Below are 144,179 nucleotides of genomic sequence, written 5' to 3' on the forward strand. Positions count from 1 at the left end.
ATTAATGAACTTGACTAATTCAGTTTGGCCGTCGTAGGCAGTGGTGTGTTTGACCCACCTCGTCCTGGCTCGCGAGAGCTGGTCGTGCACATCACTTCCCAACTCTTCATTCAGTGACATCATATTGGCAGCTTGAAACTGACCACCGTGGGAGTATTTCCACCGCAGAACTCACTGAGTTGTGCAAATCTTTCCCTCACTGAAGAGCTGCATGTTAAATATTTACCAGCAAAACAACTGTCCTTGTGCTTTTTTCTATTTTAATACAAGGAAAAGATAAAATAAAAAAAAAAAACCCAAACATTTTTCTTATGGATCCACAAGGGGAAAAAATAAAAAAGAAGTTACCAAAAGTTTTGGTTATGTGGATGGTTGTTCAGCTTCACTCACAAAACAAGAGAGGCATCTGATCCAAGATACTAATAGAGCCATTTCAGGATTTTCTAGGTATCTCTCTGTCATGTTTCTTTGGATGGCACGATGAAATATTTAGAGTGTTCTTTCAAAGTTAAAGAATCTTAACCTGGACTTGAATCTTAACGTACTATCTTTAAGATGGATGAAGACAGACAATTTATTTAAATCCCCCAAGCTTCAGTCTCATCACCTATAAAATAAGAATAAAAATCATTTCACATGTGAGGCAGCTTTGTAACTTATAAAACTCTAAAAGTGAGATCTGTTATGTCAGTAGGTGATGGTGTCCTTACTAGATTTATGTGGTAAAAACATTAAGGACCACTTAACATTTTCCTAGGATAAACAAATGTGCTTTTTTTAAAAAAAAAAAAAAAAAGATAAAAAGCAATTATAGTGTTATACAATAGAGAAGTATTTGGTTGACCAAGCCCTTCCCTTTTTGAATGGTCGCAGAGGAGGTCTTTTAAAATCTCAACCGAATAATTGTTTAGCATTCACATTGGAGTCATGGCAACAGCGTATGCTTACCCCACTGCTGATTGTCACCCTGTGCAGTGGAAGATAGTAAAACATAAATACATGTGGTTGGCAGGGCAGTGCAAACAAAGAAGGGAAGCTTTTCCACGCTCATTTCCCTCTTCCCCCACCCAAAGCTCTGGGCCTGAGCTTCCTTCTCCAGCCTCTTTGGAGTGTGAACACTGATAACGGCCTAAATCCAGGAGCGCACTCCGGTGGGAATGCCTGCTCTTAATCAAAGCTGTATCATCCAAAGATTTCTGACTTCCTTCTTTATCTTTGGAACGTCTCCCTGCTCTCCGTTACCCACGCCCGTCTCCAGCCGGAAGTATCTGCTTTCAGCCGCAACCCCATCTCCTCATTCTCTGGTCCCTGGCTTCGCAGGTTGTTGATCATGTACCTGTCATGATCTCACTCGCTTTTCACGCACTAGGTGTTCAGGCCAGACAAGAGGTGTTGCTGTGGCCGCCTCATGATTTCATGTGTATTGATTTGGCATTGGAAACTGGCTGGGGACTCATCTGCGTCTTCCTCTACAGCAGCGGTTCTCAACCTGTGGGTCGCTACCCCTTTGGGGGTCGAACGACCCTTTCCCAGGGGTCACCTAAGACCATCGGAAAACACATATATAATGACATGTTGTTTTTGTGATTCATCACTATGCTTTCATTATGTTCAATTTGTCACAATGAAAATACATCCTGCATATCAGATATTTACATGACGATTCATAACAGCAGCAAAATGACAGTTATGAAGTAGCAACGAAAATGATTCTATGGTTGGGGGTCACCACCACATGAGGAACTGTATTAAAGGGTTGAGGCATGAGGAAGGTTGAGAACCACTGCACTACAGCCTTTCTTTCCTCATTTGTGGTGAATGATTATAACACCTGTTTGGCTAGGAACTCTTCTTCTCCAGTATCGAGGTTCCTTTCTGTGTTGAGGGATTCCTATTAGCAGAACATGCAGGTCTCATTCACATCTTTCTTGGGAAGGTGTGGCTTACTGGAGAGGAAGTTAGGGATGAGGACGTGAAGAAATCTGGGATGAGGAAGAGGACGAGGAAGTAGGTGGACCTCTTTTTGCCTTGCTGTATGAGGGGTGGGGGCCAGATGGGGGCAGAGAGGAGATTTGTCTGCCTATAAACACCTTCTGACCTGCTCCTTCGCGCTGAAAGTTTTATAGGGGCAAGCTGTGTTCTTTCAGCCTCCACATGCCTACTTCTGGGATTCAGTAATAAAGAGCTCATTGTTGCTGTCCACGTAAGCCACGTTCTGCAGTCTGAGATTGATCAAAAGTAATTGATCAATTCCTGACCAGTTTGGCTCAGTGGATAGAGCGTCGGCCTGCGGACTGAAGGGTCCCAGGTTCGATTCCTGTCAAGGGCATGTACCTTGGTTGCGGGCACATCCCCAGTGGGGGGTGTGCAGGAGGCAGCTGATGGATGTTTCTTTCTCATCGATGTTTTTAACTCTCTATCCCTCTCCCTTCCTCTCTGTAATAAAAAAATCAATAAAATATATTAAAAAAAAGAAATAAAGGTGATTATTTTCATCTCCCTATGCTGCTCTTCTGTGCCTCTCAGATGATTCTGATCTTGGGTCTGGAACACAGGGCTATTTTTTTTCCCTATGGGGGAGGCGGATGTGCAAACAGATAACCCACACGCTTATACAAATTAAGGACCGGCTCAGAGGGAAAAGCAGCTGATGTCTCACACGGTGTGAGAATGTGTGTGGTGTAGCGTTGCCAAGGGACAGGGAAACCGGAAATGCATGTCATTCCTCAAAACTACCTGTGGGTTGACCATCAGTAGAATTTGCCCACCTGCTTCATTGAGTTGTGTCCCTTGAATGAGCCCCATGAAATGAAAGCATCCATGGCAAGATAGCGTGCTGTGGGCACACATGATTTCATCTCAGTCATCACTATAAAATGGAAGTCAGCAAGGCCCAGAAAGATAGATGCCTCTAAAGCAGCGGTTCTCAACCTGTGGGTCGCGACCCCTTTGGGGGTCGAACAACCCTTTCACAGGGGTCGCCTAAGACCATCGGAAAACACATATGTAATTACATATTGTTTTTGTGATTCATCACTCTGCTTTCATTATGTTCAATTTGTAACAATGAAATTGGGGGTCACCACAACATGAGGAGCTGTATTAAAGGGTCGCGGCCTTAGGAAGGTTGAGAACCACTGCTCTAAAGGAATCGCCTGAAAAAAGTCTGGTGGGAACACAGTTGCTGGAGGAATTTCATTTTTTCCAATCTATTTGTAAAGCAGGCACAAGCTTATCTGGGCAGCCTCTTCGCAAGTAGCCAGGGCTCATGCCAGTTCCGTGGCGTCCGGGAGTGGTGAGGAGGGTACATGGAAGGTTTTTCTTCTCCGGATGCTTCTTATCAGATGCAGAGTTGGAAGAATCCTGCCAAGTCTGGCAGGAGTTAAACATCCGCGGAATCATATGCTCCCATGGGAAAGGCCTGCCCCCGAGAACTCGAGCTTTCTCTTTGCTTGGAGAGCCTCGCTGCTGACTTGGACAATTCCTGGAAGTGTCTTAACAGCAGGATTGATGAAGAAGATGGTGTCAGCAGCCCCGGGGTTCCGGCGCCTTAGATCATCGGAGTTTTTCATTGTGAGAGGTGGTTGGGACGTTTGCTGAAAGGGCGATGACATGAGAGAAGTACCGTTTCCCCCCAATCTGCTGAGACGATCGCAGCTTCACCTCCAAGCGGCTTGCACAACAGAGATGACTTTGCGCAGATCGGACTGTAGTCAGTGTTTCCATAAGCGGTCAGCGAGGTGGAGGTGGCCTTTGACAAGCCCGCTCTGTTCCTGCGGTTGGGAAAACGGGGCAACTCGTTATAAACTTGGAAGCCGGGGTGCGGCTCGGTGATTGGAGCGCTGGGTGGGTGGGAGGAAAAACATTTCACTGAGCACCGTGTAGATCAGTGGTTCTCAATCGTGGCTGCACGTTAGAATCACCTGGGTATCTTTTTAAAATCCTGATTTCTCGGCCTCATCCTCCGGAAATTCTGTTTCTTTGTTACTCATGTTGTGGCCCCACCCCATCACAAAGAAACAGAATTTCCGGAGGATGAGGCCCAGAAATCAGGATTTTAAAAAGATTCCCAGGTGATTCTAACGTGCAGCCACGGTTGAGAACCACTGGGGTAGGTGCATGTGTGACCTCACTGAATCCTGCCAGCAGCTGGTTGGTTCCCATTTTCTTGCCAAGGAGGTTGAGGCACCGGTACATTAATTAATGGAGTCTCAGCAGGAAGTGGAACGGACACGAGGACTGAGAACTTGGGATTTCAACCCAGGTCTCATTTCTCTGCAGCGTAATCCTGGGCAAGTTCGTTGACCTCTAACCTCTGTGTCTAATATCTCAGCTGAATAATTGGAATAATCATAGTAATAATAAATAGTAATACCAATAATAATATTTTACCCTAGTGTATTAGCTTATACTTTATGAAGGCCTTCCCTATTCATTGTCTCATCTCCCCCCCACCCCAACATGCCTGTACGGTGGCTGGAGAGATGACACAGAATCGTGGGAAATGCTCAGCTATGGTATGTGAGGGTTATGGGTTCAAATCCCGACTCTGCCTTCCATCTGTCTTTTTGAGATGCAAGCTCATTTTCAGTTAAAATGAGATTGGCTAATAATACATGTCTTGAGATCTCACAGTACTGAAGACAGATAGGTAAAGGATGGTTAACAAATGGTAGTTTCTAGTGAGGTCCCATTTGAGGAATGAGCAATGTGATACTCAGATGTTACACGAGTCTTCAGAATCACACGCACTTGTCACACTTGGGGAGATAAAGAGCTAGGCGCATGGGCTTTGGAGTTGGGTGGACTTGGGATTTAACTCTGGCTTTATTTCTTATAGGCTGTGTGACATTGGGCAAGTGACTCAATGTCTCTGAGTTTTAGTTGCCTCATATATAAATTTATCTATAATCATAAGTGGGTGGGTGAAGGGGATGATAATATTATAAAAAGTGCTTTGCTAAATGCCTGTTTCCTCCCTCCCTTCTTCCCTTTCTCCAACCCTATCTCCTTCCTTCATTCCTTCTTTTTTTCCTTCCTTCCTTCCTTCCTTCCTTCCTCCCTCCCTCCCTCCCTCTCTCCCTCCCTCCCTCTCTCCCTCTCTCCCTTCCTTTTTCCCTTTCTTCCTTTCCTTCCTTCCATTTGTACTACTGTACATGTCCAGTAAATTTTCTAAAAATATATTTTATTGATTTTTTTTTTTACAGAGAGAAAGGGAGAGGGATAGAGAATCAGAAACATAGATGAGAGAGAAACATCTATCAGCTGCCTCCTGCACACCCTCTACTGGGGATGGGCCCACAACCACGGTACATGCCCTTGACCGGAATCGAACCTGGGACCCTTGAGTCGGCAGGCCAACGCTCTATCCACTGAGCCAAACCAGTTAGGGCTATGTCCAGTAAATTTTAGGGGGTTATGTGTGACCTTTATTAGCAGGAGCAGCGTGATATAGTGTAAAGCACGTTGGAATCCGAGTTGGAAGACTCATGGCTGAGCTGGAGGAGTCCTGGCTGTCGCTCTGGCTCGGTGACCTTGTGTATGCCACCTCCACAGCCTGTTCCTGTCCCTGCTAATAATCCTTATCTCAAGGGGTCACTGTCAAGAGCACACGAGATGATGATGCTGGTGATGCTTTGCCATTGGGCAAAGTAGAGCAAGAGAAGGGAGAGTCTGACTAATGGGGAATGTCGGGCATCAGGCAATGAATCAGTGGACGTCTGTGTGAGTGCAGTGGGGCTAGATGTCAATAGTCTTTCATTGAAAAGGCAAATCCCGTCTCGTGCAGAGCGGAGCGAGGTTCCCCTCTCATCATGTTGCTTTCATTGTTCATCTCACCAGCCCGGTGCCTCTCTGCTCCCTGGTACCGTCCAACTCCCTGTAAAGAATCTATGACCCCAGAGCATATGTGTTTTCCCAACCCATGGATTGCCGAAGTGGATTTGCTGTCATTACTCTCACCAAAGTTTTTGATATTGAAAAAGAAGCAATCTGATGGAAAATGTTAGATGCCATTGCACTTGAGTGGAGGTGGGTTCTTTGGTGGTAAGAACGGAGCCTTAAATATCTTGATATCCTAGTGCCTAGCATAGTGTCTTACACTTAGGTGTTCATAGCTAGTGTGAATGAATGAATGAAATGTGTTGTTCTTGTTGACTGAATGCTATGGCCAATTCCTCCTTTTAGAAACTTACAGAGGTCAGGGCTGGCCAACTTGACCTCTGGCTTCCTTTGCCTTTGTGTTTACTGAGCTATTTGAAGAGTGTCCTGCTCCCATGGAGTTCTTTGTCTCATAGACGTTCCCCCTCACAGGATGGTGCTATCACTTGAGAAATTCAGTTCTTCAAAATTCCATTTCTTCCAAAATAGGAAATGAGCTCATCTTGGTTAAGCCGTGTACCTGTTATCGTATCTCGATGATATCCTGTCCTACCATCCCTTTTGTCTTCACTGTTAGGAGGAAGAAGAAAGCAACAGCCCTTAATGGTCCCCAGGAAACATCTCGGAAGTTTTCAACACTTAACTTAGTTATTATCACCTCTCATGGAACAGAGCTTTTGGCAGAAATGTGGGAAAGTGGCCCCTTAAGTGGAAAAAATGAAGAAAGGGGAAAAAATGAGATCAGTGAAAATGAATATAGTAGCACAAAGCTCCAAGTGATTCAGATTTCTCAAAAGTACAGCGATGATAGATAGGTCCAGGGAGGGCTGTGTTGTGGGTTCGTTTCTGAAACCCCAAACAAGGGACTTGGAGAGCTCAAAGGCGAGTCTGTCTCCGAAGCCTCCCCAGGGAGACCTTGCGGGGAGAGTGAATATCGGTAACTATTTTGAGAAGGTCACACATTAAACAAGAACCCTGTGCGCTGGAGTCACGTGGGGCTAGCATGCAAGGTCACGGGCGTCCAGGAGTCAAAATATTCCAGAATGTGGAGCGTGTACAGCCAGTTGGACCCAGGTTAAATTTCTCTAGGAGTTGGGACATGATGCTTAGCCCTACAGCCTCCACAGATGTAACCAAACACTAGCCAGGAGCTCTCCAATGGAGCTGGAAGGATTCCATCTTGGATGGCAGATGCATTTGGTCTCAGGGAATGTTCTCCGGGACAGAGACATTCCCCCCAGATGCCCCCACACTCTCTTCTGGGCCAGTGGCTGTGAAGGGTGCATGTGTGATGGTCAAGTCCAGGTAAAGTCCTGGTGTGTCTTGAATTTCCAGTTGGGCACATGGTCTAGGAACCCAGGGCCAGTGATGGGTGACCCAGGGTTCTAGAGGCAGAAGACTAGACATTTGCTGGCGTGTAGCAGGTAAGAACATGGCTTTAGCCTCAGATATCTTCCCTCCGCCACTCACTGGTTACATGGCAGAGGGCAGATTAAGAACTTTGGAACCTGCCCTAACTGGTTTGGCTCAGTGGATAGAGCGTCGGCCTGCGGACTGAAGGGTCCCAGGTTCGATTCCGGTCAAGGGCATGTACCTTGGTTTCAGGCTCGATCCCCAGTGTGGGGTGTGCAGGAGGCAGCTGATCGATGTTTCTAACTCTCTATCCCTCTCCCTTCCTCTCTGTACAAAATCAATAAAATATATTTTTTTTTAAAAAAGAATTTTGGAACCTACTGCTTTGTTTAAGGAAGATGGTGGTAATAATATTTCCATCACAGGACTTTGGGAGGATTTAATTAAAGGATGCATGTGGACAGTGTCCTGAGCTGAACCTGACCACTGTTAAGCAGTAAATGGTGTTATTATTCTCCAACTGCAGACTCACGGGGAGAATCAGGAGCATATAGCATATATAGGTGAAGGCCAAGGCCACTGTGCCCCCGGAGCGCCCCATAATACCCCAGCCAGCTTTGCCCTCTGCTCAGTCTGCTTTCTTTGGTCCCCAGCAGGTGCTTATCCTGAGCATTCTGACTAATCGGCTTCCCAGATCCAAATCTCAGAGTCAGAGTCTGATTTTCAGGGCGGAGGGAAGGGGGGGGTCCAACCTGTGACAGCCTTCAGTCTGCCCCTTCCCCTCCTAACTGTAAACAGACCTGGGGCTTCCCTCTGAGAGCCGTTCTCACACATGTCGGGGCGATATATGTGTGAGAGAGGACGCGTGCTGGGGATGCCAGGCATGAGAACAGGCGGAGGACTGGGTGAGGTGGGTCTCTGGGTCTCAAATCAAGATATGTAGTTTTGTTCTCAGAGTCAGCGTGCAGGGAAGAAAGGTGGACAGGAATGACAAGGACAAAGCAAAATAGGAAGAGGTGGTGGTTAAATGGGCCATTTGGAGATATTTTTGAAGGATGGACTATCCCGCATTGGACTCCAGATCTGAAACTAAATAAAGTTGATTGCATGTTGAGTAGGTGCTTGTGCCTGGTCCGGGTGTGCACACCTGCCTTCTTTCCACGAATAAGACACAGGAGCAGAAGGGCAAATTCCATTTTCATTTTGGAAATTTGGTCTCTTCCTAGAGAGGGAAGACTAGAAAACAGGTTTGTTTTTTTTTTTTTTTTTTTTTTATTGTCACCTGAAGATATGTGTATTGATTTGAGGGAGAGAGAGGGGGGGGGATAGAGAGAGAGGAACATCAATGTGAGAGAAAAATATTGATCAGTTGCCTCCTGTACGTGCCCAGGCCAGAGATCAAACCCGCAACCTAAATATATTCCCTGATTGGGAATCGAACCTGCAACCTTTTGATATATGGGATGGTGTCCCAACTAACTGAGCCACCCGGCCAGGGCCAATTATTTTTCTTTAAAAAATTATTTTTTATCTTTCAGTTACAGTTGACATTTAATATTAGAGCAGCTTAAGGGGACCAGCATAGAGATTAGTCATGTATACAAGTTATGAAGTGATCCCCCTGATAAGTCTAGTAACAAAATTCTTCCAAAAGTAGCTTATGAAAATCTCTTGGAGGCAATCATATATTTTAAAAGGACCCAGAACAGAGCCAAAAAAAAAAAAAAAAAAGAGCCTGCAGTGCAACCCACATTGGTTTGGCTGGATTTCCAAGTTGGTGGGCAAACCACCCATTTGTCACCAAAAGCAGATGGGTAGCACTGGACTCTTCAGCGGCTGGCTATCCCTGGAGGACGGGCCCCTCTTCAATGCTTGCTTGGGAACACTGACCTCCTCGCTCAAAGATCAGCCCTTCCTGGGGAACCTTCTTTATAAACTTTAAAAAATATGTATGCATTTTATTGATTTTAGAGTGTGAAGAAGGGAGACGGATAGAGAGAGAGAAACATCTATGAGAGCTCTAGCCGGTTTGGCTCAGTGGGTAGAGCATTGGCCAGCGGACTGAAGGATCCCGGGTTTGATTCCGGTCAAGGGCACGCTCCTCAGTTGCAGGCTCGATCCCTGGCCTCCAATTGATGTGTCTCTCACTAAAAAAAAAATAAATAAATAAAAAAATAAATAGAGAGAGAGAGAGAGAGAGAGAGAGAGAGAACATTGATGAGAAAGACAATCGATCGACTGCCGCCTACATGCCCCCCTACTGGGGATTGAACCTGCAACCTGGGCATGTGCCCTGACCGGGAATCGAACTGGTGAACTCTTGTTTCATGGGTCAGTGCTCAACCACTGAGCCACACCGGCTGGGCCTGGGGAACCTTCTGCTGGAGCTCGCCTCCTCCCCAGGAGAAGGCATTTTGGCCTAAAGGTGATTTAATCTGCCGTGTGGGCTTGATTCGGGCTAGTTTCTGCCCAGGCAGATGACTCACAGGCAGCATGCTGCGGCTCTGATGAGAGGCTGGCCATGCACGCAGCGTGGTGAAAGCTGGAAGTGCGCGGTCAAGACCGCTTCCTGCAGGTGCCACGGAGGACCCTGGAAATAACTCCCCTCTTCAGTCGCCCTCTCCTGCTGTATCTGATTGAGGTATCTCGCCCTCTCTAAACACCACCATGTATGCTATATGCTCCTGATTCTCTTCCTGCTTGACAGCAATCTAGACAGACTTGAAATTACTTCCGGAGCTAGTTTTCCTGTAGAAGGAATCTAAGACTCTTGAGCGTAGCTAATGGATCAACAGGCTTTACCTTCAACCTTCCCATGGCTTCACTCTTTGCCATGAACTTGGTCTCTTTTCCTTTAGTCGTGTATTTTCACTATACTGCTTCCTAATTTGAAAATTTTAAACCCTTGCTCTAATATTTTCATTAACGACAAATGACATTTATTCCCTCGTAATTCCGTAATTATCTGCTTAATGTTTCTCTGTCATCCTAGACCCATGGGGGGCAAACTGCGGCTCGCGAGCCACATGCGGCTCTTTGGCCCCTTGAGTGTGGCTCTTCCTAAGCCTTAGGAGTACCCTAGTTAAGTTAATAACAGTGTACCTACCTATATAGTTTAAGTTTAAAAAATTTGGCTCTCGCCCTAACCGGTTTGGCTCAGTGGATAGAGCGTCAGCCTGCGGACTCAGGGGTCCCAGGTTCGATTCCGGTTAGGGGCATGTACCTTGGTTGCGGGCACATCCCCAGTGGGGAGTGTGCAGGAGGCAGCTGATCGATGTTTCTCTCTCATCGATGTTTCTAGCTCTCTATCCCTCTCCCTTCCTCTCTGTAAAAAATCAATAAAATATATTAAAAAAAAATTTGGCTCTCAAAAGAAATTTCAATCGTGGTACTGTTGATATTTGGCTCTGTTGACTAATGAGTTTGCCGACCACTGGCCTAGACTGTAAACTCAATGAGGATCTGGTGGGTCCCGCCTTTGGGCCACCTTCCCTTCATTCACATCGGCCCAGGCATTGTACCATCTGCATGTTACAGGGAACACAAGATTGGGAAAAAGACAGGGATGCTACCACCACAAAGAAATGATTCCTTGATTTTTAGGTCAGTAGCAAAAACTTGATGCTCACAAGTATAGTGTGAAGGAAATTGTTGAGTTGGTCATGTTGCTGAGAACCATTCTTTCTTTTTTTGTTTGTTTGTTTTGTTTTGTTAATCCTCACCTGAGGATATTTTCCCATTGATTTGTATTTAAAAATTTTTCTTCTTTATTGATTAAGGTATTACATATGTGTCCCTATCCCCCCAATGTCCCCCACCCCACTCCCGTTCATGCCCTCACCCCCCTGGTGTCTGTGTCCATTGGTTTTGCTTATATGCATGCATACATTGATTTTTAGAGAGAGTGGAAGAGAGAGGGAAAGACAGAAAGCAACATCTATGTGAGAGAAACACATCAGTTGGTTGCCTCCTGCAAGAGCCCTGACCGGGGCCCGGGCTGAGGAGGAGCCTGCAACCAAGGTACTTGCCCTTGACCAGAATCGAACCTGGGACCCTTTGGTTCCTAGGCTGGCACTCTATCCACTGAGCAACACCGGCTAGGGTGAGCCATCCTTTGTTGGGTGGGACATTCTTGAGTGAGCATCCTTGGCACTGGCCATTAGCTTTATGGTGTTCATGGCTTCCCGGTTACAGATGACAGTGCCCCAGGTGAAGGGCGACTCTTGGCCAGGCTCACCCTCTTGTCACGTCCACCTGAGAAATCAAGACGCTGTCCTGGCAGCCTTGGCTTTCCCTGTGCTTCTCTCCCACATCAAGAGCATTCCGAGCATTTTAAAATACGAGGTTGTACTCATTTCAATCATAACTTGAACCGAAAACGCTGACATTTTCCAAAGCATTTATAAGATCTCCACCTTTTGGAATCTCTCTTTTCTTGCTGATGAAAACCATCTGATTTTTGGCAGCATCGGTTGACAGAAAATGTTCTGGCTTGCTGGGTGTGTAGGACTCAGTTTCACAGAGTAGCCATGCTTTGCTTCCGGGGATAGTCATCGTTGGAAATGCCAGCACTTTGTTTAGTCATAGTTGTACTTTGGAAGCTTACTTCGAGGCACAAGGCCTTGGGGGAAGGGAAGGAAATCTTGTTAGTTGTAAAAACAATCTACATATACCAAAGTGATGATTGAAGGAAATTAAACTAACAGCCATCCAAGATACTTGGATGAAGGACTCTTGAATCTTTCTAGTCCCCTTTTCTGTTCATTACCCATTCATCTGGGCACCATCGCTGTGTTCTGGAATTCATTGAGGGGTAAGGTATGTTCTCTTTTCCAAAGGGATTTTTGGCCCTGGCCGGTGTTGCTAAGTGGTTAGAGTATCAGCCAGGACACTGAAGTATCTTGGGGTCGACTCCCAGTCAAGAGCACGTACCTGGGGGCTGGGTCAATGAAGTAGCAAAATAACTTGTTAAAAGCGACCAGGTGGGTGTTCAAACAACAGCCAACATCCCACTGGACTCATGTTTGTCCCGCTCATTCCCTCTTTTCCTCCAGTATCTTGGGCATAGAAATGAGAGGTTAAAACCTCCCCAGAAATGGGTTGGACTATAATCAGAAGGAAAAAAATAAGCAGGAACCCACCAACAAACCTAATGATTGTAATCTAACAACCAATTCTTAGGTCTTCTCCTCCCGACCCCATCCCATCTGAAGAAAGGATTTTGACTCTCAATGTGTAGACTCATTGATTTAGACAAAAGTCTCCGTTAGACCTGACTGGGAATACAAATCTCCCAAGAGCCGCCCAGCACATTGCTAGATGCTTAAGAAGGCATTTACCCCGCCCCCCCCTCCTTTGGGGTCACATGGGGTTCTGAAACTTTGGGATGATGTTTAACTAATTGAAATCTTGGAGATGTCGCTGTTGGTGATTTCTCGAGAAATTTATTAGTCTTCATTGGCCCCTTTTCCATCAACACGTAGTTATTACATATCTGTTATTTGTAAGACACTGTTAAACACTGAGGTGGCTACAAAGGAGCAGACATGCTTGCTTCCTGCCAGCCTGGCTCACACCGTCTTCCCTTCCTGGGACCCCTCGATGGCTCCCACCAGCCCCCAGCGGTATCCCCCTCTTTTGACCACTTGGGTCTCCCATGCTCTTGTAAGATCTAGTTTCAGCAGGACGATGTCTCAGCTGACTGGATGCTGCTGTTCTTCGGAGACAGTCGTTGGCAGGTTAATTGCAAGTTAATCAGAGCCAGATGGATTTAATCAGACATGCAGAAAGATTCTGGAAGGATGTAGACTCACCAAAAGGTCCACCAGCCTGGAAACAGTCCGATGCAGATAACACAGGTTTACAACACCCGGGAGAGGTCTACATAGCTCTCCACAAGGACCCAACGTGCTCTGATATAATTGAATCAAAATATTGACTTCCCAATAGCACAGAGCATTCTTAGACCTACGTGTGGGGCCATATCTCTCCCATGCTGTATAATCCCGTTCTTGCTGTGGGATCTGAACTTGGCTTTCACAGGCTGCCTGCGTGCATCTATCTTGTCCAGGCTGGGCTCATGCAGAGTTTGAGACAGGTTTGCCTGTGGGACCTTCTCCCCTTCGCTTTAATGCTTTTCCATCTTCTAATGTGGATTCTGGGCTACTGAGGTGGTTGCTCAGGGCTCCGTCCTCAACTTTCCAAGGTGACTTCTAGTTAGTTGATGTGATAGCTTGTGTTTAGTTATTAACAGCTGAGAATGGCTTAACACAGCGGTTCTCAACCTGTGGGTTGCGACCCCTTTGGCGGTCGAACGACCCTTTCACAGGGGTCGCCTAAGACCATCCTGCATATCGGATATTTACATGACGATTCATCACAGTAGCAACATGACAATGATGAGTAGCAACGAAAATAATGTTATGGTTGGGTCACAACATGAGGAACTGTATTTAAAGGGCCAGAAGGTTGAGAACCACTGGCTTAACATGTTACCCCACACCTGGAATTACAGGGCTCTAAACTGGAACAGCAAAACCAATGAGCAGCATTTCAGAAACCCTGGGCTTGCTCCTTGTGGCTGATGTCTCCTGAACCATGAATTGCATATTAATAGGTTTCTTCCCTTAGACTCAGATGTCAAAAAAAAATTAGTGAATGGCTTTTGAAGTGGATTTGGTGATAGGAGATGCCAAGTATAGGAAGAGGGATACAGGGAGGGAAAAGTGGAGGGAAGAAAGGGTTATAGACCCTCCAGGGAATGCTCATCACCAAATTTCCTGGGTTGCTACATACATCATTCGCTGAATTTTTAATCCACAATATTACCACTTGGAACCCAAACCTAGGGATACTTTTCCTGGAAGAGAACAAGTGTTAGGAATGAGTTCTGGCTTCCATAGCTATCCCATAAATCACAATGGAGAGCTATAATGTTAAGTGCCCTCAAGCCTTTTGAAAGGCTAATGTCAATAGCAAAAGAATAAAGAAGAAAAAATATCCACGCGCAGCACAAATATGACGTGTCTCACCGAGATTTCTCATCTCTTTGACCTCTTCCTGTGGTAGTGTTGGCGTTCTTTCTATTAAGGAAACAATATGCAGCATTTTAATACTAGATTAGAATTAAATGGATTTGCGGAGATTTCATCTGGGAAGTTAGATCAAAGTGTTCTTTAAACACATCTCTGAATTTCGTCGAGTACAGTGTCTTGGGCCAATGTTATTAGAATATAAAATGCAATTAAGGGCAAGCTGGAGGAGGGAGCTATAGGGAGCCAAGAAAAATATTTCTTAATTATGTGGTAAGCCTATTATGTAACATCCCTCTTCCAAGACCAAACAACTGGTAGGTGATTCATGTACACACGTGGGAGTGGATCGGATCCAGCCTCACCTGGGACGCAGAACTCTGGCTCTGCAGTACATGGCTGTGGGTCACTACCTTTGGGGGAAATGTCTTTCTCATCCTCAGATATAGGAAGAGGGAATGCAGTCTCAAAGAGCTGTACTCTGTATAGCCATAGACTTTCCAAGAGTGAGAACCCAAGCTCTCCTTAGTGTCCGGACGTGTCTGGGCATTTCTTAGAGTATCAAGTGGACTAACCAGTGTTTTATTTGCGAAAGGGATTGTGAGAGAGGACACAAATGGCCTCTATTTTCTCTCTCTCTCTTGAGCCACACACCCTTTGCAATGAGAGTTTGCAACACTTTCCATCTAGGGATGGAATCTAGTTCCCCACCACGAGAATGTGGGCCGTCCTTATGGCTTTGGCCAATAGAACGCAGGGAAATGAAATCATGGCAGCTCTAAGGCTAGGTATCAGGACACTGTAGGTGCTTCTGCTCACCTTCTTGGAAACTCATCACCACCCTGTGAACCTGCCTGGGTTAGCCGCTGGATGATGAGCAACCCGTGGCTCAGTCACCTTGTCATCATAGCTGTCAGTCAACCACCAGACACGTGAGCCCATCCCAGACTAGCCAGGTCACCCCAATTGCACGATGGAGCTCAACTACATCAGTCCCTGCAGAATGATCTAGCTCAGTGATGGCGAACCTTTTGAGCTCGGCGTGTCAGCATTTTGAAGAACCCTAACTTAACTCTGGTGCCGTGTCACATCTAGAAATTTTTTGATATTTGCAACCATAGTAAAACGAAGATGTATATTTTTGATATTTATTTTATATATTTAAATGCCATTTAACAAAGAAAAAATCAACCAAAAAAATGAGTTCGCGTGTCATAGGTTCGCCATCACTGATCTAGCTGAATGATAGACTCATCACCAATAATTAATTTGCATTTTTTCAAATGACTCCGTTTGGGGATGGTTTGCTATGCTACTATACATAACTGATATAGAGACCCCGGTGTCTCCTCCTGGGAAAGCAAGTACCCTGAAGGTAAGGGGCACACACATGTTGCAAAGGGCACAATTTCATTCTTTCTTTTTCATTGCAGAGTAATATTCCATTGTGTATATCCCACATCTACTTTATCCATTCATCTATCAGTGGATCCGTTTGGCTTTTATGACCCGTATGAGCAGACTCCAACACACCATTGAGGGAAATAGGAATAAGCACCGCTTTCTGTGGCATACTAGGCATATTGATGTAGTTTGCCCTTAATTGCATTTTATATTTTAACTAGAGGCCCAATGCAAGAAATTCGTGCAAGGGGCGTGGCCCTCGCAGCCTCCAGTCTAATTAGCATATTATGCTTTTATTGTTATAGATAACATTGGCCCGAGACACTGTACTCAACGAAATTCAGAGATGTCTTTAAAGTTTATCTTTAAAGTAATGATTTCCAGAAAGGGACCATTTTTGTCACTTTCAAGTATAATCAAAATAGGCATTGTTTTTATTTTTATGTTATTTTAAATATATTTTTATTGATTTCAGAGAGGAAGATAAAAAACACCAGTGATGAGAGAGAATCATTGATTGGCTAACATAGACATTGTTCTAAGCTTAAATTTCAGCCCTGAATTTGTAGAGAAAATTAAAAAAAAAAAATCAGCTACTTTCATGCACCTTTAAAAGATATTCATTTTATGGAGTCCGAGCTGAGGGAACTTTGCCCTGACTTTAGCAAAGAGTGCTTATACAGGGCAAATATTTCATCTTCTTGACGATGTTGAAGAATGGAGGCTTTACGGCATATTCTAAACAAATACTTTATCATCCTCAAAAAGGCCCACTCCTAGGTTGATATGAAAGCTTTCTGACTGTAATTTAAGTCTATTCCTTTTGTTGTATCTTTACAGACATGAAAAGAAATTGATTGGCATTCACCTCTTAGCAACTCTCCCACTTTGACAAAAGATGTTAAAAAGGTTGCTTGAGTATCTAATTCCAGCTTCTTTAAAAGTAACCTTTCATCATCACATAAAGAGAAATATTTGCAATTAGGCAAGTTGCTATCCTTTGTCCCCTAAAAGTACAGTCTTAAGACCTCTCAGTTTCCAGGTAAGAATGTCCCGGTCAGTTTCTGACAACTTCCCTTCTTGATGTCATCCGATGTTAGATTTTGTTTTTTTTATTGTGTTAGAATGAGATCAACCCTCTTAACAGATTTTCAGGTGTACAATACAGTATTGTTAACTACAGACACGATGACATAGAGCAGATCTCTAGAACAGATTCATCTCGCATAATTGAAACTTCATGTTGAATTTTTAAAGAGCAAGGTTTCTCAGGCATACATTTCCAGTGATGTAAATGGCTCCTCATTTATCTTTTCCCTGGATTCGGCCTGTAAGAGATGGGCCATTTGGAATATCTTGGCTGTAACGCTTTGAGTAAAATAGGAAAAATATTACTTTCCTTCACTCACATGGTTAAACGGTGTCTTTGACAAAGAGAGAGGGCATTCTTCTTTACAGGACAACTTTCATTGTAACATGGAAAGGCATACGATACACAGCAGGGATTGAATTGCGCTTCTTTTTTTCTCCCCACTCTTCAAGTAAGAGTCAGTCTTTCAAAATATCTGGGTAACCTCTCCTTCATGACAGTGTATGGAAGATATCAAAATAGTCGTCCTTTTTGATGTTGCTTAGCACCCTCTTCCTGCCCTTTCTCACTGCATATTGGTTTTGTTTTGCCCTTTGGGAAAATTAGATGCTGAATTTTCAGCCTCAGTTTGATGGGTATTACATCCAGGTCTTGTCTGTATAAAACCTTCCTCCACGGAGACGTTCCTCTCCTATCATTGGCTAGTTGGTGTTGAAGCCCAGAGAAGACTGGGGAGCCATTGAGGGTTTGGGGTTTATCTGTCACAGAAGCTACCATTATCTTAGCTCATATAGAAATTATTACCAAAGCGGTACGATTCTATCTAAATCAAAATTTGTGACTTTTTCTCTTTTGCATGTTTTGGCACTGACTTAGCATTTGTGGCGGGTGGCAGGAAAATTGATGTGGGAATCTGGGAAGATCAAGACCCACGCCAAGCAGTGGCCAAACACTTGGTAAAGCCATTATCTTGCGAGAGCTTGGAGGGCAAAGTGAAGATACGGTGTGTAGCTTTAGGTTGGAAAACAGAATGCTACTAGAGTGTGTTGATGTTACTGGCTTCGCTGAGCGAGTTCTCCAAAGAGAGAGATGAGCCGAAGCAAGACTTGGCCGATTTGCAAGCAGAAATGAAAAAAAAAACAGAACAGAAATGTGGGGCTTGGACGCACTGTAGAAGCCAACTGTTTCTTGACTCCACACAATGGAGGGTGCACAGAGCTGGTGACAAAGGCCTATGAAAACTCAGCTCTGTGCCATGACCAGTTTGGCTCAGTGGATAGAGTGTCGGCCTGTGGACTGAATGGTCCTGGGTTCGATTCTGGTCAAGGGCATGTACCTTGGTTGCGGGCATATCCCCAGTGGGGGGTGTGCAGGAGGCGGCTGATCGATGTTTCTCTCTCATTGATGTTTCTGGCTCTCTATCCCTCTCCCTCTCGGTAGAAAACCAATAAAAAAACAACAACTCAGCTCTGTTGCAAAGATCTAGACAAAGGGGTAGACTTGCCCCGCAGAGCAGATGGCCTCAAGATTATTAACGCGAGAGAACTATTCGTGGTGGGGAGAGGGGTGGCAACAAATCAAAGAGATAGAACGGGCTTGAGTGTCATATGTAGCAAAGAACATTGGGTGTGTTTGCTGGCACATGACACTTAGCAAATAGATATGAAACCTACCAAGTTTCAAGGGAATCCTGCTGCCAAAGAAACCATGAGTCTGGACTAAAGCCTTGTTGATTTAAGTCTTGGATCTGTTGGGTTGCCAAGGGGAATGGGCAAGAAGTGAACCATGGAAACTCTATTGTCCTAAACAGACTATCCTCTCCCATTCGTATATTTCTTTGGAGAATAATATTTAGGGAAGTCTCTCTCTCAGACCAGACCTCAGGGCCCCAGGAACAATGGACCAGGGAGTTCTCCCCAGGGAGCCTTGCACCTGGGGCGGCTGAGCTCCGGGGAATAGAATGAAGTGGGTGTGTATGATGGGCGCCCATTCCCAGACGTGGCTCCAAAAAACCGTCCATGTGGGATTCTCCTTTTCTTTCTTCATCTGCTGATGGGTGGCATTTTCCAAGGTTCAGCTTGGAAGCCAATGGAAGTTCAAAGTTTCTGCTATTTTTTTTTAACACCTTAACTGGATGGTACCTAAAAGGAGTTAGGTTTTGGAAACACATATTGATAATTTATCCCTTAATAAAACTTCTTATCTATTCAAGACAGAAAGAGAAGAAGAAAATCGCCTAAGAGGCAAGTCCTGAATAGACATGTATTCCTCAGGGTTTTGCAACCAATAGACCACTCCTGAGAGCTTAAGCAATGAGGGATTCTTGTAAGAAGGGTGATGAGATAGCTCAAGAGCTGGATGCAATTGAGCAGCCAGAATCCAGAAGGAAAGGAACCTGACCACTCTTGACCTTCGCAGAAGGCTTTTGGGAACGTTCTCTTGGAGAACTGCCTTTGACATTGGGCTGCAGGGACTGGGGGGCGGAGGGGAGGGGGGCTGTCTGTGTATCCTGGCTTTGCTTTTCTAGCCCCTGGAGAGACAAGTTGATTTTCTAAGAAACAATCAGATCCTTTTCTTGCGTGTCTGTGTAGACTCCATTTGAGGGCTACTGCCCATCTCCTATTTTCAGTTGAAATTTGCGGAATTCCTCCAGCCATCCTCCTGTGAGGATGTTTTCCAGACCTTTTTCAACATCCAGGTTGCTTTCTTGTGAATGCAATCCGTTTTGACAAGGTTCTTAAAATGCGGTACCCAATGGATGTGGCTGGGCCATTGAGGATATGGGAGCTCTTCCTTTGATCTGATAATGGAAACTCCTCTTCCATTAACTGCTCTACCAACCATGTTGATCTGGGAAGCTTATTTTGAAATCGTAGTCAACTAATTTTCAGAGGTTTCTTTTTTTGGTTTACTTCTTAATACCCCTCCCTCCCTCCTCTCCTCTCTTTCTTTCCCTTTAATATGAACTTGTTCTGCGAGGCCTTGCTTATCTTGCTGTTTGGCCATGGACTTCTCTGAACCAAACACAGACGTTTATGTGGATCAGATTTCATGGTTGCTTTCCACTCAGTCGTCCAAATTATAGAGATGATTTTAATTCATGTTCAATCTGAAGGTTCTTTCTTTGCATAAAAGTTTTTAGTATAAAAGCAAGTCTCTGTACATTTGCAGAAATTTTGCAAATACAGAGAAGCATGAGAAGAAATGAAAAGTCAGCTGTGGTCCCATTTCTTAGGGCTGAAGTAATACTTTAATGTAGTCATTCCTAGATGTGATCTCATTTTAATATGTGTTTTTGAAAATTGATTTCAGAGAGAGGAAGGGGGAGGGAGGGAGAGATAGAAACATCAATGATGATACAGAATCATCGATCGGCTGCCTCCTGCACGCCCCACACTGGAGATCGAGCCTGCAATCCGAGCCTGTGCCCTGCCCAGGAATCGAACCAGTACCTCCTGGTTTATGCGTCAGTGCTCAACCACTGAGACACACTGGCTGGGCTGATCTCATTTCAGATAACAGCACCCCATGAAGGTATCATAAATCATATTTTGACTTGTACATTCTTTTTTTTTTTTTTTTTTTTTTTTTACAAATCCACACGGCTCTATGAGTAGCACAGGATCTGACATAGTTTAGCCAGGCTCTTCTGTGAAGACAGATGCACAGAGCCCCTCTGAGTCTGTATCGATTCATTATCTTCAAGCACCCAAAGGACGAATGGGCAAGCAAAACATCTAACAATCAGCCAGTTGTTCTGGCCAGACGATGCAAAACACCCAACTTCAGAACACTTTCCTTCTTTAACTGAAGGGTTATTGAAACCTAGCCCCAAGGTCAAGAGACGCATGCCAAAATTCCCTGGTAGGAATCTTTCACCCTTGTTTGTATAAGCCTGTTTGCATGCATTAGAGGGTATCTGCTGAATGAAAGACCCCAGATCATTGAGGACACAAATCACTTCTAACTCAGGTTAAATTGGCCATTTCTGTCACTTTCAACAGAGAAGAATGGGAGGTTTCTGGAGCCGGCAGCTGGATTGCACCTTATCATTACTGTTCTCTCCTACTTGAGGGTGGTCCGTGGCATTTCCTGTGTAAAGCATGAGACCACTGTGTCCTTTAGTCACTTGTGGGCACAACAGCACCTTCTGCTCAGTGGGAGATATTATCCCTACATTCTAAGGACATTTGCTCTACGCATCTTCGCAAAGACAGAACAAAGGGTAGCCTTGCTTGTAAGATGTGAAGAAATGCAAGAAAACTATGAAGAACTCTTTCCAATACAACTCTCCAAATATTCAGTCTTAATGAGTCCTAATTTGTTAAAAAGTAGGTATATAGATACTTTCAACAATATAAATTAAAAAAACAAGAAGTAGGTCCATGTAGTTATTTAATTCAAGAAGGTTCACTTTGCTGCAATACTCATTCTGCCACATTGTCTGCTGCCTGTTTGCAGAAATGTCATTTTCAAAAAAATTCCTGAATGTGCTTTTCTTTCTGTTTTGTATAAGCAACAGGAAGTAATTATATAGTTTTTAAAAAAATATATTTTATTGATTTTTTACAGAGAGGAAGGGAGAGAGATAGAGAATCAGAAACATCGATGAGAGAGAAACATCGATCAGCCGCCTCCTGCACATCTCCTACTGGGGATGTGCCCGCAACCAAGGTACATGCCCTTGACCGGAATCGAACCTGGGACCTTTCGGTCCACAGGCCGACGCTCTATCCACTGAGCCACACCGGTTTTGGCATGAAGTAAGATTCTTAAGACTTGGGCCGGGCTCCCCATTCATGGAACCTGGTTTTCCATGTCATGGGACCAGGGGAGCTTTGCCATGCTTTTCCTCACAGCCCTTGAAAGTCCTGTGCCTCTGGGCTTCAGGTCTCTTGGTTCTTCAAAGAGAATTCCCTCCCCCTCTCCCATAGGAGTTTGGTTGTCATCCATGACTGCATCATGTTGGGAGTTATCTTTCCATTTGTAGCTACGGCAGCCAGCAAACTCTGTCAGCTAATTACATTTCTTTGTGTGTTAACTACAGACCTGGAGGCACTATAAAAAGTTCCCATCTGACACCCCAAGGGGAGAAAGGAAGAGAATAAACAAGCTGCTGGGAGGTTTCCGCTGTGGGAGGGTGTGGGAGGGTGCAGACGCACCAGACTTCTCCGCTTCCTTTGCAAACAGTGACCATGTTGGGGATGCAGCAGCCAGCTCGGACCAGGAGTCAGACGTCAGCGGTCCCTTGCCTCCCTCCAGAGCATGGTCACTGATCTAGGTCACGGACTGGATCTGAACCAGGTCCTCTTTGTGATGTTTCTAAATCCAAAGCGGGGAGGGAGGTAACCACGGTACCCCCCCCCCAACCCCCCTCCCTACAAGCCTTGCCTTGTAACGATGGGCTTTGTTGTAGGCGTACATTTCTCAGCTTGGCTTTGGGGCGATCTGAATCACACCTGAAGCTGATGGGTTGCTGACATATGGAGCTTTAATGAAACCAAGCTGAACAGGGGAGCATCTGGAAGCCAGGGCTGGGGCTTGGAAGGGCCTGAGTGGTGAGTGTGTGTGTGTGTGTGTGTGTGTGTGTGTGCGCGCGCGCGTGTGCGTGCGTGTGCACAGAGACCATGTTTATCTTTTCGGCCAAAAAAACGTTGGAATAACACGGATAACCAGATTGAACTTGGTCAAAATGTTGTGTCAAGAGAGATTTGTTTTCTTTTGTGAGTGCTACAGGCAGCACTTGAAAGAGTTGAAGTGTGATTTGGTCATGAAAACAGCTGTGTGAAGGGCACATGCCTTCTCTCTCCGCAGAACATCTCCCAAGATGGATTTCTATTGGTTTTGAGGGAAGGAGGGGGAGGCCCATTAAAGTCAAAGGTTACCCAGGAGCCCATCCCAGGAGGGTCTGCAATTCAGAACCTGCCACAGACGGCCACTGGCAAGGTTTGGTGATGCGAAAGATACGTCCCCGCTCTGGAAAGAGCTATCCATGAAATTCAGTCCATGATTGCCTTTGACTATATGAAAAATGAATGGGTAGCCTATGAAATGGAATTGTTACTAAATTATAGAAGAAAGCAGAGTACATTTCCATTTATTAAGCATTTATTCTGATCTAGGCATGGCACTCGATCCTAGGAATACAAGTACCATTCATTCATTCATTCATTCAGCAAATATTTATGGTCCAGGCACTGTTTTAAAGTGGTAAACACGGAAAAGTATCGGTTTCATGGAGTTTACTTGCTAATGGGAAAGTCAGAAAATTAAAAAGTAATGAAGCCAATCACATAATTAATTATAGGAAGTGATAAGAGAATCGAAGAAGAGCAGAATGAAGATGACATACTACATACGCATTGGTTTATTTGCTCATTTGCCCAACCAATATTATGGAGGGCCTTCCCTTGCCAGGGACTGTGCCAGGCACCACCCCTTCCGTGGTCTTTCTCACGCCCTTCTAATCAGATTAACAAAAATGGGCCAGTTCCTCCGAACTTCTGCAGGCCATTGGCCGCCTAGACTCGTGTGAAACCTGTGGAGTCTGAGGTATCTGCAAAGGCAGCTCTTATTTCCAACTTCATTTTATTGAGAACGTTTTCTGAGAAGCTTAATTCCTCCTTTGACCAGAGTCTGCTACTAAAGACCATCAAAACTCTCAACACCAGCACCCAGATCCAGAACTGCTTAGTACGTCAGTCAGAGTTGAGTTTAATGTAGGGATGGTATGGTACTAAGTGGAAATAAGATCATAGCTTAGATGTCCCCCCGCCGGCCTTGTTTGGCAGGATTGCACCCCCATAACCAGGGAAACCATGCAGATCGTTTTCAGATCGAACTTGCTGTGGGCAGACGGTTTAGGGTGGTGACGCGGAAAGACGGCGAAGCTTAGAGACAAGTAGGCCTAACTCGGAATCTCAGTTCCACTTCAGAAGGTGAGATGATGTGTGTACAGTGATTGGTTCATCATCATTATTCAGGCACTGAGGGCAGCCTCGCCTGCTCTCTTCCTGGTTTCCCACTTCCCTCTTCTAAAGGGCATCTCGTGCCCAGTTGGTGTGGCTCAGTGGTTGAGCATCGACCTATGAACCAGGAGGTCACAGTTCGATTCCCAGTCAGGGCACATGCCTGGGTTGCAGGCTTGATCCCCAGTATGGAGTGTGCAGGAGGCAGCCGGTGGATGATTCTCTCTCATCATTGATGTTTCTGTGTCTCTCTCCCTCTCCCTTCCTCTCTGAAATCAATAAAAAAAATACATATATATTTTTAAAAAGGGCATCTCACTTTTCCTGGCTGTGACACACTCCTAAAGATGTTCAGCTAAATCTTCTTCCATCATCACAGAAATATGAAGCGGATAAACTCAACCTCTCCTCCCCTTCCTCCACTTCCTTCTCTCCCTCTCTCTTGTCCTGCCTCTTCCCTTCTCTCTCCCCTTTCTCCTTTATTTCATTCTCTGTAGGAATAGTGGAGGTGACCACGTGTGCCTAAACCATGAAGCTTGGTACCGGGCACCAGGCTGGTTACTTTCCAGGCATTAACTCCATCTTCACAGGAATTCAAGAGGTAGGTACTGACTTGGAGAGGATGAATTGCTTGATGAATGGCTTATCAGGTAAGCCTTACCTGATAACACTCAGCCTGTAGGGGGAGCCACTGGACTTTGAATCCTGGCAGTCTGATTCCAAAGCCCTTGTAGGGTTTGCTACAAAGCCCTTGTAGGGTTTCTCTCTCCCTTTAGACCAGTGGTTCTCAACCTTCCTAATGCTGTGACCCTTTAATACAGTTCCTCATGTGGTGGTGACCCCCAACCATAAAATTATTTTCGCTGCTACTTCATCCCTGTCATGTTGCTACTGTTATGAATCATAGTGTACATATCTGATATGCAGGATGGTCTTAGGCGACCCCTGTGAAAGGGTCGTTCGACTGCCAAAGGGGTAGCGACCCACAGGTTGAGAACCCCTGCTTTAGCCAGTTATGCTGAGTGTGGGGCAGGGGACATTGGTACGGCTGGTGGGGCGGTGGGAGTCCTGCTGAGAAGTAATAGGACCTGCTGTTTATGCGAGCCCGTGTGTGCCTAGCCACGAAAACGTGTTTCCCCCACTCATTGTCCACCATCTGTGTCACACCTGGAGGCGCTGGGACTTTTCCAGAAAAATAGATGATTCATACAATTACTTTCTTACGATGGCCAACCTCCCAGAGGAGAGACCAGAGGGGGAAGTTCATGTACAAAGATCGGCTGTGCTTTTAAAGGCATCTTAATTTGGCGAGTTGGAGGAGGCCAGGCCGCTAATTGATTAGCTTGTTTCTAACCCTGCGAATAGAGCCTCCGTCCTCATTCCCATGGCTCCCCGGCGGTTCTGGCGTCGGCCGCGCGTCCTGACGGAAGCTTGCCAACATCAGATGCTGTGGGGTGTAGAGCTAACATCTGGCGGAGCATCTGGACATGTAATGTCGATGCCGTTATGGAAAAATGAGGAACTTCCCCCCCAATTAGAGGAGACTGGTCTGTTGCTCACCCCGTTGTTACAAGCTCGCTCTCTGCAATAGCCCCACCGCTGCAATTCCAAAGTAGAGGACGATTCTGTTTTGGAAAGGGAAACCTGGGTATTTTTAAAGGTTATTCCAATGGCAAACAAATGCGCTCAAGCTAGCGCTTGGCGGTGCTGAGTTGAGTGAGTTTAACGAGTTCATCTAGCCTGGCCGGTGTGGCCCAGTGGTTGGGCATCGACCCGTGCACCAAGAGGTCGCTGGTTTGGTTCCTGGTTGGGGTACATGCCCAGATTTGGGGCTTGATCCCCGGCAGGGCATGCAAGAGGCAGCCAATCGATGATGTTTCTTCTCTCATTGATGTTTTCTATCTCTCTCCCTCTCCCTTCCTCTCTCTCTAAAATCAATAAAAATGTATTTTTTTAAAAAAATAGTTCATCTAGGACTAGATTGAGTGAAAGTTTCATGTGGGTTTTTGTTGTTGTCGTTAATCTTCACCTGGGCATACGTTTGCATTGATTCTTAGAGAGAATGGAAGGGAGGGGGAGAGACAGAGAGAAACATCGATGTGAGAGAGTTGCATCAATTGGTTGCCTTCCCGCATGTGGCCAGGAATCTAGCCTGCATCCGAGGTATGTGCCTTTGACTGGAATCGAACCCAGGATCCTTCAGTTCGTGGGTCGACACTCTATCCACTGAGCCAAACCAGCCAGAGCTCATGTGGGTTTTAATGACCCTTTTCAGCGAGGGGAGGGCTGCAGTAGGTTTGCAAGGAGAGGAGCAGGGGGCGTAAGGGATCCGACCTTTCGGTAAGCTCTGTGGAAAACTTTGGGTTCCTTCTGTGCTCTGATCCAAGTCCCCCCCACCCCCCCACTTCCTCCTCCCCCTCCCCACCTCACACACACCGTCCACAGTGCCCTCCCTTCGAGTCCTCCCTCTGCTCCGTGATCAGCTGCCTGGATCGATGCTTCCAGACACACAGGGCCACCACAAGGCAGTAAACATTTGTTTTTCATTTTCAAAGCAATCTTTCCACATTGCGAACGGAGAAGAGAAAAAAAAAATCGTTACTCAAGCTTCTGAAGTAATTAAGCAACCATCCCATTTTTCCTGTTTGCAAAATGGGAATAATAACCCACCCTTTTTTTGAGGACTAATACCAATACCTCTTTAAAGCAGACAGTATGGGGCTTAGACCTCCATACACAGTTGCTCCTCTTCAGTCATATGTGGGTGTTTTTCTGCATGTTCACCTGTTTGCCACGCCCTACTCTTTGTCTTTCCCCTCCGTTTCTCATCTCCTCCCCCTTCCTTCTGCCCAACATATAAGCTATAGACAACATACAAACTGATAACAACCTTATTATAGACATTTTGTCTAGATTCTAGACCAGGGATGGCGAACCTATGACATGCATGTCAGAGGTGACACACGAACTCATTTTTTTGGTTGATTTTTCTTTGTTAAATGGCATTTAAATATATAAGATAAATATCAAAAATATAAGTCTTTGTTTTACTGTGGTTGCAGATATCAAAAAATTTCTATGTGTGACACGGCACCAGAGTTAAGTTAGGGTTTTTCAAAATGCTGACACGCCGAGCTCAAAAGGTTCGCCATCACTGATTTAGACTCTAGAACATTTAAACCTGGTAATTGTATTAAGAGAGTAGGGCCCAGCCCGGCTGGTGTGGCTCAGTGATTGAGCATCGACCCAGGAACCAAGAGGTCACTGGTTCGATTCCCGGTCAGGGCACATGCCTGGGTTGCAGGCTCCATCCTCAGTTGGGGTGTGCAGGAGGCAGCCGATCAAGGATTCTCTTTTATCGATGTTTTCATCTCCCTCTCCCTCGCTCTCTCCCTCAAAATCAATAAAAACATTTAAAAAAAATGTTTCACTCATTTGTTCTGATGGTGCCTATTCATCACTGCATCTCCGCTATAGAGTCAGAGGGAGCTGCATCTGGCAGCCGGCCTGCCCTCCATCCTCTCCCATCCCATCCCCATCGCCTCCTGGCTTTCCCATTGGCTAGTGACTGGAAGGAGCCGCGTTCAGGGAACATACATGCTGATTTCAGAACATGTGTTTGGGAAGCACTGACGAAGGCAGAATGTCCTCAGACTCACACGCAGTAAGGCTCACCAACGCGCTGGTGAGCGCTTAGAAGAAGAAGTTGCCGACAACGGGGCCGCTTTCTAGCACCCGCGTCTCCATTGCCACTTGGCGTCTCTTCTTCTTTGGCCCAGGGGCTGAGTCGCCCTTGAACTTGAGGATCCCTTTGCTCAGGGTCCTTTTGCCGCTGACACGAATGTGCTAGGAATCGGTGTGGGATAAGGGGACCTCTTCTTTCTCCCCCGGCCCCGCGAATCTGTGATTTTTATAAAGAGGAGGAGGAAAAGGACGCCACCCAGGGACATTTATTCTTGACATTTTCACAAGAGCCACACGACTTGAAGTCTATTTATTCAATCCCCTCTGAACGTCGGGGGGGTCTTTAACCACGTGTCAGGACACCCTGACTTACCGCCTGTATATTTTACTAAGAGGTCGGTGGGCTTATTTGATTTAGCTCATGTTCGAAGTCTCATTGTTTTTCTTCTCTCCCTTTTTTTCCCCGCCAGCAGTGGCTATCTCTAGCACAGTGGTTCTCAACCTTCTGGCCCTTTACATACAGTTCCTCATGTGGTGACCCAACCATAACATTATCTTCGTTGCTACTTCATCACTGTCATGTTGCTACTGTGATGAATCGTCATGTCAATATCTGATATGCAGGATGGTCTTAGGCGACCCCAGTGAAAGGGTCGTTCGACCGCCAAAGGGGTCGCGACCCACAGGTTGAGAACCGTTGCTCTAGCAGCATCAAGCTTTGCCCAAGCCCCTCTCCTCCCTCGCACACACGGGCTGGGGACTGTGGCTGCCTGGTGTTTCCCAGAGGTTCCCAGTGGACCATGTGTTTCCCATCAAGGGAGCAAATACCTTCTCAGCTAAAAACCTTTCAACAGCCTCGAGTTTCCAAACGGAACCGATCGAGCCTGACTTCATGTGGGTTCACCCTTCACGTTGGCATGAGAGATGCTGATTCATGAGAGGAAGTTCCAAAGGCCTGTTCACACCGGGACGTCACACGCAGAATATACTTCACGTCTGACACCCGTTCCCCCACCCGCTACCCTGCCCAGTCCAAGTCCGGCCCTAGAAAACTCCTCGTTACTCGTGGCAGAGGAAGGATTATGCCCCTGGTTCTTTGTAAGAATTGTATGATCCAGGTGTGGGGATTATCTGTATTTTACGGATAAGGAAAGAGGTTTAGGGAGGGAGAGCCAGCAGCTCAGGGTTGAAGAGTTAGCATGCAGAGTCATGATTAGAATCCAGTTTTTTTAAAAAAATATATTCTTATTGATTTCAGAGAGAAGAGAGAGGGAGAGAGAGATAGAAACATCAATGATGAGAGCGAATCATTGATTGGCTGCCTCCTGCGCGCCCCCTACTGGGGATGGAGCCCACAATCGGGGCATGTGCCCTTGACTGGAATCAAACTTGGACCCTTCGGTCTGCAGGCCAGCGCTCTATCCACTGAGTCAAACCAGCCAGGGTGGTGATAGCTCTTTCAAGTGTAAAATTTGGTTCCCTTTGATCCAGGCATATGTGATCAATAAGTTTTGCCAATTCATTGGTGCAATATCTAGGGCTTGAGAACCCTGGGTTCCATTGACCGTTGTCCAGACTCTAGTGCAGTGGTCGGCAAACTGCGGCTCGGCAAATCGCGGCTCACGAGCCACATGCGGCTCTCTGGCTCCTTCAGTGTGGCTCTTCCACAAAATACCGACTTCTGCGCATGGGCCACGAAGTTTCAATCGCACTGTACGTGTGCGCCCGCACGTGGTATTTTGTGGAAGAGCCACACTGAAGGGACCAAAGAGCCGCATGTGGCTCGCGAGCCTCGGTTTGCCGACCACGGCTCTAGTGCATGATGGGTTCAGGCTTTGAAGGCCCTGGCCCTTCCAGTGGCTTCCATGGGTGAGAAAGATCATGGAGGCCAGGCCATAGGCTCCCGTTGGGGAGATGTTGATCTGGAGCACTCGCCAACAGAGATCATGGCCATGGAGAAGTTGTGGGCTTTGTCCTAACCGAGGTCCCAGGTTCGATTCCGGTCAAGGGCATGTACTTTGGTTGCGGGCACATCCCCAGTAGGGGGTGTGCAGGAGGCAGCTAATCAATATTTCTCTCTCACCAATGTTTCTAACTCTCTATCCCTCTCCCTTCCTCTCTGTAAAATATCAATAATATATATATACATATATATATATATATATCTTATTTTTTTTTAAAAGGAGAAGTTGTGGGCTTTTCACCAGCACATCCGAGTTTATGAAAAGCAACTGTCCACGTGTTCGAGTCAGGGTATTAGCAGCCACGCCTCACGCTCTGTGATCACACGGGAAAACTACACGCAGCAGCCAGTTAACCGGGGGCGGCGAGGAAACCGCCCAGACCTTCCTGAATCAGCTCTCTGGCTTCACTGTTTTTGTCCCTGCCCCGCGTGCAAACGTGGATGGAAATGTGCTTGGCCCCAGACCCCAGCTCCCCTGAATGGAGAGGCAGGCGCATGCCTCGGGCTGGGGTGGTGAGAGGCTCAGTCAAGGCTCTGAAGCGAGCGATGAATGGTGTTGTGTTTTGTGGTTCTGAGAATCGGGGGTCAGAAGGAGGGTTGCTCGAACCAATCCGAGGAGATCCAGTGGCTTCCCCTGGGAGCATCCAAGCCAAACCACGTTCGCCTCCCTCGGGAAAGCCCGGCGATGGCTTCATGTCACTCTGTGTAAAGCTGTCGCATTCCCGGCAGGGGGACCTGTGGGCCAATCACAATGAAAACAGAAATCCTCTCCCATCATCCTTTCAGCGGTGAGGTTTTTACGACAGTGGCTGCAACCCTCGTCGGCGCGTTCATAACCGCTCTTGGACCTGAGCGGGAGGTAAATGGTCCATCAGTCCAAGGGTTGGGGATACCGACAGCCTCCTCACCCTGTCTGAGAACTTGGTCTTGGCCCCCTGGGACCTAGATGCTGGAGCACATCTGGTAACAGCCTGTCTCGCAATATTCTGTTTGTTTTGAGTGTTTGCCCTGAACTTCTAAATCACCACCAGCCAACTGGCTCTTGCACTTGAACAGTTTAGATGACACAGGCTCTTGCAGTGTATTTTATATATATATATTTTATTTTATTATTTTTTAAAAATATATTTTATTGATTTTTTACAGAGAGGAAGGGAGAGAGATAGAGAGTCAGAAACATCGATGAGAGAAACATCGATCAGCTGCCTCCTGCACACCCCCCACTGGGGATGTGCCCGCAACCAAGGTACATGCCCTTGACAGGAATCGAACCCGGGACCCTTGAGTCCGCAGGCCGACCCTCTATCCACTGAGCCAAACCGGTCAGGGATATATATATATATATATATATATATATATATATATATATATATATGTATATATATATATAGAATTTTTTTTTTTTAAATAGAAAACTGTTTTCTCAGCAAGTCGGGGAGCAAAAAGGGAGTTTATTTCTTTTAATGGGTTTTTTCCCAGATTGACTTAAATCGAGAGCCACTGAACTCCTCTAAAAACCCCATCAGGGAAGTGTCGTGTGGGGTGTGTGCACCTGTTAGCAGGTACCTGGGACCCTGGCTGACGGCCCAGATGTGGACAATGTGAGAGGGTAAGCAACAGATGAGAAAGGTGGGGGCTCTGTCCTTTTGTGTATACATGTGTAGATGTACAACATCCGAACACCTGGATAGGAAAGAAAACTCTCTCCCTGGTTATGTATGAGCGGGATGCTGCAGAATGCGGAATACCTGGCGGAATGGCGTGTTGCTTTTCCTGGTTCTTTGGATTCGTAGGCTACGTGTAGGCACCGCGTGCGAGTCCTGATATACTTGTGTAAACAGCATGCTGGTCTTTAGGAGTTAAGAGTCCTGGCCTTTCTTCCTAGGAGGTGGCTGGCAACATCTGTGGCGTTTCCAACACGCCTGGGCCCGCCCACCTGTCGCATGTTGGTGAGAGGATGGATGGGTGTGGTTTGCCTTTTAGGGAACGGAGCCAAACTCTGGGGGCACTGTCACCCCTGGAGAGCTGGATCCTTCTGCAAAGATGTTGAAAACTGTACCTCGTCAAGTTTCTCGGTCTTTGATACCAAAGAAGTACAGCTAGGGGGCCGTTTCTTGAAATAAAGCTAACCATATGCATTTAAAAATATATTTTTATTGATTTTATAGAGGGAGAGGGGGAGAGAAGTAGAAACATCAATGGAGAGAATCAATGATTGGCTGCCTCCTGCACGCCCCCTACTGGGGATGGAGTCCTCAACCTGGGCATGTGCCCTGATTGGGAATCAAACCCTGACCTCCTGATTCATACTAGTAGGTCGATGCTCAACCTCTGAGCCACACCAGCTGGGCTAGGTGTGCATTCTTAATTGTTTGAAATTAGCCCAAGATGCAGGGCTGTGGAGATATGGTTTGGGGGAGTCACTAATGATTACCAGGGGACTGCTTTGGTGTCCCCAGGACTGCTTGCTGCGGTATTAAAGTTTACAGTGTGACACTGTGGAGGCTTTGATTTCTGGTACTAAGTAATTAAGTCTATTTGATATATTACTGATATCATTAGTTAATAGCATATATTAGTACTCTTGTGTATTATGTTATTATACAGTGTCCATATATTAATACACAATATATAATATATTAATATTTCTAAATTACCTTGACTTTTCATGGTTTCACCAAAGCACGGCTACAGTTAGTTATTTATATTCTTGTGGTCCATCTGGGTTTTTTTTTAAACCCAAGATCACAGAGCTAATAAATGGCAGAGAAAACATTGAGAACCAGGCTGTCTTGTTCTAGGGCCTGACCCTGAACCATTGGGTATCTCAGTCTCAAAAATAATTGTTTGCCTGCTGTCTCTTCTAGACTATGAATTCTTTCAGGATGGGAATTATATCTTTTCATCGTGGTAACTGTAGCACTTATAATGCATGCTATGCTCAATAAATGCTTACTGAACTGTTTAAAATGGAAAATACCATGTTTTTGTCTGTGGATACAAAGGTTTTATCCCCTACCAGCCTGGCCAGCATGGCTCAGTGGTTGAGCGTCGACCTATGAACCAGGAGATCACGGTTCGATTCCCAATCAGGGCACAAGCCTGGGTTGCGGGCTTGATCCCCAGTAGGGGGGCGTAGAGGAGGCAGCCGATCAACGGTTCTCTCTCATCATTGATGTTTCTATCCCTCTCTCCTCCCTTCCTCTCTGAAATCAATAAAAAACATATTAAAAAAAGTTATCAATCCTCTGAAGTTCTATAGCTACTGCTTATTTATTGCTGCACGAGCAGAAACTTTATTTATGCTAATTGGAAACTGCTCTAAAAAAATGAGTTACATGTTCAAACTGAGTATTCATCAGATATCCTTGCAATGGAAGTACTCTGCTCACCGAGGGCTGCTCCACCATTAGTGTATCAGCTTTCAGCAATAATCTATAGACGTAGCATAAAAATGGACCCTTGGCAAGGGAGAAGAAAGCCTATTCCTTTTCGCTTGTGGCAATTGGGTGGGGCATTTGTTTTAAAAAAAAAGCCTTTGGGGGACACATCTGGATCTCTTGGTAACGTTTTCCCCTTGAGGCCCACTAACCAGAAAGTAGTATCAAAAAAAATGTACACGATCGTCCAGCATCTGGATAAAGTGAGAGAGCCGGTGTTTAGATGAATGGACAGCAGACGGAGGAGTGGGCCGCGATGGGTGGCCAAATCCTTTGAAACACAGTAGCCCTATTGTGTATCTAAGAGCTACTACATTCAAAGCGACCCATGGCTTGTGTGACTCTGTAAATATACATTCGCCTTTAAGCAAACAAGACATTTTGCCAGCTTTTATTTTTTTTCCCCCTGAAGGGCAGAAAGTAAGAGAGAAAGAGATGACCCCCCCGCCCCCCCCCCAAGTACCTGGAGAAACTTCTTTTGCAAATCTAACTTCTTTCCCCCGTGGCATTGTTTTTTAAAGTTGCGTGGCCCTGTGTGAATGAATGTGGGGTTATATCCCCAACACAGAGGCGTGCTGTCTGCGGCAGGCTCCTCTCTCTGCCTTGATTGGCAGAGCTTTCTGTCTCACCCCCATTCGAGAAGAAATACTGTTCGGATTCCGACACAAGATATACACTGAGTGGCCAGATTATGAGGACCACCCATCAGTACTTCGTTGACACTTCCCACAATACTAAATATTGAAAACTTCCTAAGCAAATACTCTCAAGGTTTTATTATTATTATTATTTGCATAACTAATTCACTTCATTGTACTGATGGGGTGGTCATCATAATCTGGCCACTCAGTGTATTACCCGTGGGATAAAGTGTCGCTTTTGTGATAAACGTGCGTGTGGAAGATCAAGGCTTTATGCAAGCCCACTGGTGAGCTACATTCCACGTGAATTAGGGGGCGCTGTACCAGGAACAATTTTATCAACTTAATGTTGCTTTTTTATTCCCCCCAAGCTTTTCCTACCGAGCATACAGAAGCACAGTGTCTGCAGAGATATCACTGTGACCTTCTGTTCTGCACAGCACTCAGTGCACACTGAGTAGTAACCTCTTTCAGAAGTTGGGGTGCAAGATTGGAAGGGCTGGAAACAAAGAGCCACCGTAGAACGGCAGGGGGCGCTCTAAGACCGGCTGCAATGTTGGCCGCACAGGGTGGAAGTCAGAGAGGCGGTCAGAACAGCTACCCTCCACCTCCCCCTGCTTTGCTCTGCTCTGCTTTTTTTTTAAAAAAAAAAAAACGTAGTGAAGGAAAAAGAAAAGAACCATCAGCAGAAACAAAGGGGTCCCGAGAAGCAAATCCCTGCAGCTGGAGAACTTAAAAAATCAGGGGACTCAAGTGAGAACCTCTGTGTCACAGGGTCCCCTTTTGGACGCCAGTCATTTTGCAGCTGTATAGGAAGACCCCCTGGCCCACAATGACATCATCACGGTCAGCAGAACTAAAGCTACTCCTCGGGCACCTTGCAGGGGTCTTGCTAACAAGCTCTGGCCCCCCACTTCCTGTCTCCGACAGGGGTGCCAAGGAGGGAATCGGGCTAAATGGTCTCTAAGCGCGAAGGTTATGTCTGTTCATAAAACCAGAAGTGAGAGATTAAGACAATAAACCAAAGAAGTCAACCCCAAAGCAAGATTCTTTAGTGCCAAATTTTGAGATAATTGAAGTGAAAAAACATGTGTTTGTGTGTGTGTATGTGTGTGTATATGTGTGTGTGTGTATATATGTGTGTGTATGTGTGTATATGTGTGTATGTGCGTATATATGTGTGTATGTGTGTATATGTATGTGTGTGTATGTGTGTATATGTACGTGTGTGTGTGTGTGTGTGTGTGTGTGTTTTATTTTTATATTCCTGGAGCCTCTATCAACAGATTTACAGGACTTTTTACTCTGTGGTCAAAATAGAGATGAACAGACTAGGAGCTGATTTCTTAATTGGCAGTTTTCTTTTTTGCTAATGGCCTATTTATGAGTTCACAGCAGTTTCTTCAATGAAATCAGACCTACAAAATATCGCTTGGTAAACGAACAGGTTACACTTGCATGTGCTCTTCTGTGCTCAGAATAAACTTTAAATTTTTTTTTTTTTTGGAGGAGGGATAGTCTCATTGAATTTTTCCTAATGAGAACCAGGTTCGCCCTCTAGAATGAAAAGGCAAATGTTAATCTGTGTCTCACTGATTGGCCTCAGTGATGGGCCAGAATAAGTGGACAGATGTACAACCGAGAGGGGAGAGATTGGAATGTGGGTAGTAAACTATCCTCAGACTCCCCCTGCGCTTGCATTAGGTTGAAACAGAGGTGTGAAGGCACGAGAGGCAGGAGGCGAGGAGAGAGCTAGCAAGGGCTCTCTCAGCCCGTGACCGTGACCGTGGGAGACAAAGCTCTCAGTTCTTGGTGGGGACTCCCCGCCCAGCAGGCGCAATGGAGAAAGAGCCAAGTTTGTCACATGAATATTACGCTTCAGGGGAAGACGAAGGCATTCTTTCAATGTGGATACGAGCTTGCCCCTTCCCTTAGGAAGTGTGCTACTCCACACCTCTACACTGGGAGGTCAGGGGGACCCACTTCCCCTTCAGCATTTGTGCCAACAATTTGATAAGTTCCTTGAAAGCATATTTTTTTTTTGAAATCTCTGCCCCCCCCCCCCCCACACACACACTCCCCAGTGCCTGCTTTGCAAGGGGACTTCTGCAAGAAGTGGGACTCAAAGCCTCGGTGGAGCTCAAAGCTCACATGAAATTCTTCCTCTTTAATGCATCATTGCAGCTACAGAAACAAACAAACCCAAATAAAAAAAAAAGGGCCTTGCATGAAGTCATCGCTTGGCTGCTGCGAGGTGCTGAGTCCCTTTCCAGCTCTCATGACTGGATGCTCACCACCAGTTTGATCGAGGCTGCTGGGAATGGGCTGTACCAGCTCGGAGCAGAGACCATGAAGCGCTTAGATCATTAAGCATGAATGTGCTAAGCACCGGGACTCAGATTTAGTGCGAGCCTTTGGCTGGTCCTGAGGTCTGGCCTTCTGAGTTTCAGAAACGATTTATTTATATGAATACTAATGCCACTTTCTCTTTGGGTCTCTTATGAAAAGAGTTCTGTACCAGGGCAGTATATAATTTCAGGGAATTCCTGAGTTTGAGGACAAGCAAAGGGCTTAGTTGGATCAGAACCATACGGAATCATATTTACAGTCATATGGATAGTGTTGCATTGGGAGGGTTTGCTTGTTGGGGTTGATGGGGATGCTGGTGGTGTCGGAGTGGGTGATCCAGCATAGGATGTGGCTGAAATCTGTGTTTTTCTAACTGTTGCTTAATCTCCCTGGCCTTTGATTCTTCATCTATAAAATGGGAGCTCTTTACATTGAGTTGACAGTTGAGTGAGGAAAAATATATGTAGGGGCCCTAGAACACAGTAGGCAATTTGTATTTTCTAAGATATGCACTGGAAAGCCCTCTTTCTCCCAAGTACTTTAAAAAAGGGACTTAGTTTTATTAAAAAATGTTTTTTTTAAATCTTTAAGGTTATTTAAATATTTATTATTTCTTTTTAAAAAAATAGATTTTTATTGATTTCAGAGAGGAAGGGAGAGGGAGAGAGGGATAGAAATATCAATGATGAGAGAATCATTGATTGGGTGCCTCCTGCATGCCCCACACTGAGGATTGAGCCCAGAGCTTGGGCATGTGCTCTAGTGAATAGAACCGTGACCTCCTGGTTCATGGGTCAACACTCAACTACTGAGCCATACCAGCTGGGCAGGACTTTGTTTTAGATGAAGATTGAGGTTCTCTGGAATTACTGGGTCAGAAACACTACTCATTAAAAAAAAAAAAAAAGAATGAAATTCTTTGTTTCCTCAAACTTTCAATTATTTGCCTTTTCTCTCTTTTCATGACCCTTCTCTCCTCAGAAATCCAGTTTCCAAATTATGTTTCCACACCACCTATTTCTTTAAAAATTCTTCATTCATACTTTTATAAGTGATAATAGTTCACTGTATTAATCTTCCTGGGAATACTTTATTATTAACGGATAGCAAATCTACTACAAAGAAATACAAGGGGAATGGGAATCTCAAGCCTTGGCCAACATGTGGAAATGCATTCTTTCAGGGTACTGGGGTCTTTTCACTTTTCTTGAAATTAAATTAATTGGTGGTAGGTAATGCATGAAATGTATCTATTACATCATCACGACTTTAAATAATTGAGCACACTAGTCAATTATCTAGAATGGCCATAGGAAAGAAACATAGATAGTCGCCATTCTTTTCCCCTCCTCCCCCCCCCCAAAAAATTGAAGTGATACATTTCTATAGGCCAAGAACCATTGGCTGGAGAGTCCAAAAGATTTGAGACAGAGTCCTTGGGCAGTGAGCTCACAGATTAGGGTACACAGAGCCACAGAGGAGCCCAAATGCACAAATAAACTGGAGGAAAAGTGGGCACGACCACAAGTGAGGTTATGGAGGGACCAGCCCTGACGACCAAGGTCTTCAGAAAGCACCTGCCTTCCTCTAGGGCCGTGGTTCTCAACCTTGGCTGCACATTAGAATCACCTGGGAATCTTTTTTTAAAATCCTGATTTCTGGGCCTCATCCTCCGGAAATTCTGTTGCTTTGTTACTACTGTTGTGGCCCCATCCCATCACAAAGAAACAGAATTTCTGGAGGATGAGGCCCTGAAATCAGGATTTTAAAAAGATTCCCAGTGATTCTAATGTGCAGCCAAGGTTGAGAACCACTGCGCTAGTGGTGAGAAGGCTGCACAGACCACGCCAGGTGTTCCCGGACAGCTGAGAAGTTCCTCCAGGGCCGTGCATCTGCTGATGGACAATGAACTGTGAGTGTCGTTTTAAGATGTGATCCAACCAGAATACTTTTTTTAAGCAGGAAATTCTCTTAAAACACGAGCACAATTATAGTCGGGGAATAATTGGCATGACCTGCGTATAACCCGGGGACTATTTATGAGTTTAAACTTTTTCACTGCCTAGGTGAATAGGGGAAAAGGCTTCTATTTCCACTCTTATATCCTGCATCCTGCTAATTGCAGGAAGAAGGTTCTACAGTTCACCATTAAAAGCAGCAAAGAAATCCTATCCGTGACATGAAACACAACGCCCAGCCCAGGTACAATTGAGCGACAGGCTCACAGGATCGTGGCCTTTACTTGAAGTTGTCAGCTGTGCTATGGTGGGGTAACTGGTCTGGAAGCTTCCGTTTCCCCCCTCTAAGCAGTAAGGCTGTTTCTGTTGTCTCATTTTATTTAATAACTAAGCCGTGATTAAATATAGTTTGTGGGCGACATTGTTATAAGTTGGCACTTATGCACTCTATGGTTTTGTGCTAAGAAATCTCAGTTAAGGAAAAACACTAGCAAGGAACTCCAGCAAATGTCCCTTCCTCAAAGCATGCGCCCTGGGTCTCATTGTGCTACTTCGTGACACCATAAGAAGCAAAGGGAAGAGGAGATAGTGAATAAGGTAGACCAGAAGAACCCAAAGTACCCTGGGATCCTCCTTGTAAAGTACTATGAACAACATTGCTTTATTTTGACCAGACAGATGGAACCTCTTAGAATTGACATTGCAGTCATTGTCAACTTTTTGTTGCTTTGTGTATTTTTTCCCCCAAATATCTTTTTATTGATTTTTTTAGAGAGAGAGTAAGGAAGAGGAAAGAGAGAGAGAGAGAGAAACATTAAAAGTGTGAGAGAAACATGGGTTGGTTGTCTTTCGTATGCACCCAAACTGGGGACCCAACCTACAACCTGGGCATGTGCTGGAGACCTTTCGGTGCAGGAGATGACTCAACCAACTGAGCCACACCAGCCAGGGCTGCTTTGTGTATTTTACTTAATAAAATGTTAAATATTAAACTTAAATTTTGTGTATACGTACAAGATTGTGAGATGTTTAATCTAGACAGAAGGTGTTACATATAGTTGGAGAGAGAGAACGTAGAGGTGGAATTGAAGAGAGCTAGCCTGGTAGGAAACACACAGACACATTTAAAAATATATATATATTTTATTGATTTTTTTACAGAGAGGAAGGGAGAGGGATAGAGAGTTAGAAACATTGATGAGAAACATCGATCAGCTGCCTCCTGCACACCCTCTAATGGGGATGTGCCTGCAACCAAGGTACATGCCCTTGACTGGAATCAAACCTGGGACCTTTCAGTCTGCAGGCTGATGCTCTATCCACTGAGCCAAACCAGTCAGGGCACACATTTGGTTACAAACTTATAGGCCACTGTCTTCGTGGTTGCACGGACTTGCTGAGTCAGTGGACTTCTGTTCAGATGCCCAAATGAGGAGCATGGGCAGTAACATCTGTAACTGATGATTTTTTCTGTTGTCTTCAAATAGGACTCAAGGCTGAGGACAAAGAGACAGTAAGCACTTCACATCCTGCAACGAAAAACCAACCAACAGGTGGGACCAGAGACCTTCTTCAGGGATTCTAGATGCTGCTGCTTCCCTCTCGTGGCTCTACAGGTAACCTTGTGATTTCAAGGTCATTCTGCCAAGACATGTCACTGCTACTCATATGTCATTGGCCAGAGCATGTCACATGGTCAGCCTAATTGTAAGGAGCCTGAGAAATGTAGAAGAGTACATGGGAATTTGTGAGAATCAATAGTCATTGACCATTAAGTTATGGATCTTCATTATAATAATCCGACACAAATTGTGTTTTAGGACATTACTAACACCATGTTATCTATGATTGATTCACTTATTCACTTTTTTCACAACGTACTATTGGAACGATGGTAGGTACTATGGAAGCTACAAGAAGATACGGGGTGCACCCCAAGGCTTCCTTTCATAGTCTCTTCCCTGTGGTTCTTCCTCCTGTCAACCTCACACTACAGCTGTAATTCCATAAACTAGCCAGAGGGACGCCTGAATAATGGGGGAGATGAATCACCTTTTCTGAAGAGAAAGTAGCTGTATAGTGCCTTCCGGGTGAGCTCTCCAAACTGGGAAAATTAGAGCCTGGGTTTGAGCAAGCAGCAGATTTTTGTGTCCATTGCTTAAATTCCATTTTAAAAATCTCTCCTTGATTTCTCCACTTTATTTTTATTAATTTTATTTTTTTAATTTATTAAATGTATTGGGGTGGCATTGGTCAACATGAACATACAGATTTCAGGTGTGGGTTTCCATGTTCCAAGATCTATATGTTGCATCATTTGCCCACCACCCAATTCTCCCCTTTATTTTTTTAAATTTGAGGATGAAGCTTGAAGCCTAAATTTTGCATGTAAAAGTCACCCAGCGGTCAAACAGGTCAAAGGCACAGGTTTGAGCTTCCAGTCTTCCTGAGTTGAAGATGCCACCATAAGAGTGAGAAGGCTTAATGAGTTACTCAGTTCCCAGCTCTCTGCTCAGTGTTCAGTGGTAACCTAAACCCAGGGGAACCACGGAGACCTGCACTCAGCTTTTCCATCACTGATATTTCTGGTGCCTGAAACAAAATAAATATTTTTGGGGAGAGCAAATTCCAGGACTGAAGATGGCCAAGGGAGGGCTGGCTCCGTGGAGTAGGAGCCAAGGCATCCAGGCTAATGAAATGGATGGGCTCTGTAGGAGGCCAGTGAGAGGGAAGCTCTGAATGAGATCATTACTTAAAGAAAGTGTGGTTTGGCCGAGGAGCCAGAGCTGTGCTCCCTAGAGAGATGTGAGAATTGGAGCCTTGGGGAGCCATGGGTCACTTCTCAGATGACCATCTTGATTGTAGTCGCTGTTGAAGTTCTACTTCCAACAAATACCAATGACACATGTTCAGAAAGTAAGGAGGCTGTCTGTCTATATTGAATATAGGTGAAACATAGTATAATAAACACTATTGCCAAATATGGGTCAAAAGGCTCTGTCCAGTGCTCTCAGCATTTAGCATGTTGGCCCACACAATGAAAGGTTGCGGGTTCCATTTCCAGTGAAGGGCACATACTTGGGTTGCAGGTTCAATCCTGGCCCCAGTCAGGGTGCGTGCGGGAGGTAACCAATGGATGTGTCCCTCTCACACTGATGTTTCTTTCTCTCTTCCTCTCCCTCCCTCCCTTCCACTCTCTCTAGTTTTCGGGTTGTTTATGGTGCAGGCAGAGATAACTGATAGAGTCGCTTCAGAAATAAGATGTGTCTTCTGAAACCCGTCTTTGGAGAACAGGTGTTTCCTTGTGCTGTCTTCACTAATACATGACTCCTTCAGACACTTGGTTGTGAGAACAAATGGTTTCCCCCCTTTCTTCTGAAGAAGATGGGTTCCCAAATATTTATTAGGGTGATGTCCATATCCCTACGATAACCAGCTATAATTGATGTTTCTGGGCAAGGTTTTACTCGACTTCTCGTTCTTGTACCTGCCTTGTGATGTCCGTGCTTGTGTTGTGGTGGGATAGTTCCAGGTGAAATGATTCCGGTTCAGAAGTGCGGGAAAGATGTTTCTAGAATTATTCCAGGGGCTGCGTCAATTCTTACTTAGTAGAATTACAAAAGACTTCCAGATTTCAAGTCCAATAGTGCTTGACCCCCTACAATAATCCACCCTCATGCCTACCTTTAATCTCATTGCTCTTCTAAGGAGACCAAGGACCAAACAGGTCAGCCCCACGTGACCTCTGTTGTTTTAACTTTTAAAGCTCCTCGTAATGTTGGCAAGCAAGTCAGAGCTCGTCACTTCCCCTTTGATTGCAAAACACACAGAAGTTTGCTTCTGACTAGATTATTGTTTTTCCATACACAAGTGGCTTTTCTTTGCAAACTGTGCTCAAGGCAAGTATCCAACCCCAACCAAACCCTCGTGCTATTATATCCATGGTTCTTCCCCGGGAGAACCATTTAATATACACAACCAGGCAAGACCAGAAGGTTTCTCGCACGATCGTTGCCAACCTGGTTGCAACGTATTTATTAGCCAAGTGACATTTGTGTAAGAGTAAGTTGAGACTAACTATCCAGTGGTCGGCAAACTCATTAGTCAACAGAGCCAAATATCAACAGTACCACGATTGAAATTTCTTTTGAGAGCCAGATTTTTTAAACTGAAACTATACAGGTAGGCACATTGTTATGAACTTAATGAGGGTACTCCTAAGGCTTAGGAAGAGCCACACTCAAGGGGCCCAAGAGCCGCGTGTGGCTCGCGAGCCGCAGTTTGCCGGCCACGGAACTAGGCTATGTCAGGGAAACACTGCATTACCTGTGTTATAAATGCATTTCGTCTTATCCCTCATAATCAAGCTTTTTATTCTAATAGACCTAATCTGTAAACATATATAATCTAGTCATTTCTACGCTCACTGATACTGGAACAATGGCCTATTTTAGGTTTGGAATCATCCATTATCACTTTTATTATGGACCAGCTGAAGAGATTCTTTGGATTTATCATTTGATATTTAATCCCAGCGTTTGACTTCAGTCCTTGGCAGGTTGTGGTAGAAATGATGATATATTGATACTTTTTTGGCCATTTTTTTTTACATTTCTACTGTTGGTCACAGCTCTGGCCTCTTCCTGGCTGATGGTACCAAGGGTCCTGGCTACTGAGAAGTGGTTCTTTCCAGTAGGATCCTGTTGTCATCTCTTCTTTTTCCAGGAATGGAGATGAATTCACCCTGAGAGGTCACTTAGAGGCGGGTCTTCTACTTAACGTTATTGTACTAATCAACACGACGTCCCTTGGCAGTCATCCGAAGAGTGTTCATCAACTGTGATTTTTAGCCCCAGAAAACTTGCCTCCCTGGAATTCATGTTCCAGGAAGAACAGAACTTCCAGTTCTGAATGGATGATCCCGCTTGCAGTCAACACATCATGGCTTTAAGTAATTCTGAAAATATTTAAGTTGTATGCATCCAACCCTCACACAATCATATTGCTCTCAGAGACAAATGCCAATCTCTTACTGTATGTCCTGTGGTAGGGTTATTCCTGGAAGATCCTTGGCCCCATCTTAGAGTGGTATTTCTTACATTCTGATGTCCATAATGAAGATGTCCTTAAAAAAAAAAAGAAGAAGAAAACCTACAGCAATATGTCTAGGCCAGTGGTTGGCAAACTGTGGCTTGCAAGACACATGCGGCTCTTGGGCCCCTTGAGTGTGACTCTTCCACAAAATACCACATGCGGGCGTGCATGTACAGTGCGATTGAAACTTCGTAGCCCATACGCAGAAGTTAGTATTTTGTGGAAGAGCCACACTCAAGGGGCCAAAGAGCCACATGTGACTCGTGAGCCGCAGTTTGCCGACCACTGGTCTAGACCTATAGCTGTCACCTAATATCTTCATGCAAATATGACCCAAGTAATGGATCAATGCTATTTCTGTTCCTATAATCTTTGATGAATACTAGTAGGCCTGGCCCAATTTTGCAAAGATTGTAAAATTCAGACTTAAGATATTCTAAGGGAAGAATTATTGTGATTCTCTCCTTATCTATAACACAAAGCCCTTTCCAACTACTTGATGGTATAGGAAGATCATTACAAGGGCTCACCAACAGAATAAGATGTTTAGGCTCACTGACTTGGAATTCACGATCGGCTTTGGTGGGTATTATGAGTATGACCTGACTAGAATCATCCAACTTTTCCTGGTTGGTATCTCTGTTAATCTAAAGGTCCTCAGAACTTGATGGTTCCTCAAAGGGCTCCAGGTCCCACTTGACCCACAGGTGACAGGGTGGGGCCAGCGTGTTGAGAATGTCTGTGTAATGCCCAGTGACTGATTAGGGAGATGGTCTTTGTCAGTGATGGCGAACCTATGACACGCGTGTCAGAGGTGACACGCGAACTCATTTTTTTGGTTGATTTTTCTTTGTTAAATGGCATTTAAATATATAAAATAAATATCAAAAATATAAGTCTTTGTTTTACTATGGTTGCAAATATCAAAAAATTTCTAGATGTGACACGGCACCAGAGTTAAGTTAGGGTTTTTCAAAATGCTGACACGCCGAGCTCGCTGGTCTATGTCGTCACAGCTTCTAACAGTAGACTCTCAGTGTCTGGTTGCTATGGGGCTTAAAAGCAATACCTGTGTTTGTGTCTGAGGACTCCTGTGTTGCTTAGTGCCACTGAAAAAAAATGACTTAACTCATTGCTAAACTATAGTACAGATTAGAGCATGATAATAGGGGTTTATAACAGGGTGACTAACAATTGGTATATTTTTAAGAAGAGTGTAAATTCCTAAGATGAACTTATGTACTTTTGTTAATAATTTCAGGAGTAAGTTATTGTTCTAGCCCAGTGATTCTCTAGGGTATACTTGGCAGTGTCTGGCAGAGTTTTTGTCACAACTGGGAGGTGCTACTGGCATCTAGTAGGTAGAGGCCAGAGATACTGCTAAACATCCTACTACGCCCAGGACAGCTTCCGTCCCAACAAAAATTACCTTGTCCAGAAAGTCAGTGACGTCACAGATGAGAAACACCTCATTAGGCTGTTTTGGGGGCGTGGCCACAGGAAACTCCACCATCCAAGGGGACAAGCGTTGGACTGGGAATTTGGACTTCTACATTTGGGTGCTCATTGATAGTTGAGGAAATTTATGGGAAGGCAGCTCACCTTCATCATTCCCTGATAGTTAAAAATAGTGATTTATTTGCCATCTTTGCCGTACAAGGTTGAGATAATCACTTGGAAATTAATATGGAGTGAAAGCATAGCCCTGTATGACCCTATTTTTTGATTCTGATTCTCTGTTGGGGGAGGAAGGGGATTGGAGAGGACGTATTGCTCCTCTTCCGCATGTTTAGATGAATAACCGCCTGCCTTTTTTTTTCTTTTGGTGATGTCCACATCCTGGAATCAGAGTTGTGCCAGCATTTTTCTTTCCGACAGCTTACTCGGTCACCAGCACTGCAGTCATGCAGGAATTAGATCCGACTTTTTATATTCTCCTTTGGGGACTGCGGGGTGGAGAAAGTTCCTCGTGCGTTCATGTATTGGCCTTCTGTGCTGATTAAGTAAGACCACTCGCTCTATGGCAGGGTGGGGAACCTTTTTTCTGCCAGGGGCCATTTGGATATTTATAACATCCTTTGCGGGCCATACACAATGAGCAACTTAAACATTAGCCTGCTCTATTGGGTCAACCATTTAATTAACTCCCCCTTCATGCCTCATGCCTTGGCAGGGCCAGACCAAATGATTTTGGGGGCCTTATATGACCCGCGGGCCAGATGTTCCCCACCCCTGTGATTATGTTGCTATCGGCAGAGCCGTCTAAGTGTCTTGTGGTGATGTTCCGATGGGAGCTGCCCAGCAGCGTGGAGCTGGTAATTGGTGCTTAGCCTTAGCGTATGGAACCAAATGAAGAAACTCTCCCAATGATGCGTATTCAGAATTGCTTTTCCTTCATAGCTGAACGTTCAGGCTTAAAAAGAGCGTAGCTCAGCTTTTCCGTGAATGTGAATGCAGAATGAAGAGCCAGCCCCCAAATAGATTTCTTTCTCACCCACATTGCTCCTGGCCCAGGAGCTGCCCCCTTTCTGGGTCTAGAATGAAAACAGGCTTTTAGTCACTTGCAGGGGCGCAGTCACACCCAGATTTCCATCCCCTGCACAACGGACTAGATAGGATGTTTGGTCAGAGGTAGTTTTAGAATGCTATTGTTAGACTGAAAATAACCAAGCATCCCAAGCCCCGTACAAACAATATAAGCTTAAACTTTAGATCCAAAGACATAATTTTGCAAAGAAAAGCCCTCTTCTTATCTTACCCCACCTTCTAATGCCTGACCATTGGACCCCTTGCTTTCTCTGGCTCCCAACCATTTCTTTCTTTTTTAAAATATATTTTATTGATTTTTTACAGAGAGGAAGGGAGAGGGGTAGAGAGTTAGAAACATTGATCAGCTGCCTCCTGCACACCCCCTACTGGGGATGTGCCCACAACCAAGGTACATGCCCTTGACCAGAATCGAACCCGGAACCCTTCAGTCCTCAGGCCGATACTCTATCCACTGAACCAAACTGGTTAGGGCCCAACCATTTCTTATTTGCCAACAGGCTGAGTCCTTGTTTGCTTGAAATGATTACCTTCAATAATGGAAGGGAGGTAGAAATACATTTGGGTTCTCATGTCTGTGGTGTTAGATCTTGCACTCAAGTCTGCTACATTGTTCGGTTTAGCTTCCACTCTTTGGTTGATTCATTTATGTGAAATATTTTAAGCGGCAAAAGGACACAGAATCTCTGCTCTGCTCTGTTGCAAGCAGATAAAGATCATGCCATAACGTCTTTTCCTTCTCTTGGGGCGCCGGTCAGGGTGTTCCAGGTCTGCATTTTTTTCCATGGAGCTTCTTTTTCATTCATCTTTTCCAAGACCTTTGCTGTTAAATACTATAAGTGAGCATAAACAGAAGGGGAAAACTAGAGTCTGCCAAAATTCTGATTTTATATCCTATGCATTTGGATGTGAAAAATTGACTATCCTCCCCTTTCCCTCTTTGCTTAGGAATCTAAACCAGGGGTCCTCAAACTACGGCCCGCGGGCCACATGTTCCCATTTTGTTTTTTTACTTCAAAATAAGATATGTGCAGTGTGCATAGGAATTTGTTCATAGTTTTTTTTTTAAACTATAGTCCGGCCCTCCAACGGTCTGAGGGACAGTGAACTGGCCCCCTGTTTAAAAAGTTTGAGGACCCCCTGATCTAAACACACATTTCTGGACAAGGATCTCTATGTTCTGGGGAAGCTTCATTCTACAGGTAACCTTCACATAGCTTAGCAGTCTGTGGCCCACGCCAGCATGGTATTGCAATCAAAGAAATACCTGTCTGGCATTTAAAATAATTGAAAAGCAATTTAAATCTTAACAAGCCTCTATGTCACTACGTCACTTATAACACAGGAACTTCTTAACTGGTTTCAGTGAACTGACTAGGTGGGATAAGTTGGGCCATTATGATGAATGTGATGATAATGGTAGAACTTTATTATTATACACATTTTACAAGCATATCTCATTTGCTTCTCTGAGCCAGACTGTGAATGATGTCAAGGAGGTTCTTCCTTCCTCCTTTAAATGCTGGAAAATCTTAAGTAAAAACTGGTCAGAGGTCCAGAATCAACCAGCTAATGAGAAAAATGAATGGAGCTCCCAGACCCAGTTGCCCAGTTGACTTAGTTCAACATTTTCACAGGTCTCCGTGGCCTGGAGAATAAGCACCATATGCCTTAATGCAGCGATCAGGACTCAGCCTACCCTTTCTTCCACCAATTTCCACCAATTCCCCCCGTGACCTTACAGTCCACCCGACCAGACTACCTGTCTTGATTAACACTGTATTTTGACACCCAAACAAGGGTGGATGGAAGACTTTTAAACACAAGGAAGCTTTGTCTGGATCGGTGTAGACACGTGAGAGTTTAGAAGTTGTGCTGAGCCGTAAAATGGGACAACGGTGGCATTTCCCCCTCCTGATCCCCAGAAACTGAATCTTTCCAGCCTGTTTATTCCACGGGTTTCAGTTTGTGATTTATTTATCCTGATGGCCGCGCTCTTACCAGTGACAATTGGACAGTCACTGAGTGGACTGGCCCCCTGAAAATAGCCTGTTTCTTCAGTCAATAATTGAAACGTCCGAAGCACTCAGACACATTAATTGACAACATCTGCTAAAATCAAGAGAAAGAGTGAAAAACAGGATATGAGGCTTTGGGGATTCGAGTGAAGGGCATCCAGCATGGACACAGCTCCCAGGACCGGGGGAACTGAGGCCAAGTGACTTGGCGAGGCAATCAGAAAACAACTGAAAAGCAACTCTCAAAACAGAATGAATTTTATTCATGTTTCACCAGCCTCTTCTAGCTGGACATATACCATAGAAAGACATACAATTCTCCGAGTCAAGATGGAGAGTCAAGTAGGTCATTTTGTCTGCTGGGAATTACACTGAGAGGGTGAGAGTATGATTCCTTTTACCCTCCTTTTGAAAGTAAAAAGGGACTGCTTGGAATTAAAACAGAAAATCACCATTGAACACCGGGGTGGAGCCCCCATCCTCAGTTGACTTCTAAAGAAATGAAAGTCACTGAATAGATCTTTACTTAGTTTTGAAGAAACACAGACCCCCGAAGGTTTTTTTAGCAAGCCATAGTGTTTTTAAATATTCTTCAAATAAAAGCCATTGTGGAGCCAGATTTTGTTTACATTCAACACTAGCAAGCACTGCTTGTCTATGACTTTGTGTTGGCAACATGGCAGGCTTGTACCGGAGAGAAAGTAAACACTGAGAATCGATTCTATTGGGCGGAATAAGGCACAGGCCTCTGGAAATAGGTTTCATTCATGGTCATTCAGAAATCGTTCTGTCTGTTCAGGATATCTTTCTCAGCTCCAGGATCAAGGTCATCTTGTTTAGAGGCACAAGTGATGGCTTATTCAAGGGACAGCAATTTGTTTTTTAAAGCACCACATAGTAAATATTTTTGGCTTTGTGGACTGGATTGTTTCTGTGGCCACAACTCAGTTTTCCCATTTTGTTGTGGATGTAGTCAATGAATGAACATGCCTGTGTTTCAATAAAACTTTATAAAAATAGACAGTAGGCCAGATCCTGGGACAGAGATTGCTGATCCCTGAATTATGCTAAACATTTCCTGATGTTTGATACGGAAGCAACTTCCCTCCTTAGATTCTGTGCTGAGTTCAACAGTTACTTCAACTTTCCTAGTTGAACATATTGGTTAAAAGTGATTGCATATCACCAAGTGGTCAACATAAGTTGCTTTCTGATTATAATTGATGGAAATGATAAAATGTTACCACAGGTGAATGGCTGCCTTTCCCCTTGACCTTTAAACAAATGCCAAAAGCTCGCTCTAATGCCTCAACCGTGTGGAACCCAGTCTGAGGCAGGCCGACCGTGGACACCACTCAAAGAGTTAAGAATTGAAAGACCAACAAAATCTCATTATGATGTGGCATTACCTATCGGGCATGGCTCTCCAGGGCGTCTTTTGAACAACAATGTTCTTAACATAGGGAGCTATTTTCTCAGAGGGATGAAACTTAAGGACCACGTAATTTTTTCTTTCAAATACCACTGAGTAGACAAAGCCATGGGCCATGTTAGATTTCCAGGTCTGCTTCCGGCCTGCTAGGATCGCACCCACACAGGCCATAGAGTACTTTCCTCCACTCCCTAAGTGGAGGAAAGTGATCACCTCTTACTTGTCTTCTGCCCTCAGGGAGGGATTAACCTAATCTGTTGCCCTGCTCAACTCCAGCAAAGTACCTGGGCCTGCAGCTGCTTTTAGGAGGTGAGTAGCTCACCCAGCATCCCTGGTGAGCTCCCTGAAGCAGGTGCTCTTACCCCTGCCCGCCCACTGCCCGCCAGAGCCTCCGTTAGGGTTACAGGCAGCCTTCCCAAGAGAGGAGCGCAGTTGTGTTGGAAACAATGGAAAGAGGAAGGTGTTTCTTTTTTCTCTTTCTTTCGTTCTCCTTCTCTCACTTTTCTCTGAGGCCCAATAATGTAGGATCACTCCACACCATGGATCACTGTTGCATTTCCAATGAAGAAACTAGTCAACGCAATAGACACAGAGCACAGCACCGGATTCCTTGCTCTGCAGCTCACGCAGCCCCCTGGCCTTGTAAAACTCTTCATTCGTATTTCAGTTTGGAACTTGAACTACAGAGGCGTTCTCAGTTCCTTTGAAGTGAACGTCGTGCGGTGGAGGCGCCTTTAAATCGGTATTTTAGAATGCAGAACCAACCGCGTGGCTGGCTGCGGCTGGCTCAAGGTTTCCTAAGAGGATGGCCTTGGCTATGTTTCCCAACAAGGAAGCTCTTCTCTATCCCCAGAGGGGGAAAAAGGAAAAGGGACTTGAAAATTCAGATAAAAGGAAAAGGGATGCTAAATGCAATATAGAAGGGCTGCTTTGTTGGGAAAGTTGCATCTTATCTTTATAGAAAGAGAATTGACTGTATTTCTGTCCCCCTTCTCGAGGCATAGGCCAAAAGCATCAAGGATTTGTTTATGCCCAAAGTGAGCCCCCTCTCATAACGCAGATTATTCCATGTGTAAGAAGTGTCTTTTCCTCACACATCTTGTTCTCCCTGTTTCAAAATTAATATAGATCAGAGTGAAGACACCACATTTCCTGTTGAGAACAGGAGTCACTTGGAGAAACAAGGTAAGTTCCAGGGGTATCAGAGCCTGGGAGCATTTAACAATGTGCTCTGTTGGGACAGTAAAAAGTGCAAATGGTTGCTAGTTAACAAGTATTTATTATGGGCCCAACTAGTGGTTGAGCATCAACCTATGAACCAGGAGGTCACGGTTCGATTCCCAGTCAGGGCACATGCCCAGGTTGCGGGCTCAATCAGGAGGCAGCTGATCAATGGTTCTCTCTCATCATTGATGTTCCTCTCTCTCTCTTCCTCGCCATTCCTCTCTGAAATAAAAAATATATATATTTTAAAAAGTATTTATTATGGGTTTGCAATGCAGAGAGAGCTCATGGAAGTGGGTATCATTGATTCATAGAATGCGCAGGCCGGAAGGGAACACAGACACCTACTTTCCCTGTTCTTCTATGAACTTGAAAACTGGGACCAGGGAAGAAATGGTCTTGACCAAGTTCCAATGGAGAGTGAAAGCTAGAATCCATTTCTTTCCCCAGTGCTTCTCATATCACTTTTGGCACAAAAAGCCCTAATAGCCAATGCTATGGGGGAAGTAGCTGACAGGTTAATTAAGTCATTGAAAACAGAAATATTAAACATGATAGTACATATATTTCAACATCAACATTTTATTTTGTCTTAAAAATGCATAATGAGCGACTGAAAAAAACACACACGATTTATGGCCAAGGCTAATTTATCTTTCTCAGAATATGAGTTCAGGGACCAGGGCTCATGCTATCTTTCTTTCATAACCACGCTTTCCAGTTGGATTTCTGTGTAAAAACACTGAAACTAAACACGAGCATGCTACAACTAAACCTAAAACATGAAAAACACTATGTCAAAGCATTCAGCGGCTATAAAGTGTCCCCATTTGGAAACAAGACAAGCCACCCACAAACTAAACGTGATCAGCTGTTTGTGGGGACCGGTCTGCATGCTTTGCAGAGAGCAAGGCCATTTATTTTCATTTTTTAAAAATTTTATTGATTTTTTACAGAGAGAAAGGGAAAGGGATAGAGAGTTAGAAACATCCATGAGAGAGAAACATCAATTCAGCTGCCTCCTGCACACTCTCTACTGGGGATGTGCCCGCAACCAAGGTATATGGCCTTGACCGGAATCGAACCTGGGACCCTTGAGTCCGCAGGCCGATGCTCTATCCACTGAGCCAAACCAGTTAGGGCAAGAGCAAGACCATTTAGATGGCAACTTAGCTCAGGGATGTAGTCAGTTTCCAAATGTGATCCCATCACCTGCACGAAGCCCGTCCCAGTTCACAGGTACCCTTGTCATCTCCGATTTCTTTACCGCTTGTTGTCTGACAAAAGCTTTCGCACTCTACTTCTTTAGTATGAAGATGTCTACTTTTTAAAATATATTTTATTGATTTTTTACAGAGAGGAAGGGAGAGGGATAGAGAGTTAGAAACATCGATGAGAGAGAAACATTGATCAGCTGCCTCCTGCACACCTCCTACTGGGGATGTGCCCGCAACCAGGGTACATGCCCTTGATCAGAATCAAACCTGGGACCTTTCAGTCCGCAGGCTGACGCTCTATCCACTGAGCCAAACAGGTTAGGGCAAGATGTCTACTTTTTACCTAAGACATTTTGGCGACTTGAGGCAGGTAACGTGACTTATACGTTTATTGTGTACTTGCCTAGCACTAAGCTTAGAGCCAGGCAAGGAGGAGTCACTGAAAACATGCTGAGATCAGTTGAAGTTGATCCTCGTAACTTTGAGATGCTCCAAAAGCACATGAACCCCTTTTTGTTCACTGTCAAGAGCTCTTTTATTGATGGCCCTATGATGGGCAGCTTGGACAGAACCCCACTATACCAGGATGCAAGCTGGTATATCATCAGCAAAGAGACCAAGGACCACTCAAGGGCATCATGTGTCTTCACTCCAGTGGAGAAAGATCTGAACTTGACTTATGGACTCCAAGCCTACAAAGAGCAACACCTTGACAGAGAAGGTTGCTAAGTGTTAGGACTGAACTACGACAGGTTCTGGGCATCCTTTCCCAAGGGGTAGGTTCATGTAAGCCTGGTGTTGTTGGGCCATAAGCCCCTAATGCTGCATTTTAGCCACAGGTAGTCTTTCTTTAAACCCGTGGTCAGCAAACTGCGGCTCAAGAGCCACATGCAGCTCTTTGGCCCCTTGAGTGTGGCTCTTCCTAAGCCTTAGGAGTACCCTAATTAAGTTAATAACAATGTACCTACCTATATAGTTTAAGTTTAAAAAATTTGGCTCTCAAAAGAAATTTCAATTGTTGTACTGTTGATATTTGGCTCTGTTGACTAATGAGTTTGCTGACCACTGGTTTAAACCATCCAAGACCAAGGGCCAGCTTTTCTGTAAAGGAAGCTCTGCAAGAAGACAGCCTCTGGAACCTCCCAGAGGAGACCATCTCAACTCTTTATCACTCAAACCTTGAAAAGACTTTCTTTTGTCCAAAGACAAAATCTGTGGATATAGCTGAAGTGCATTTCCGCCTGTTGGTTCTCTGTGGACATGGAGTTGGTTTGTTTATTGCATGTATAAAACAAATATTTAAAAAAAATATTTTTATTGATTTTAGAGAGGAGGAGGGAGAGCTAGAAACATCAATGATGAGAGAGAATCATCGATTGGCTACCTCCTGCATGCCCCCCACTGGGGATGGAGCCCACAACCTGGGCATGTGACCTGACCGGAAATTGAACTGTGACCTCCTGGTTCATGGGTGGACACTCAACCACTGGGCACACTAGCCGGGCTATGAAACAAATCGTAATGAACTAAAGAACTATGCTCAAGTCACTCTTTCCCTTCTGTAGGTAAAGCATCTCTGGCTCCTTTAACCTTTCCTGGCAGGAACTCTTTCTCTCTCATCCCTTTAGTCACATGGACTGCTCATCTCTTGCCAAAGGAGGATGTGGGAGGCAGGGGATTAATTCATGCTGGGGCCTGAGGCGTCTCTGTTGATATGTGGTTTGTGCCTGTGACCCCAGCAATCTGACTTCATAGACAGCAGGGGCTCCGGGACCGCGCGGAGTGCGCTGGGAGGTAAGACAAAGGAGATGTCCCCCCCAAAGACGATTTCAAAGCCTCTAAAAGAGATCATTCTGTAGGCTTAACTACAGTGTTTATAAAAATAGATCCAATGGTTTAAATGTGAGGCTGTTCCTCTACTTTGCAAAAGCTCAGACTTCCCTCTCGAGTATAAGCGTTTCCAGCGCTGAGCACGGTATCCTAAAAGTGCAGTTTGTGAAAAAGCATGCTGATGCTGTAAAAATGAATCCTTTTCTTGGAAATGGAGTCTTTTCAATTCTCACAGTGGTTAACTGGAGAGCAAAAAATGAATTCTCCCCCCGCCCCCATCTTGTAAAGTGAATTGACTTGTCTTCGTTTTCCCAAATGAAATACTTTGGATGAGTCTACAGTGAATGCTCACTACCAGGCGTTCTCTGAGCTTGTCATTCCAATGCCCAGTCTGGTGTTCTGGAAACCCTTAGGTCACAATTGCTAATGGTTATGTGGGAAAAAGAAGTGGCCAACGACTCACCTTTAGAACAGTTATATAGCAAGAGCTTAGCCCACTTTCCCCTTTGCTTAAATGTCATAAGAATTCACAACTGTTACTTTTGTCCATCACTGGGTACATTTGCCACCTCTTGCTACTCAAGTTCATAACTAAAAGTCCTAAAAGGAGAGGAGGGATTGGTTCTTGGACATTTTCAAGCAAGACTTGGGGAATGTGCCCCTGCCGAAGGAAGCTGGTTACAAATCGATGAGATACCTCGAGTTTGGGCATGGATTTCATTAGATCTTTTCATCTTAGAGAAGGTAACTTCTTTATGTCAGGCATCTCTTTTAGAAGAGGCTGAGGAAATAAAGAACAAGTTAAAAAGTTAGTCTGAAATCCAGAGCCATGTTTGAAGTAGAAAACTTTATATTGGAGCTTTCCAGTTGTTAGTATTGATCAATTTCTAAGCTAGCTAAGGTACCCTGATGGAGAAGGCCTGGCTGAGCCTTCGTGGGCAAAAGTACAGAATTCCAGATCTAGAAGGGATTTGAGGATTTATCTAGTCCATTGGTTTCTGCATGAATCTGACTATAAAGGTGTTGGTGGTTTATTTGCTTTCTACTTTATTCCAAGAGTGGGCTTACCCTCCCCAAATCTTCTCATCTTCAGGCTAAATGGTCCCCATCTCTATACTGTCAAGTTATTGGATTCTGTCCCATCGAGATTTCTCTCCCGTGGAAATGACTTTAATCTGTGACTTCTTAAAAAACTGCTCCCTTGCTGTGTATTTATAGATCTCTGTATACATATTCTATACCTAAGGATAGTCCTTTAATTTTTCCTTATAACTCTTTATAGTATTAGAACCAGCCATCTCTATCATCTAGTCCAGTGGTCGGCAAACTCATTAGTCAACAGAGCCAAATATCAACAGTACTTCTTCAAAATAGACTCGCCCAGGCCGGAAACCGACTTCTGCGCATGGGCCATGAAGTTTCAATCCCACTGTACGTGCGCCCGCATGTGGTATTTTGTGGAAGAGCCACACTCAAGGGGCCAAAAAGCCACAGGTGGCTCACGAGCCGCAGTGTGCCGACCACGGATCTAGTCAATTAGCTCGTCCTCTTAGCTTGATGTTATCAAATACTTGAAGAGCAGCCTAACTCTCCTCCTTGAAGTCATTGGCAACAATGTTAAGTTAACCTAGGTGCCCATCAATGGATGAATGGATAAAGAAGCTGTGGTACATATATACAGTGGACTATTACTCAGCCATAAAAAGAGTGAAGCCTTTCATCTGTCACACCATGAATGAACCTATAGGGTATTATGCTAAGCAAAATAAGTCTGACAGAGAAAGACAAATACCACATGATTTCACGTATATGTGGAATCTGAAAACAAGACAAAACAAATGAGCAAATAAAACAAAACAGAAACAGGCGCATAGATACAGGGTACAAACTACTGGTGGCCGGAGGGGAGAGGGTGGGCGATAGGTGGAAAAGTTGAAGGGCAATAAGAGGCACAAACATCCAGTTATAAACTTTAAAACGTCCTGGGATGTAATGTACAGCACAAGGAAAGCAGTCAATATTATCATGATACCTTTGTATGGTGACAGAAGGTACTAGACTTATTCTGGTGATCACATCCGAAGGAATATAAATGTTGATTGCTGCCGAAACCAGTTTGGCTCAGTGGATAGAGCATCGGCCTGCGGACTGAAAGGTGCCAGGTTTGATTCCGGTCAAGGGCATGTACCTGGGTTGCGGGCACATCCCCAGTAGGAGATGTGCAGGAGGCAGCTGATCGGTGTTTCTCTCTCATCGATGTTTCTGACTCTCTGTCTCTCTCCCTTCCTCTCTGTAAAAAATCAATAAAATATATAAAAAAAATAAATGTTGATTGCTATGTTGTAGGCCCCAAACGAATATAATATTGTATGTCAACTGTACTTCAATGATAAAAAAAAACAATGTTGAATAGATCACAGCCTGACAGAAACTAACCAGAAATATACCCGATTGTGGAAAGGGAGGGAATAAAAGCTAAGATTACTATGAAAAAGTGAGGGACACATGGGCAGGAACTGGGTTGTGTTGGGGGAGGTCGGCTCCTGGTAACACCTGCAGGCAGGCAACCCACCCACCTGGACAAAGCACCGTGAACATCGGCTAAAACTCACGGCCTTGACCATTGGAAGGGAATCTGAACTTTCTCTTCATGATTGAGTCAGTTGACAGCTGGCCACAGCAGTTTCCTGTTTTTATGGAGAAAACTCATTGAAACTCTTTCTGAAAAGATGCAGAAAATCCTCGTGGACACTGACTTGCTCTTGGAAGACAGTGTTTTGATGAGTCAAGTGTAAACGAATCAGGATCACGTGGGTTCTACGGCTGCTCAAGTACACATGGTTTAAGCATGAATGGGAAAGTGGTCACGTCTTGTTTCATAGATTTCTCTCTTTTGGATTCTCTCAGCCTCTCCCCTGGCATCTGTGAAGGACAAGGGAGGGTTTGAGAGCGTCACGAAACCTCAAGTCCACCTGGTTTTCCTCTCGCCACCATGGAAGGCTTTATGGATGGATTTTTATTACATAAATAAACGTAGCTGTGGAAAACTCATAAACATTCCTAGCTTCACCGGGTGGCTCTGCTGTCGAAAAAGAACAGTGGGAGGTTTTCTCCATTTCTTCTTTGTTTCCCCACTTGTCCAGCTCTCTGACTTTCCTGGACATTTTTTTTTTTTTAACTCTATGTCCTCACATTCTCCCAAGTGTAATTAAACCAACTCTGCTATTTCCTTTGTAAGTTACCACTTTAGAAGAGTACCTTCTTAGTTGATAAAGGGGCAGAAAAAATTTAATAAATTTAAGGATCGCTTTGGCACCCAGGGAAGGAGGAGGGCAGCAGGTAGAAGTAACTGCGGGCTCTTGGACCCTGGGTCCCCTCCTAAACGTTTTCTTAAGTCATAAACCAGCAATACCTTTGACGACAACAATTTTTCCATTATGATCTATTGAGAAGGGAAGTGTAAAAATATTTTTAAACCTATCTGTTTGAATTCTGGTGGGGCAGCATATTGGCATTTGTTTAAGTTTATTGATCTTTCTGTAAATGTTTATTGATTGATTGATTTGAGAGAGAGAGAGAGAGAGAAACACCAATCCATTGTTCTACTTATCTGTTCATTCATTAGTTGCGTTTTGTATGTCACCAAGCTTCAACCCTCATCTGGGAAGGGGAGTCATTTCCTTAATTGTATGCAATTTTTAAAAAGATATATTTTATTGATTTTTTACAGAGAGGAAGGGAGAAGGATAGAGAGTTAGAAACGTCGATGAGAGAGAAACATCGATCAGCTGCCTCCTGCACACACCCTACTGGGGATGTGTCCGCAACCAAGGTACATGCCCTTGACCGGAATTGAACCTAGGACCCTTCAGTCCATAGGCTGACGCCCTATCCACTGAGCCAAACCGGTCAGGGCTGTATGCAATTTTTAAATTGTATTTCCTAAGCTTATTTGGGATGCTCTATATTTCCTCCTAGGTGTAAACACCCCATCCGCTAACATCCTGAGCTTATTAGCTACTGAACTAGTTTGGGATGAATAGAACCAACTCATTCCCAGCCGACAAAATCATAGGAGGCTCCTTTGCCTTCCCCAGGTGGCCATGCGGGCTCTGCGGCTTGGGGTGTGTAGGAGGGAACGTTGACGCATTGGACACATGCAACGGAAAAAGGAACCAACGAGGGTAAAACTGTGGTATAGGAAGGCACATTTTGTTTATTAATAGAAAAAACTAGGCTATGCAGCAATTTTCTTGCAAAAGTTACAGAAATTTATAGAAGCTAGGACAGCACAAGAGCAGAATTTGTTGTCCCTGACATTTATTTTTTCATTCCCAATAAATGCCGACCATAATGACATGTTTACTCTTTCTTTCCATTGCAAAAGTAATACTTATAAAATGATATTGGGAAATTAGAAAGTGAGTGAAAATATATCCATATTTTTGGCATTTCGAGGCAACCAGGTTTTAGCATTTCGCAGTGTTTCTTTTCTGTCTTTTCTCTGAAAACCATTTTTTGGGTTGGTTTCTGAACATGTTTTTGACCAGAATGTGTGGGTTGATTACCTCAGACCCATGAAGACATGAGGTAATTGGCTCCTTCGTAATAAGGTATTGCTACATGCCCATAGTTACCAAGAATGGTAAAAGATCAACAAAGAGATACTTAATGTCGTACACCCTTTGCCAAAAAGTGGGCCCCTTATATAGGTTCTTTGTGGTTTATGGGCAAATACTATGTGCTGTCCCAAGTGTGTGTTATTAGTGCCTCTTTTAAAATATCCTTCCTAAAACTTCTCTCTTGGGCCTACCAGGTTGGCTCCCCTCCCACCCCACCCAAGTATCATGAGGTCTCCCCGTGTACCTGACTCAGGGAAGAACCTCCTCCCCTCCTGACCACACACACAATCATTCTTGGAAGGGTCTTAATTTGAACCCTTGAATGAAAGCAAACCTGTAATTTTCATGAATTAAAGAACTGGTAATCCCCAGCCTCTGGCTGATGAGCCCTCCTCCTTCCTTCCCGCAATATGAACTTGATAAACAACGAGGTCACATTCAGAAATTTTGAGTTTATGGTTTTATTTGTGACAGAAAAAGTAAGTTGGCCTACGGAGGAGTCAAGCTCTACCGTACTGCTAAAATGAATCTTTCGCCCGGCTGGGGTGGTTCAGTGGTTGAGTGTTGACCCACAAACCAGGAGGTCATGGTTTGATTCCTGGTCAGGGCACATGCCCGGGTTTCGTACTGGATCCTCAGTGTGGGGCATTCAGGAGGCAGCCAATCAATGATTCTCTCTTATCATTGATGTTTCTATCTCTCTCTTCCTCTCCTTTCCTCTGTGAAATCAATAAAAATATATTGTAAAAAAATGTATCTTTAGGTGTTCTGATATGTGAATACTACAGAATTTCATTGGCCTTTGGATAAAAATGAATTAGTAGGTATATATATTGAATACTTTGGTATTAGTAGTTATATATATTTGTTCAATGCTTTGAATTTTATTTTTCATCAACCTCATTGAAGTGAAATTTGCATTCAAAATATGTTTCTGTGGGATGAGTTTTGACAATTGTATGCTCCTGTGTAACCAACGCCTCCAAGATCCATCTACAGAAAATTTCCACCACCCAAATTTCCCTCAGGTCTCTTCGTAGTCAGTTCCTGCCTCCATCCCACCTCAACTCTAGGCAACTGCTGATCTTCTTTCTGTCATTATAGATTAACTTTATGTACTCTAGAATTCTATATCAATAGAAATACCCAGTATGGATTCTCCTGTGTATGGCTTTAACTCAACACAGTGTTTTTGAGATTCATCCGTGTTGTTGTGTCTTATAATGTGTTGTGTTGTTCCTTTTTATTGCCGAACAATGTTCCACTGTATGGCCATACTAAAGGTTATGTATTCATTCATCTGCTTATGGACATTGGGATTGCTTCCAGTTTGGCTATTATGATTAGAGCTGCAATGGATAATTATGCACAGTCTTTGTGTGGTTTGAGATCATGATAACATTCACTTCATAAAATGAATTAGAAAGTATTTCCCCTTCTTCTGGTTTCTGAAAGAGGTTGTGGAAAATTGGTGTTAATTTTTCTTTAGGTATTAGGTAGCATTTCCCAGCAAAAACCCACAGGGTCTGGAAGTTAAAAATGACCTTCTCACCAGAGGTGTCATAATAAAAATCTCCCCAAAGTTTCACTGAGGATATCTAAAGACTCATGTAGCATGTCTCAGTGGGCATCTTTTAACACCGTATCAATAAACTTCGTAATCACATGGTAGGATCTTGGTGTTTACCAGAAAGGGATTGAGCCAAGGTGTTTTAAGTTGATCAGTATCTGAAGTGAGAAAGATCTCTGATTTCAAGAGCCCTTTCAGAAAAATGTCCCCCTACTAACAGGAACGCCAAAGTCCTCAGAGTGAAGTGTGTACTCCAGGCCCAGCTCAGTGTTGCAACGGGAATGCCAAGAGGACTGTGTTTCCTGTTCTGTCTCCTCCATCCCTACACTTTTGACTTTTCTCTGAAGGGTACTTAGAAAAACTGGAACTGATGGAGTGATAGAGTTTAGTTATATTTTGTTATTGAAGAAGCAAGATGGTAATTAATGGTGTTTTTTTTGGTAAATCAGTTCAAGATAACTTTGAGGAAGACCTCATCTTATTATTGCAGTCAGAGGATTACATGATGTATGAAGAAAAATTTCTTTTGATTTTCTGAGGAAGAGATTAAAGACCCAAAACTTGAAAGCCAGTTGAATAATGTAATATTAGTGGTTGGGTTAATCAAACCTTCCCATATGTCAAGTCTAAATATTTTCTTTTTCTTTTTTTTTAAAATATATTTTATTGATTTTTTACAGAGAGGAAGGGAGAGGGATAGAGAGTTAGAAACTTCGATGAGAGAGAAACATCGATCAGCTGCCTCCTGCACACCCCCTACTGGGGATGTGCCCACAACCAAGGTACATGCCCTTACCGGAATCGAACCTGGGACCCTTCAGTCCACAGGCTCTATCCACTGAGACAAACCGGTTAGGGCAAGTCTAAATATTTTCTAAGATGATTGGAAAATATATGGAGCCATGTGACTCCTGATCACTTACAAGGACAAAATCATGCTGAGATTGACTGAGAATGGCACTATTACTGGAAACTGTAAAGTTGTTGGTTTGTTTTTTTAATTTATAAGAAACTAATGTTGAGTTTAGAATATTCCAGCTAATAATCAAATGCAGAATTTTATAACATAGCTGATGAGATATTCTTGTGTTTGATTTTTCTCAAATAAATAAAGGCTGTTGTTGATTCCATCAAGGCAACGTTATGGGTAGAACAGTAACTAGCATGTGCTTTTATCTCCATGAACATATGTCTGTAATTGCACCCATACACTTTCTTAGGGGGAAGTTTGCCAGCCTGGTTAATGAGATTAGTACTTCCATGGGAGAATCCAAAGCTAACAAGATAAGAAGCATGTAGCCTTCTGAAAGAACCAGATTGGTGACACAGTCAAGGAGGGTGGGAAACAGAGGGACTGTAGACTTTTATCATACCTTCTCACAAATGTTCTCCCCATCAACAAAGCATGAACGTGCCCTATGACGGCAGTTGTTAGAAATCAGATATTACCAGATCCCTGTCCCTGCTGAGCTTATAGTTGCAAAGGGGGACTTTACAATAGTAAACAAATGAGTAGACTTAATCAGTGTACCAGTTCAAAAATATTGGAGCACAGGAAAGATTTGAATTCGAATCTCGGCTCTGTTACTTCAAGTGTGATTATAGGAATGAATTTTAATTTTAATGGGCCTTAGTATCCACCTCAGTGACCAGCACCCAACCTTTTAGGTATGAATTGTAGAGGTTATCACTCATGCCTCATTTTCCCTAACCACTTACTTCCTAAGTCACCTCCTCCCATGGGTGGCCCATAGGCAATGGTTGATGGAAGTAGGGGTGTAAAGGTCCAGCCATTCTAGCTCTGGGTGGGTAAGTCTGTCAAGTTCTAGACTCCCTGTGGGATTGGCAAGGGCCCCCAGGTCTGTGTCACACCTGCATCTCCTTCTACCCAATCCTGCTCCCCCTCCCATTCAATCCACAGGTGCTGATCCCAAGGGAACCCCCCAATCTAGTGAACACTAAGTTCTGTCTCAGGTCAGCTGCTGGGGGCATTTTTGTGGGGTGAGAACTGGTGAAGAGTATGAAAGCCTAGGAATTTTTAATTTTATTTTTAGCAGCTGCAGTGTTCTGAGAAGGGGATCAACATGATTAAAAAACTGATGGCCAAGAAATATGATTCTTGTTGTCGTGTTGGAAGATCTGGACGTATGAGAGACTAAATATAAAACAGACTGGGAATCTGTTTCAGGAATCTGGGAATGAAACCCACAGGCTAGCTGAGGGTTGTCGTTGGAGGGGGAAAAACACATTTAAGTTATTTTTCAAGAGAGGACGGGGAAGATTTGGTGTCGACCTGGATGCGAGGATGAAGACAAGCCAGCTGGAGTAAATTTTTGCTTCCCAAGTTGAGAGCAGAGGTATCTGAGTGCCACTGATGGGATCAGACGCGACGGGAAAGGGTTTCATGAAGATGATGAGACCCTCAGGTTTTAACATCTCTCGCTTCAATTGAATGAAAAGGTCCTCATACTGGGAGACATCCCACTGATGCAGCCATATGGAGGGACTTCTAGCAGCAGCATGGGGGCATCTTGCCCCTGGAGGAAAGGGGATGAGCTCCAGCCCAAATGGGCCTGCATCTTCACAGAGCAAGGAGCACTCTTCTGACTTGTGCAAAGGTGTTGTATGAGCCAGTAGGCACCCTAGCCATGGTCTTGGGATCAGAGAGAGATGTGAGTGAATGCCTGCTGAAATTCATGAGTCTGATTTCAATTAGGGGAGGGAAATTCCTGAAGGAGAGCTTTGATAAGGTATATTTCTTTTTAAAAAAAATATATTTTTATTGATTTCAGAGAGGAAGGGGGGGGGGAGAGAGAGAGAGAGAGAGAGAGAGAGAGAGAGAGAGAAAGAGAAAAAGAGAGAGAGAGAGAAAGAAACAGAAACATCAATGATGAGAGAGAATCGTTGATCGGGTCGCACAGGATCAACACAACCCCTAATGCACAACCCCTCCTGCACAACCCCTAATGGGGATTGAGCCTGCAACCCGGGCATGTGCCTTTGACTGGAATCAAACCTGGGACCCTTCAGTCTGCAGGCCAACGCTCTATCTGCTGAGCCAAACCAGCCAGGGTGATAAGTTAGATTTCTGTAGGGTGAGAGATTAGGCACGTCACTCAAACCTTCTGAGTGCCATCTTTACTGGTGTGGCATTCTGGTTTTCTTTGCTCTACTCCCCCACAGATTCCTCATACCAAGATATGATAACCAAGTGAGCCATTTGGCAAGGCAGAGAAAGGAGGTGGGGACTCGTAGCCTAAATAATGCGCTGGACTTAATGCTGAGAAGTGATTACATTTAGCCTCGGAAATGCTCACCTTACTGATATTTTACATGGACATGGAAGGTCACTCTCCTTCACCCCATCCTTGCGTGCACCGGACCTAGTTGTCCTGACACACCCACAGAGGTGGAAACCGATAGAACACGGAAGGCTCAGTGGCCTTCAAGAGGGAGAGCTGTTAACTCTGCATAAACAAATGATGAAACATACAGATCCAGGGTGCTGCTTGGTCGCCAGATAGCTGAGAAGTGACCGGGCGCTTTGTAGCAGGTTGTCAGCATTGTTTAATTCTCACTTCTTCAATTACAGCGGACATATTTTCAGGTGTACAACACAGTGATCAGACGTTTACGTGTCTTATAAAGTGATCACCCCATTAAATCTAGTACCCACCGGACGCCCAGGTTATCACCTATTATTGACGATACTCCTGCCTCAGCCTTGTTGAATGATAACAGCGAGATGGATGATCTGTACCTGATCTCAGACCTGGGAGTCTCCGCGGTTGGGGCTGGTGACAGCGCAGGAATATGCTTAAATGACCAGCAGGTGTAAGAGTCCAGGCTGAGGCTGTCTTTTAGGGTCCCTGGTGCTGAGGTGTCCCCCCACACAGGCCAGTGGTTCTTAATACAAGAAAGAAGCACATCCTGGTTCAGGCCTCACAGAAAGGAACTGTTTTCTCACAAAATCCCAGAGAGACTTGGAAACAGTGAGACCCTCCCTCTTTGAGATTGAAGAATTAAGGCGTGGCATTGAGAGGTCACCAGGAAAAGACAGGTGAGCACAGTGGATTCATCCCTCTGTCATTGTGGCTGGCAATGCTTTCAGAGGTGCCCTCCATAGTGGGTGAGTGGCATAGATACTACGTCTAGATGGCTGGTCCCAGGACCAAGGTGGAAGCAAGGGGAATTCAGACAACCTTAGAAGCATTAAAGGTAGCAGTTACTACCACCATAAATGTCTCCATCTCTGTCTCTATTCCTCCTGTTCCCATCCCTACCACCTCTTCTTCCTCCCCCTGCCCCGCTCCCTTATTCTATTTCTTCTCTCCTCTTTCCTCCCCCTCCTTCATGTAGGACTTGGTTGTCCAGGACTTAGCACGCTGGTGTTGATAGAGACTTAAGAAATCGGTCACAATATTAAAAATAACTTCTTGAGTTCATATATGCCAAACACCTGCATCTGACCTTTCTTGTGTCTTACATAATTATTATTTAATGTCCTTTAAGATAATTATATTATCTCTGGATTGAATTGAGGGAAATGAAGCTGGGCAGGAAAAATGACTTGCTCAAGGCCTGCCAACGCATCAGGGGTGGGGTCAGGATTTGAACCCAGGTCTGTGTGGCTCCAAAACACTTGTTTTGAGGTCACGCAGGTTCGGTGGGGGGATTGGTACTCCTCAGTGGTTGCCGGGATGTGGTGGGGGGCCAGGGGCTGTGTTGGGAAGTGCAGGAAGAATTGAATAATTGCCCGGTTTCTGATTTGGGTGGTCTGTGAGACGGTCCGTCCCGCCTTCCCCAGGAGACGGACACCCTGACTCTTAGAAACGGTTTCAGCCTCTAATTAGCATCAAGATCATGTTTTAGGTTAAATGAGATTTTGGCAAGAGTTACAGGAATTCTTGTGTTAAGCCTTCACTCGGTTTTGCCTACAATAGACCAGCTCCATTGCGACTCAGAGACCTCCTATTAATTTGAAACTGTCTTGAACTCAAAATAGTCCAACTATTAAGCTAACGAATGAGCAGCGTTCCTGTTACCTCCACAGTCATTCCCCCTGAGTCTTCCTCCCGATGGTCACCAGGTATCATGTTATGGCAGCGAAAGGCTATTAGGCAGAGGTTACAGAAAGTCTGAAAAGTAGAAAAGTCAAGCTCGCTGGTGAAGCCCTGGCCTATTAAGGGGAGAGAAGTCTGGTTCTGATTACTGCTAATTATAGATAAGCTGGAGCCGACAGTCATTTTCTGACCACAAACTCAAATCAATCAATTAAAAGCTGCGTGTAGCCGCCCCACGGCTAATCGGTTCCAGGCAGCTCAGGATGATCCATGAGGTCCTACCTCGCCCATGTCACGGCTGCTGTGTTCCATCTGCTGCTCCGACAGTCGATCAAATACACACCTCATTTTCTACCCTCCGACTAATCACGCACACTGTTAACAGGGCTAGCTCCCAGCCACTTACTGAAATCAGCCGCCTTGCACCAGAAGCCTGGTGGTTGAGTCATCGCTTCTTTCTCCGAAGCTGGGCACGCCAACCTAAGAGAGACAGTGCCCAGCCCGGAGAAGCCATCATTGCTGGAGCCTGTCACTCCTTGTGTCGTCTTCACACCAGGGGAGGAGCTTGCAGAGGTGGGTGGCCATGATGGTGTGGGTTATGGAAGCCATGTTGTAGATGCAGAAGTTGAAGGTGCTTTGGATAGATGATCTCCAGGAGATAGTTGGGGAAATGAGGCTCTTCTTCAAAATAAGGCATCCGAGAGAGAGAGAGAGAGAGAGAGAGAGAGAGAGAGAGAGAGAGAGAGAGAGAGAGAGAGAGAGAGAATTTTTGGTTCCCAAGGAGGCATATTTCAATGCAATCTAATGAAGAAGGCCTTTGTTTAGAGCAGCGGTTCTCAACCTGTGGGTTGCGGCCCCTTTGGCGGTCGAACGACCCTTTCATAGGGGTCGCCTAAGAGCATCCTGCATATTAGATATTTACATGATGATTCATAACAGTAGCAACATGACAGTGATGAAGTAGCAACGAAAATAATTTGATGGTTGGGTCACCACATGAGGAATTGTATTTAAAGGGCCAGAAGGTTGAGAACCACTGACTTAGGGGCTACCTGTTTGCAACCTCTAAACCAGTGGTTGTAGGCTTGATCCCCAGTAGGGGGCTGTGCAGGAGGCAGCAGATCAATGTTTCTCTCTCTCTTTTCTTCTCCCTTTCTCTCTAAAATCATTAAAAAACATTAAAAAAATACAATATTATAGCTTTTCTTGGGAAGAAGTAAGAAGAAAGACTACATCTTTGAGCATCTCCAGGCCACTTACATTAGTTCTTTTTCTACTTACGTCATAGTATTATATCATGGGATGTGGTGCTGCCCCAGCTGTTCTGGAACATAAGGCCTTTAATCTCAGAGAGCGTGGTACTCTGTCTCTTTGAGTGTTGTTGCTCAGTTCTCATGGCTTTCTCTACGCGATCTGATCATGGGCACTGGGGCTGAGCCTGTTGTCATGGTTGGGCTAACTCCCCTTCCTGGGACCACTCCCCCTACTATGATGAAGAGCTTTTTGATTTTAGGTCTAGTAGAACCGTTTGCTGAAACAACCTGGGGTTACCTGGTTTCCATCGCTTCTTGTCTTCAAAGAAGTTAGTCCCATGACTTTCAGTCATTTTCCAGATGTGTGTGCGTTTGTCATCTGAAGGCCGTCACCGTGTTGCAGTCACCGCAGTGCATGCCTCCTCGATGAGAAAACTTCATTCTGAGGACTTGCATCACCCCTCAGTTATGATAAGAAACGCATTATCCTTCAAGTGTAAAAATCAAAATAAAAAAAACTGGTCAATCGGGCGAACAGTTTTGATTACACTTGTTTTCATCAAATTCAACTTCAAGCAACTTGATGGGATGAAGGAATCGGCCAGCTCCTAACGCAGTCAAATCCTGTCAAACTGGTTGGGCTCAGAAACAGCCTTGGGCGGGCAAGGTTACACCATGGGTACAACAGCCAAAAAGGAGAGCTACGCTCCTTGTGCTTACAAAATGCCCCATTTCAACACTTTTCCTTTATCTCTGATCGTTTGGCTGTGCTTGAAATCAGCACACCATCAAGTAAACTTCAATATTTGGCCACAAATCACAACATCGTAGAAACATTAATAGCAAATGGACTATCATCACTTGCCATAATTAGAGTAATAGGAAACAGATATCTCAAAGCCATGTGTCTGATCGCCAACTTATCCTTGCCATCTCACTTGACATCAGGAAGAAAATGTAATCCGGCCTATGGTAATATTGGCGTATTCATTTGTTGAAAGGACTGAAACTAGTTAGGAGCACACAATTTGTGTTTGGGAGTTTATCACAGGCTACTCCTGAAAGAAACTTTCTTTTTCTCACTCAAAATTTAAGGAAAAAAATGTATTTTGCTATTATTTTCCTTGTTCATTAACATTCCAAAAGAGGCTGTTTTTAGAAAATAGGGTAGAAATCACTCTGAGTATTATATTTTGCATTATTTCCAGAGGCAGGAAATTGCTCTAAAAATGAAAGGAAGTAGTGCATTCACCTCCTTTCATTGATCACTTGCTAAGGAAATACCTATTTCGTTCTGATGGACTGTTTGTTGTTGACAAGAAATAACAATTTTCTAGACCAAAGGAGAGTTTTGAGCATTTGCTAATGAATTCTAAAAGTCTTCTAGTGATATAGTTTGGGTCTTTATTGATTAAGATATGCTATGAACCTAAAATTTAACTTTATAGGAGTTATCTGGTAAACCTATGTACTCAGTTGCCTACTTTAAGAAAACTCAATGGGAGAATTTGAACTTAAGCAGATGGATTTGGGTGTGTTTATTCACATTATGAGAATCCTTCCTTTTGTTCATCATTGAGTTCCTTTCATTCATCAATTTCTCCAGTAGCAACTTACAGTATTGATGCAAAGACTGGATCTGTGCTCTCCAGTGTGGTAGCCACGAGCCACATGTGGCTGTAGAGCATCTGAGCGTGGCTATGGCACCTGAGAAATAGAATTTTAAATGCTCTATAATTTTAATTATTTAAAAAATCCTTAAATGTGTTCAGGTAACTAACATTGGTTAATAGCACTATAAGAATTTCAGGCGTACATCTGTAGATTCTATTGTGTGCTCACTCCCCGAAGTCTAGTGTCCTGCCGTTAGCATATATTTGACCCCAGTTAATTAATTAATTAATTAATTAACTGGGGTCAGCTGAAACCGGTTAATTTAAATTAGCATTGCCTCCTTGTGGTTAGTGGCTGTATTGGAGGGGGAGTGTCTCTGGTACATTTGATAGTAGTTATTGAAGATCAACAGTGGATGGAGGTGAAATTGGAGGTGGAAAATCGGAGGTGAAGACTCTAATAATCACATTTCACCTAGAATAGAGAATGAGCCATTTCTGAAATTATAGGGTTCAACTCACAAATAAGGATTTCTTAACCAAAAGGCTACTAGTTAAGAGTTTTTCAGAGTGGCTAGCATGTAACCCAGTGGCCTGAGTGAAGGACATCTGGAAGAGACTTGGAAGTCATGGTATGTGAGTTCCGGGCTGGGTCTGGGCTGACCGAACCTGCTGTGTATCTTTGGGCAAACCTCTTCACTGCACGGGGCCAATTTTCTCCGAGGTCCTTTACAATCCCAGCATCTTTTAAAGGGAAGGCCACCTTGTACATTGTCGCTAACTTTTTCCCCGGTAGGCACATCTGAAAACAATTCTGATTCTAGCATTCTTTTTTTAAAAAATATATATTTTATTGATTTTTTACAGAGAGGAAGGGAGAGGGATAGAGAGTTAGAAACATCGATGAGAGAGAAACATCGATTCAGCTGCCTCCTGCACACTCCCTACTGGGTATGTGCCCGCAACCAAGGTACATGCCCTTGACCGGAATCGAACCTGGGACCCTTGAGTCCGCAGGCCGACGCTCTATCCACTGAGCCAAACCGGTCAGGGCTGATTCTAGCATTCTTGATGAGTAGGAAGAGAAAATTATAGACAGACAAAGCTTTTCTCTAGAGAGCATCTGGGCTACCATAATTCAAATTCATGAACGTATAATCTTCATCTACTAGGAGAAGTCCCATAAAGAATGGGCAAAATAAACTCTCTGTTCTTTTATTACCTGTAACCTGGGTGTGGAGGGAAGTAAGACAACTCAGGATGACCCAAGGCAGAATGAAACAAAGGCTCAGTATACACACAGACTATGTGGACTGGGCCACGAAGGAGGGAAGCTCGTCTTTCATAGGGATGTGGGCCAGGTGGGTGGCATTTGGCCTGAAGGATGAGTCTGGTGCCTTCGACTGAGGGAGGAATTCAGGGCCTGGCACAGCCATTGGGTTTAAGGGCCCAGAGCATGTGTGCATGGTACTTGTCTTTGTTTTTTTATCTTGCTGAAGCAATTCACATTTTACCTTTCTAGAGAAGAAATAGAACCACAATGTCTCATTTTTTTACACAACTCATTTCTTCGATGCTTGATAGTTCTAGCATATTTTTGATGATTAAAACTTACCTGCCACTCCCTTCTCAAATGCCTCCCTTTTAGCAGGGCGTTCTAGGTGAGGGAGCGTGGTAAGAAAAGGCAGGGAGATAGGAGTGATCGTTTCTCCCATGTGCTAATTATGATGCAATTTCACTCAACACAACAATTTTGAGGACCTGTGGTGCCGGCTATAATGGGATTCTACCTGTATTTGATCTTGCAACCCTAAATCAGCCTCTAATTAGACTGTGTATTTATCTTTTTCTTCTTCTAAGTGCCTATTAACACTCAAGTGCCCCCCTTTCCCCAGGCTCCCCCAAAACCTATGCAAACAACTCTAACCAAGGCTCTGGTACTTTTTGGTGGCTTTCCAGACCTCCCTCATACAATCTTCTTAATTATATCTTCCACCTCCCCAGCTGTACCACTGAGCAGCTGCCACTAATCCTAAATAAATATTTCCTGTTCTCCTTAGAGACAATTAAACCCAGCCTTTCCCAAACCTTTGGCATCTGAGGCTCCCATGGATGGCGGTACAACCATTGCTGTTTGTCCTTGTAAATTGAGCAGAGATGACTAATTCTAGTCCATCTGTAGACTGAGGTCCTTTGTCTTGAAACAGAATAGCTTCTGCTGATCTGTCTGTACCTTGTGGTCATGCCTCGTGAAAGTGGTACTCTTAGAAAGTCACTCCCAAGAGCACTCTGTCCTCCAGGCAACATTAGAAACAGGTAGAATATGAGTCGACAGCTGTGTGTCCAGTGTTGGGGTGAGGGGTGCCATAGACGAGGCTGGGTTCCAGGGGTCTGGGGCCAATGAGGTCCCTGCGTCTCCAGCCGCTGCCTTTCCAGTGGACTCTGATGAAGGGCTGGTTTTCAAGCTCAGCTCTTCTCAGCATCACCAGGAGAGTTTTACAACTGCTGATGTTTGGATCTACCCTAAGAGATCTGACTTGATTGGTCATGGAGGTGACCACAGGCTTAGGGATAGTTAAAAAGCTTCTAGGTGATTCTGATGGCAACAAAATATGCGTACCCTGGCAGAAATGAACTCCCCTCGTGTGCCTCCTGGCTCTTTGTCTGAGTACGTTTCCCCCCTGTTGTCCTCTTTGATTGTCAGCAAGACCAAAGCAGAAGACACCAGGCTTCAGATTCTGGTTGTTGGCCTGGCTCTGCTTCTAACTGCAGAACCAGCCCAGAGGGAGAGAAAATCTAGACCAGTGGTTCTCAACCTTCCTAATGCTGTGACCCTTTAATACAGTTCCTTATGTTGTGGTGACCCCCAATTTCATTGTTACAAATTGAACAGAATGAAAGCATAGTGATGAATCACAAAAACAATATGTAATTATAGATGTGTTTTCCGATGGTCTTAGGCGACCCCTGTGAAAGGGTCGTTCGACCCCCAAAGGGGTCGCGACCCACAGGTTGAGAACCGCTGATCTAGATGGTGTACCCCCATCCCCAAGCCTGACCTTTGCTTTGACTACTCAGACACACGTTAATGTTTCCCAAAAAGCACGTTTAGTTCAAAGGGACTCCTGAGATGGCAGAGTGGGCAGCGTCTCCCAGTCGCCAAGGGCAGCTGCCAGCATTGAATCCTGGCAAGGACACCAGGAGAGGGTGCTCTTTGGCAGGCAGCGGCCTGCCTCTACAGGTCAAGCTGAGCTGGGGAATTGCCAGCAAGACCAAGAGCCCTTCCTGGGACCCGTCAGGGCCTTCTCTATAGTCGCAGTCCCCTCTCTGAGACCTCATTGGCTGTGCTTTGAGGTCACCTTTCAGAGGTGCTTAGCTTTTTCCCTTCGCCACGTGGAGACAGGGATCCAGTGAGGTGTGTGAGTGTGGACGGTGTCTAAGCACCAGACACTGGTTTCAGGTGGTCCTGGGCAGTCTCTTCCCACCACATCTTCCAGGTCGACAAGCAGCCAAGTCCTCTCTCAGAGAGAGAGACCAGATGGCCGCAGAGTGGCCATGCTCTCAGAGGCAGCTCATCCATCATTCCGACTTTGTTCTCTTACAAGCACATTCAATTTCGACTTGAATGAGGGAGCTGAAAGCACACGGAGAGGCAGAAAAGCAGGCAGGGTGAGGCCTGGGTAAAATCTCTGTGTCCTTGACAACAACCGCGACTTGAGTGTTTGGTTTTCCTCGTGTCCCTGTGTGCGGAGTAAGGCAAGAGTGTCAGGACTCGGCAGGTGTAACTCTTGAACCTAACAGTTAGTTCTCCATCGCTGGTAGAGTCAGAGCCATCGGTCAGTCAACAACATTTATTAAACTCCCACTTAGGGTTGAGCTGTGGCAAGCTTCAGGCTAAGTCAATACCGCGTGCATTAGGGTGCACCACGATTCCTGTGTGTGTGTGTGGGGGGGGGGGGGGATGGGGTGGGGTGGGGGGGATGTGTGTCCTCCATACACATGGATGAAGTGATATAAGCTTCATACATCCATTAATTCAGCTAACAGCTTTGGAACCTCCATGAGTGCGAGTCACGACTAGATTTTGAAGGAGGTGTAGGAATGAACAAGAAAGGCTTTATATCCACAGACCTTACGCTATAGCAAACTGGGGGAGGCCAGGAAAATTGACTGAAAGCCTCGTATTGACCATGCAACGTTCTGGGCACTTGACATTCTTTAGCTCATTAAAATCTCACAGTAACGCTTTTGAAGTAGACGGTTTCCATGCATACCCGCTTCTTCCCATTGAGTGCTTGAGGGGGCTGGTGGCTGAGAGGTTGAGTAATTAACCAGGGTGGCAGAGCTCAGAAGTGGTGGCCGTGGGTCTGACCTCCTCTCCTATTAGTGCTTTTCTAGAAGCATCTAAGAGAGGAAAAGAGAGAGCAGTCAGAGGAGGGAGACACTCTATTTGCAGGAGTGATGGAAGGCTTTGCTGTAGATCAAGGACCCCAGACTCTTTTTAACTTTCATTCATCCTTGACTCTCTGGCCTGAGAAAAATGCCTCAGGCAAAGCCAGAGGGGTCTTAGAAAGGGGGGTGGGGGGGAGAGCATGGAGCCAGAAGGTGAGAGAAAGGAAGAATAACATCGGAACCAGGGCATGTTGAAAGCCAGCTGCTAGGAACTGCCACCTGTGTGCTTAGCTGCTGCCCTGAAAAGTTCCTTAGCACTCCCAAGTGGATTTCCCCCTCACCCACTAAAACCGCTCGTAATCTTTAGATCAGTTTGCCAAACACTCTAATGATAAGGCTGATAATGAAACCTCTTTCCTTAGGAGTCTGGAGGAGGGGGAGGGGGGATGTTTGGGATGCCTGCTCCTTCTCAGATCTTTGAAGACAGCACCTAGGAATTCCCCACGGGAGGCTGCCCACCCTGCCTTCAGGGGCGGACAGAAATAGCCCAGGGCAGAGAGGACCTTCAGTTGCTCAAGACAATGCACTACTTTCCATCAAGGCCGCATTGGACAGTGTAGCACTCCATCTTGGTTGTATGCTTTGGTTCGCCTTGAAGTCAAAATGCATTTCCAGGATCCTTGTACGAATTAAAAATACATGTATAGCCCTAACCGGTTTGGCTCAGTGGATGGGTTTGGCTCAGTGGATGGAGAGCGTCGGCCTGAGGACTGAAGGGTCCCAGGTTCGATTCCGGTCAAGGGCATGTACCTTGGTTGCGGGCACATCCCCAGTAGGGGGTGTGCAGGAGGCAGCTGATTGATGTTTCTCTCTCATATCGATGTTTCTAACTCTTTATCCCTCTCCCTTCCTCTCTGTAAAAAATCAATAAAATAAAAAAAAAATACATGTATATTTCTTCATTCATTTTGAGTGGAAGTTTCCATTTATAATGAGCCAAGAAGATCCAAACCCTCCAGTGCCCTTCCCCTCCCACTTCTTTTTTTTATTTAATAAATTTTATTGATTTTTTACAGAGAGGAAGGGAGAGGGATAGAGAGTTAGAAACATCAATCAGCTGCTTGCTGACACCTCCTACTGGGGCTATGCCCGCAACCAAGGTACATGCCCTTGACCGGAATCGAACCCGGGACCCTTCAGTCCCCAGGCTGATGCTCTAACCACTGAGCCAAACCGGTTAGGGCCCCCTCCCACTTCTTAGAGCAAAGTCGAAGCCCTCACAAGGCATTATCTGCTTCCCGTGATTTCTGTGTCCTCTCCACCTCCTTGCAGCACCGTTACCTCTGATGCATTTCTCTTTGCTCCCTGCGATCCAGCCACACTGGCCTCCTGTCTGGCCCATGCACATGCCAGGCGTGCTCCTGCCCCAGGGCCTTTGCCCTGGCTATTTCCTCCCAGGAACTGCTACTTCCACTGTCTACGTGGCTTTCAGTCACCTTACCTTCCTCAGGGCAGGCCTTCCCTGGCTCCTCTCTTGCAAATGGCAACTTCCCTCCCTCTGATTCCCCTTCAGGCTTTAGTTTTCAGCAGTACTCATCACTTTCCAATTAAATTATTACTGGTTTTTTAAACTTAAACTCTAGTAAAATGTAAGCTTCGTAAAAGCCACGGGTGTCTAGACATGGCGGGGGGGTCCAAGTATAGTTCCAGACACATAGTGAATGTTCAATAAATACTTTCAAAACGTATTTAACTTATATTAAAAATAGAGTCCAATCACCCAGGTAGCAATGAGCGTACTTAGCATTCTAACATCCTAGGTTTCTAACCATCTCCAATAAAGAGAACCAGGGCTCTTTGGAGAGGTGGCTGATTCTAGGATTCGGTAAGAAATATACAAGAGGGTCCTGGCGGGTCTTGTAGTGCCGGCAAGGAAGCTCGATATTGTAACGCGCAATATTCACGAAGCTGAAAAAATCATTTTTTCCCGGGGGCATGTCAATGCATCCAATCGCCAAAAGGTGGCGCTCCTCACCCACTAGTCATTTCCTTCCCAAGTCAGGCCATGGTCTCCGCGTGCTCTGTTCCTTCTGTTAGTTGTTTCATAATAAAATATTACACCCTCATCCTCTCCTGGTAAAACACAGCAATAAAACAGGCCTTATTCTCTGGGTTGATCTGTGCTCTGATATGGGCCAGTCCTTATTCCTCTGGGTAGACAATGCGTACAGTAACTCTTTGTATTTTCAGCGGAGCTCGGCTTATGGCTCTTTGTGTATCTTCTCGACTCTGCCATATACTTGAGCACCTTTACAAGAAAGTCCTCCCCGACCAGATCCAAGATTTTAATTCGTCTCTGGAGTTGGCCTCTCTCGAGTTCATGGACCGTGAAAACACAGCTGGGGCCATTTACAGACTGTGGAAAAAACTCCCAAGGATTTTTGCTGAAGTCCTAATTCCGGGATCAGGCTTTGTTATTTCCTGCTTCATTGTCGTTTGTGAAACGAGTTACTGGGCAATGGGCTGTTTCAAATTCGCCCGGCCCCTCCATCCAGGCACCTGCTGTCCGGGCATGGGATGATTTGGGAACAAGCGAGACAGCGAAATGACACAAGGATTTGAGCTGGCATACCTCCCTGAGAATGAAGCCAGAGCAACAATCGGGAAAGAGCGGGGCTTGTATTCTGTGACTTATAGGATTGTGAGACTTGGGGCTTTAAAACAATCAAGTCCCACTCTGTTATAACGTCCCTCCAACCTGAGATGCTTTTGAGATACAGCAATGTGCTAGTCACTATGGAATAAGGGAGAACTTTTTCCAGTCTCCTGACTTATGGGTCATTAGAAGCAAAGACATAAAACATGATGGAGAGCAACATGCCAGCCCTGGGTAAATAAAGGTGTGAAGGAAGCAGTAAATGCCCCCACTAACCCAGGATTTGGGATTCTAGAACCCTCAGTCATTTAGAACACAGGCCCCAAATCATACGGGAGTTGAAAGAATTTCTGAGCGGCATAGAAAATCATTATCATCAAGTGCGAGCACTTTTCTCTATAGGAATGGAGCCTTATAGGAGTTTTAGGACTCGAGTGCCTGGTAGGGTACAAGGTACGTGCTCCGTGAACCTTTAAGGAACGGATGGGGGATCGTGGAGAGAGAGGCAAGAGGCAGAACTTGGAGGGAAGCAGGCTTACGGAGCCTGAGGTCTTGAAAGAATGTTCTAAAGGGGCCATCCAGTGTAGGGGACATTGACTGCCACTCCTCAGCTGTGTCTAAAGGTGCCATCCCCAGAGCACAATTACATAATCGAGGCTTTCTGTGTCAACATCATTTGTTGACAAAACACGGGATTGCATTTAGAATGCCCTGTTCATTAGGATGGAAATGTGTGTGATTAAGATGGTTAGGATTAAACACCACTCATGCTATTAAAAGGACAAATTGGAATTATTTACTTTGAACATCTACTACTGGCCAAGAATGAACTCCATTCTAGAATATAGCAGTAAACACGCTATCTGAAGCATTCACTCAGATCACATATTTTACACGTTTTTGGTGCAAAGAAAAAAAGAGACATGACTCCATTATATTCTATGCACATGAAGAAAAAGTACACTTGGGCTGAACCGATCCAGAATCCTTAGAGTTCTAGTTCAAGTCCCCTGTACAGCAGTGATCAGAGGAAATACTATCCGCTGAGACAAGACAATGAAATTTTCTTGCCAGATTAGAAGAACTGCGCTATGAAAATCATGTTGTTTTTCAGTTAGATCATGGGCCCACCCAATTTTGTGGCTTCTAGTACTCGCTAGAAAATTCCACGCAGCTTTGGTGTGTAGAGAATGAAGTGCCATTGTTTGGAATAAAGAAGAGGGATGAGTTGAGTTCTCTTAACCCAAAAGATTTTCTTACCAAGCTCCAGGAAATGGTTCTGGAAAGATTCGTCGGGGGAAGTTTGAACTGAAGTTCAGTAGTTTGTTTCACCTGTTTACATATGGAGCAACAAGACTTCAAAGAGTCCCCATTTCTTCTTCAACACGCTCAACCAACGAGTTCCCCGGTAATCTTAGCAAGACTCTTAGCACATCTGCAGTGTTTTTTATGACTTACATGGAATTTTAGAGGTAAAGCTAGATTGTTTGCATGTTGAACTTCAGTCTATATGGAGCCCAGAGCAGACCTGGGACAGTCTTCAGATCTCCCACTGCCTGTGTCCAACTCTTCCGACATTCTGCCGAGTCTGCACATTTGCTCATAGAAGATGCTCATTATGCATTGGGCTGTTTTTTTAAAATGTAGATTTTTATTTTTTTTTTTAATCTCTAGGCTAACGTTGAGTTTGCAGAATATTCTTTAAGTGGAAAAGTTTGGATTTGTCCAACATCAGCTCATTCTAGTGGAGTGTTTCTCAACCTTCCTAATGCCGCGACCCTTTAATACAGTTCCTCATGTTGTGGGGACCCCCAACCATAAAATTTTTGTTGCTACTTTATAACTGTAATGTTGCTACTGTTATGAATCGTAAATATCTGATATGTAGGATGTATTTTCATGGTTACAAATTGGACATAATTAAAGCATAGTGATTAATCACAAAAACAATATGTAATTATATATGTGTTTTCTGATGGTCTTAGGTGACCGCTGTGAAAGGGTCATTCGACCCCCAAAGGGGTCGCGACCCACAGGTTGAGAACCGCTGTTCTAGTGTTACAGAAAGTGAAGAACCAGTTGCTTATCTGCATTTTTGCCTTGGTAGTCAGTTTTTGTGGTGGTTTTAAGATTCTAGTCTAATCTCAGGACAACACTTAGAGATAACGGATTAGTGTGGTTCCTACATTACAGCCCTAGGTCATGCCCTGTTTCCAGCCGTTCCAACTCAGCGAGAAACAAGAAAAAAAAAAAAAAGGCCCTGTTCATGCCACCCAGCAAAACTCCTGAGTACGACTCATTTTCTCTCTACAAAGTGTTATATTTTCCCCATTGACAACACTAGGTTCAGCAAGCACCATGGCCACTCTGACATGTATTTTGAATGTCCATGCTGCCTTGAAGAGTCACGACATGGCAAAGCCAAGTAGATCGCAAGCCAAATACAGTTAAAAAAGTCTACTTCCAAAAACTTTACATGTCAACCTGAAAACCTGAATGGAACCTTACTTCTGGATTACTGACTCTCTGAGCTGGATTTTACCTGGGGCCGTGATTAACAGTCAACTCTAGGTATGTTTGTCCACCACGCATGCACTCACACCACCCAGATTGTGCTGAAAACAACGGAAATTTCCGCCCGGCTTGCATTTTCCTTTTTTTTGCTTCCATCAACATTTCTCCGCCCTAATAGTTTTTAAAAATATATATATTTTATTGATTTTTTACAGAGAGGAAAGGAGAGGGATAGAGAGTTAGAAACATCGATGAGAGAGAAACATCGATCAGCTGCCTCTTGCACACCCCCTATTGGGGATGTGCCCGAAACCAAGGTACATGCCCTTGACCGGAATTGAACCTGGGACCTTTGAGTCCTCAGGCCGATGCTTTATCCACTGAGCCAAACTGGTTAGGGCCTAAATAGTTTTTTTTGTGGTTCAGCTCCTCCATCTTTTTGCTACAGAGGGCTGATCCCAGCTGTGCCCCTGTGCATGGTGAGACACTCACCACCCACATCAACACGCGTCGGGAAACAGCCCTTTGATGGGGTGATGGCATCAGAGTTGGGGCACCGTGGCCACCTGTGTCAGCTCCTCCTGGCCCTCCCTCCCCTCACCCTCAGATGATGAAAGAATGATCTCCCCCGGAGGTGGAATGCTCTGTTGCCGCCGCCTCCCCTCATCCCGAGCCGAGAAGATCAATTTCATGTCAACTTGTTTAGATGGATACCCAGGCCACCTGGGCCTCAGCTGTCAAGAAAGCCGGTTTTTTACTTAAACAGCAGGCAGCTATCAAAATAGCAGAGAGAGAGGGAAAGGGGGGGCAGGGTGAGGGGCGGGGGAGAAGGAGGGAGACGCTATCAGACTTAATATTGGCACATTAGAGGGCTGGAGAAGAGGGAGAATGGCGCCTTTGTAGGCTCCTGGATCAACAGGCCAAACAATACAGCCACTGTTCGCAGGTTAGAGCTTTACCCCCTCCCCCCCACCTCCTCAAGGAAGCCACCCTCTGCCCACCAGTGTTCTATACATCCATCCATGGGGCATTCACGTTGCCGCCATTCGACAGCTGCTGAGTGATACCAGGAGGGCTCCTCCCCTCCAGCCGCTGCGTAGAAGCAGCTGTCGGAATGATTTCATGTGTTCCAGCCCTGTGTCCAGCATCAGAGGATTTAGAGCAGCGGTTCTCAACCTGGGGGTCGCGACCCCTTCGGCGGTCGAACGACCCTTTCACAGGGGTCGCCTAAGACCATCCTGCAGATCAGATATTTACATGACGATTCATCACAGTAGCAACATGACAGTGATGAAGTAGCAACGAAAATAATGTTATGGTGGGGTCACCACATGAGGAACTGTATTGAAAGGGCCAGAAGGTTGAGAACCACTGATTTAGAGTTTGGGTTTGGAGCATGCTTGGAGAGACTGTCCGCTTTTGTTTGAAACTGATTTAATAGAAAACAGGGATGCTATTTATGTTAAAAAAAAAATGGGGAGGGGAGGGCAAGGATAATTTGCTTTCGAGGTTTATAAAATAGTCCTTTTAGTCACTTTCATTCCAGCGTTAAAAATGGCACATGTCGTGCCTGGCTGGCTTGGTTCAGTAGTTGAGCGTTGACCTATGAAACAGGAGGTCACGGTTCGATTCCCGGTCAAGGGCACATGCCCAGGTTTCAGGTTCGATCCCCAGTAGGTGGCGTGCAGGAGGCAGCCAATCAGTGATTCTCTCTCATCATTGATATTTCTCTTTCTCTCTCCCTTCCCTCTGAAATCTATAAAAACAAAACAACAAAAACAAACAAACAAAAGAAAAAATGGCATGTGCCTCATGCATCTCCCTGATATAATGCCCGGAGGACAGTGAGCTTAGCTGTGACCCTGACCGTCACCTGGGCTGCCTGCAGCTGCAGACGTTCCCTGGTGTGATCAGTTTGCTCCAACTCCCCACTCTGTTCCTTTGCCAACGTCCCTCTCCTTTTGCTTCTCTCAGGCCCCGTACATCCTTTTGAAACCACGGAGCCAATTCTAGAACGCCCCTGGAAGGGCTGATTTTCCTCATTGTTAGCACTGGTGGGGAACCGGAAGTAACCAAAATTGCAGCCTCAAAGAAGTGAAAATCGACCTTCCTCCTGCCTCTCGTCAAAAGACTCTCACACTGGGAAGTGTGATGTGATGCGATTGTAGGTTGACAAAGATAAAAAGAAAAATTGTTCCCCAGCCGGCGTGGCTCAATTGGTTGGGTGTCATCCTGTTGACTGACAGGTTGCTGGTTGATTCCCAGGTAGGGCACATGCCCAGGTTGTGGTCTCGATCCCCCTTGGGGGTGTGTGGGAGGCAGCCAGTTGATATTTCACTATCACGTTGATTTCTCTCTCTCTCTCTGGATGCTGTACACAAGGATTAAATATGTAAGGCAACCCAATCTGCAGAATACCCATCGATTCACCCCATGAACGCAGTTGTTGAGTGTTGACCATATTTGACAATGGGAAAAAAGACTTATAGAGACTAATTTTTGTATTTTCTCTTATAGTAAGTTCCTAGGTTTTTGGTATGGGATGTATGGAATTCTTTTTTTTTTAGGCATTAGTTGTCTCATGAGAAAGAGGACCCTAAATACAGCATGTCCCCCCAAAATGTATACATACGTTAACAGCTGATAGCTAAATTTTGAAAATGACACATATTTTAGCAAACACTGCCTTTATCATTATTCAATGTGTGTGTATACATTTTTTGGACACCCTGTATACAGCTCACCGTTCTTCAGTGCGCATGTGCGGAGAGGACAGAGGAGGGAGGGGAGAGGGAGAGGGAGATGGATTCACTATAAAGATCCTTAGGAGGTTTATTTGCTGTCAGGAGCCAGAAAACAGTCCACGCTGAACTTCCCCTTCCTGGCCGAGTTCTCAAAGCTGAGGTTTGCCTGCTGACTGTGCACGTCCTTTTATCATGCGTTTGGTTTTTCCGTATCAAGCCCTTCCACAGAGAAGAGATCATTTACTTTCAATTAATAAGCCACCCTGCAATTACCCTCTGTCCACAACCTCGCGGATGCTTCTGTGCATGCAGGCGCCAACTCACACGTGACACACGTCTCCCCAGCAGCTCCCCATGCAGTCTCTGCTCCTCACTGTGTTTCTAGTTTGCCTCTCCACCCCCATTTTTTCAAAAATATATTTTTATTGATTTCAGAGAGGGAGGGAGAGGGAGAGAGAGATAGAAACATCCATGATGAGAGAGATTCATGGATTGGCTGCCTCCTGCACACCTTCCTACTGGGGATTGAGCCCGCAACCTGGGCATGTGCCCTTGACTGAAATCGAACCCTGGACCCTTCAGTCAGCAGGCCGAGGCTCTATCCACTGAGCCAAACTGCCTTCCCGACACCAGGCTCATGCCTAGCAGGTCTGCAGAGGGACCCCCGTGGCCACCAGCTCACCGAAGTTCACGTTCATTTCCAAACTGAGAATAAAGGTCTTTTTCCCCCTCCCATGCCCTGTAAGGATTTTCAGCATTGACACCGATCAATGAGGTGATGTACTGTCACTAGTCCTGATGACTTTCTCCTTGTATAAAGTTTAATTACGCTTTGAAAAGGAACATGCACGGACTCGTGAAATGAGCGGTTACTGGTATTTGGAAAATGGTTGGTTCTCTGCTAGTTCTCTTGGTTGTGTTAATGTGTGTGTGGAGTTTCAGGGCGTGTGGACACAGAATGAATTGCAAGCACCTCAAGGGCAGCTCTGGATCGTTTTCATCTTTGTTTTGTCCTAATTGACATCAGAACTGGGGCCTAGGTGGTGTGGCTCAGTGGTTGAGCATTGACCCATGAACCAGGAGGTCATGGTTCGATTCCCAGTCAGGGCCCATGCCCAGGTTGCAGGCTTGATCCCCAGTAGGGGGCATGAAGGAGGCAGCTGATCAATGATTCTTTCTCATCATTGATGTTTCTATCTCTCTCTCCCCCTCCATTCCGCTCTGAAATCAATAAAAATTATATTTTTAAGAAACAAACAGAACTGGGTACATCAGAGGCCACGATGTGATATACAGACACAGGTATAAATAAGAGACAACAGGGAACCATGTTTAAGCTGGGCTGCCCTTTGAATATTTCCTTCCAGCCCTTTCCATTCATTCTAAACCAACAGGCCAAAACACAACTTTCTTCCCTTTCTATATTCTGGGGAAAATGGTGAAATAACGAATAGAAAAGACATGTAAAAAGCAAACTTGCTTGCTGGCTGCAAGCAAGACTCAAACGCTATGAAGATTAGTGGATGCTACTTGTTTGTTAAATATTGCAAATGTTTCCAGGTTGTTCAGAGTTCCTAACTCTAAAATGCTTGTTTGTGAGAGAGAGACATTGTCCCAGCACCCCCTTTGCAACAACATCCCTAACAAAAACAATCCATGGTTATAACAAGTTCAGCAAATAGACAAATGCGTCAGCATGGAAGTGAAAATCCCCCATGTCCCAACCATCCGTGAATCACCCCGGAAACGTGGTGTGGAATGTCACTGTGGGTTTGAAAGGCTCAGTGAGTCTACCTGTGCTTTTAGCTATAGCAATGCAATCCTGTGTCGTAATAGACTGTTTGTCAGCATGAATGAATAGCATGCCTTTGTCCTTCAAATCTTTCTGTTGTGTATCTGTCCTGTTAGGCTAGGCCAGTGGTCAGCAAACTCATTAGTCAACAGAGCCAAATATCAACAGTACAACGGTTGAAATTTCTTTTGAGAGCCAAATTTTTTAAACTTAAACTATATAGGTAGGTGCATTGTTATTAACTTAATTAGGGTACTCCTAAGGATTAGGAAAAGCCACACTCAAGGGGCCAAAGAGCCGCATGTGGCTCGCGAGCCAGTTTGCCGACCACTGGCTAGGCCAAGTTTACGGCTGTGGTTCTCTACAGCTCTGAGCCGGGTGCCATTTACAAAAACATTTTCCTTCATTAACATTTAAAAAGAATTTCTTGCCCAGCTGGTGTTGCTCAGTGGTTGAATGTTGACCTATGAACCAGGAGATCAAGGTCTGATTCCCAGTCAGGGCACATGCCTGGGTTTCGGGCTCAATCCTCAGGGTGGGGTGTGCAGGAGGCAGCCGATCAATGGTTCTCTCTCATCATTGATGTTTCTATCTCTCTCCCCCTCTCCCTTCCTCTCTGAAATCAATAAAAATATAATTATTAAAAAAATAATTTCTCCTTGTTGGATTGCGGGGAGCGGAGTCACAGCTTAGTTAAAGGAGCCACATGATGGGGAAGGAGGAACTTAATTCCTTTAGGGCAGTGGTCGGCAAACCGCGGCTCTCGAGCCACATGCGGCTCTTTGGCCCCTTGCGTGTGGCTCTTCCACAAAATACCACATGCGGGCGTGCATGTACAGTGCGATTGAAACTTCGTAGCCCATGCGCAGAAGTCGGTATTTTGTAGAAGAGCCACACTCAAGGGGCCAAAGAGCCGCATGTGGCTCGAGAGCCACAGTTTGTCAACCACTGCTTTAGGGTTTGGTGCAATGGAACTCTCAAGATGTCAGCAGTTCTAACCCTCACCACCACCACCACCACCACCCCCACCACCCAAAAGCAAAGTATTCCTCCCTTTGAATTAAATCAGGAGCATTTGGGTCCTACTGCCAGGAGCTGGTAGGTTAGGTGGCTGCACTTATTTGCATTTTAGCATTTCAGGCTAAGGAGTAGTTAACTGGCTGTAGCACATGCAGCAGACCGCAGCGGTCTGCAAGGATTAATGAATTAATTAGTTATTTCCAGCCATGAAATACGTGCGGACTGTTGGTTTCAGCCTCAAAGACAGCGGTTCTCAACCTGTGGGCAGCCGATCAAACGCTTTGGGGGTGGAACGACCCTTTCACAAGGGTCGCCCAAGACCATCGGAAAACACATCTATAATGACATATTGTTTTTGTGATGAAGCACTATGCTTTCATGATGTTCAATTTGTCACAATGAAAATCCATCCTGCATATCAGATATTGACGTGATGATTCATAACAGTAGCAACATGACAGTGATGAAGTAGCCACGAAAATAATTTTATGGTTGGGGGTCCCCACAACATGAGGAACTGTATGAAAGGGTCGTGGCATCAGGAAGGTTGAGAACCACGGCCCCTGAGCAGGGGCTGCTCCTTCAGCTCCCTGAATGGCCGAACAGAACAATGAGATTGTGTAACCACCCGGACCGTGGGTGCCTTCGTCAGGGATAAAGCAGCCATAGAAAACCCTTTTTATCTTTTCTCGCAAGGGCCCATTATTCCCGCGTATCTCCCCTCTGTGCTTCATGGAAAGGTCTGTACAGTAAATAATGAGTGACTATGTAGTAGTCCTTTCTTCTCCTGCCAAGCGCCTTTTAGCTTTGGCAGCGACTTTGTTTTCGCTGTCATCATCTAATGTCTATTTATTTTACGTGGCTCCAAAGCCAGTGAAATTCCCTTATAAATCCCAGGTCGTGAAGACGCAGCAGCAACCCGATGCCTTTTATGCAATGTCTCCAGTGTCCTCTGCTTTTTCCAATTAGGTTCAAAGTGGTCAGTGGCTCGAAAAGGCTCCGGGCAGGAATCAGATGTGTTTGAACAATGCATTCCCCAAGGCCGAGCAGAGGGGATGTTTGGATTGAGTTAGAGGACAGGTATCAAAACCCAGATCCTCCTGGATGCATGGGGGTGGGCACCCCCGGGTGGCATCCCTCCCCAGGCAATTGGAGGGGCCGCCTCCCCCCACTCCAAAGGGCACACACAGAGCCCGATGAATAGTCAGACCTGGGGGACATCACTCACCCCCGTTTTCCAGGGCCACAGTTTGCTTTCGTCAGCACGGCCAGGGGCATGAAGGTGAGAACAAGGTGCTTGCAAACCGAAGGGGAAAAGATAAAAGGCGAAGTGTTCAGGAGAAAAGAGAGGCTCTTTGACTGCTCTGGCAGCCCCGTCTCCCTCCTCAGCTGCGGGCGGGCTTGAAGATGGATGGGCACAGATACACCTGGTCCCGGGAGCAGCTGTGGTCTCCATCTGGGTACCATTTAGCGGCAGATCCAGTCTTCAGCCCCAGGTCTCCTCCAATTGCTGTGGTCAGAGAGCCCCCTGCCTTCTTCCACTTCAGATGCTATTGTTCCCAACAATTGCCTGTCCTGGCTGGCTGCTTATCAAAGGGAAGGCATGGTTTGATTGTGGGCGAGTGGGTGGAGGAGGGGTTGATGAGAGCTGATGGAGCTCACACAAAGCATCTCATGGAACATATTAGCCATCGGCTCCGTCCAACACATATTTATCATGTCATCTGTTGTTCCCCACCTTCCACGCTGTGGGACCAGCAGGAGGGATGGTGCTCCCTCAGGAGTGACGTCCGCGTGTTGCCAACTGCAAAATCCGGTTCCTTGACGTCAGCACTCTGGTTGTGTGGAGAAGGCGGTTTGCATCCTTTCTCTTTACCTCCATCACAGAATTGACGTCATATCCAGCTCCCTCAGCTCCACCAAAAGCCTTAAAAAAATATTGCATATCTGAAAAGGATCCGTTACGTAGACTGTTTGATGAAAATGTTTCCAAAATCCAATTTGCTAATACTTGCAAATCGAACATTTGTGTTAATCATGTAGTTGGATGGGTGTGGCACGGGCATTGGTTGAGTTCAGTGATCATTTTCGGAGTGAATTTAGTTTAGACGTTGCTGTTCTGTAACTTTTCCAACCACGTGTTGGGGTCTCTATAAGAGTCAGGCTAGAGGCTGATTTTAGATGTTTTTAGGGCTACAAGTTGGAGATTTTGCACGAAATGAAATACTGCTTTTTTAATTTTTCAATTTATTGATTTGAGAACAAGCGAGAATGAGAGAAAGTGAGAGAGAGAGAGAGAGAGAGAGAGAGAGAGAGAGAGAGAGAGAGAGAGAGAGAGAAGAGGAACATCGATTTATTGTTCCACTTATTCATGCATTCATTGGTTGATTCTTGTATGTGCCCTGACTGGGGATCGAACCCACAATCTTGGTGTATCGGATGACACTCTAACCACCTGAGCTACCTGGAAAGGGGATGAGCTTCTTTCAAAGAGGCAGCTCATTGGCTGCATCTCATGATGTGACTCAGATTTGGGGCGTGAGGTATTTCCCAAGCATTCATAAGAGTTAGCAAATCTGATGCAGGGAGAGATTGTGATATCTTTTCTGGCCAACCAGGCTCTGTTTTATTGCCAACGTGGGCATTTGCCAAAGCTGGCCCAGTCTCTTCAGCCTTCCTAATGTACTCAAGGTCAGCGTGTCTGTCCCTAAGGAGAAACCATTGCTGAGAGGCATGATCCAAGTCAATTCTATTTTGCCCCTTCGTTTACTGCCCTTTTACATAAAAAAAACCATACAGAATAAGCTTAAGAGCATGTTGGCACATATGATGAGAGTAGACTTGATTATCGCCTTGAGTTTGGAAGGAAGAATTGGAGGAGTGGGGTGGGAGGTGTTGGCGGGGTGAGGTGTGTGAAGGGGTAGCAGACGAACCATCTGGAGACGTGCTGCCCAACAGAATTATAAGGCGAGCCACGGGGGTAATTATAATTGTTTTAGTAGCCTCACTAAAACAGTATAAAGAAACTGGTGTGAATTAATTTTAATCATGAGCTATTCATTCATTTAACCTGATATATTCAAATGAATACCATTGGACATGGAATGAATAGAAAATTATTAATGAGATATCTTTTTTTTGCATGAACTCTTCATCATCTGGTGTATTTGAACTTACAGTCCCTTCTCAACTTGAACTAGACACATTTCAAGTGCTCAAAGCCACGTGAGGCTAATGGCTTCTGTGCTGGAGAAGGTGGGCTTGAAGGATATGGATAAAGAGGCAACTTTCTATGTGGAAGGCCTTGTGGGAGCAATAATGTACATTATAGCTAGCCTCCACAACCGCCCTGTGAGGTGACAGTTACTTTAATTTCACAGGAGATTGAGGTGAGGTGGCCACATAATTTGTCGCCCAAACTAGAATCCTTTTGACAGAATAGAGTTGCTTTTAATCATCACCCAAGGACAACTGGTATACCCCAGGACTGTCCTGGCACCGTGGGGTGAACAGCCAACATAGATGCAGAGACAGGTTGGGATGAGTTAACTAATTCACAATGCTACTAAATGGCAGCATGATCTAGGACAGGGGTGGGCAACGCCTGGCACGCGTGCCAAACATGGCACGCCAGTAACTTGCTGGCATGCGAAACCCTCTCTTATAATCTCCCATTTACAATTTTTTTTCTTAATATCGACTTTTTTATTTTTCAGATAAATTCAGTGTAGGTGCATCTTCGATAAATAAATAATTTTACATAGCATGTATACATTAAAAAATAAATGTATTTTTCATCATCACATACTGTGTTTTTGTCGCTCAAATGAATTTTATTATTTCTTCAAGGTTCTTCACATACGTACAGCTTAAGAGATATCAAGTAGGCATGACATGTTCTCAAAAAATTAGGGCTGGCACGCAGAAGAATTTTGAGTCAGAGATTTTGCTGGTTTTGGCACGCACTCACCAAAAGGTTGCCCACCCCTGATCTAGGCTTTAAAGCCAGATCTGTTTGCCTCGAAAGCCCATGCTTGGACTGTGCTTCTGGTATTCCTTCTAGAACCCTCCCTTGACAGTTTGGTTAACCATGGTAAGCTGGAAGCACTGGCCTCGCAATCTGTTGGCAGCGTGGTTCTCTAGCAAACAAAAAAGACTCAGCCTGTGTCTGTTCTTAGAAAGGCCCGTCCAAGGAAGCAAACTCGCACCGCTTTCAGCAGAGGTGGGAGCCAGCTCTCTGTATTTGGAGGCAGGTGGGGGCATAATTTTCTCTGCGACGCTTGGGTGTACGGAGCTGCGTTCCTTACTGGGAAGCGGATCATTGGAATCTGTTCACAGGCACAGAAGGAGGCCAGAAATGAATGCGGGAATTGAAAACATTGTGCGTGCTTTCTCCAGCTCCTTTTAGATCCCAGAGAAATGGAACGCTGTCTCCAACGTGGTTTCTCTGATCTCAATCTGTGTTCCTCTGTGTGTCTGACCTTGCCCTCACACATGCACATTATTGTCCCCTTTAAGTCATACCTGCAGCTAATGATGGCTGCAGAAAATTCCAAACACAGCAAGAGAAAGGAATATGGCTCTTATTAATAGTTAACATTTATTGAGCAATTATTGTGTGTCAGAAGCTGCTTTAACTGCCTTTTATCTATTACTAGTAGCTCATTTAATCCTAATAATGAAACGGTGGGATAGATACTACAATTATCTTCATTTTACAGATAAAGGAAGTGGCTCAGAGAGGCAAGGTAACTTGTCCAAAGTCACACAGCGAGGGAGTGCCACAGCTTGGTCTTGAACTTCAGTCTGGCTGATTTTGAATCACTCATTTTATATTAAATAAAAATCAAGCCCACCTCCATTACTAAGGGCATTATTTGGAGATAATCAATATTGCACATTTCCCTTGTACGATTAAATCTCTGTTGTCCTGAGATTCCCTGAGAAATATATTATTAGTGAATTGAATGAGAAAGGGGATTTTTTTTTGTTTTGTTCTTGTGTTTCTTGTAATGGCAGCAGTTCTTTGGGGGATATTTGCGGAAATATTGGGGGCATTATGAGCACCTTTCTGTCCTGTGGGTGAAGAAGAATCAGACTAGCTTCCTGGTATAGCTGGCAATCTAGTTTAGGACTAAAGAGGAGCTCCTGTCTTTCCGTGTCTACTTTACAATTATGCTCATACTTGGAAATGTTACGTGTTCGTAAGCAGTGCCATTTTTTTTCTCATTCACACTCCTGTGGTTGATAAGGTAGGTCATGGAAGCTGTAGGACTATAGATGTCTGCCATGAGACTCAGCAAGCTGCTACCAAGTGGAATACAAAGATGGGGCCCAGCATTTTTTATATATATTATTGATTTTAGAGAGGAAAGGAGAGAGAGAGAGAGAGAGAAACATCAATGATGAGAGAGAATCATCAATCTGCTGCCTCCAGCACGCCCCCCACTGGGGATTGAGCCTGCAACCTGGGCATGTGCTCCCGACTGGAATTGAACCTGGGACCCTTCAGCCTGCAGGCCAATGCTCTATCCATTGAGCCAAATCAGCTAGGGCGTATATGTTATTTTTAAAAACATGTTTCTCCTGACTTGGCTGTCACTCTGCAGGGGGCTGCCCAGGGAACACTGGGGTGGCATCTCTCTCTCTTTGTTCTGGAAGAGCACCTGATTGGATCCCCTGAAGCGCGAAGGACAGATTTGAGCCCAATGTTATTAACTAACCAAGGTTATTATTTGTACTGGACGTATTTCAGAACTGCCTGTGACTTTAATGTGAGCGGTTGGTGTCAAGTTTTATATTCTGATGGGCATTAAAAAAAATAATGACACGGTCTTTCCCTAAGGCTGAAACAGGCCAAGATCTTATCTGTTCCTCGAGTTAATGGTCGATAATGAGCGTAAGACACACACAAGGGCAGACACTGAGCAAACTCAGAGACTGTCCCCAGACAGAAAGGGCTGAGTCTTCATTAAACGTAAAAAGAGAGCAAGTCCTGCTTTGGTTCAGTGGATAGAGCGTCGGCCTGCCGTCTGAAGGGTCCCGGGTTCAATTCCGGTCAAGGGCATGTGCCTGGGTTGAGGGTTTGATTCCCAGTAGGGGGTGTGCAGGAGGCAGCCAATCAATGATTCTCTATCATTGATGTTTCTCCCTCTCTCTTCCTCTCCCTTACTCTCTGAAATCAATATAAAAAAAATATATATTTTAAAAAAATAGAAGATTAAGCCAAGTCCATTCACAGCTGCAGCTCACGGTGCGTTTCCAGCACAAGGTGGGTCTGTAGAGCGTTCTTGCCAAGCGCTCCCCCTGGGAAAGAAATGAAATCATCTTCCCCATGTTCGATCTTTGTGGCAACCCAAGGGCTGGGATAAAAATAAAATAAAAATTGCATTTATCGTCCTGGAAAAAAAATGGGGGAGGATTATCTCCCCCATAAAACCAACTTCTAAACCTGAACTTGTATGTCTTCCAGACTCATATGTCACTTTATCTTTGATCGTTATGAATTATTCTTTTTTATTTCTTTCTGTGTAAAGCCCGGGTTGAGAGAGCAGTTGGCAGTCCGCTCCCTTGGAGTTTCAGTAGACTTATTTATTGAAAAACACTCACAAGTAAAAATTCAAAAGTGCTTCTCCTTACGCTCATCTGAGCCCCCCAAGCTCAGTGCCTGTAACGAAGTGTCTGTATAGAATTATGGGCAGAGTGGAGTGACCAGCCCTGGCTTCAGACTCTACTTTCCATGTCTTTTAGTGCCAAATACATTTGCTTACTCAGATTTTCGCCTGAATCATATTCCCCCCCTTCCCCCCACTTTTTTTTTTTCAGCTGATTCCAATTTGTGAGATAGCTGGGAAGCTTTAAGGGGAGGGATCTGAGAAAAGGCCTTGAACGGTGGAGCGGAGGGTGGCCAGGATGCTAAGCCTTCCAGGTATGGAGAGATGACCTTTCATAGTGGAATTACTGGAGATGTCAGCAGGAAACTCGATTTCAAATAGGAGTTCCTGGGTGCATTATCATTGCTAAATTAGGAGATTCGTTTCAGCAATGTTGGGGGGTTAATCCTCACCTGAGGATATTTTCTCCATTGAATTTTAAGAGACAGTGGAAGGGAAGGAGGGGGAGAGAGAGAGAAACATCGATGTGAGGTTGCCTCTGCACACGGTTGGGCAGGGGAACGAACTTGCACCCAGGAACCTGCCCTCACAAACCTACAACTCAAATATGTGCCCTTGACAGAGAATTGAACCTATGACTCTTCGGTGTGCAGGCTGATGCTCTACTACTGAGCCACACCAGCCAGGGCAATGCAAAGGTCCTTGTAAAGTCAGGGTTCTGATCGGCTCTGGTAACCATGGCAATTTTCCCGAAGTCCAGAGCGTGATGGTTAATATCTTCCCCCTGTTTTTCTTGGAGCTTCTCACGCCACACCGTAGCCTAAACTTGGGCCCGTGGAGCAGGAAGCTTGGTGATTCATTTTACCAAGAGCAGGAACAGTCCTCCCGAATACTGGCCATAATAAAGTCATCAGTAACACTTCGGACTCTATGGCTTACACAGCATTTTCTCATTCATTATCTCATCTGAGATAATGAGCATTCGGCCACAGTACTGCTGCCCCAGAGAAAACTTTCAAACCAGCCCTTCTCAGATCCAAGAAGGGGTTTGCTCCAGCTCTGGGTGTGAATCTCCAAGGGCAGTAGCCCCGCCCTGGGAGAACAGGAGGGAAGCAGAAGGGATCAGAGACAGAGCTATAGACTGGATGCCATTCTGCGAAGGAGCCTCATTTCCCCACCGTATATTTGAACTAAACCCTTGGGTCTTGGGGAGCTGGTGAGATGATGACCCGCTCTCTGAATGCCGTATTGTGTTTGAAACAGAAAGCCGCTCCATAAAAAGTTTGTCTTGCAAAATGTCAAGTTGGGGGGCACGGATCATATGTGTCCAATGAGGTGGTGTAAGCTGAGCATGGGCTCCCCCGTTGGTGTCTGTGCAGGAGAAAAGGCTCCTAGAGGAAAGCCCACGCCATCCGAAGCCAGATGGTGCTCAGTGTCCAAAGTTGTGGGAAATCACTGAAAAAAGCAACACTGGAAAGAGAAAGGACCGAATCCTAGAAAACCCACTAGGACACATGTTATGTTTTCGGAGCTTCGGGAAGAGGGAGAGTGAATGAGCACATAGTGCAGGAGGCCCAGGTGGGACATCGTCAAACCCTTATGTGTCTTATAGACGAAATCCAAGTTGATTAATTACATTCTTCTTCTTAACCTCCCCACCCCACCCCACCCCACCCCACCCTACCCCAGAGCCACTCAGCTGTTTGCTGAATAAATAAATCTCCTACTCGAAGCTCTGGCGGTGTGTTAGGGAATAACTGATGTGGAATCCCACACGGAAAATAAAATCAGGTGTGATTTCAGGGGCAAGCATTTGCAGGATGGCTTGTGTTGAGTTTAATGAACAGAGGATCCTAGGAAAGTGAGAAATGGCACAGACGGGCTTCTGTGTACCAGGCCACCACCGTGTCCCCTCCCCTGCTGTGCAAGAATAAAATCCTAGCTCCCCTCTGTTGCAAGGTTCCCCATCTCCATGGGCCAAAGGGATCCGGGGGCTGTGTAGAAGGCTGACCCGCAATAGAAGTTGCCCTTGAATTGCAGTCACTCTTCTTGTGGTTCGCTGTTCCCTCACGTCGGATTATGTTGGGTCTGACACTCCCAGGTGCTCCCCTCGCTGCTCATTTTCCTGGGTCATCCACTCGGGCTGCCCCACTGGTAGTTGGTGCTGCAAGGCCACCTCCCAGCTTCATTCCCATGATGCCTCCCCTGCTCCCCCCACTAGCCTCCACTTTCTAGGCGTCCCTGCTTCTGTCCCTGGCCTTGACCCAGTTTGTAGTCCTCTCACCAAGGTGAATCCATCCCCTCGAAGGGGACCTTGAACTCCACGATTCCAAATCCAAGAAGATTTCTGTCTCTGTGCCCCGGTTCCTTCATTATAATAGAGAAGAAAAAAAGAAAGAAAAAAGAAAAAGAAGGCAACCATTAATTTCTAGGTGACAGAAAAAGAAGAAAGTTATAATGATAATAATTTAAAAAAAAAGACACCTCCTTTCTGGTTACAGTTTTTAAAAAAATATATATTTTATTGATTTTTTACAGAGAGGAAGGGAGAGGGATAGAAAGTTAGAAACATCAAGCGAGAAACATTGACCAGCTGCCTCCGGCACACTCCCTACTGGTACATACCCTTGACCGGAATCAAACCTGGGACCTTTCAGTCTGCAGGCCGATGCTCTACCCACTGAGCCAAACCGGTTAGGGCTCTGGTTACAGTTTTTAAGTCTGTTTATTGCTTGAATAATAGTAATCAATGGCTGGTTGATTAGACCCACTGATAGGATCATCTCATGTTTTGGGGGCACTTGGTAAAAAATGAAGTTGGGCCCAATCTAATAGGAGAGAAACCACGTATTCAGATGGTGCTCCTGAAGCCAGATAGGGGCAGATTAATACACAAAACACAGCAAAGAATACTGACAAAGGTTTGGGTTCATGCTGCTGGCTTGGAGCACGATCAGTAACATGATGAAGCCACACTCCTCAGCAGATGACCAGCTTGAGATGTGTTTTTAAAAAAATATATATTTTTATTATTTACAGAGAAGAAGGGAGAGGAAGAGAGAGAGAGAGAGAAACATCAATGATGAGAGAGAATCATTGATCAGCTGCCTCCTGCACACACACTACCCCCCCTTGCCCCCCCCCCCCCACACACACACAAACACACACACACTTAGGATCAAGCTCGCAACCAGGGGTTGTAATCTTCTCACCAAGCTGACTTTAGCCATGTGGTCACTGCCAGACAGGTCTCTGGAATGGAGCCCTCTGCTAGACTTTAAGACGTTTGATCCTACATGACATTGTGTCATCCAATGAACTTGAGTGGCATCGAGTCCTTTAAGCACCTAAGCCTCCCAGTTCTTTGGTCCTGTGATCTGGACAGAAGGTAGGGGCATTTACCCATGTGCCTCTGGGCAATGTATGCCCCTGTCTGGAGGGTAGAAAGTATCATTGCTTGCTTTTCAGAAGTCACTTTTGAAGAGCTTCCCTCCGTGCGTGTGGATGTTCTTGTCCTGACCTGGTGAAGGAAAGAGCAGGAGCATGGGAACTCGGGGGTCACTCACCTTGGTCAGGGCTCTTGGGTCCATGAATGTGGAATAGAGCAGGGGCTGCTTCTCTTTTACGGGTTCAGCTAACACGTCTTTGCTTACAAGGAGCCAGAGAGGCTATTGTTTGAGTTCTTTCATTAGGAAACTCACCAAATGTTTGGCCCTAATTTCTCTGCTCCATGGAGCCAGCTGGAAAACACCACAAGATGCGAGATGTAAGGAAACACTAACCCACTAAATCAGTCACACACAAAATCTGTGTACCAAGCCTCTCTTGGCCCAGTTCTCTTTGCCCCCTTTATTCCACCTCAATCAGGTTTCATTTACTTTCTTAGAAAAATGGAGCCTTTTGAGTATTTGCTCGGAGACTTCCATCTAAGTTTATACCTACTCGGTCATGCCAAGAGACACCGACACCAACATGGCGCCTGCATGAGTGTTGAATGCCTGCACGGTGCTGTGCTCAGGATTACAGGCTTTGGAGGATGATTCAGATCACACAGGGCGTCTCTGGAAATCTGGGATTGGAACCCTTCTGCCCTAGCGGGGGATCTTCCTGCAAGATCTATTAAGGAATGGCTTATTGAGAAACTCAGTAGTGACTATAAATAAGAGAAGTAGCTAGCATTTATTGATTACTAATGGTGCTAGGCAACCCGCCCAGCAATTTTCACCCATTACATAGACGTCATACCCTGTATGAAGGGACTATTATTATCCCAATTTTATGTTACACGTTGCTATTTATATAACCTAAAGGAAATAAACTTTTCAAGTCGGCTCATGCACTGGGGAATGAAATACACGTTTATATGTTTGGTGTGATATTTATAAAGCATTCTTATCTACTCATTGTAGAAGGTCTTTGAAGCTTTCATTAGCTACGGTGCACACTGTGAGTTTCAGAATCACTCCATTTCTGGTTGGAACGTCCTGCTAATGAACGTATTTTAAATCCCTACGTCAGTCAGCCTGTTTGATTCTTTCCAAACCCATGTAACGTTCTTCTGTCCTCAACCAACCATCAGAGGGGTTTCCATAGCCACAGGTGTGGAGAGTTGGGAGGGCATCAGAGTCTCTGGTCTAGACTTTCTCTGAAGAATTCCTCCCAGGAGTATTCGAATAGCTGTTCGTCCGACCTCCATTGAATAACATGGCACAGTGGTTAGTCCGTGTCATTAGAAGATCCTTCTTTGTCTGAAGCTGAAGCTTTCTCTTCTACATAGCAGTCATCAATGCCTTTGTAATTCTTGTCTTGAATGTTGAAATGTAATTCTTCTATTATGAAATCTATTAAGGCTAGACACCATCTCACCCCCCACCCCCCATCCCCACTATGCCACCAATCCAATTTCCATGGCCTGAGTCCATCCTTATCATGAAGAAAACATCTCAAAGCTCAAGTATCTTAAATGACTTCTCAGTAACAGCAACACTCCTACGAAGGAGAGAGTCCATTGCACTGCCTAAGCCCCTTTGAAACAATTTAGAATGAAGGCTAGTGGTTTAAAAAAATTTATTTTACTATATTACTTTGGCCATTTACAGTAAGTTAGTGGGGTTTGCTTTAAGCTGAGGGGGGCAAAGGGATCAGAGGGTGGGATATAGGTTGGGGGTATTAGTGCCCAGGAGATGAAGTGTTTGAACTGAATGCTTCTTTCTTGTTATGTGACAAGAAAGAAGCCTACTGAATCCAAAAATTCTAACAAAACCATTGGTTAGTTCCTGGTCAGGGGTGACAATAGTAGGGCCGCCTTAACAAATGAAGCCAATGGGGACTGCCCCCAGCCCCCAGCCCCCAGCTCCCGTGCCTCTACAAGTGGCTCACACAGCTGAATGTGTCCCGTGCCAGGACTGGGTGGATTGAGGAAGGAGAAAACTGGGGAACTCCATGAGGAGTGTTCCTAAGGTCACATGACTCGATAGCTGGGAGTGCCCTACCATCATTTACGGGGCATATGCATTCAGTTTGTAAGCCCTGAGTGGTCAACATATAGTCCTTGTCAGCCCAGCCTAAGTGATGAAGAATTCACATTTCCCAAGTGCACCGCAGAGGTACAGCGCGTGTGTGTTGGGGGTGGGGGTGGGGGTGGGGGTGGGGATGGGGATGGAGTGGAGGAGGAAGAGGAGGGTACAAATTGATGGGAGATTTACAAGGGTCCACCCAAATCAGGAAAGTTTAATGGACATGAGAATCAGTTAGGACCTAGATCTGAAATGTAGGCCCAGGTCTTCTACTGATCAGCTGAGAGAGATTTGGAAAACGACTTCACTTCGCTGAGTCATGATTTCTTCATCTGTAAAATGTCAGGGTTGAACCGGGAGGTCTCTAAGGTTCTTCCAATGCTAGCAAGTTAGAGACCAGAAGGTTTGGGAAGTTAAGGTTATTCGTACAACTCATTCCTTCCCCCATAGCCAAGGCCTGGGTAACAGAGCCTGGATCTAGGAAACGGTGAACTCCCGAACATTGGCAGGCCTTTCTGATTTCTCACCTCCCTTAATTTTCCTGTTATTCGCTCTTCCTCCTTTTTTCCTCTTGCCGCTGTTAGATTTACCTGCCTTACTGTTTCAGTCTTGACCGCCTGAGACCATGGTGCCAACATCCATAGCGTGACGTTCTTTGCGCGATCCAGGTTATTGAGCTGCGATGCATTAGAACATTCATAAATCTCGCCACTCTCCCTGGACGGAGGGTTTTGATGTTTTCTTTCTAACCTAAGCTGCTTCCCTTTTGGTAGATATTTATAGAGGCGTAAGTCAAAGAGAAGCCATTCTGCCTCACCTTTTTGAGTATGAAATTATTATATCAGAAGAAAAACATAAAACATACTCAGGAGGAGCGTGGCGTCCAAGGGTGACATCATCGTCCCACCAGACAAAGCCAGGTGGGCGTGTTCATGCCTGTCAGCTTCTTCAGTTCAAGTGTGGGTGAACGCTACATAAGCTTTTTACTACAGTCACATATATATGTACATATACGTGTGTGTGTGTGTGTGTATTTCAAATCCATCAAAATTTCACTGAACTAATAAACCCAAAGCAGACATACGGTTGGACCTGGGAGGCAGTGACTAGCACTCTTTGAAAACTCCATTCCGTTTTGTGGCAGTCTATGGTGGTCAGTAGTTGTCCAGTGTGCCTGGCTGGCGTGGCTCAGTGGTTGAGCGTTGACCAATGAACCAGGAGGTCAAGGTTTGATTCCCTGTCAGGACACATGCCCGGGTTGCACGCTTACAGTAAACACAAGGTTCTTTGGGTCAGAGGCAGACTGATTTATTTACTTACGGGCTCTGTTGGCACCAATTCTCCATGCCCCATGTCCCCCCTCAGGGGAACTTAGTCAAGGCACAGGAGAGGGACCCTGGAATTATGACTCTTGGAGATCAGATGGGACAAGTTGTACAGCCTTCTGTCCTTTTCTCCCCAGGAAAGCACAGAGACCTTTGCTCTCCTCTGAGGAGAGAAGGGGAAGGTCCCCAGGGTGTCACTTGGGCTGTGAACTGATGGCTCCAGGAAAAACACATCTGTACATCTCCCCCGGGCTATTTGTTCTCTTATCTTCCAAGTCTTGTTTGCCACTCGCTCATCCTTTAACCCAGATTCCTCAGAAAGCCTGGAACTTGCAGAAACATGAAAATATCCACATCATCTTTCAGCAAAAGAGTCAGCAAGTGCTATCGATTGACAAAGGCAAGCAGACATTCAGCAAACAGAGCATGAAGGAAGCCCGATGGACCCCAATGCCAAGGGAAAGCCCAGTTTCTTTCTGTCTGTTGGGTGAGGGTGGCCCTAAGTCAGGGGATGTTGAGGAAGTTGGTGGCCTGTTGAAAACTGCTGCCCCAGACTCAGCAGAAAAGGGAAAACAAAATGGGAGAGGTGGGATGGGGTAGGAAGGTTATGGGATTGACAATTGTTAAGAGAGAAGGGAAAGGAGAATTGGATTTATTATAGCTTCACATCCTAGGCACTGCATTCTACATAGGTTCTCCTGTTTGATCACCAGCCACCACCCCATTCTTCCGATGAGAAAAATGAGACCTATACTGATGACCAACCTTCAGAAAAAATGTTCAACACCAAGCCCGCCTGAATCCAAATTCTGTGATTGTTACGCTGTTCCACGCAGGGTCTGAGTAAGTGCTCCGTCACATACCCGTCACCTACCCTGGGCGCCTTAGTTTCCTCATCTGCAAAACAGAAATAAATAAAAACTGTAGATTGGTCTGTTTTCTGTTAAGCTGCTCACCAATTAGGCAATGTGCTTCCAAATGCTTTATAAAGTAATATGCTACACAAATTCTAGTTGTTTCTTATTATAATGAAATCCAGTAAGCTATTGTTACGGTTTCAGCATTTTGGAAGTTAAATTGCTTCTAATTTTTCACCATCATATTTAATGCTCCCATGAGCATCTTAGTTCATATTACTCTTTTCCTCCTCCTATTTAATTATTTTCTTGTATGTGGACAAATTGAGATCCAGAGAAAGAGAGAGTGATTGGATAAGATCCCACAGTAGGTTGGTTTTCCCTAACGACCATACCCTAACAACCCTAACAACCATAAGATTAAATATTGGTCTATTTCGTAGAGCCTGTGGGAGGTTCCTTAAAATTCGTCTGTGAGCCAGTGGCTTCACTTAGCTGTTGTTCTGCAACTCTAACATCTAGATGAGTGGATAAAATCAATTATATTTCAAAATTGGGGTGGATGGGTATCATTTAGAATTGTATTGGAATAAAAAGAGGGGGAGAATTCCTGAGTGGGGGGGTGGGGGTCCATCAGAACCAATGGGTGGAGATGCTGGTCTTTTTTTGCTGTCTTAATGCCCTTGGTTGTGGAGGGGGAAAAAATAATTCTTAAGTGAGGCAGTTGAATGGACCACGGAGGCCCAAAGGGGATGGGTGAAACATGGAAGAAATTACTTTCCATAAATTAAAAGAGAGAGAGAGAGAATATTTCATTTCATGGTGCGTTTTCTATTAAACCTACTACATAATTTGTTTCAGTTCATTTTTCTGATTCTTCCTCTGTATCTCCAGGGGCTGGAAAGGATTACCATTTCCAAAAAATCACATGTACTCTCTTTAGAGTCATCCCAAGAATGTAGGAAAGCCCTAGCCGGCTTGGCTCAGTGGTTAGAGCATCTGCCTGTAGACTCAAGGGTCCTGGGTTTGATTCCAGTCAAGGGCACATGCTTCGGTTGCAGGCTCCATCCCAGCCCTGGTCCAGGCTCACAAGGGAGGCAACCAATCGATGTCTCTCTCTCTCTCTCTCTCTCTCCCCCCCCCCCCTCCCTTCCACTCTCTCTAAAGATCAATAGAAAAATATCCTTGGGCGAGGATTAACAACAACAAGAAGAATGTAGGGATAAAGAAAAATCTGGAGTGTTTCTTATACTGACTTTAAAAGATGATGAAACCCAATGTTTTCTAAGTGGCTGACTTATCTCCAGTGGTTGTCTGAAATTAGAAGCCCGGGGCATAGTATTGCAAGGGCTTCCTGTTTATAGAAATCGATTTTGCAGGAGTAGATGGTGATGGATAATGCATGCTGTGTACCTTGTACAGGTAAACACCCATTAGACAAAGGCTCAGCCACTCCTCTGTGTGTGAGGGGATGTGTATGTGCTTTAGGCATTTAATACTTTAAACTTCCTTCTTAATTATAATGTCATGTATTATTACTTCAGCTCCACATTCCAGCTAATTAAAAAACAGCAACATGTAGGTCTATTTCTGATTCTGTACAACAGTGTTTAACGAATGGCTGGAAATATAGTCATTGTTGATTTTTTTACCTTGACTCTCAGGACTCTTGGTGATCGGGGCCCTGCTTATGTCTCTCACGCCACCCCCCATCACATCTCGGATTCCTCACTCCTCACCTTCCACAGGCCTCCTTGCTGCTCCTCACACCCTCTGCTCTTCCCACATGAGGGCTCTGGAATTCTCTTCACACCTGTTTCTTGCTGATTCAGAAGGTCATTGTTTAAGAGGGTCCTCTTTAGAGAGCCTTCCCTGACCATCTTACCAGCTTGACCCAAACTACCCCAGTTACTCTCTATCCCAGTGGTCGGCAAACTGCGGCCCCTTGAGCATGGCTCTTCCACTAAATACCACATGCGGGCGCGCATGTACGGTGTGATTGAAACTTCGTGGCCACGCTCAAGGGGCCAAAGAGCCACATGTGGCTCGCGAGCCGCAGTTTGCCGACCACGGGTCTATCCTATTGCTCTGCTGTATTTTCTCCTAGTGCTGATCATGGTGTGACCTTTTTTTTATGCATCTGATTACATGGTTATTACCTGTCTCTTCTACCAGACTGTAATCTCTATGAGAGCAGGGTCCTATCTGCTTTTGTGGTGCCTATGAATAAAGCAGCGGTTCTCAGACTGTGGGTCGCGACCCCTTTGGGGGTCGAACGACCCTTTCACAGGGGTCGCCTAAGACCATCGGAAAACACATAGATAATGACATATTGTTTTTGTGATGAATCACTATGCTTTAATTATGTTCAATTTGTAACAATGAAAATACATCCTGCGTATCAGATATTTACATGACGATTCATAACAGTAGTAAAGTTACAGTTATCAAGTAGCAACGAAAATAATGTTATGGTTGGGGGTCACCACAACATGAGGAACTGTATTAAAGGGTCGCGGCATCAGGAAGGTTGAGAACCACTGGAATGAAGGAACAAACAAGAGGAATCTGAGTTGAGTGCCCACCATGTTCCAACTTGATCACCCATTTTACAGACAAGGAAACTGAGGCTCAGAGAAGTTAAGGTCATAGGCTGGCAGCTTTAGGATTGGAACTCAGATACGCCTTACTCATTCCCTGTGTTTTTTCTTTTGTCTCAATTCATTTCATCACAAATCATAGAACCTCTCTCAGTCTTCCTTTATCGCCTTGAAAATGAGGAGGGTTGGACTGGACACAGGAGATGTAAATGCCCTTCTAATCCTAAAAATTATACATTTTGAGGCTTCCTCTCCTGTCCTTCTGTCGTTGATCATTTCCTAAGGACCACATGTTCTCTCCGTATTAGACAGAATGGAGCACAAGAGGCAAAACCATTCTGGGAGATGCACACAGAAAAATGATTTCAAATTTGTGAAAGGACCGCAGGACAGGGGGTTAAGGGCCTGGCATGGGACTTACTCATGGTTGTGGCCAAGGCATCAGAGAGCTGCTGCTACCCCATGTGGTCCCTGCTACTGTCACAGCAGCTGCCTCAAGTCACAGATACGCATGAGACTTGATACCCAACACTGGGCTCCTGCATCTGCCAGCAATATGGCCTCTTAACCGTTACATCTCTGTGACCTGCCTGGTTTACCAGCAGGATATCTGCCCGAAAATAGCCTCCTTCCCATATTTCTAACTCTCAGACAGATGCATGCACCTACATGGGAAACCTAATTGGCATCCGTAGTCTTGATGGGGCCTGGGAAATGTAGTTTTCAGCTCAGGAGCCTCTGAGAACAAAGGAAAAGGCTGAATGGAGACCAAGCAATCGGAACCATGGTACCTGCCATACTCTCTAGACCTGTCAATGTCACCTGTCTTTCTCCTCAGCCCACAGCAGTCCACCTGAGCCTCTGGTTTACGTAGCGATCCTGCCCCATTGCTGTCTGATTTCCCATCAAGTCACCTTAGCAAAGATGACTCCCCCTCCCCCCCGAAGGGGTAACATGTCCTCTGACAGGTGAACAGAAAATGTAGGTATTTGGAAAGGTGTGGTAACCTCATTCTGTCACCAGAATAGCAGAAAACATACTCCGAATGTGATCATAGATATGGTGGGCTGTATTAGCTGCTTCAAAGCTTTTAGAAGTCCACGCCTTCCCTGTGGGGCGACAGGTACAGAGCTCTGTGGAAGCCTTTGACTTAGGAGTTGAGTCTGAAGGCGGGTATCTGTCTTAAGAGCTCTACCGTTCTGATGCGGACATGTGGGATGTGTTAGTGTGCAATGGCTCTATCCTCTTTCTAAAAAAAAAAAAAAAAAAAAAGCAAAAAAAAGCTGATTCTGCAATTGAGTGTGGCCTGAAAGAGCTTGTCCACGTGGAAGACAAGCCAGGGTCTTAACCACGGGTCCCTCTGCACAGCCCGATTCTTCTCCAGGAGGCCGCAAGAACAGCATGTTAATTCAAACTGTTCAAAACCGTGAAACCACGGCGTAGCTCAATATCCGTGAGCGGACTCTCATTTGCCTACTCTGTGTTAGCAGAGAAATGTTTGGTTTTAAACAAGACCTTATTTAAGGGGAAAAAGTGTATAGGATTACATTTGAAAATGTAATTACTGAAAAGATAAACCATATGTGGGAGCCTTTGTTTTACCTCCTTTTCACTGAGGCCTGCTTTGGAGAGTTCACTTGGAGGTGTATGGAAATTGCAATTCTTTTTTTCTTTTTTAAAATATATTTTATTGATTTCAGAGAGAAAGAAGAGAGAGAGAGAGAGAAACATCAGTGATGAGACAGAATCATGGATTGGCTGCCTCCTGCATGCCCCCCACTGGGGATCGAGCCCGAAACCCAGGCATGTGCCCTGACTGGGAATCAAACCGTGACCTCCTGGTTCATAGGTTGACGTTCAATCACTGAGCCACACCGGCCGGGCTGGAAATTGCAATTCTTATCCAAGCTGGATGAGCTGAGCGTAGTCTACTCACCAGTCATACGTGTTTGCATTTCGATGTAGTTACTGCCAAACTACCTTATAGTTCAGTGGTTAGAGCGTTGGCCAGCACACCAAAGGGTTGGGGGTCTGATTCCTGGTCAAGGGCACGTACCTAGGTTGTAGGTCATTGCCTGGCTCTGGTCGGGACACGTGCCAGAGGCAACCAATTCATGTGTCTCTTTCATATCAATGTCTCTCTCTCTCTCTCTCTCCCTCCCTCCCATCCACTCTCTCTAAAAATCAATGGAAAAAATATCCTGGGTGAGGATTAACAAAAAAGAAACGTGTCTTTTTCTGTTTGCACTGTGGGCAGAAAAACACATTTCCTGAGAATACACAACAAAGATCTCCCCTCAAATGGGTTTAGGGCCATTATATATCACCTGCCTGGTCTGCAAAACCCCAAGCTAAGGTATGAATTAATATAAAGGCCCATCCATATCTTGGGGATCTTACAGAAGCAACATAAATTCCAGGGAGGGGTGTCTTTCAGCCCCGATGCATCCTTATGTTAGAGATATATACAGGCTGAACCCTAACATGCTAATCAAAGTGTATACAACACACAAACCAAATATCCACAAGGCAGACTTGTTGGATAAATAACATGAAATGAGTGTTCTTGAAATGTTTAAAGAAAAGTGAGCCCCGCTTTGGTTAAACAGTACTCAGTAAATTTATGGCAAAAAATCTAAACTATATTATATCCAAGGCTGGCTGCATAATTTGCATGGTCCAGTGCAAAATGAAAATATAGGACTCCTTCTTCAAAAAAAGCAGGAAAGAATGTGTCATTAAAGGCACTAAAAGAAAAAGCTTTCTCTTTAAAAACATTTTGTGACTTGTAAAACATAATAGAGATAATCGTGATATACGAGGAACCACATAAACTTTTAAATTGCCATAATATATGGGTGTCATGATTTAAAGTAAATAATACTTTATTAATGTGATATCTTGATTCGTCGTAAAATTTTTCGGACTCAATTTTCCACAAACTCATTAGATCATCAGAATTCATACTTTTGGAAATTGAATTTTAATCAGTGTTGTTGAAAGCAGTGTCAGTGATCTTGGCTAATGCAAGTTTGCAAATAATTCTTGATAATACTCAATTTGCAGAAGGATCTTTCGGTTGATGCAACTTGTTATTGGAGCTGTTAGTCATATTTTATAAGAGCGTGACAACATTGGGATGAATGTCTGGAGCATTGTTTTAAAACATACATTTTTAGTATATCTACTAGAGGCCCAGTACACGAATTTGTGTACCAGTGGGGTCCCTCGGATTGGGCCGAAACCAGCTCTCCGACATCCCCTGAGGGGTGCCAGATTGAAAGAGGGTGCAGGCCAGGCTGAGGAACCCCACTGGTGCACAGGGCCAGGGAGGGATGTGGGAGGTTGGCCAGCCAGGGAGGGCTCCAGGGCGTGTCTGGCCCGTCTCGCTCAGTCCCAATTGGCCAGACCCCAGCAGCAAGCTAACCTACCGGTTGGAGCATCTACCCCCTGGTGGCCAGTGCACATCATAGCGAGTGGTTGAGCGGCCTTAGCTTATCATTAGCACATTACACTTTGATTGGTTGAACGGTCAACAGGAAACTTAGCATATTAGGCTTTTATTGTATAGGCTAGCTGATCATTTTTCCCAAACAATGTCTCTTAAAAGATTGAACTCTATACAGATCAGTTCCATTGAATTTAGTTTTAGATGTAAATTTATACAATGTCACTTTCTTGTTTTCTCTAACATTTCCTGTGAATTGTGGAGGTCATGTAAGACACCAAAAGTGGCTTCATGACTTCTACACAATTCAGAATATTTGTTTATACATAATGTCATAATATGTTCAATCACAAGGAGAAATTCAATTTAAAATTGTCTCCCTTGTTAATAATTGGTTTACTGAAAGCTTCATGTGAAAATGAGGTTCTTTTCTGTAGAATACGAAAATCTTTAGATTAAATTGAATCTCTACTTCTGAGTCTGTGGAGATTTGCCCTGCAACATTGCAGGACAATTTCAAAACAAGATATCCTAAACTCTTTAGAGAATTTTAATAATGCTGTGATATGTTTTTTAATAATATCCATGTGTACAGTTTTATTTTATAATAATTTACTGACAAAGTTTACTGCTGGAGCCTGGCTGGTGTGGTTCAGTGATTGAGCATCAACCTATGAGCCAGGAGGTCACGATTCAATTCCAGGTCAGGGCACATGCCCGGGTTGCAGGCTCCATCCCCAGTAGGGGGCATGGAGTGGAGATTGGTGATTCTCATCATGGATGTTTCTCTCTCTCTCTCTCTCTCTCTCTCTCTCTCTCTCTCTCTCTCTCTGTCTCTCTCTCTCTCGGTCTCCTGTCCTCTTTGAAATCAGTAAAAATAAAGGGAAAAAGTGTACTGCTGGGGCACAGGCAGTTGCTATGCTAGCATGAGGCTGGAGAGCTAATTTGGACACACACGTGCTCTTGGGATGGGCTTTGAGGATGGATGCGGGAGCCAACCCCTTGCTGCTGGTCTTGGCACCGCCCCTATACAGAGCTTGTACTCTCTCCCTGGGCCAAGGCGTGGCCACCACTCTCCATGCTTCCGTCCATCACTCACCTCCTCAGAGCCCCCTGGCCTGTGTGTATCTGTGCGATTGTGGGTGCTCATACCACCCCGTGAATGTATAATCTCTCACTCAGATTAGGTAACGCTCTTTGATATGTCAGTGACAATATACGTTTCACATGGCCTTTGTGTGCCTACGGAATGATCCATTACGTGGGCTGTAAATGTTTACAGCCTATTGATAGAGTTGGTCCTCTGCCAGTTTCTAAGGAGATTCATTCTTCAGTCCTTCTATTGCATCACCCCCTAGTTTTAGCTCTTTCCTGACGGAATCTGGCATTGAGACCAAGAGCAAGTTTGCCGGAGAAATTTTGGATTTTATTTTTCATGGTGGTTTGAAAGAAAGGTGCATTAGAAATGGCCTTGGAGAAGTTGGGTGATTGAAATGATATTCTAACAGTGCTGTCGGGGCTTTGGACAGCGGTAAGTAAAGCCAGTTGGATGAAGGATAAACTAAACTCATTCTTTCCGATGTCTCATCTATCAGGAAAGAAAGCATAAGGGCTATGTCTTCCCTTTTAATATGACATGATAAACACAGGAAAGGACACAACATTCATTTCGTTTAATATGCCATGAAGGTATTTGAGCAAGGCAATATTTTATTGTCTGAAAATACAACCAACATCTATATCATTTCCCAGTAATAAAACATGTCAAGGAATGATCATTGCTTGGGAAAGTGGAGTTTAAAGAACCCCTTTTTGGTTAATAAATCATAGACTGTAACCGAATCTGGTGTGGCTATGTTAAACAATAATTATATCTACAAATGGAATCTGAGCCGAAAGGGAAACATACAGGATGTTGCTTTGCTTTGTTCTTCACCTCACACTCACACATGTGTGCACACATCTCACCATGCGCACATATCATGCTTAAGGACCAGGGATGTACTACTTGATGGCCCAGAGAATCTAGACTAGTGGGAACATGGCTGATTTCCCTGTCTCCTCCTCTGAGTCTCCATGAGTATGCCATACTCCAGTGATGGAGTTAAGAAATTTCCCCCTTCTTAGAAGAGAGTAGGTTTAGATAAAATTGACTATGCAAGTAAATGAATGTTAGGTGCCCCACCTCCCTTCTATCCTCCAAACCTTGCAACACCAACTTTCCCAATTAGAGCCCCCAGGCTTGATATTTCCATGCTCATTTCAGATTTTGCCATTTCTAACATTTCTTCTTCCTTTTCCTAGTTGAGAGAAGGTAAGCCATAGCGTGGTCTTCACACAGTAAGCACACAATAGACATGGAGTAGGTGACGATACAAAGAGGTTTTTCTGAAAAACAAAACAAAACAAAAAACAGATGAATCATTTCTTTCTATTCTATTTGTTCTTTGGACAAATGCCCAAAGAGCTCTACGAAGAGATTCCGTTGTTCTTGACTTTGTCCTGAAGGTGAACTTCTGAGTCACCAGATCATTCATTCTCATGTGTTTGTGTCCTTAGAACCCAGGTCTACCTGCTTTAAGGTCTGAGTGAGCTGTGTGTGTGTCTGTGGGTGTGTGTCGGTTGGGGTTGGGGGGTGTTTCAGAAACCATTCTCAGCAGGTCTGACAGCATTTTCTAAATGTTATTACTGTTGGCAGAGTCTTATCTTAGAGGAGGTGGTAAATTAGCAAGCTGCCATGGAGAAGTATGGTTTTGTAAAATTAGATGGGGTATAAAGAGCCACAATTAATTCCAGACCCTCGGGCAAGAGTGATGAAGTCACTGGAGCCTTTGTTCTCTTGGATTATCAGCTATACCATCTTCGCTTCTGAGGAATAGCAGGCATCTCTGGCTGTCAGTCGAATGCCAGGTATTCACTCGTAACGTGGACAAGGCCACCCCAAGAGTACGTTTTGTTGTCTTTAGGGATCTGTTTTCTCCCATTAACTCTAAACCTCAGTGTCGCAATTTATCTCATTTCAACAGTGACCACAGATTGGTTACCGGCTCCAAAGTAGCCAACAAGATCCGCAAGGAAAGACCCAGAAAACCTTATTCATATTAAAGTAAACACATTAGGCCCATGAAGTGTCTTGTATTTTAAGGGCAGGTGCGAGAAAGACTGTAGAGAGAGGGAGACTGAGAAAATCTGTCTTTCTATTAGCACAAAAGCTCATGTTGAGAAGAAAAGGGGGGAAAAAACCAACATGGAAATACAGGTGCAGAGTTACACAAACAGATGCCCACATTCCAGGGGTCGATAATGTGGGGGTGTCCTGGGAGCTATTCTATGGAGAATGCAAGACCCACCCTCCTTTTGCTATTGGAGCTCAACTCTTTTTGAATTTTCAGAGAAGATCAACTCCCAGGACTTGCAACAATCCATCTCTGAAGTGCTATGCTGTCAGGTACCACTCACCTCATGCAGATGTCATAGACCACACGGTTTTCCACTCTTGACCAAAACAGCTTAAGATAACAAACTAGTTGAATTTGGAGTGAGACGGGATGGGTCTTAGAGTTCAAACCTTTTCAGCAATTTGATAGATCATGTCCTCAGAGGCATTTGTTAAGAAGAAAAAATAGAGGAAATGGACTTAGATCATCATCACTGAAATAATTATCTTTAGGAAGAACCTTTCTGCTTAGAGGAAAGATTTACAGTCATACTAATCTAATTCGCGATGGACGTGGGAGTCACCAGTATGATGCCTCGACAAGTGGCCTCCACACCCACATGGGCTAACTTGACTCATCTCACAGATATTTGTGGAGTGTGTCCAGTATGCCTGATACGGTTCTGAACACTGACCATGTGGTCATAGGCTCTTTTCATGGAAGAGATGTGACATGAATAAGGGGGGAGTGATCAGAGGTGGCCATTCTAGTTTACGTCATGAGACGATGGTCTTCTGAGGAGAAGACCTTCCCTGAATTTCAAGAGCGAGTCAGTCACGTGAACACCTGGGAACATGGTGTTCCAGGAGATTTCCCACTTGAAGGTGCTGAGGCAGAAGCAAGTTTGGAGTGTTGGAGGCACCAAATGAAGGCACTGTGGTTGGGGAAGGGAGCAGCAGAGAGAGTGGACTGGGATCAAGATCATTGTAAATCATGGACCAGATCCTATCAGCCCCTGTAGACCATAGTTAGAATTTTGGATTAAATTTTATTTTATATATATATATATATATATATATATATATATATATATATATATATATTTAATTGATTTTAGAGAGGAAGGGAGAGGGAGAGAGAGATAGAAACATCAATGATGAGAGAGAATAATGGATTGGCTGCCTCCTGCATGCCCCCTACTTGGGGATCGAGCCCTCAACCCAGGCATGTGCCCCTGGCCAGAATTGAACTGGGACTCTTCAGTCCGCAGGCTGATGCTCCATCCATTGAGCCAAACCAGCTAGGGATGGATTAAATTTTAATTACAATGGGGGAGCCCTTGGAGGATTGCAATCTGGGGGATTATATGATTTCATGTTGTAAATATATCAATCTGATGCTGTGTGAAGAAGAGATCACAGCAGGGGCAAGAGAGATAAACAGGAAGAGCAGCTAAGAATATTGAAGTGGCTCAGGTTACAAACACTGGGATCCTGGATCACAGAAGGACTAACAGGAAACGCTTGTAAAATATTTACAATATTCCAAGTACTGTTCCAAGCGTTTGAAGTACAGCAACTCACTGAATCCTCATGGCAACCGTATCACGGTCCCATTGTACAGGTGAGGTAACTGAGGCACAGGAGGAGGCTTGGATGGCTTGGCTGTAGCCGTTAAAGTGACAGGGCTGGAATTCAAATACAGACATCTGGCTCCAGACCCTGTCCTCTCAGTTAAGCAGTGGCGATGGAGAAAAATGAATGTTTCCTAATCACCTCAAAGTTAGTGGTTTTTACATCATGGGTCTGTTATATTTTATTTCTGTGGGTCACAAGTTTGAAATTGGTTTTTACTGAGCTAAGATCAAGGTGTTGGCAGGCCTGCGATCCTTCTGGAAATTGTAGCCGAGAATTTATTATCTTGCATATTGCATCTTCTAGAGTCTGACCTCATACCTTGGCTTGTGGCTCCGTATCACATAACCTTTTCTCCCTCTGCTTCCATTTTCACCTTCATCGCCTGTTCTCTCTCTCTGATCTCTGGTCCTTCTGCCTCCCTCTTGTGATTCTATTGGGTCTACCCAGATAATCTAAGATGACCTCCTCATCTTAAGACACAACTTCAAGAAGAAGCAACCCTGTAGGTTGCTTGGTGTAAAAAAAAAGAAAAAAAAGACACAACTTCAAGGTTCCATTTCTATTCAAGATAACATCTTCACAGGTTCTAGAGATTAGAATGTGGACATCTTTTTTTTGAGGGGGGGAAGGGGGGAAGACACATTATTCAGCCTACTATAGATAGACTCAGGATACATTTTAAAGGGAATGCCACTAAGAGTTTGCTGACCAATTGGATGTAGTGAATGAGAGAAACTTGCTGGAATTTTGACTGAAAGCACATTGAATCTATAAATGGACTTGAGGGGAAGTGACATTTTAGCAATATCGACTCTTGCCATTTCTGAACAAATGATCTCTCTTTGTTTCTTTAGGTCTTCTTTGATTGGTGCTTTTTAGCAGACAGATCTTGCGAAATTTTAGATTTATACCTAAGAATTTTATTCTCTGGGTGCTATTGTAAATGGTGGTATTTTTTTAACTTTATATTCTCCTGTTTATTGTTGGTGTTTAGAACTATGACTGCTTTTTTAAAAGTATATTGACCTTATTTCCTGAAACTGGGAAAACTCACTTACTAGTCCTACTATCTATCCTTTTTGTCAATTCTTTGGCATTCTTTTTTTTTTTTAATATATTTTATTGATTTTTTTACAGAGAGGAAGGGAGAGAGATAGAGAGTTAGAAACATCGATGAGAGAGAAACATCGATCAGCTGCCTCCTGCACATCTCCCACTGGGGATGTGCCTGCAACCCAGGTACATGCCCTTGACTGGAATCGAACCTGGGACCTTTCAGTCCGCAGGCCGACGCTCTCTTCACTGAGCCAAACCGGTTTCGGCTGGCATTCTTTATATGGACAATCATGTTGTATGTGAATAGAAATGTTTTTGTTTTTCTCTTTTCTAATCTGTTTATACTTTATTTTTATTGCATTATTGAATAGATTGGATGTTCTAACCTATTTAATAATGCAATAAAATCCAGTATGATGCTGAATAGGTGTAGTGAGAGAGGATGTCTTTCCCTTGTTCCTGATCTTGAGGAGAAAGAATTCAGAAGTTAGCAGGACTTCCTTCTTTCCTTCCTTCCTTCCTTCCTTCCTTCCTTCCTTCCTTCCTTCCTTCCTTCCTTCCTTCCTTCCTTCCTTCCTTCTACCAGATGAAGGATGGGCTCTTATATTCTTACTTTGCTGAGATTTAAAAATCATTGCTATGTTGAATTTTGTCAAATACTTCCTCAACATCTATTGAAATGATTATATGATTTTTTTCTTATTGAGTCTGTTAATATAATGAATTGCATAGATTGTATTTCTGGGACAAAAACCCATAAATGTTACATTAACCTTTCTTCACATTGCTGGATTTTATCTGCTAATATTTGATTGAGGACTTGTGTCTATCTATGTTCATGAGGGATAATGACATATAGTTTTCTTGTAATGTCTTTGGTTTTGATGTTTGGTTTACGGTGGCCTCCTTAAATGAGTTGGGGGGTGTTTCTTTCCTTTTTTCCAGTAGAGATTACTTAGAATTTGTATTATTTCTTCCTTAAATGTTTGGTAGAATTAACCAGTGAAACCATCCACCCTTGGGGTTCTCTTTGTGTAAAGGTTTTTAACTACAAAGTCAATTTTTATAATAGACCAGTGATGGCGAACCTATGACACGCGTGTCAGAGGTGACACGTGAACTCATTTTTTTGGTTGATTTTTCTTTGTTAAATGGTATTTAAATATATAAAATAAATATCAAAAATATAAGTCTTTGTTTTACTATGGTTGCAAAGATCAAAAAATTTCTATATGTGACACAGCATCAGAGTTAAGTTAGGGTTTTTCAAAATGCTGACACGCCGAGCTCAAAAGGTTTGCCATCACCGTAATAGACACAGGACTATGCTGGTAATTGATTTCTTCTTGAATGCATTTTGGTGATTTGTATCTTTCAAAGATTATGTCTCTTTCATCTAAACAGTTGAATTTGGGAGCACAAAACTGTTTGCAACATTCCCTTTTATTCTTTTGTCTGTGGGGTGAGGAGTGATATCTCTTCTTTCATTCTTATGCAGGCAAATGGTAATCACTCTTTTCTCTGTGTCCCACAAATGTTGTTACATTGTAGTTTGATGTTTTTTTCCCCCAGCTTAAAGTATTTTAAAATTTCCTTCAGACCTTTTATTTGGATCATGGGTTATTTAGAAGTGTGTTCTTTAATTTCCAAACATTTAGGAAATTTAAAAAAAATCTTCCTGTTATGATGTCTAGTTTAATTCCTTTATGATCCTAGAATATACTTGGAATGATTTGTACCCTTTTGAATTTGTTAATGTTTGTGCTATGGCCCAGAATATAGTCAATCTTGCTGCATGTTGCGTGGGCAATTGGTGGGGGGAGATGGGGGAGTATATGTCACTGTTGTAAGTGCTGAGTTTTGCCCGGCTTCACATTAAAAGTCCTTCTACAGTTTATGTTGCTCAGCATGTTGGTACAGAGGCTTATCAAGGCAGAAATGTGCACCTTTTTTTGGTTAAGGCTATAGTTAGTGGGAGAAACCAGCACAGTTAGTGAAGGGACGCTATCATTTAGAGAAAAGGAAAGGTGGTCCTTTCAAAACAGGATTTCCTGATCGTTGGAGTGTGACTCTGTGAGGTTTTGGTTTGCCTACGTTCTACCAATTCTGGCTCTGTTTTCCCCCATAACCAGGAATACTGGACCTCAACCTGACACGGACTATTGCACAAGGACTTGGGATCACACCTGACTTCGGGTGACGGTGGGACTAGAGCAATTTAAAAAAAATGTTTTATTGACTTTTAGAGAGAGAGGAAGGGAGAGGGCTGGAGGGATAGGGACATCAGTGAGAGAGAAACATCATCGATTGGCCGCCTCCTGCATGCCCCCTACTGGGGATCGAGCCGGCAACCTGGCATGTGCCCTGACTGGGAATCAAGCTGTGACCTTGTGGTTCACGGGTTGGCACTCAACCACTGAGCCACACTGACCGGGCAATAGTCATTGTCCTTTTGGATGTTAGTTGATTATGGATGTTTTTTAGGATGTGCTCCCTTTTTCATGAGAAACTACACTAGGTTTTTTGACAATAGATTTGTCTAATGCAGTGGTTCTCAACCTTCCTAATGCCGTGACCCTTTAATACAGTTCCTCATGTTGTGGTGACCCCCAACCATAACATTATTTTCGTTGCTACTTCATAACTGTAATTTTGCTACTGTTATGAATCGTCATGTAAATATCTGATATGCAGGATGTATTTTCATTGTTACTGATTAACATCATTAAAGCATAGTGATGAATCACAAAAACCATATGTAATTATATATGTGTTTTCCGATGGTCATAGGCGACCCCTGTGAAAGGGTCGTTCGACCCCCAAAGGGGTTGCGACCCACAGGTTGAGAACCACTGGTCTAATGCTTTCTTAGAGCATTTGATATCTTCAATCCATGCAATGTTTTGGGAATAATTTGCTGCTTCCTATTTGTTTTTTTTTTTTGGTTTTTTTTTTTTTTGTTTTTTTTTTTTAATTTTTTTTTTTTTGCTTAAAGTATTACAAAGGGTATTACATATGTGTCCATTTTATCCCCCCGCCCTAGACAGTCCCCTAGCCTCCCCTATCCCCCAATGTCTTATGTCCATTGGTTATGCTTATATGCATGCATACAAGTCCTTTAGTTGATCTCTTACCCCCCTACCTCCTGCCCCGCAACCCTCCCCGGCCTTCCTGCTGCAGTTTGACAATCTGTTCGAGGCAGCTCTGCCTCTGTATCTATTATTGTTCAAAAGTTTATAATGGTCTCTATTATCCATGAATGAGTGAGATCATGTGGTATTTTTCCTTCATTGACTGGCTTATTTCACTTAGGATAATGCACTCCAGTTCCATCCATGACGTTGCAAATGGTAAGAGTTCCTTCCTTTTTAGAGCAGCATAGTATTCCATCGTGTAGATGTACCACAGTTTTCTAATCCATTCATCTACTGATGGGCACTTAGGCTGTTTCCAGATCTTTGCTGCTTCCTATTTGAAGAAGCCCTTGCTTTTACTAGTATTTGCTCGACGATGACTGGGCTGACTGTTTTTTTTGACTGAATCGACTGGAAGTTTGGCTTGTCGATGAAGCCAGAAGTTGCCAGACAATCTAAAAGGGCAACATCATTTTTTTCCCTTCTGGGGTGACATGACAAAGGTTCCCGTCTCTAAGCGACCTTTCCAGTCTTTTCAGCCAGGAGCCGTGGGATAAATGGACATATCGGTTCACACTGGACCCTTTTGGAGACAGAGGGAGCCTTCCTGTCCGCTAACTGCTCTGGCTGTACCTTGGCCAAGTCCAGATTGAAGACCTATTAGTCATGTCTGTCTAGAAAACACAGCCCGTATCCGTGGCCTTCAGGGTGATGTATGGGCATCTGATACGTGATTTGTCTCCCCTGACAGTTCCCAGCACCTACTTTCTACCCAGCGGCCCATCATCAAGGCTCCCGGCTTGGAGGTGCCAGGGATGGAGGTGATGGATTTGTGTTAAACCCTAGGATCAGCGGGACCTGATGAGTCAGCCCGGGGAAGCCTGCTCCAGCAAGAGAGGGAGCTCCTGGACGGAACCACATGCTATGCGCCTGCCAGGCCTTGGGCAAATGCCTCCTGAAACCCCGGGGCAGCTAAAACGGAGGCGTTACTCGCCCTTGGAGGCTCTGACAGTAACGTCTCCCCCTTTTCAACTCTGTTCAGTAGTTGTGACCCCCTGCTTCTCCTGGCCAGTGGGGTTCTCACCGTCAGGGTTCAGTGAGTGAGGACTGAGCTTACAAAAAGGACGTCTCCCCCATGCTGTCTGGTGCGGCTGCTGGGCATTTGTATTAACTTAAAAGAGACCACAAAGGATGCACAAAATGTGATTCAGATCACCCGAGGCAAGCAGGGCTGCTTTTAAAATTATACACACACACACACACACACACACACACACACACACACACACACACACATATATATATATATATATATATATATATATATAAAATCAATATATATATATTGATTTCAGAAAGGAAAGGAGAGGGAAAGAGAGATAGAAACATCAATGATGAGAGAGAATCATTGATTGGCTGTCTCCTGCACACCCCCTACTGGGGATCAAGCCCGCAACCTGGGCATGTGCCCTTGACCTGGAATCAAACCCAGGACTCTTCAGTCCATAGGCCAACGCTCTATCTACTGAGCCAAATCAAGTAGGTCCACGGCTGCCTTTTTTTTTTTTTTTTCTAAATATATTTTATTGATTTTTTACAGAGAGGAAGGGAGAGGGACAGAGAGTTAGAAACATGGATCAGCTGCCTCTTGCACACCCCCTACTGGTGATGTGCCCGCAACCAAGGTACATGCCCTTGACCGGAATTGAACCTGAACCTGGGACCCTTCAGTCCGTAGGCTAACACTCTATCCACTGAGCCAAACCAGCTAGGGCCAGGGCTGCCTTTGAATGCACGGACAGTTCCATATGGAAGATTCCACCGGGCAGGAAACCCTTCTCAAATAGACCCCCGTTGTCTGTCCCGTGGCACTCCACCTGTTGCTGTACCTCCCTGTGTTTACTTACGTGCGGGGGACGCTGAAACCACAGGGTTCCCGGTTGCTCTCTCCCTTAGGGATGGAGCGGCTCTGCGGTCAGAGCCACCTGGGACCACGGGGCATGCGCAGGGCACATCTGAGGGAGGCCTGTGTACCACGCTTCCAGGAAAGATATTGACGAGGCTGTAAAAATACTTTCCTTCGTTGCTCAACCTCACATTTGAAACCTAAAATTATAGGCACTTTTCTCTTCCCGGCGTTTATTTTTAGCTCCTCTCTTTTTCCACCTTTCGGGCTGTGTGTGTGTGTGTGTGTGTGTGTGTGTGTGTGTGTGTTGGCTCACCTTTCACAACACGGTCTATTTATTCTGACCCTGCAAATCGAGGAATAGCAGAGCCTGGGAAGGGCTGTCACTGTGGCCCCTCTTGGGGACCACTGTCCCCCCTCTTGGGGACAGTGCATCTCAGCTTCAAATGCCCTTTAGTCGCCTCGTTAACTGTTTCCTATGTCCCCACCTTTGGGCAAAGGTCAGAAGTTGTTACACATCGAAGGGGTGGTGGTGGATGAGTCTGACTTTGTCAGTAACATACAAAGGACCTTCAGTTGACCCTCTGATGGTCCAGAACAAGGTATGCGGACCCTAACCCTTCCCTGATCTCACCCCATTGTCTCCACCCGATACCCTTTTTCACTTCTATTCATCGCACTATCTGAAATTGGACTGTATTATATATATTTTTAAAAATATTTTTTGATTGATTTCACAGAGGAAGGGAGAGGGAGAGAGAGGTAGAAACATCCATGATGAGAGAGAATCGTTGATCGGCTGCCTCCTGCACGCCCCTTACTGGGGATCGAGCCCACAACCCTGCCATGTGCCCTTGACTGGAATCGAACCGGGACCCTTCAGTCCGCAGGCTGATGCTCTATCCACTGAGCCAAACCGGCTAAGGCCGGACTATATTATATTTATTCCCTTCTCTGCAGGGGATATGTTCCAAGACCCTTAGTGGATGACTGAAACCACAGATAGTACTGAACCCTTTAGATACTGTTTTTTTTTTTTCCCCTATCCATGCATCTCTGGGACCAAGCTTATTTGATAAATTAGGCACAGTAGGAGAGTGCCAGCAATAACTGATAATACAACAGGACGATGATAACAGTATACTGCAGTAAAGTCCTATGAAGTGGCCTTAGTAAGTAAAATTAGGGTGACTTGAACACACAAGATGGTATTCACTACCTGCTTCTAATAGGAGATTTAGAGGGATCCCCAGCAGTTTCACCCACATTAATTATAGAGGACCAGGTCATTTTCCATAAGAAATGAGTGACTCCCAGCAGGACAAAAACACGTATAGAATGTGCTGATCTGGAGCACAGAGTATTTATGTAATATATTTTATCACCCATAGACCTTCCAGAGCGAAGGTTTTCTCCTGGGATGCACTGTTAATATTTCAGCCTCTGCATGTGCCAAATGGAAATAAAGATTGTTTGAAAAGGTACATACTTGGCTGTCATTCTTCCTGACACAATACAGATGCAGTGCATTTAACCAGAATTACTGAAACACTATGTGTTTCTGTGTGTTGGTTTGTGTGTGTGTGTGTGTGTGTGTGTGTGTGTGTGTGTGTGTGTGTGTTTTTAACAGGATGTGGCAATATTATGCAAATGACTAATCCTAATGAAAGCCTTTTAAATGCTGTGTGTTACTCTGGGTTCTTTTTTAAAAAATATATTTTATTGATTTTTTACAGAGAGGAAGGGAGAGGGATAGAGAGTTAGAAACACCAATGAGAGAGAAACATCGATCAGCTGCCTCCTGCACACCCCCTACTGGGGATGTGCCCGCAACCAAGGCACATGCCCTTGACCGGAATCGAACCTGGGACCCCTCAGTCCGCAGGCTGACGCGCTCTATCCACTGAGCCAAACCCGTTAGGGCAGCTCTGGGTTCTTTTGATTGCCAGTGACAGAAACCTAACTCAGATGAACTTGGAGGAAATGTATTGGTCGATCCTGAAACATCTCAAGTTATCAAATGAAGGCTTAAATAATCAATTTATTGGAAGAAGGAGGATGCTGTTAGAGCTTAAAAACAAATGAAATCAGTGTTTCAAATGACCAGGCCCTGCTTTCTGTGTCCCTTATCTTTGCTGTTTCCTGTATGTTGGTTTTTTACTTAAAATTTCTTCTACAGTGCAGAAAACATGGTCCTTGCCAGTCTGAGACTTCATACTCCCCCCTCCCCCCAACTTTTATTAAAAATGTTTTTATTGATTTTTAGATAGAGAGGAAAGGGAAGGGAGAGGGAGATATAAGCCTCCATGAGAGAGACACATTGATCAGTTGCCTCCTACATACCCCCCCGCCCTGGGGATCGAGCCTGCAACCCGGGCATGTGCCCTGACTGGGAATCGAACCCAGGACCTCTTGGTCTATGGGACGACGTTCAATCCACTGAGCCACACCAGCCGGGCATACCCCCTCCCCCGCAGCTCAGAGGGCAAATGTAGGGAGACGGAGGATAACTGAAGCACAGATTTCTATTTTGACCGAGCTGTCAGCTCCTGCACACATGTAGCAGTTCTTGATTGCTTAAGAGGTCTCTGGTGTGTGTTTGGCAAGTGGAGACCTTCACATGTGCCTGGCTCTGGGCCAAGTGACATGCACAGCTCTGGGATTCCTTACCCACTCATCTGCCTGCATTTTCTCCCACTTCCTTAGAAAGAAAATTGCAAACAAGGAAAGAGAAAGAAAAGAGGTATTGATCTTACTGACCCCAAAAATTCCTTTCAGAGAAATTCCAAGATTAACATCAAGATTAAAGAGATAAGACACTGCTCAATGGCATACTTGCAGAAAATAAGATCCAACACAGGGTTTCTTTAGAGATTGGGGGGAGGGGAAGGGGGGAGAGAAAGAGAAAGAGAGAGAGACGGACTCTAACCCTTGGAAATGTGTGTGTGTGTTCATGTCTGTGTATGTTTCATTCCATGTGTGACCTTAACAGTGATCTTCGATGACTTTCAAATCTGCCGAGGATGGCGGACAAGTGAAAAAGATTCCCGAATAGAGGCTGCGCTGTAGTATACTGTTCTGATTTAGGAAGTGCTCCTGAGATAAAAAGGACGAAAAAGTGACCGAAAAACCTAAAAAATGACTTAAAAAATAAGTGTTTAGCACTAACCGGTTTGGCTCAGTGGGTAGAGCATCGGCCTGTGGACTGAAAGATCCCAGGTTCGATTCCGGTCAAGGGCATGTACCTGGGTTGCGGGCACATCCCCAGTAGGGGGTGTGCAGGAGGCAGCTGGTCGATGTTTCTCTCTCATCAATGTTTCTCACTCTCTATCCCTCTCTCTTCCTCTCTGTAAGAAAATCTATAAAATATATTTAAAAATAAGTGTGTAGATAGAAGTTACCATGCTTAATTACACAGTGCTGAGATGAGGATGGAGTTAAACAGAAAGAGAAGACAGGAGAACGGAGAGCACCTTGAAGGCCCTAGGAAGTCACGTGGATCTGTGTCCTGGGGGATCCAAGCTTCTTTCTCACCAGCAGGAATCACTCCTGCCTTCAGGCTTCCTGGGGGAGGGGGTTGTCTCCAGGGCAAGGTGCCTCCCCTCCCGGTACTGGGAAGCAGAACAAGCATTACACTCATTTGACGTAAAGACTTGCCCTACCTTTGCTCTATACAAAGTGTGGTTCCTCCTCCCCTTTTCCATCAAGTACTAGCACAGCAGCCCGCACATCAAGCTCTAAATTGAAAAGGATCAAGAACAGCAATAGCCGAAACCAATTTGGCTCAGTGGATAGAGCGTCAGCCTGCGGACTGAAAGGTCCCAGGTTCGATTCCGGTCAAGGGCATGTACCTTGGTTGCGGGCACATCCCCAGTAGGAGGTGTTCGGGAGGCAGCTGATCGATGTTTCTCTCATCGATGTTTCTAACTCTCTATTCCTCTCCCTTCCTCTTTGTAAAAAAATCAATAAAAATATATTTAATAAAAAAGAACAGCAATGGAACTTGGTGGCAGATGAAAAGGGGTTGGTGGGTCGGACAGTCTCCTGAACCCGAGAAAGAAACTTCTCTTGTTCTGTCCCCTGGTGTGGACGTAGTGGCCCATTCATCTGATACATGGATGGTCGCGGTAAAGTCTTAGACTAGGATAGACTATTTCAAACCTGGAGCATATTGAAGAAGGGGAGAATGAAGGTAGGAGGTGCTTAAGGCATCTATAACTTTGTAGAAACTATTATTTAAAAATCTTTTTTATTGATTTCAGAGAGGAAGGGAGAGGGAGAGAGAGAAACATCAATAACGAGAGAGAATCATGGATTGGCTGCCTCCTACATGCCCCCTACTGGGGATCAAGCCTGCAACCCGGGCATGTGCCCTGACCGGGAATCTGTGACCTCCTGGTTCCTAGGTCAACGCTCAACCACTGAGCCATGTCAGCAGGCCACTACTCCTTTATTGAGGGCTTGGCTAGAGGTGGCTCAAGGACCCAGCTACAAAATAGAAAATGCTGGAATACATCAATGATGCATTTTAGAGATACTATACTGTTTCTTCTCTGCCCTATTTTTTCAAGGGAATTTTCCTTCAATGTCAGTTTGCTGTTAGAGATGTCTGAAAGAGAGACAAAGAGGCAAAAACGACTCTTCTTTTTCTAATCCTCTGAGACCCCCACCTTGGTTGTCAGTAGAGCCAAGAAAATCATCAGCAACTTTGGTAAAACGAATGCTCAGAGTCACCTTGCGCTTCTCCTTGGTTTTGGATTCTGATGACTTTTTTTTTTTTTTTTTTTTTTTGCTGTTGACAAAAATCAGCTCAGGGCACAGCAAAGCACCCATTAGATTGAGAACAAAACTCTGTCCATAGACGAGGGATGCATGGGGTCATTATTTCCTCTGCACACGGTGTTTGATGAGCCACATGACACTGGTCTAAACTGTGATGGAGATGAAGGCCTCCATCGATGGGATAAGGTTCTGCAAAAACACCCTTTCGGACAAATGGTGACAATTAAGGTTAGCTCTCAGAAGAGGCCCCAGATCTGGACAAAGAAACAATAGCAGGAGCCGCTCCTCAACCTGATAGTTATATGAGCCTTTCTCATCAGCCCCCCCAGAATTTTATGGAGCAGCCAATTTTCCTGGTGATGGGGGCGACAGACTCGGGGGCACCAAAGTAAAAGTTTATGGGAGCCATGGAGAAAAATGGTGGTGGGGTTTTTTTCTTTCTACCCCTGTCTCCCCTCAACCTCCCCTGCTTGTTTAGCTTAGCTCATTCTGAAGCCTGCCATAGCCAAGGCCTCGATTATCAAATGTAATATTCACCTAGGATTACGCCGTGCAGCCTCACATCGGGGGCCATACAGGGCTTCAGTGTTCCTTAATAAATTACCTCTTCGTGTAGCAATTAACCCCCTTCTGTGAAGGTTCAGTGTTGCGTTGGGCCCGTGCCAGTGCTAATAGCGAGGTCTTAGCATTTTTTTTAATGGGCTGCAATTACTGCTGAGAGCAGGGAAACATAAAATATTAACACTTAAGCATCTTTTACACGTCTTTGAACGCGAGATTACGTCGAAAATATAACTGGCTTTTCATTCTTAAACCTGATATTTGCTTAGAAGTCCACAGGACCCATGAAAACGTTTCAGTAAGTGGTTTCTGCTGATTTATTAAGTCCCATGAAAGCTTAATGGAAAGCCTCGGCCACCAAATATCGAATCTGTGAAGCGTGCTTACAAAAGTCTCGTTTATCAATTCAACGACCTTCCCATATTTTACAGAAGATACATGATTTCCAGCACAATGTGACGGAAGTCCCATTTTTCTCCCTCTGGGCCGTCTGCTGGGGAAGAGAGAACTGAAGTTTCAAGCCGTCCAACCGTCCTGTCCAGGTGAAGTTGACTTGGCCTCTCGTTAAAAATCTCTTCACTGATATCTTTGCCTTTTTTGGAGTTTCCTGCTGTTGTGAAGCTCTAACAAGATAAAATGAATTGGAAATGTTGGTATCTGTATATGACTTATTTATTTTTTTAAAATTTATTTTTATTGATTTCTGAGAGGAAGGGAGAGGGACAGAGAGAAACATCAATGATGAGAGAGAATCATTGATGGGCTGCCTCCTGCATGCCTCCTACTGGGGATCAATCCCACAACCCGGGCATGTACCCTGACCTGGAATCGAACTGTGACCTCCTGGTTCATAGGTTGATGCTAAACACTGAGTCACACTGGCCGGGTTGTGCATGACTTATTATACTATATTCTCTATGTAGTGTATATGTAGAATATAGTCATAGATCCATTGCGTATACTATATATACAATATACTTGTAGATTTGTATTACACATATTCTGTATTATATTAAGACGGTCTTCTTAATGAATCACTGAATTCTTTTTATCATTTAACATAAATCCATTTCCTCTTGTCATTTAATACAAAGTTTAAATGTATGTCGTGATAAGGCTCATAGAACTATTTTTACTGAAAGTAAAAATGAAAACCATGTTGACCGCCTCCCTTTATAAACACAAGATTCAAATCTATTTTTTTTTCTTGGTTGCAATTGTAGCACTCTTTTATAGTAACCCCAATGACCTGGAGTTAGCTTAGCCCTCCAACGCAGAGGTAGGCAAACTACAGACCATAGTTCAAGTTCACTGCTGCCTGTTTTTGTAAATAAAATTTTATTGGGACCCAGGCACACTCATTCATTTATTTACTGTCTACGGCTGCTTCCACAGCACAGTGGCTGAGTTGAGTAATTATGACAGAGACGCCATGGCCCACAAAGCTGAAAATAGTTCTGCGGCCTTTATAGGAAACATTTGCCACCCTCTGCATGTAGATGGGCATTCGGTGCCATGACTTCTGCTGTGACGACACAAACATTCACATATCGTCTTGTTATCGGTGTTGATAAACGCATCCAATCAGGGGACAGGTTCCATGTGCACTTGAATTTCCATCTCGAACATATTTACATGCAATTCCTCATTTCCAACAAAATTCTCTCTAGACCTGGAACCTGCCAAAATTTTCTCATATTCAGACTTCTTTTGTCTTTTCTTTGGGTTGCAGAATCTCAGAGTTTAGTTAATGGTTCAAAACATGGCATTTGGGGTCTCTGCTTCGTAATGGCTGACAGTACCTGCTATGTACCTGTCAGTTATTGCCACAGAGAGACATACATAAGATCGCACATATCATGAGAATTCTCTGAGCCTTATTTTCTTTCTTTATAAGATAAAGATAATGAGAGTATCCATCTCATATGTTTAATTTGGGATTGAATAAGAAAGATGTTATAATGTATTCATAGATTATAGCCAGAGCACATATGTATATCCCATATATAATTAATGTGTATGTTTTTAATTTAAAATTAAAAAAATGTTTTTATTGATTTCAGAGAGAGGAAGAGAGAGGGAGAGAGAGATAGAAACATCAACAAGGAGAGAGAATCATTGGTTGGCTGCTTCCTGCACACCCCACACTGGGTATTGAGCCCCTAACCCGGGCATGTGCCTTGACTGGAAATCTAACCCTGATCTCCTAGTTCATGGTCGATGCTCAACCACTGAGCCACATCGGTCAGGCTTGTGTGTGTGTGTGTGTGTGTGTGTGTGTGTGTGTGTGTGTGTTTATGATAAGCAAAGTAAATGTACAATAAAAATAATAATGCTAATAATATCATAGTTGCCTCAATTCTTCCCCTTCTATATTACATATAGCCCTTCATCTTATTGCTGTATCAGTGAATCTGGCTGCTTCTTTGACTTGTAATAAAGCTCAACCATTCATTCTGAACCATGATGAGATGATGTGAGGCAAAGCAGAACTCCTAGTTTATTTATGTTTCTTAATTGGCCTCCCTGATTGAGTCTCTGTGTCTCCAAGCACAATGGACATGTTCTGTGTTTCTCTCATACACCAAACAATCTCAGTCCCCAAGCATCCTAGGATCTCAAACCTATGCAATGATGAAGGAAGAGGAAAATCCCAGAGGTGCCCCATGGTGATATCTGAACATAACAGATGATCAAGAATGCTCGAATTCATGTTGACATGTGGAAGTTCCAATGCACCCATCTCCGCACTGCTAACAACGCCACATGGCTTAAACACTGCCAGGCGATTCTTATTCATCCAGCTATTTGGGGTATTTTTATGTTTTTTTAAAAAATATATTCTATTGATTTTTTACAGAGAGGAAGGGAGACGGATAGAGAGTTAGAAACATCGATGAGAGAGAAACATCAATCAGCTGCCTCCTGCACACCCCCTTCTGGGGATGTGCCCGCAACCAAGGTACATGCCCTTGACCGGAATCGAACCTGACACGCTATCCACTGAGCAAACCCGTTAGGGCCATTTGTGGTATTTTTAATATCCTGGGCATTTTAACCTCTTATTCATAGTTGCCATAGTATCTGAAGCCATCATAAAGAACTTAGTTCATGGAATCAGTTATGCTTTATTGAAGTTCTACTTTACAAATTCACAATAGTTCATACTTTTGGATTCTGTCCTATTCAATTTGACATCAAGAAATAAACTCACTTCTTGTTATTTTTCTCAAAAGAGACTGGAAAGGATACCACACAGAAGTAGGAAGATAATACCTGTATTGTTTCATCATGCTATTACCACTGCTATCACAATAATAATCTGGCACAATTCAAAACCAAAGGCTCATTAGCGTTAGATTTATCAGAATGCATATCTCAATGGCCAAAGCTAATTTGAATCGCCTCATCCATTCAGAGAGTGCTGGTTCTTTCTCTTGCCCCACTCAACGCTCAATGATTTTATTTGCCCAATTTCTGATTAAGAAAAAAAAAGAACCCTAATAGTGTTTTATTTTCTCCTCACAGTTTAGAAGAGGCTTTCTGCCCGGTTACCATAGCTACAAACAGGAGACAGCAAATGGAAGGAAGGTATGATTTATATGAGAAAGAATGAAAATAAAACTCACACCCCACTTAGAGGAAGAGTCTGGGACCCAGTCAAAATAGTCGGAGATGAAAGCAGGGGGACTTTGTGCTTTTTCAGCGCTGCCTGGAATCCTGACGGCTGGCATGTTCTGGAAGGAGGCTTAAGCAAATACGGACGCTAAGAGGAACGCTGGAGTTGCTTCATGCTGTGGCTGTTTTAATCTCTGGGCATGACCTAGTAATTGCTTTCCTAGGGTGTGGGAGTGGAAGAACCAGGGGATTTCTGAGGCCCCTAAGTGGACTTCTGTGGTGTGTGCTGAGGACCCCATGTGAGGCCACAAAATGACTGGGTTCGCCATCTCTTCTGACCAGTGCACATTCCAGTCCACACTTCAGCCTCAGTGTGTCATCTCGGGTTTTGTCTGTGGAAGGGGGGATGTGATCTTGGCTTTGGAGTAAGTCAAATGGTTTTGCCTTGTCTCTAAGGCCAACCCAAGGAGGTTGAATGAACCCATAGCTCTCAGCGATGTATGCATCGTTTCACATCCGTCTCTCTAGGTAACTGCCAAGGGAAGGGGGTGGATTAGCCAAAACAGATGAAAAAAATGTGAGTCTCAGTTCCTGAGAAGAAATGAGAAAGCATCCAGGAAAGGTAAAACATAGCAAGCTTCATTCAGTGATGCCCTTCTTGTGCCGATCATGTACTCGCCGGTGTTCTTTATCAGTAACAAAAGTCACACGATCTGAGTGTCCCCTCTGCTTGAGCACTGACTTCCTGGGGCTTACACGACTGTGACTTTGCACAGTTCCCCGTGCCCGGATGATATTAAAATGGTCTAAAATGAAGCATGAAAAAAAAAGAAAAAGCTCAAGGCACCAGGAGGACACCTTAATATTCCATTACAGCATTCTTTTATTGTCAACACGCAGTCTATTTTCCCCCCCTAAATCTGTATGTAAACATAAAGGCCATCTCATTTCTCTTTATCTCCTCACTGCAGATACAGGGTATTAAAATGACAATGTCACCCTGAGGTTTAGTGGTTTCAGGAGGTAGGTTTTTCTGTGGTTTACTTATTGGGTGGGCATTTGACATCCTCAGGGACCTTGACATCCTATCTGACTGAAGCCAGATTCACCTTCTAAAGCATTATCTGTGTGTGTGTGTGTGTGTGTGTGTGTGTGTGAGAGAGAGAGAGAGAGAGAGAGAGAGAGAGAGAGAGAGAGAGAGAGAGAGAGAAATGAGCCCTGGTGTCTCCTGTCTGTGCTCTAGTTCCTTCTACGACCTGGCCAGCTCTAACTTTTAAGTCTCTTCTCCTTACTCTACTTGAACTTGGTCACTGAGGTCCTGACAAAGTTGATTACTAGTCATTCTTTCACTGTACTGGGTAGTTCTCCAGGCGCTCATTCCTCTCACCTTGGAATGACCTTGTCGTCTGTCTGTCAATCTGGTTTATGCTTCATGGTCTAGGTCAGTGGTTGGCAAACTCATTAGTCAACAGAGCCAAATATCAACAGTACAACGATTGAAATTTCTTTTGAGAGCCAAATTTTTTAAACTTAAACTATATAGGTAGGCACATTGTGATTAACTTAATGAGGGTACTCCTAAGGCTTAGGAAGAGCCACACTCAAGGGGCCAAAGAGCCGCATGTGGCTCGCGAGCCGCAGTTTGCCAACCACGGGTCTAGGTTAAAAGCTTTTCCCTGTTTAACTCTGATAGTTTCTTTCTTCTAGTACAGGATTCCATGTGTACTGCCAGAAGGCGATTTTTTCCTTGTCCTTTATTAGGTTATTTAAAAACCTATCTTCATTAATTCAAGGTGAATTTATTGGATCCCCTCCCCACTTCCCTCTCTGTGTCAGTCACTGTTTTGGGAACAAGGAGTATTGTAGTGAACAAAACATATGAAATTTCAGGGTATGTATTTTATTAAGTTGTTAACTTCTCAGGGATATCCACTTCGCCTTTATATTTAACTTAGGACAATGCTCTGAACACGGAAGGCAATGGCTGTCATCATTCAGTCAATCAGTGGTTTCCAATCCTGTAAGACTCAATGCCCTCTTTTTGCCAATATTTTATTTGTTTTTTTAAAAAAATATTTTTTAATGATTTTAGAGAAGAAGGGAGAGGGAGAGAGAGATAGAAACATTGATGATGAGAGAGAATCATTGATCAGCTGCCTCCTACGTGCCCCACACTGGGGATCAAGCCAGCAACCCAGGCATGTGCCCCAAATGGGAATTGAACCATGACCTCCTGGTTCATAGGTTTATGCTCAACCACTGAGCCAAGCCAACCAGATCTAGCCAATATTGTATAATGCACCTTTTATGATGCTGAAAGAAAAGTTACAAATATTATCACCTATCGACACATCATTTCAAAAACATTAAAATATCTCCCCATAAAAATAATAGCTTCAAAAAAGACAAAGAAAAGCAATGGAAATAAAACAATATGTATTTCATTAAGTAAACTCTTGGACATGACTGTTTAGAAGGTGCAGCGAAGGAGTCAGGTGAGAAAGCAAGGAATCTCAACAAGTAAAAAGATAAAGAAAACATTTCCTACGTGGAAATGAAACAGCAGAGGTCCGAGTAACACTAAAATAAGAGCTAGTGTTTGGAAAGGTTGTAGTAACCTAGGTTCACTCATGTATTAAAAGGGAAAGAGAGACAGCACCTTAAGTGAAGTTGGGGTGACAATGCCAAGCACAACTATGGCCCAACAAAGTGGGGGAATGAGGAAGTATAACGGTTCAACAATTGAGCTGTGTCTTATTGTAAGGGGAAGGTCAAAATAACTCCTATGGAATGACCCAGGGCAGAGTCATGACCGAGTAGCATAGAAAACACGTCTTCTAATTTAAAATCCTGCCACGTGTTGGGGAACACTTTCAGTTTCTGGTATTTATTAAGACTTTGAAGGCCAAATATTTTGGCAGGTGGTAGGGAGCAGAGGGTGGATTAAGAAAAAAAAAAAGAGAGTAATATGTACAGGAGGCTGTAGAAAACTGTTTTATGATATGTTTCTGGGGGAAGTATAAGAGGAAAATTAAAATTAATAGGCAACTCACTTCTGATTCCGGTTGTGACTGAGAAACTAGCATTGGGATAGTCTTCCTGCCATAAACAACACATATCTGTACAAAGTATAGGAAACAAATGTGTTTCGATGTTGGCCAAGAGCCAGTGTGAGATTGTGACTCCCAAGAGCGATGGAAAACCAGGATAGCGCATCCTGTGAGCCCTCTGGTTTTCAGTGTAAAGCCGTGTCCTGGACCACAGCACAGGAAACACGAGCCTGCACAGAGATGAGAACCATTCGAGGCAGAGAGAGCTAGAATGTGCAAGGCCGAAAATCAGAGAGAAAGGAGAAATGGAAAGAATGTTCCAGAAATCTGCACAAAGTCCCTTTGAATCTAGGATGGAACTCCATGAGACTGGAGAAAAATCAATGCAGTGAAAAGTACAGGAACCCAGGAACTACAAGGAGAGCGACTCCTGGGCAGCACGACCCAAGGGGGGTTTGAATCTGGTCTAGTCCAAGTGGAAAGACCTCGTTAAACATCCACAGCATTCAGGAAAGATTCCAGAAAAGTCAAGTAGGGACAAAGTAGTCACTCAAAGCTTGACCTAATAGAGCTTAATGACAAGACTCCAGAGAATCAAGCTAATCATTAAGTAATTTGGCTGCTGCCAGACCAAGAATTTAATGCGCTCAGTTTAAAGGAAGACAGAAAAATTGAGAAAATCAACCTTATAATATTCACACTACTTAGAATCCAACCAAGATGTATTCAACATGAAAAAGCAGATTCTGGTTGCCCTGATGATAATGTAAAAGGTGTAACAAATGTGTAAGTTGGGGTCCTGGAAAAAAAGAAGGGGAGACTAGAAAATATTTGGAGAAATAATGCTCACAAAATTTCCCAACCTGATAAAAATGATAAGCACACAGGACCAGGAAGCCAAATGAACTGCAGATAGGACAAACACAGAGAAAACCTCAAAGAGGCATCCTATATAATAAAAGACTAATATGCAAATTGTCCCCTCGACTGGGAGTTTGACTGGGAGTTCAACCGGGGGAAGGGCCAGCTGGCCAACCTCCCACATCCCCTCCCCCTGGGCCACCATGCCTTCCAGACCCCACCTGTGCACGAATTCGTGCACCGGGCCTCTAGTGTTACAATAACATTCCTGGAAACTGAGAGAAAGATAAAACTTTTAAAAGCAGAAATCAGTCAGGAAAAAAAAAAAAAGACACATTATGGATCAGGAAACAGGAGTAACAATTGACTCCATCAGAAACAATGCAAGCCAGAAGACAAGGAATGACATTTTCAAAATACTGAAAGGGAAAAAAGAAACCAACCCATTGTGTCAATGAAGAATTCTAAATCAGCAAAAACATCCTTCAAAAGTGAAAATGAAACACGGATATTTCCACCCAAACAAAAGCTGAATTTATTCACCAGATCTTAGAAGAAAGGTTAAAGGGTGTTCTGGAGGAGAAAGATACCACCTAGAAACTCAGATCCACATGGTGGAAGTCAGAGCACCGGAAATAGGAAATTTCAGCAAAATTAAAGACTTTTTCACATTTTCTAATTTCTCCAAAATATAGGCAAAACAAGTAACAATATAGCATGGAATTTATCATATATGTAGAAGCAAAAAAAATAAGTGACAATATTACAAAGGACTGGAGGAGAAATTTTGAAAAACACTTGTAAAATCGGTATAACGTAATTGGAAGGTAGACCATGATAGGAGTTTAAGGTGCACATTTCACATGAAACGCAAACTACCTATGATCCAAGAAAACAACTGGCTCAATAAAAGAACTGCAATTGTCAGGAAAAAAAAGATAGGCAGCCCAAACAAAAGAAATATGCATCATAAAAGCAAATTGTGCAAAAAATGGTCAAGCAGGATCCTACCCCATTGAATTAAATGTATATATGGCAAAGAAGCAAGTGAAAACAAAAGAGAGACTCTTGAAATGAAAATACGATTTGCCCAACATGGCTTCCTTATCTCAACACTATCCTAATTGTGGATAAATGTGTGTTATGGCTCTGCCTGACCATTGCAGCGGCAGGGGAGTCAGAGGGTGAAGGACATTGCATTTGACCATCTTTGCCATGGACCCAGAACTTCAACCTTGAAGTGAAAACTCAATACATCATTTATTAATTGTGATTGTGCCGAGATATTATATGAATAGATTCTATTTAGTAATCATTCTCTACTGAGGATGTGTTTTATTTTTCCTCCTATATTATTTATGCTGATTGCACCCCCACAAGAAACCCTAATTTACAACCAGGCTGGGAACCTCAGAGCTAGAGTGATGGGACGGAAGCTCTATCCTGGGGTCAAGGGCGGGGTGTGCCTGATGTCTCCTTGTCAATGATGAGCATGGTGGCTGCCGAATATTGGAAAGGGGATGGGGTCCATCTCGGGACAAGAGAGGCATCACAGGTCAAGGACACTTGACTGAAAATATCTAGGTGATAAAATGTATTTTTAGAGATTGTTTTCTGAGTAGGTCTTGCCACTGAAAATAATAGTAGCAAGCCACAAGAAAAGTTTTGGTTGGCTCAAGTCCCCACCCAAGCCTAGCTCTGACACTGCAGACATTCTTGGTAACTTGGCAACCAAATATCTGGTGTTATGGAAAGACCATGTTCTTGAGCACATGTTCATTCCTCTTCCTGGTGTCAGGGGCCATCGACACGCAGAGCTCTGGGAGTCTATACCAGGCTCCCCTGCCTACCAGGCTGAGCTCCTCTGGCCAATCACGCCCTCCCATCCCGGCCCCACTCCCACCTGTCCTAAGGACTTGCTTGCTCACTGCCTCGGCTCCAGACCTCTGATCACCCCAGTTCTCATCCGGAAAATGCACTCGTAGGGGAAATGGATTATTGTTGGAAGTTGCCTTCAGGGAGGGTGAGGGGGTATTCTGTCTTCAGTGGTTTCCTTGCCTCTGGAATCAGGGAGTCAGAACTTCTGGGACTGTTATTTGTTGCTCATGAGGGAGCAGCATCATGAAAAACTTAAGAGTGTGGAGGTTTTAGCTCAGGGATGGGGAATGTCCGGCCCACGGGCCGTATAAGGCCTGAGAGATCATTTCGTCTGGCCCTGCCTTCATTAAATGTTTGACCAAATGTTGCAGGTTAATTTTTAAGTTGATAATTTTATATGGCCCACAAGTGATGTTATAAATATCCAAAATGGCCCTTGGCAGAAAGAAAAAGGTTCCCCATTCTGGTTCTAGACTCCGACAAACTTGAATTTGAATCTTAGCTCCACTACTCCCTGTGTGAACCAACCTTCTGTAGTTCCACGTTCTCTAGCCCCTGACGCCAACACCTCAGACAAGTTGGAACCACACGGGACTGTAGGCTACCGATTGCGCAAGCAGAACGAATGAAAAAACATGACAGGATGAATAAAAACATTACAGAAGAACTGTCCTGTGATTTCATGGAATTGTCAGGAACTCATTTAATGGCTCAAAGTCAGACCATTCTTGTTTTTGGAAACTAGAGAACGGGGGGAAAGACAGTAACAGCAGCTATGGACCAGAGCTTTTAAAGTAGAATTAACATACTTTGGCTTGTGGTTCTTCAGTGGACTTAAATTTAATACTGCTTTTTTTTTGGTGGGGTGGGGGGCTGGTCATGGTGTGGAGGGTAATATATCCCATCAGTGTCTCTATGTATTTGTCTGAGGTGTACACACAATTAGAAAGGCCTGATCCACGTATTGCATTCATTTTTTTAAAAAAAATTTTCATTGATTTCAGAGAGGAAGGGAGAAGGAGAGAGAGACAGAAACATCCATGATGAGAGAGAATCATGGATCGGCTGCCTCCTGCACGCCCCCTACTGGGGATCAAGCCCACAACCCGGGCATGTGTCCTGACCCAAATCGAACTGTAACCTCCTGGTTCATAGGTCAATGCTCAGCCACTGAGCCAGGCCGGTGGGCCTGCATTTGTTTCTTTTAGGACAGTAAATGCATTACAAGGAATCTCCTAATTAAAATAAGTCCGATTATTGTGCAGATTGTCTGGCAATGAGCATCACCGGACGCTCATCCTCTCTCTGGGGGACACCTAGCAGGTCCCCGCTGTGTAGCAGAGCGTTTGAATGGAGAGTTGGACCTGGGCTCTCACCTCCCCACCGGCCCCCCCCCCCCCCCCCCCTACTTCTGTGTGTGCTTTTATGAGACAGAGATTTTCTTTCAGGAAAACACGGTGAACTGAGACGTCCTTTGTACCTCCCACAACCTGGGGAGGGGGGTTCCAAATCCCCTCTGTCTGGGAGGCAAGGTGGCTGGAAGCTAACAAAGGAGGCCGTTTTCAGGTTGATGAGCTGAGAGAGGGGGACTGTTTGAAGCTCTGGAAAAACCCCAGGGTGGCTTCCCTCCCTTTCCATACACATGTGTGACTGGACTGTAAGGGCCGATTTCATCCGTGTGCTCCTGGCGGGCACGGGCCTTGAAGGCTGCTACTGTTAGCAGCGAAGTGCCAGCCAGCTCCATGGCCCCTATATGGGGTGGGTTTGTGCACCGTGCTAGCAAATCCTTTCGAATCACCTAATTAAACGTATCATAATGTCAGCTCTCGGCATAAACACTTTCTCTTAGAAAAATTATAATACTTAGTCTGGGATGGGACAAGACATTTTTGTGTGTGTTTTTGTTTTTTTTGCATTGAATATCAACATGTTACAAAGCTTTAACATTGTCATGAAAAATCCCACTTGGGGATTTTTTTCCCCAACGTTCTAGATCAGTGGTTCTCAACCTTCCTAATGCCGCGGCCCTTTAATACAATTCGTCATGTTGTGGTGACCTCAATCATAAAATTATTTTCGTTGCTACTTCATAACTGTAATGTTGCTACTGTTATGAATCGTCATGTAAATATCTGATAGGCAGGGTGTATTTTCATTGTTACAAATTGAACATAATTAAAGCCTAGTGATGAATCACAAAAACAATATGTAATTATATATGTGTTTTCCGATGGTCTTAGGCGACCCCTGTGAAAGGATCGTTAGACCCCCAAAGGGGTCGCGACCCACAGGTTGAGAACCACTGCTCTACCCTGAAGAGGCAGATTCGGGCCATTCAAAGAGCTTTTGCAAGTGCAAATTAGGGGGACCCCAGAGAATTTGCTCTATTTCTTTAAATAAATCCCCTCCTGGTCCTTCTGAAGATGCTTGCGGTTCTCTAAGAAGCAGTAAATTCCGCCTCCCCATCCGCATTCTCCGGCCAGTGCCTGGCGGAGGGCGAGGCCGCCATGGCAAGGGCACCGATTAGGTAATTACCCCCCCTCCCCCCAGACTGCAGATGTGTGAACTAGTTTAAAACTTTTATTGGGGCTTTTATTAGACTCCGATGCAGTCCCAGCCTCTTTACAGTTGCCAGCTTAGCCGGTTGCTCACAAGTTACAACAAATTAGGAATAACCTAATGCCGAAGCTATTCTTACACTTCGGGGGCAAGATTCCCAAGCAAATCGTCTTCCTTGCGAGTCCAGCCTGTCCCTCAGGGATGGCCCTTGAGCCAGGGTTTCATTATGGCTTTGTAATAACCGTGCGGTTCAGTTCTCCCAAGCGCATAAAACCCAGGGTCCTTTATCATTCTCCGCCTGGCCCCACGATGCCCGATCTGGCGTCTTCGATGGCTTTCCCAAGGTCATTTAGTCGCTTCTTTGTGTTGCATCTATTCCTCCAGTGACTTTCTGGCTTCTGTGAGAGCCAGATGGGCATCTCCAAAGGCTGCTGGTGGCTTTTGACCCCTCAGACTAGGTACCACGCCCAGAAGATGCTCAGGAGAAGAGCGGAAGAAGAAGGGGGATACCCCTCCTACCTAGGGAGACACAGCAGCCTGGACTTGGCTGCAAACTTTTTATTAGGTGCCAGCTTCCCAGGCTGTCTGCTCCTTCACCTGAGAAAGGCATCAATCACCCCCTGTTTAGGCTGATTACAGAGGAGCCGATCAGAACAGAACAAGAAGGCTCCCTTTTTCGGTGGTGATGGTGTGCATTGAAATATGCTCATTCAACCATCCTCAAACTTTTGCCTTGAAGTTTCAATCCAGGCACCAAAATGTCATCATTGTGCCCTAGTAGCTGCACCGAAGCCTAGGTCTTTTGAATCAATGACATGAGAGGACAGTATAAGGTTTTGGTTTATTTTTATTTACTTATTTATTTATTGTTATATTTTGATTGATTTCAGAGAGGAAGAGAGAGAGGGAGAGAGAGATAGAAACATCAATGATGAGAATCATTGCTGGGCTGCCTCCTGCACGCCCCCTACTGAGGATTAAGCCCGTAACCCGGGCATGTGCCCTTGACCTGAATTGAACCCTGGACCCTTCAGTCCACAGGCTGACTGACGCTCTATCCACTGAGCCAGACCAGCTAGGACTAGTCTTACTATATGTATAAAAGCCTAAGCAGCCTGCCGACTGGCCCGTTGCTGTGACAGCAATGACCACCAGGGGGCAGACACTCAATGCAGGAGCTGCCGAGCAACAGCAACTTTGCAGAGTGCCCTCTTGCACTCCAGGACCCCTCGGGGGATGTTGGACTGCCGGTTTCGACCCCATCCCTGCAGTCCAGGCCGAGGGACCCCACCTCCTGGTGGGACCCCGCTCACTCCACAGATGCCCTTCACGCCGCCCCAGGTGTGGCAGGCCGGGGAGGGGCCGCAGGAGGTTGGCTCCAGGGTGGATCTGGCCCCTCTTGCCCAGTCCCGCCTGCCGGCCACCTTCTGATTAATCTCCTTTCAATGTGCACGAATCCGTGCGTGCACCGGGCCTCTAGTTTATTTTAAAACTGGAAGTTTGTACCTTCCTCTCTCTGAAATCAATTAAATGAAAATTAAATAAAAGATTTTAAAAATATATAAGTGAATAGCCATGGAAAGTAAAGTTCTTATGCCTGCTGTGTTGGCAAGGCGGTGACCAGAGCTTTCCTGCCTCCAATGAACCTCTCTGAAGTCAGCAAGTCACCAAAGGCTACTTCACGGCGTGATTTAGGGAAGAAAACAGCAAACTGCTTACATTTTGGGGGCAAAGAACAAGAGCAGCTTTACTTGTTTAGTTCTGGTTTTCATTTTCTCAGATTGTTGGCTCATAGAATTCCTGGTTTGAATGTGGATTTTTAAAAATCCACTTATTTTATTCTCTACTCTTGTGACTGTTTGGTTTTGTTGAACTTCAGGAAGTTGGTGCAAATAACCATTTATTTTGCTTCCTCAGAGAAAACTGACCTTGGCCGATGGTGTACACCTCCGTGCAGACTGAAGTTGGGCGTGATGCTGACCGTGGCTCCATGGCAACCAATGGGAGAAGCCAAGAGGAGCTTACCACACGGGGTATGTCATCCACACTCAGCCTTTGCCATAGTGCCTCTCACTCAATATGATGATTTGCTGGCCTGGTACAACCACTGACTGCTTGCTTTCATTGTCCAGAGAGCAACTCCAAGCTACAGTGCAACACACACACACACACACAAAACACACACACACACATTCACATGCATATACACGCATACACACATGCATATATATACACAATGCACATATATACAGCAACACACACACATACAATATATATTCACATCACACATGAATACACGCACAACACAAATATATACACATATGCACACATATACACAATGTACAAACATATAACACATACATGTATGCACATACATACACTCATATATAATATTTATATGTATATAACTGTATGTGAATGTTATATATAAAATTCTGTATTTTGATGAAACCTATATCATTTCTTTTTTAAAATATTTTATTGGTTTTTTACAGAGAGGAAGGGAGAGGGATAGAGAGTTAGAAACATCAATGAGAGAGAAACATCGACCAGCTGCCTCCTGCACACCTCCTATTGGGGATGTGCCCGCAACCAAGGTACATGCCCTTGACCGGAATCAAACCTGGGACCTTTCAGTCCGTAGGCCGACGCTCTATCCACTGAGCCAAACCGGTTTGGCCTATATCATTTCATATATTAAGTAATACATACATTATTTATATAAAATGTAATATAAATTCTGTATATTGTGTATAATATACACACACAAAAACACACATAACCTTTTTGTATAGGCATTAAATACCTACACATAGTTCTACTGAACAGTACTTTTTTCTGTAGATGGGACCTGGGGATTGAGGTACGGGAAGGCCAACATTTTTTGGTTTAATGTTTTTACAAGCTTTGTGGGGTTTTTTTTGGTACTAACTAATTACCTAAAATAAGGGCTGGCCAGCCCTGTCTCTCCAGTGCCCTCTGAGACTGCAGCATCTGGTATATTTGGTCTAAGCCAATGAGAATGTTTGCTGTTGATGTTTACTTGTCTTTTTGGTCCTCTTTCTCTAACAAGATTTTTCTGGCTCAGTTGACACACTCTCCCATCAGCTGTCAAGATCTTCCTGCTTCATGTTATTCTCTTAAAACTTGGTGGTAACTGCCCAGGGAAGCCCTAGAGATGATTATCGTGGTAGAAGTAACAGGTCAATGTCATGTTTGCGCGGGTTACCATCAGCCAATGAGCCAGCTACCTAGTGGAGCTTCAAGAGCATGGCACTCAGAGGGACCAGGGTGACAGAGGGGGACATGAGAGGATCCCACAGGTCCTTGTGGAGGCCCCTGAGTGTGGTGTGACATTGGTCTAGGAGAAGGGGGTCTTGCAAGTTGACTCCAGGCTAATGAGGTTGCTTAAGTTAGACTATATATCTACTCTTGGATTAGGTGTGTATGGGTAGGTGTATATAAATTTTAAAAACATAAGACTTAGAGTTTTGTTTAAACATAGAAAAAAAAGGGGTACAGAATATTAGCTCATTTGCAGTGGGAAAAAAACACACACACACAAGTTGTCACTGGCTATTCCATCTAGATTTTCCTAGTTTCAAATATAATGAAAGGAAAACAGACGAACTAATTCCACGTTTATTTGAATAGGTGAGCCCAGGGGTCCAATGTCTGCTCTCAAGTTATCATTCGGCCTAGAAACCCAACTTAATTTTTTGCAGTTAATTCTCCTGCTTTGTTGTGGGGAAATGATGACTATCCATTTTATGTGGTCATGCTTGGTTTCCTTCTGCTGGTGATTCAAGAATCACTTTCTTTCTACCATTGCTTTTATCTCTTTTTTTTGGAGGTTTTTCATGAAGATAAGCAAAATGTCAAATAATGACATGATTTAAAAGTAATTAGCAATTACAAGAGTTTAAAACATAGTTTTTCAATCTTATTGACACTCTACTTTGAACACTAACTCGATATTTTGGAAAAAATCTAATTCCTTCGAGAGAAATAAACTAATAAAGTAGACTAACGTGCATAATATAAAGTAAGAAAGAAAAAATCATTGAGTCTCTAAAATAATATTAGTTTTTTATATCAATTTTTCTTTTAACATCGCCCTCTTTTTTGACTGTTTTATTGAAAATTCTACAGACAGTAGCTTATTTTTCCAACAACCTAAGCACCTGAGACTTTTGGCTGATGGATAGAAGACTAATAAAATTGCCTATAAAATGTAACTTTATATCATAACTTACACAATGTTTGTGGAATATAGTCCAACATTTACTTTTTTTCCAAAAGCAAACATCTCAGTGTTTGTATGTGTGGACTCATTGTATTCCACTGGAAAACAAAAATTTATAACCTGATTTCAAACGATGAAAATGAACACGTGCTTTTACGTTATGTTTCGTACGTCCCAATCAATAAATCTAGAGAGGGAAGACCGATTTCACTTAGCATGATTTTTTTTTTCTGAGCCTAAAATGAAGGAAAGGGAGTAATATTTTATTGGAGCATATTTTATTAGCTTCATTTTCGAAGGCTATGGTAAAACTGCATCTCTGACTCTCTTTACTGCCTGAGATAATATGGAATAATAATAATAATGATCTCTCTTCTCAGTTATTATAGAGGAATTGGCTCACATAGCTATGAAGGCTGAGCAGTCCCATGGTGGTTGGCAACATGCAAATTGGAGACCCAGAAAAGTGTCATTAAGTCTCCCAGGCAGCCTGAGAAACAGGGAAGTTGATAATGTGAAGTCCTGGTCCAAGTTCAGAGGCCCAAGAACCAGGAGTGCCTGGGTCTGAGGGCCGGAGGAGATGGACGCTGCCACTGAAGCAGAGACAGCAACATCGCCCTCCCCCCCACTTTTTAAAATATACTTTTATTGATTTCAGAGAGGAAGGGAGAGGGAGAGAGTGATAGAAATATCAATGATGAGAGAGAATCATTGACTGGCTGCCTCCTGCATGCCCCCTTCTAGGGATTGAGCCTGCAACCTGGGCATGTGCCCCAACAGGGAATGGAGCTGCGGCCTCCTGGTTTATGGGACGACTTGGATGGTGCCAACCCACACTGGTGAAGGTGAGACCACTGATTCAAATGCTACCATCTTCCAGGAACACTCACAGACACGCTCTAGGTTTCAGCAGTCATCTGAGCATCCTGTAGCCTACTGTAGCAGACACTTACAACGAACCATCGCATCTTGTAACTGGCCACTGCACCCTCCCACCACTGGGCCTTTGCCTGGAGTGGGTTTTTTCAGTCATCTACTGGGTTTATTCCTTTACCTCCTTCAATTCTTTGCTCATGGCCACCTTCTCAGATAACCATGCTCATCTCATTTACAATGACACCTCTGCCAGCCAGCACCTTCCAACTCTTTTATTCTAAGTCATATTTCTCTATAGCTCATCACTTTTGAAATGCTATAAATCCAAATATTTATTATGACCACTGTCTGACTCCTCCCAGCAGATTATAAAATTCACGATAGGAAAGACTGTCTTTGTTTTTCCTAATTTTCCCAGCTGTATTCCCACTGCCTATAACTGTGTACATGGTAGCTCAAGAAATATTGTAAAAATGATAAAGTAAATAACTAGATGTAGGTCACTTCCCCCAGACATTTGTTGTACTTATTAGTTAATTTGCTAGTTTTTTAAAAAAGGAATTTTAGCATTTCATGATGGTAATAGGCCTACTCTAACCATCACTTAAACTGATGACAATGAACATTGTGATAATTTAGAGAAAAATCCCAAAGAGAGGGAGCCAGTAATAAAACGAGGCAAATTTGCTGAAGATCATAGAATTCTTTTCAACCATTAAAAAAAAAATCAATAAACGTAGCCTAACCCTGCCAAGTATGACAGAGCCACAGTTGTAAGTCTTTGACTCATTCAGCACAGGGAAATTAATGTTGATGCTTAAACAAAAAGACTTGCTAGAAATGTGAGTTGTTACTTATCTAGCAATATCACCCAGGGGGGTGTCGCAACACCTCCAGATTTCCCAGCCCACAACTGACAACTGTGTGGTCACTGGCCTCCTTCCATTGCTATGGTAACCAGGTAGAAGGCATGGCTGCTTTTTGCAATGGATTTGTAATTGATCAGAGACCAGAAGAAAATGAGAAGTGAGCCAAAAAGGAAGGAGGGCCAGGGAGGTGATGCTTCCATTTCTCCTTCACTTCTGTACCTCTTTCCACCTTTCTACCTCTACCCAGTTCCACGTATTCTATAGCTCCATTCCCTGTTGGGGCACATGCCCAGGTTGCAGGCTCAATCCCTAGAGTTAATATTGTTTGTGCAGTTTTATTAAGAGTGTAGTTGTGGTTTTTTGTCCTTGCTGAAAATGGATATTTACTGAGAAAGAAAAAGCTGAAATAGGTATTCAGAAGAAAAAGCATCACCAATGGTAAGTGAAATCAGGCAATCAAAGCGATGGCCAAAGGCGGGGGAGCAGAGACTCGACTTATACAAACGTCACATCCCACCTGGTAGCCTCGAACCATTGTTTAGTTCTTCCCATATTAGTTTTCAAAGAAGTGTCTGGAATATGTTTAGAAGGGAAAAAGTTATTGCAATGCCATCGCTATCGTGTGCCAAAAATGTTGCACGTGTGGCAAACCCCCTAGTGCAGTGCCCTCCAACATTGTCTCCACCAGAATCAAGTTGTGCCCCATTAAGTGGTGTTCAGGGTGCCCAGCAAACAGTGTTCACATTCGACCAAACATCAGTTCCCAAAGGTATTATAAAAGACACATAAAAAAGGAATTCCCAGAGTGTTGGGCATTAAAAATGCCATCTGATCTGTTTAATTCTGAGGACAGTCCTCTGGACTAAGGTTCCAACTCTGCCTTTTTAGATTTCTTTTTAAATATCATCTCCCCTCCTTTTTTTCCAGCATCTGTCTGCCCATCTTTACTCTACTCCTATATGAGAAGGCACTCATGGTAACATAATGGATCAAATGAGACCAGTTCTAAGTTTTAAATGCATTTGTTGGTTTCCCTAATAACAAGAGAAACAGGAGCTTTTATTTTTATTTTTATTTTTTAAAAATATATTTTATTGAGTTTTTACAGAGAGGAAGGGAGAGGGACAGAGAGTTAGAAACATCGATGAGAGAGAAACATCAATCAGCTGCCTCCTGCACACCCCCTGCTGGGGATGTGCCCGCAACCAAGGTACATGCCCTTGACCGGAATCGAACCCGGGACCCTTGAGTCCGCAGGCTGACGCCCTATCCACTGAGCCAAACCGGCCAGGGCGACAGGAGCTTTTACACACCACTCTAGAAGTCAGCACAAGTCATCGCACTACAATTACTTTTTTCTTTTTTAATTCTCACCAGAAGATATACCTATTAATTTTAGAGAGAGGAAGAGAGAGAGAGAGAGAGAGAGAGAGAGAGAGAGAGAGAGAGAGAGACAGAAACACTGATTGGCTGCCTCCTGCACACTCCCTACCAGGGATGGAGCCTGCAACCCTGGAATGTGCCTTAATGGGGAATCAAACTGGCAACCCTTTGGTGCATAGGACGATGCCCAATCAACTGAGCCACCCGGCCAGGACCCACTACAATTACTTTTAAGTTTAGAGTATACATGGTGAGATTCATAAGAAACCAGAGATTGGAAAGTAACCTTGAAAATGCAATCTGTGTGTGTGTGTGTGTGTGTGTGTGTGTATTTGACCGCATTAAGGCAATTTTATATACATTATCTCACTTTACCTTTTCTACATTGATAAACTGTTTTGCTATTAATGCCCTTCTATAGTGTAGGAGTGCATTTAGAGAAACCAAATAATTAACCCAGAGTCACATAGCTAGTGCATGGCAGCGATGGAATTCAAACTCAAGTGCATTTGACTTCAAGGTCAATGGCCATTCAGAAGAGGGCACTCCCATCCGCTATGGCTGTCAGGGAAGCAAGGGCATGCTTGTCTTCCTGGCTCTTGGGAGACAAAAGACTTACTGTGGTTTGATTTTAGAACTCCAGAGTTCACCCCTTTCACTGACATGGTGACCCCCACCCTGCCAGATGCTACCAGCTCAAATGCCCCTTCTCCCTTCTTCCTGTCTTTGCATTTAGGTCGTATTGATTTTTATTCTGCTTTGTGTGAAAGTGACTCAGGTGTCTTTTCTTCAAGACATGGTATGTGCATCAAGAATAGGTGCGCATACTAGGTCTGTGCACATGATAGGTGCTCAATAAACGTTAGAAGTGAAATGGTGGCTGAGCATATGCATGTAGAGCTAGGGTCGTGGAATCTCTTAAGTCCTGTGAGATCAGTGTTAACATAAAAAGATAGAAGAAACCATTTTCTTGACGTTGTGGCTTTGTCTGCTCCGGCCAAACATAGAAAGCTGTTGTGTGAATATTTTTGAACCTCAAAAACAATTTTGGTTGAAGCCGGGGTGGGGGAGGAGGGGACGGTGGCTCTTATTTCTCCCACACCAGTCCACCCATCTGATATTAGAACATGTAATCCCAGCAGTGCTGACTGTATGCAATTCTGTGAACAGAGTGTCCTCCGGGCACCGTTTGCTACACGGATTGCCTCTGTAAGAAGCTTACTTGCAGCTTATAATTAAATTAAAGGATCAGCTGCTGCTGACAAAAAATATACAGCCTCGATGCCATGTTTATGAGTTTCTCAGGCAACAGGTAGTCATGTCAGAACTAACTATTGTTGTGAGTCTGTTTCCAATGAAGCATTTGCACAAATCGTTGGCTTAGCACGAGTCATTCAGTCATGCCCCTCGATGTCAGCCCACTACTTCCTCTGGGATCTGGCAAAAACAACTCTACCAGGAAAAACATTTCCTAAGAAAAGTCATCGGCTTCGGCTCAAGAAACCATAGACCGGACTCTATGACCAACTCATGGGGCTTGTAATGGCCTGGGAAGACCACAACAAATACTGAGGCCCATGAAAGCGGAGACTGTCTCCTCTTCTTGGTTTCATAGATGCAATATATATATTTATATATATATATATATATATATATATATATATATATATATTTATGTTTTTTATTGGTGTCAGAGAGAGAAAGGGAGAAGGAGAGAGAGAGAAACATCAATGATGAGAATCATTGATGAGCTGCCTCCTGCATGCCCCCTATTAAGGATCAAGCCTGCAACCTGGGCATGTGCCCTGACTGGGAATCAAACCGTGCCCTCCTGGTTCATGGGTTGAACCTGAACCACTGGGCCACACCGGCCGGGCTTGATGCAATATTTTTATACACAGTAGGTAGAGGACCAGCTGTCCTGGCTTGCTTAGGATTGTCCTAGGTTTAGCATGAAAGTTTCCTGTCATGGAAAACCCTTGGTCCTATTCTAACTTGGCTCGGTCACCCCAGCATAAGGTGCCCTCTCAATGCTGTGAATCAAGAGACTGGCATCTGACATCAATTTATGAGCTAGAACCCGTCGACCATGGTGCCCAGAAAACAAATCAGTGGTTAAGTCCCAGGGACTGTATGCTAGAAAGTAGTCCTGGAATCCCCAAAGGGTCCATCAATATATTTTACCCCAGAGATTCCACCCTGGTGTGCCCAGTGGTGGGCAGCGTTGGCACACTGATGTGCTACCACTGGGTTCCAGATGTGCTAAGCCATTATGCTGAGCTCTTGGGGTGGCTGGGCAGGGCCTACTAGGCCTCCAGCCCTCAGGCCTTTTCCTGTGGCCATGAGTGATCTTATCTCTTCACCCAGTGAGCTCTGTAAAATCATATCATTTTCTACATGTGTCACACTGAGAAAAAAGTCGGGAAGAACTGTTCAGATCCAACCCATTCATGTTACAGGTGAAGCCTAACTGAGATAATTTCTATTAAATACAGGTTTGTATCAAGGGAAGGCAGAGCTCTGTTGAATGTGTTTCTGTCCATCCATCTTCCAGGTGACATTGATCATTGCCTGGGAAAGCTGATGGCTGTGTAGTGACGGGTAAGTCACAGAACTCGGCTAACCAAACTGTACTGTGGCCTATTCATTTGCACCAAAGGCACATAACCAGCAAGGTGAGGAAAAAAAGAGACACTTCTCTGGGTACTATTAATAGAAATGCCCGTGTTGCTTCACTTAATGTGTGTATTCAGTAAACTTACACCATTTAAGTCTAATTACCTCTAAGTTCCAGTTACCTATCTGATGCTCCAATGCCACACTTGAATTTGTGTGTACACAAACTTATAATTTCAAAAATCCAGGTGCAGGAAACGTGAAGACAGCCAAGTAAGAATGATGTCCTTAAAAATCCAAGTTTCCAAGACAACAGGCATTTACTAGTAACCCTTTCCTTAACTATTCTGTGAAGTTTAGTTCAAGTTCAAAATGGAGAAAGGATTCCAAGAGAGAGGCAATATGCACCTAAAAGTCTCTGGTCTTGAGGGTGCCAGACTTTCAAACCCTTGGTTCCTTCGCCGTTTCTCACAGTCAGTGAGCAGAGAAAGGACAGAATGGATGCATGAAGTTGGGCCCTTACGGATCAGAGCTTTACGTTGTGCCAAACTCGGATCCTGCCCAACTTCTGGCTCTTCGATTGCTTAATACATTAGTGGACTCTTTCCAGTTCCCAGTGGTCGGAGCTCCACATCACACAGTCCCTGTCCCATCTGGTGCTAATTGGCACCCTTGTTGGTAGTTTCCAAAAGCAGAAGAGGAAAAATAAAAAGGGCCATCTTTCTATCCTTAGAAGCTGAGTACAGGCAGTCCTCAATTTAAAAGGAGCTGTGCGCTGAAATATTGTATGTAAACCAGTTGTTAAGGACCCAGAACAATTTTTTAAAAATTTTCAATTACAGTTTACATTCAGTGTTATTCTGTATTCGTTTTGGATGTGGTTACACAATTTACTAAGTGGTCCCCTCGGTATTTCTAGTACCCATGTGGCCCCATGAATTATGGACTATATTCTTATGCTATATTTTCATCTCTGTGACTATTCTGTAGCTACTAATTTGTAATTCTTAATCCCTTCACCCAGTCCCCCACACCCTCTTCCATCTGTTTTTCTGTATCTATTCATCTGTTTCTATTTTGTTTGTTTATTTTGTTCTGTAGATCCCAATATAAGTGAGATTATATGGTATTTGTCTTTCTCTGTCTGACCCATTTCACTGAGGATAATACCCTCTAGGTCCACCCATGCTGTTGCAAAAGGTAAGATTTCATTCTTTTTTATGGCTGAGTAGTATTCCATTGTGCAGAACAAATTTTTCCAGTGAAATAAAGTCATGCCTGATGGTTACTTCCCCAGATCAGCCCAGTTCATAAAAGTCTATTTGAACCATAATGTACCCAAGAAACAGTTCCCATCTTAACAGCATAGAATCATCGTGGGCAAAACCCTATTGGGGATCAAACCCATAACCCAGGCATGTGCCCCGACCTGGAATCGAACCAGTGACCTCTTGGTTCATGGGGTTGATGCTCAACCACTGAGCCACACCAGCCTGGCTGGCCTTCCTTCCTTCCTTCCTTCCTTCCTTCCTTCCTTCCTTCCTTCCTTTCTTCCTTCCTTCCTTCCTAACTTCCTTCCTAACTTCCTTCCTTCCTTCCTTCCTTCCTTCCTTCCTTCCTTCCTTCCTTCCTTCCTTCCTTCCTTCCTTCCTTCCTTCCTTCCTTCCTTCTTTCTTTCTTTCTTTCTTTCTTTCTTTCTTTCTTTCTTTCTTTCTTTCTTTCTTTCTTTCTTTCTTTCTTTCTTTTTCTTCCTTTCATATATTACACTCAAGCCCCTAGAAAGAACTCATTAAACTGGAACTCATGAGGAAAAACAGCAAATCAAGAGTGTATCTCAGCTACTCATGGGTCACTACTGGAGCAGCCCTACAGTCATGGATACTGCCTCATGCTCATAAATTCTCTGCTACCCCCTCTCCCCCTCCCCGGTGGAAAGCTTGTAATCATGTGGTTCTGTTTAATGAAAGTATAAACAGAGGCCATTCCATTCTAATTTAGACGAGGAGGATCAGGGGTTCTCAGGGCAGTGACTCAGGCTCTGAGCCGTTAACTCAAGAGAGAGCCTGTGTTGACATGTACAAATTGGGTGTCTGTTTTGACTTGACTGGTCAAGGAAAACAGGCAGGTTAGGTTTAAAAAAAGAAAAAGAAACAAGAAAACAATAGCCAGGACAGCCACGAAACAAAGCGATTGTTTGACAGGCGATCATTATTTCTGTTTCGGTCTGTCACTAGTGTCAAGGAGATCACACCAGTGGAAGCTCGTGAACTTCCTGTTTAATGTATTCTTGGTGGAGTTCTACCGTTCGTCTCATTCGTAGGAGACCCCAGACTTCTCATATGGCTCTTTCTCCTCTCCTTACTTCCTGTTTATTTTTAATCCTCGTTTTTGCTTGCATTTTCCTTCTTTCTTCAGGCCCCACCATGTTTTCTTCATCCATTCCTAGGGGAAAACAACAAAAAAATTGTGCAGCTTTTTTTTCTCTTCCAAAGCTAGTTTCTGATGCTGCTTCTAATTTTTAAGGAGTTATGTCACAAACCAATTCTGGAATTTACATACAAAATTAAAGAAATCATATATATATATACATGCACATGCAAGGAGAGAACGTTTTGTCAGTTTTTAAATAAATCCCCAACTTGGTTTTTTATTTGTGACAGAACGGCTGTTGGTCATTTGCTGATACTTTCTAGGAATCAAAAGGTCAGCCTGTTATTTCTCATTTGGTTTCACTGAGTCCTTATGGCATCATTATAAGCACCCTGGGCTGGAAATTAGATGATTTCTGTTCCCCGGCTGGCTTGACTCAATGGTTGAGCATCGACCTCTGAACCACGAGGTCACGGTTCGATTCCCAGTCGGGGCACAAGCCCAGGTCCCCAGTGTGGGGCATGCAGGAAGCAGCCAATCAACGATTCTCTCTCATCATTGATATTTCTATCTCTCTCCCCCTCTCCCTTCCTCTCCCAACCACTGGCTGGATTGACTTTCTTTGTCCTGGGACCCAGTCTCATCTTTGAACATCAGAGTGGGTCTACTTGATTCCTACCATTGTAACATCCTTGGGTTGTGATTCTCTAAGGCTTCTATACAATAGCTAATCAATGTTGGGCATTTAGACAATATCTCTTTATACACCCTTGATGTTAACTTTGGCTTTACCATAAATCTGATCTTGAACATCGCAGCTAAAGGCAGTCTCCTGTACTTTGAGAAATAAGTAATTGTACAGACTAGACTTCTCAGGACATTCTCCTTCCTGTAGAG

The 144,179-nt window shown here is 44.4% G+C and overlaps 1 long non-coding RNA gene across 1 annotated transcript; it reads left to right on the forward strand.

The window, feature by feature from the left end:
• The first annotated feature begins 37,898 nt into the window (after positions 1-37,898).
• On the forward strand, positions 37,899-119,490 carry LOC118678825. Its single transcript, XR_004975032.1, has 3 exons — positions 37,899-38,005; positions 39,249-39,377; positions 119,388-119,490. It is a non-coding gene; the product is annotated as an uncharacterized LOC118678825 (long non-coding RNA).
• The last annotated feature ends 24,689 nt before the right edge of the window (positions 119,491-144,179 follow it).

This window comes from Myotis myotis, unplaced genomic scaffold (assembly GCF_014108235.1).
Source record: "Myotis myotis isolate mMyoMyo1 unplaced genomic scaffold, mMyoMyo1.p scaffold_m19_p_21, whole genome shotgun sequence".
NCBI lineage: Eukaryota > Metazoa > Chordata > Mammalia > Chiroptera > Vespertilionidae > Myotis > Myotis myotis.